General features: G+C 46.4%; 3 protein-coding genes, 1 non-coding gene and 1 pseudogene across 5 annotated transcripts in view; 4 read left to right on the top strand and 1 right to left on the bottom strand.

The window, feature by feature from the left end:
• Positions 1–10,441, top strand: part of FRMPD4 (FERM and PDZ domain containing 4) — a 541,790-nt gene extending 531,349 nt beyond the window's left edge. The window contains exons 15-17 of the mRNA XM_039234277.1: positions 4,671–5,735; positions 6,121–7,413; positions 9,037–10,441. Of these exons, the coding sequence (XP_039090208.1) occupies positions 4,671–5,735; positions 6,121–7,413; positions 9,037–10,361 (3,683 nt within the window). The 3' untranslated portion in view covers positions 10,362–10,441. The remainder of the gene's footprint in view (positions 1–4,670; positions 5,736–6,120; positions 7,414–9,036) is intronic.
• Positions 3,856–4,053, top strand: LOC120233146. Its single transcript, XR_005528730.1, has one exon. It is a non-coding gene; the product is annotated as a U2 spliceosomal RNA (small nuclear RNA).
• Positions 10,442–51,883: 41,442 nt separating the features above from the next.
• Positions 51,884–95,658, top strand: PRPS2 (phosphoribosyl pyrophosphate synthetase 2). 2 transcript variants are annotated; one of them, XM_039234245.1, is made up of 7 exons: positions 51,884–51,966; positions 67,762–67,945; positions 84,178–84,276; positions 85,237–85,361; positions 89,691–89,864; positions 91,428–91,587; positions 93,302–95,658. In XM_039234245.1, the coding sequence occupies exons 1-7, from the start codon at positions 51,899–51,901 to the stop codon at positions 93,392–93,394; spliced, it is 903 nt and encodes a 300-aa protein (XP_039090176.1). In that variant the 5' UTR covers positions 51,884–51,898; the 3' UTR covers positions 93,395–95,658. The 2 variants fall into 2 exon arrangements, with proteins under 2 accessions (XP_039090176.1, XP_039090175.1); XM_039234244.1 differs by lacking the exon at positions 51,884–51,966 and adding an exon at positions 60,988–61,164.
• Positions 95,659–97,673: 2,015 nt separating this feature from the next.
• LOC120233119 lies at positions 97,674–98,776 on the bottom strand (annotated as a pseudogene).
• Positions 98,777–110,350: 11,574 nt separating this feature from the next.
• On the top strand, positions 110,351–134,838 carry TLR7 (toll like receptor 7). Its single transcript, XM_039234254.1, has 2 exons — positions 110,351–110,390; positions 131,086–134,838. The coding sequence occupies exons 1-2, from the start codon at positions 110,388–110,390 to the stop codon at positions 134,233–134,235; spliced, it is 3,153 nt and encodes a 1,050-aa protein (XP_039090185.1). The 5' UTR covers positions 110,351–110,387; the 3' UTR covers positions 134,236–134,838.
• The last annotated feature ends 8,336 nt before the right edge of the window (positions 134,839–143,174 follow it).

Here is a 143,174-nt window from a genome sequence, read left to right as displayed (position 1 = left end):
TACGGTCTAATTTTTTACATGAAAATGTTGGGTTTTTTTTTTTGTTTTTTTTTTGCCATCCTGTTTTACACATCACTTAGAAGTGCTAGGGAATGTGTTTCAAAAGCAGTGATCTTATTCTGAAGGGAGTAAGCATCCGTCTTTATGACTGAGTTTTCACTGCCTCGCTCTTACGGAAGCGCGGATGCCGAGAACTAACCACAGGGTGCCCGGGAGGAGTTCTGAGCCCCTGCCTTTAGGGCTTGTCCCACCTTAAGGGCTCCTAAGGCCTCAGTGTCTGGGCACCTCCTCCTACATCACACTTAGAGCCAGGATTCTGGGGCTCTACCAGCAGGACTTGGGTATCACCCAGCACTTGGACTTGGACCTCTAGATGGGACCCTGGCAGTCATCTTAGCTCTGTAGTAGGAACGTGGAGATGGCAAAGGCCTCAGCCAAGTTGGGCCACTTGACAGGAGGAGATCGCTCACAAGTGAGGACGAGGAGGGCTGTAGCGTTAAGGGTTTCTTTGAGGGTGGGTGGTTTTCATTTGTTTTAGTTTTTTTTTCTTTAGTGTTTGATTATTTTCCTCCATCTACAGTGGACACCCAGTAAATGTGGCTGATGGACAGACACTAGCATTCAAAGCAGAGCTGCTGACCCATGAAAAACTTAGAATCATGGGGCACCTGGGTGGCTCAGTCGGTTGAGCGTCCGACTTCGGCTCAGGTCATGATCTCGCAGTTCGTGAGTTCGAGCCCCACATCGGACTCGCTGTCAGCATGAAGCCCGCTTCGGATCCCTCTGTCCCCCCACCTCTCTCTCTCTGCCCCTCCCCCACTTGTGCTCTCTCTCTCTCAAAACTAAATAAACATTTAAAAAAAATTATAACCAGGGTTTCTTTTGAAAGAAAGGGAAATTCTTAAGAACAAATTCCGTTGTCACTCTTTCTGAAAGAGAGAGGGGGGGGGAAGGAAAATCCGCTCACTTTTAGACCTAGCAGAAAACATAAATTATTATTACATAAATGTGACATTATCGATAGACACACACACCCCAACAGATTGGTGCATCGTTGGTGATGATGGCTGGTCAGGTGGAAGCACGTACTCAGAGGAAAGGGGAAACCCGAGAGAAACAGAGAGAGCAACTTCGAATTACAACTATATGTGATCCAGCCCCACCTGGAAGTTTCATTTATTTGTTTGTTTGTTTTATTTTATTTCTCTATGTTTGGGTTTTCTCAGTCATAAAATCAGGACTTGGGGACCTAGCTTGCAAGGAAGGGGTTAGGAAGAAAGTTCTGCACCACACCTAGAAGGCTGCCCGATGCTTCTGTCAACAAATGGCAGGGAAGTGGGAGCGGAAGTACTTGAGCATGAAAGTGACAGGGACAGAAAAAGGCAAGGAAGACCCTGAGAGTCGCAAATGATGGAGAACAAAGAGGGAAGGGACAAAAAGGTGGTGGTGAACGGGCGCTGCGTTGGGGGTGAACACTTGGGGGATCGCGTGTTGCCGCTGAGCTAGGAGATTCTGAACAATTTGCCACCAGCCTGGGAAACTGCGAAGATCCGTTCAGTGGTGTAACACCATCCTTTCGCATCAGAAAACCAGTTTTCGGCTGTTTTCAAATCAGGGAGTTTATCTTGAAAATCAAACCTGTTCCCCGTAGACTCTTAAGATTGTCCAGGTGCGTGAAGAAAACAAAACCCACCATTTCAACAACGGTCACAGCAAATAGGACCCCCCCCCATTCTGCCCAGTTAATAGTGATCCACAATGTAATGTGTAGTCAAATTTTGAGGGGCAAAGCTATTATCCCCATGGGGAAAGAATGGAACTTCAGCCTTTCAGTAATTTCTCCCAGGTTCTGCACCGAGAATGAGGGTGAGGGCATGTGCCCTGAATCTCTCTCTCTGCTGGGGGGTATGGGGAATGTGTGTAAGCAGGGGGGCGAAGGACAGAGCTGGCATCCACCAAGGAGCAACTGGTTGACCCAAGTTGAGTAGCAGCCTAGAGCTTAGCATCCTCTGATGGTTGCAAATCCACTCTCCACTTCAGGAACTTGCCCTGAGACCCAAGAAGTGTAGAGCGTGATGTCTGTTTAGACCAGTTCATCTCTGAGCTACACCATCCCCCTGTTTTGTGGGAAACTGGGCCAAGGTAGAGACCCCAGTTCCTAACCCACACCCTTCTGTGTCTCTCAGATCATTCTAAAAGCCAAGTCCCTACACCCTTCTAGAAGGAAGCCAAGATTGAGTGTGTGTCTTCTTCTTGTCTCAAATTGATCAGAGACCTTAGTCAAGATCTCTAATAAGGAACACTAAGCCCGCGTTTCTTCCTTGTCTTGAAAATTAACCTTTAATTACTTTCAAAATCCCTGGACCCATGTAGCTATGCACCTCTGTGCATTAGGAGGGTCTGAGTAAGTATTAACTTGTTTTAGCCTGCTGGCCTATTCAGCTTTCATGTTATTCTAAAGCAGGAGTTGGCAAACTATGGCTCACGGATCAAATCCTATAAATAAAGTTTTACTGGTACTCAGCCATGCACACTGTATTGTTTCCGAGGGCTGCCGTGGCAGATTATCACAAACCCTGGGGCTTAACATTACAGGAACTTATTCTCTGTCAGCTTTGGTGGCTGTAGGCCCAAAATCTAGGCAGTGGCAGAGCCATACCCCTCCAAAGGCTCAAGGGAAGAATCTTTTCTTGCCTCTTCCATCCTTATGGGGCCTTCCTTGCTTTTCTGTGGGGCCCAAATCTCCCTCTGCTTTTCTCCTATAGGGACACTTGTCATTGGATTTAGGGCCCACACGGATCATCCAGATGAACTCCTCTTTTTTTTTTTTTCTTTTTCTTTGAAGAGGCCACCACTCCACCCACCCACTGCATGCGTTTGTTTATGTGTCATCTATGTCCTACCTTCGCGTTACCATGGCAGAGTTGAGTGGCTGCTCAACTGAGCAGTTGACCGAGAAAACCTAAAATGTCTACTATCTAGCCCTCCCTTTACAGGAAAAGTTCGCCAACCACAAGTTTAAATCCAGAGCCCTGTCGCAGCTTTGCTAAACTACTCTCCCCCTCCCAGCAATTTACGTTCCTGAGATACACGAGCGTGCGCGTCCGCATGCACATACACCCTCTACACACAGTCCTAATCGAAATCATTCATAAAACGATGCTGAACCCCCACAGGTATGTGTATTATAAGGTAACATGTAAATATGGCTCTTGGGTAGCTCATTGGCTTCAAACTTATATCTTCACTTGCTATTCGTGAAAATAAATGCATTTAGCAAATGACTCGGAACAACATTCGGCATTGAGTTTATTGTGTATAACGGGGTGAGAGGAGTGAAAATGTCTCCAGTAAAACTGCTTTTGTTCCCATAAGACTTGTACATCTGATGTCAGTCTTATCCAAACTTGAGCCAGGGGGGCATTTGGGGGTACTAATGGGGGGTTATGTGGCCCTAACATTTCCTCGGAATGTTACCTCTGGAACCTACTGGGAGACAGCAAAACCATGGCTTTTAAATTAGGGTTTTGCGATTTTAATTCATAGGGAACATCTAACAAATCTTTAGGAGTTCTCAGGATCCAAATAAAAATTGAAATTAGCCAACCTATTTCTATGCTTAGAAAGAGCAGAGAGGGGGCGCCTGGGGGGCTCAGTCAGTTACGCATCCTACTCTTGGTTTCAGATCAGGTCGTGATCTCACGGTTCATGAGATTGAGCCCCTCAGTGGGCTCTGCCCTGGCATTACGGAGCCTGCTTGGGATGCTCTGTCCCCCTCTCTCCCAGGCCCTCCCCTGCTCGAGCTCTCTGTCTCTCTCAAAGTAAGGAAATAAACATTTTTTAAAATCTCCTTTAATCGCTTCTCAGCCTTTTGGCTAAGATCAAGGGTAGTATTTATTCTTCTCAGTTTGAAAATCTCCTTTAAAAAAATAAAAAGAAATAGCCGAAAGAGGTATGTTACCTGTGATCTCCCACCTTATGCATCATACAGACATGTGCGCGCACACACACAGGCATACATACTGACGTGTATACACGAATATATTAACACCTGCTAGGATATAAAAAGTCTCAAGATAGAGGTTTTGTGCCATCACTACAATATTATTACATTCTATTTTTATTTATGTATGAGATTATTTTTATTATGACATTATTACATTATCAATACACTATTTCATAAAATGCGTGGCAGAAGTCTGAGGCTCCTTGACTTTCTCTTAACTCGATGAGGGAAAAGTCCAACATCTTCCTTTATGAAGTGGGCAACGTTAGATCTCACTTTACAGAGAAAAGGAGAATCTGTTTTCTGGAATAACAGCCTATTGGACTATCGCCTTTAAGGGTTTTTAAAGGCATGTTATATGTTCACATTCACAGACGTAAATGAGGGCTTCTAGTAATAGAACCGGGGGTCACATGGAGTTAAGCTGTAGCTCCCTATTCTGAATGGTATTCTGTTTTATCAAATAGCGGTCGTATTCCGTGCGGGATCAGTTTTGGTACGGTCGATTCTCGTGACCAAGAAATCCTTACACCTGAAGCCTAAATCGACTGGTACCATATCTGGAAAGCTGAATAACGGTATTTACAAAGGTGATGCTACAAGCCATTGCATTAAGAAACCAGGCCTCACAGTAACGTGTCTTTGCATGATTCTTTCTCTTTAGGAACTGACAATAAAGGAAAGCATAACCTCCTTGGCCCAGATTGGAACTGTATACCCCAGATGACCACCTTTATTGGCGAAGGGGAACAAGAAGCCCAGATAACGTATATAGATTCAAAACAGAAAACGGTTGATATCACGGATGGCGCCTTGTGTCCCAAAGACCACCGGCACCTGTATCTAGATAACACCTATAATCCAGATGAACTCAACCAGCCGCTGACCCAGCCGGGAGACACGCCCTGTGAGGCAGACTACAGAAGTCTCGCTCAGCGGTCCCTGTTGACCCTCTCAGGACCAGACACTCTGAAGAAAGCACAGGAGTCTCCGAGAGGAGCTAAAGTGTCCTTTATTTTCGGAGATCTTGCCTTGGATGACGGTATGAATCCCCCGACTCTTGGCTACGAAAGACTGTTGGAGGAGAGCCCAGAACTGCTGGAGCAGCAGAGGAATCTCTACATCAGCGGTGCCAATGACATGAAGGGCCTGGATCTCACCCCGGACGCGGAGAGCATCCAGTTTGTGGCAAATTCTGTTTATGCAAACATAGGTGACGTGAAAAACTTTGAGGCCGCCGAGGGGATAGAGGAGCCCCTCCTGCACGACATCTGTTACGCAGAAAACACCGACGATGCCGAAGACGAGGACGAGGTGAGCTGTGAAGAGGACCTCGTGGTGGGAGAGATGAACCAGCCAGCCATCCTCAACCTGTCTGGGTCGAGCGATGACATCATCGACCTCACGTCCCTGCCCCCTCCAGAAGGGGATGACAACGAGGACGACTTCCTGTTGCGCTCCTTGAACATGGCTATCGCTGCACCCCCACCTGGCTTCAGAGATAGTTCAGATGAGGAGGACTCTCAGAGCCAGGCTGCCTCCTTCCTTGAGGACAAGGAGCCAGGCAGAAATCTGCAGAATGACGAGATCCCAGTGTCCCTCATTGACGCTGTGCCCACCAGTGCCGAGGGGAAGTGTGAGAAGGGCCTGGATAACACCGTGGTTTCCACGCTGGAAGCTCTAGAAGCTCTGTCCGTGTCAGAAGAACAGCAGACCAGTGACAATTCAGGTTCTTTCACGATTGTTACATTTATTCACTGATAACCCTGCATTTCATCCTCTCAAGCCATTTACCCTTGGAGTCCCGTTATGTGTGGTTGTCCATTTCACGCATGTCCCATTTCATAAGTGTGCTGAAACTACCATCGTGGGTTTTTCGTGTATGTGGTTTCCTTTGTTATTTTTTTTTTCCAAATATGTAGCACGTCTCCCCTTCCCCCCCCACCCCCCCATTTCTGGAACAACTGTGCAATAAACTCAGAGTCCTTACAGAAAAGGGAAAACCTTGGTTTTTGGTTTTTGGTTTTTTAATAATAACGAGTCCCATTTTCTTACATGTCTCCTAGTGCCTCTGACGCCTCCATTAATCCGTTCTTGTTTTTCACGGCATGCAGGTGTAGCCATCTTGCGGGCTTATAGTCCTGAGTCTTCATCAGACTCAGGCAATGAGACTAACTCTTCCGAAATGACTGAGAGCTCTGAACTGGCCACAGCGCAGAAGCAGTCAGAAAGCCTCTCCCGCATGTTCTTGGCCACTCACGAAGGCTACCACCCCCTCGCAGAAGAGCAGACAGAGTTCCCCGCCTCCAAAACCCCCGCTGGGGGCTTGCCTCCCAAGTCCTCGCATGCCCTGGCCGCCCGTCCAGTGACCGACCTCCCGCCCAAAGTTGTGCCTTCCAAGCAGATACTTCACCCAGACCCCATGGAGATGGAGCCGGAAACCATGGAGACCAAGTCGGTCACTGACTATTTTAGCAAACTGCACATGGGGTCGGTGGTATATTCCTGCACCAGCAAAAGGAAAAGCAAGCTGGCCGACGGGGAGGGGAAGGCACCCTCCAGTGGGAACATGCCAGGGAAGAAACAGCAGGGGGCCAAAACAGCCGAGGCGGAGGAGGACGCCAAAGGTAAATTTGGTACTGTGTCTTCAAGGGACGGTCAACAACACCTGAGCACTTTTAACCTGGAAAGAACTGCCTTTCGCAAGGACAGCCAAAGATGGTACATGACCACTGAGGGGGCAGTGGCCGAGAAAAGTGGATTGGAAGCGGCAGCCGGGATAACATTTCCAAGAGCTTCTGGTCTGGGGACAAGGGAGGCGGAAGAGAAGGAGGAAGGGTCTCCTGACAGAGAAGCCGGTGAGGTTTCAGGACTTGGCCAGCGGGACCACTTCCTAACGGACGTGACCTGTGTATCTTCAGCCAAAGACTTAGACGACCCAGGGGATACTGACCCGTCTACCTGTGACCATCCTTCCAAGCTTCCTGAGGCGGAAGAGAGCGTGGCCCGCCTTTGTGACTACCACCTGGCCAAGCGGATGTCATCATTACCAAGCGAGTGCCATTTTTCTCTACAGAGCTCTCAAGGCTCTTCGGTGGACGCCGGCTGTGGCACAGGCAGCAGCAGCAGCACCTGTCCCACACCCGTGGAGTCCCCACTCTGCCCCTCCATGGGGAAGCACCTGATTCCTGAGACTGCAGGGAAAGGCATGAGTTATGTTCCTTCAGAGGAGAGAGCCGCTGGGCTTCCCAACCACGGAGCCACCTTTAAGGAATTGCACCCACAGGCGGAAGGGATGTGTCCGCGGATGACAGTCCCTGCTCTGCACACAGCTATTAATGCGGAACCCCTGTTTGGCACTTTGAGAGATGGATGTCATCGGCTCCCCAAGATCAAGGAAACCACAGGTACAGGCAATGATGGATTTAGCGCTGTGCACTGTGTGCCCGAAGCCTGTAAACCAGATTTACAACAAACCTAAAAATAAAAAGTCTGGAAGAAATATAAAAGTTAGATTTTTTTTTGAAAAGTTGAGAGCTATGGCCAGGTTAAGTGTCCATCATTGATCCCCCAGTGCTTAGTAAATACTGAAGTGTCTAGATCTGGAACAGTGGTGGAAATGGCATTTGCACTGTAGAACCTTGCTCCATGCTTGCTCTCAAAATCTGTTGGAGCGATCTTTTTCTTTCTTTTTTTTTTTTTTTTCTAAATCCTAAAGGTAGATTTCCAGCAGTGCTCGGTGTGACTTTTAGTTGCAAGACAGTATTACATAGAGCCACAAAAGTTTGATTTCCTTCTCAAGACCTCAGATTTCTATTCTTGCCCTTTCATTACTGAGAGACAAGGAAGGATAATAAAGCAGGTAGCAGGGTGATGGAAGGAGTTTGGGAAGACCGTTTTCCTTTCAGCAATACTTAACAGTCCTACTCTGTAAGACTCTCTTAAATACATATTCTGAAATATCTGGCACACTTTGGTGTCAGGAAGGCTTTCGGGGTACACATGAGTTGCCTTATTTTCTGTGAAATAATAAAATATAGACACAGGGAGAAACAAGAACACAGGCACCTTCTATGTCCGTCTTCACCATTCTACAACTCGGTGGGTACATATTCCTCTCATCGATCCACTTGGCCAGCCATCATTTGGCAAAAGCGTGTTCTTTCATACTCTCAAATATCAGGGTACATCAGTGACGTCTCTTCCATATTAGGTCAGTAGGTGGTAGTGAGGTCTTACATTGGTTCATTTCCATTCCTGCCCTCTTAAGATTATCTACTTTCACAAACTCCCACCCCCCCCCCCAACCGCTGGCGTCACCTGCCTTGGGAAACCTGTCTTTGAATGTTCTTTAAGCACACTGTTTAATCTTTTGTGGTTTACAAAGAGCTTTCACCAAACTTACCTCTTCTCACAAAATTCTATGAGACGGAAATATGTTCTTCACATGACAACTCTTTTTGAGAAATTTGAGCCACTCACCCACAGTCTCCGCTTCAAACCCCATACCAGGCAAACCTCATGGGGGTCCTGTTGGAAAGTTGACCTTGTTAGTCTGCATTAATTAAATTAGACCACTTTTTTTTTAAAAAAAAAAAAAAAGGTAACTAATACCAGGATTACCCTAACTCCCTTGAAATGAAATTTATATGTCACAAATATGTTTGAACAGTGGAGATCTAGGATGCGTGTTTTCTCATTATGTGTCTAAGCACTGATAGGTAAATACCGGGGACAAGGAAGTCATGAAATGCCATTGTTTGTGAAAATGATTGTGATGGCTAGACAACTCCAAATACATCAGTCATTTCGGAAATAGCAGATTCCTAGTATTTCTTGAAATGTACTGAAGTGGACATCTTAGGAGATCTCAGGAGGCGGTCTCGGAAAAGGAGGGTGATCCCGACCAATGACAGCCCTTCTAGAATACATCCTTGGGAAATGACAAGCCTCACATAGAGATTCAGTGAAAATGACCACCCATGAGATGCTTAATGATTCTCTCTGTTTTTCTGCTACCCCTAGTGTAGCTTTGACAGAGCCTGGGAAGGAGAGACGAGGAGGCATGCCTTCAGCTTGGTTTCAACATCCTGAAGCTGATCCCATCCTGCTACCATCAAACATTCACTCGGAATCAAAGGTGCCAATTCCAAATCAAGACCCTAATGATTTCTCCCAAGCAGATCTGGCATACGGAGAGGCTGTGAACTGGCGGCCACTGGATCTGAGAGGGGGGAGCCTCGGGACACCCCCCAGCCAGAGGGCTCTGAGGCGTAGCAGCAGTATCGTCTCGGGATCTGTAGGCTCGGAGACCTTCCAAGAGAGAACCAAGGGTGCAGTCAGCTTAAAGTGTCCAGGTATCACAGAAGCACAGGAGGCCAGTTCAGAAAGGCGAGCAGAACTCCCCCTGGGGAAGAAGCTCACCAAAAGCTTTTCCCAAAGCTCGATGTTCTTTAGCTCTGAGGAAAAAGTTCACAGAAGGTCCCCGGTGGCTCACAAAGACTCGAAGCTGTATAGGACATTACCCTTGCGCAAGCTGGAAGGCAGCAACTGGAGATGCCGGGGACCTTTCAGCTACTGCTTCCTCAACCGAGGGCAGGATGAAGATGGTGATGAGGACGAAGAGGAGGGAGAGGCCACCCGACGGGTCTCTTGCCTCTTTCGACCACAGATGACTCAAGCCATGCCAGAACCGATCAGCCCACCCCTGGCTGTTGGGATTCAGAAGCAAGGAGGGGAGCTGACCAGAGGTTCAGTGCTAAAGGTCTGGGCAGAAGACCTGAGTGGCCCAGATGATGCAGACTTCAGCAACCTGGCCTTTGATGCCCGGATTGCAAGAATAAATGCCCTAAAAGAGAGCACATATACAATGCCTGATGGGTTCCTCGCAGCCCAAAATGATGCCAATGAGCTGCTCTGCCTCGTCAGGGCAACGAAGGGAAAGAGAGAGGAGTCACGCCCTGAAGCATATGACCTTACGCTTTCTCAGTACAAACAACTGTTATCCATCGAGTCCAGACAGTTGGGAAGTGCCTGTAGGAAAATGGCGATGGCCGAGAAGAGCCCAGAGGAGATGCTCCTAGCTATGACCTCCAGCTTTCAAGTGCTCTGTTGCCTAACAGAAGCTTGCATGCGATTAGTTAAAGTCGTGAACTCAGAAACACAGCGGCAGGAAATCGTAGCGAAGATCAATGAAGTGGTCATAAACTACATTTGTCTCCTGAAAGCTGCAGAGGCAGCCACTGGAAAGACCACTGGGGATCCTAATGTTGGACTCTCGGCGCGACATTCAACCACCATGGCCGCCCTCGTAAGCACACTAACACGTTCTCTCAAGATGCTTTTAAATAAATAAAATATGAAAGTCACATCATAATCTACCTTTGCAAAGCCATACATGAACTTTTATTTACTTTATGTGTACGATGAACAGATGTCTCCTTTCTTCTCTCTGTATATTTTGTTATTTTATATAAAATAGGAGATAAAAGTCACATTGATGAAATGTTGAAATGTACTAATCAGATGTATTCTGTTTATATTATACATATATATACGTAAAAGAAATATACAAGAAAGTGATGACGTTTGGCTATTTTTCATATAGTTGAAAACTCCAGGTATATGATGTGAAATTTTAAATCCTGAGCAAAACCGTGTTAGAGCAAAACAATGAATCCTCTCCCCTTTCCTTCCAAGTGGATGCTTGGAGACCATATCATTCATACTTAGAAGTTAAAAAGAAAGAAAAGAAAGAAAGAAAGAAAGAAAGAGATCACAATGTATATAAATCAGTACTTATGTTTTAAAATTATGATTTTTAAGCATTGGAAATAGCAGAAGGACACGTAAAACCCGAGAAGCTATTATGAATTATTAGAGAATATATATAATAAATTAATTTTTTTGCTCATAGTGTTTGGTTATCTGATGCTTTCTTCCAAGAATCCTACATGAAATTTAATTTTCGCTTATGCCGTTTGGGCTAGAAATGGGGTGGGGGCGGATTCTATTGTGTCAATACAAATGCTCTTCACGATGTTTCTGTAATTAAAATACTTCCCAAATAGAAGAACAGAGGTAATGATGGGCAGGTTCCTAGGTAATGTCTAGAGTTAGAGATTATCTAATTACATAAAATGAAGGGAAAATCGTCAAAATTAAATTGTTTGATGAAAAGAGAGATCTCCTTTGATTAAATGTCAAAATACATAAACCAAAGACATCATCTTCCTCCCCACCCCAACTCAACCGTGAAACTTAGAATTCCATTAAGAGTGACAGAACATTTAGTGAAGTATTTGCAAAATTACAAAAAGCAACATTCAATGATCATCACAGTAAGTGCAGATCCAGTAATGTACAGCAGGCCGTACACCAGCCTGTGAGTCGAAGCATAGAGCTTCCCGCATCACCTCTATGGGGGCCGATGCTTCCACCCAAATTTGGAATTCCAGCCTACCACTGGGACAGTTTCAAATCTGGAGTGTTCCAGGAAATCAGGGAGAGATGGCTCCTCTAATATGGAAGCCACGATGAATAAATAAAGTACTGAGCGAATGTTCTAATTTGGATTGGTAGACTGAAATATGAAAGCTGGGGGAAAATTAAAAAAAGAAAAAAAGAGGTGGTAAATTTGACCACTGTAGGCAAAACTGATGGAATGCAAAGAAGTTTTCAGAACTGTCCTCTGTCTAAAAATGCATCTCTGGGTCAAAGCAAAAGGATACGAACCGCAATTGTCAAAGAAAACTGATATGTACATATGTACTTCATGGGTCGTTTAGTGCTTAAGCTATACATACTCCTGTTTGTGTAGATGGCTCCTTACAATATGACAGGAGTATAGCAGGTGCAAATACTTCATTTCTGTAGCGTACCGGGCAGGAGGCATCACAGTCTCTAGTTGCTATCTCTCTTGTCAATCTTTACGTAGAGACTCAGTAACAAAAGTCACACATATTTATAGATGGTAGCGAACAAAAGGAGTTTAGGTGTGTGTTATTATAAATAATGTTTAAATAATACAACATTATTTTCTTATAATTATAAATATTGGTGTTTGATATTGATAAATATTAATGGTGTTTACTGTGGAAATTTTTGGTAAATATTCTGTGTACTAAAATACTAACATGAATAGGATGTGTGTTGTATGTCACAAATGTGCTAAACATATCACGTATATTACTCAATCATCACAATGATCTTCTGGTTTGGACACTGTTGTTAATTCCCGACGGAGGTAACACGGTGTGATAGTTAAGGACGCGGGGCCTGGGGTTCAGAAACTTCTTGATTTAAATTTGGACTCTGCCATTTCCTACCCCTTTCGTCTTGGGAAAGTCGATCCGTTTTTTTCTGAGTCTCAATTTCCTGACAGTAAAATGAAAATCGATTTCCGCGGGACTGTCAGGACTTTGAAGCAAAATCATGTGTGTAAAGGTTTTGCCACAATGAGGGCATACCTGGCAGGGTAAATACTGCGTGTCACGATCTTATCATCATGGTCATTACGTTAAATATATTGCCCAAGATAATGTGTGGGGGATGCTTGCTTTATATGCGTATCGTCTCCTGCCTGTATAACAGAAATGTACAAGGAAGTGACAATCCTCGTTCAAATCCTATTCGGTTAGAACAGCTTCCCAGTCCATTCTAGTTCTTTGAAAGGCCTCGGTGAAACAGCTCTGGGTCCTTCCAAACCATCTCCCGTGACCTTTGGGCGCTCCAGTATGTTTCTGTTTCTCATAGACAACCTCCTTAGTACGTAGAAAACCTCAGGGGCCCCCCATTCACGACACATGGGGCTCCTAAGTGGGGTCCAGGTCCACTAGAGTGTAGGAAGAACATGTTAGAATGATCCTTGTGTTTATTTTTATCTAGCCTTTTTTATGTTTGTGTATGTTTTATAATGGCGTAATAGTACGGTGGTATATGTACATCATTTTAAATAAATAAATCAATTAATAAGCATATGCCTGGTGCATGTATGCAAAAATCTTGTCGCAGGTAGGGTTGCGCTGACACGAGTTGGGAGGCTGGACTAGGGAATACGACTTCCTTGGACTCGAGGTCCTTTGTGTTTAGCCACCCACCTGGTTTTCCAAGAGTATCGTCTATCATTTTTATTCATCTTTTATTATAAAACTTTGAAAGCCATACAAGTAGACACAATCACATAATGAATCAATATGCACTTCTCACACACCAAGTCATTTAGTAAGCACTTCCTGTAGATGAGAACCTATAAATGTAACCGCAATGCCACTGTCACACTTTCCATTTTTTTAATGTTTACGTATTTATTTTGAAAGAGAGAGAGAGCCTGACCGGGGGCTCAGTCTCACGAACCGCGAGATCATGACCTGAGCTGGAGGCTTAACCAACTGAGCCACCCAAGGGCCCTCTGTTTTCCCACTTTCAAAAATCAGTAATCTCTTAATGTCATCAGGTAAAATATTACAGAAGTAAGTAATGAAGAAAAGGAAAATTCCTTCAAACCCAACCCCAAAGACAGTCCTGGTCAACGATTTAGGGCATTTTCTTTGGAATTTATATATACTGATGTTAGTATTATTGTACGGGCTTATGAATTTAACATTTGACTCAGAGTTGGTCTGACTCCATTCGCCCTTCTACCTGAAAGTTCCAGCATATTTGATGTAAGTGGATTGGGCCCGAAGGGACATGATGGGCATGGAAAAGACAAAATACTCAGATAAACAGCCACCACAGCACTAGGCTTATAGTAAAAGCCACCGACTAGCCCAATTGAATTGAATACCGACCCCCTACGTTCAACTGGAATTACTCTCATCACAAAAGAAATTACTTTCCAGAAAAGAAAGACTAACAATACATATTGGAATGACCAGCACAGCCACACCGCAATGGATCAATTCCTTTTGCTCTGAATTTCATCTTCCATGATGATTTGTCTAAGGAAAGACAGTCTTCATTTGTTTATATTCCTTTTTCATATAGTTCCAAATGCCTGTTATTCTCTGAATGATACTTCTGAGCTACTCAGGATGTCACTCTAGTTTATTTCTCCTGGATTACTCTTGGTTTGGCAGTGGGAGAAGTCCATTCTCTTTGGTTTCCCATTCGTAATTGTGTTAACGAATTTTTAAATTGAAAAATGAGCAAATCACTTATGCTCGGAGATTTTCTTTTCCAAACACTTAGAAATCTTCATAGGGATTAAAATACAAACATAATGCATTGTTTCTCTCTAACCTATTTTGGGAGGTGGAGGGGTACATAGAGGTGGGGGATGTTTGAGTAGTTGTGTGTGTTGTGGGGCGGGGGGGTGTGGGTGGAAGACTAGTTTTCAGTTTGGCTTTATGGATTTCACTGCTAGTGTCCCTTGTGGCCATCTAAAAATTATGATAAAACGTTCTCTATATAACATCCCAAGCCTTCCTTTAAAGTTACATTGCAGAAGTAGCTTTGAAAGATCAGAGTCGGAACCTAAGCTTTTGAACTGAATTTTTATTCATAAGAACTTGAACATCACTGAGTTAGTTATATCACCTGTTCCCTGGCCTACCCTTCTCCCTTTCTAGTTTCAAAGCCTAATCATAGGAAGTCCATGGAAGAGCAATCCATGTCTTTATCACATGTTTCCGCTGCGCAAAATAATGGAATGAATTAAATCCTGGGTCACTGAAAGAAGTAGATGACCGATTATCCCACGTAGCTTATTTCACCATTCTACTTGAAATTAACCTGCCGCCTTCAGCTGAACGTTTTCCAGTCTTTTCTCCATACTTATCATCGCACCTCAATTTTCTGTCACGCATTAACTTCAAAGTATTGAGTTGTTTGCCGGTCTGTTTGGGTTGTTGTTGTTTTTCATTCTATGTGTTCATTCTCATTTTCCACTCTACAGTCTGGAACAGGATTCTATTTGTGGCATCATCTCTCACAGGCGTTAGGCAGAATTAGCTCTGGCAGTGAAGAGATGTGGGATTCGGGAAGCTTAGCCTTCCTGGTAACCTCTAAGCAAGTAACACTTCTGTTTTCATTCTGATGAGTACCCTTTGCATGTTTTGCCCTTTCACTAAACGATCCAAGGCTCCTTTCTGTCCCCCACTTAAAGAAGCAAGATGAGTCGGTTCATTCATTCAAATAACTATTAACAACTTCCTAATCTGGGCAAACGTTGTGCTGGGTGCCGGAGTTGGAATTCAGTGGTGAATGAGTGACTTGGTCTTTGCCAAAGCTGGAACGTCCATTCTAGAATGAGCAACCACTTGTTATTCCTCAAGAAAGGAGGGGCTCCGAGGGTGTCAGCATGGCAAGCAATCCTCACTTTTCATGGCAGTGCAGGGCTGGAGAGATGACCAAGCAAGACAGAAATGTGCCAAGTGACCTTAAGAGTCAATGAGACGGGCACCCAGTGGCTCAGTCGGTTGAGCCTCTGACTCCTGATCGTGGCTCAGGTCTTGATCTTGGGGTTGTGAGTTCAGGCCCCACCTTGAGTTCTGGACTGGGTGTGAGACCCACTTTAAATAAATAAATTAAAAAAAAGAGTCAATGAGAAAAAAACTACAATTGTTCCATGACCTATAAAGATTTTTGTCAAAACGTTACTATCTTGCTGTCAATTATAAATATCTAGGGACATGAAAAATATAGTGAAACTGATACGTATTTAGTACACAGTAATTTAAAACATTGGAAACCTTGAGAATTAAAGTGGGCCCTTTTTGTAAAGCTTTATAGAAGATGGTTTGAAGAGTGTTGTCTTTTATTCATCATTCAGCTACTACCATGGAGTGAGCATCTTTCCTATGCTTTGGCAAATTGTCTTACTCCTTTCTAAATTTGGAGCGGCTTCCCGTATTGTATCATTCGTGCTTTCGATGTTGTGAAGTGTCTCCAAGAGTTCCTTTAACGTAGTGGGTTTCTTTTCCAGTGTCACATCCTCTGGGACAGCTTCGTCCTTTTCATCATGACCACCATCCTCGCTTACGTCAATAAATTCGCCTTTGCTGCATTCCTCTGGCCAGTCCCACTGTCCGCTACTTCTTCTATCGCTCCACTTACGCTGGATTTTCATTTCACATCCAGCATCATCACTTTCTGCTTCTTTGCAGCACTTTTCATCTTTGGCCAGTTCCCTCATTCAGTCATCCGTTTTTATAAAATGTTATGTGGCTTCATCAGGCAGGGGGAGAGGGAGGACAGCACAACTAAATGCTCCCCTGTCTGTGCATGAGCTGAAGAGCAGCGGCTTGGTGATCAGTCACCAACAGGCTTTGAAAGAAGTGACATGATTGGTCACAGAGCATCGCACACAGCCTTTATTTATATAGTGATTTTTGGATTGAAGAGCTAATAACAAAAGCTTGCACTTTGTGCAATGATTCACAGTCAACATACCGTGGTAACGGTCATTTAAACCATGTTGTTGGGGGACTGGTGTCTAGCTAAGCCACGGTGAACTGAAATCCATGCATATCAGACCCATGCAGAATGAGGACTGCCAATCCACAAAGATTTAAAGGGTCTGAAGCCAGGGGTGAAAATAGCTGGATGGGTAGCGTTTGGCACGATCCAATCGAATTTCCTACAATCGTGGACTTTTTCTAAATCTGTGATGCACAATATGGTAGCAAATAGCCATACGTGGCCATTGTGTATTTCCAGTGGGACCAGAATGACTAAGCAACTGAATCTTCAGGTTAGTATAATTTAATTAAGTTAAACTTAAAACCCACCTGTGCCTAGTGACACACGGAGGTCTAGTGGGCAAGTGCAAGTCTAGTGGCCCAGCAGGCAAAGAAGGGCAAAAACACACAGAAATGAGAAATGGCAGTAAGTTCTAAGAGGAAATTTGATAGGCTGCTGAGGGAAGGACTATATATAAGTCAGGGCTTCGTTTAGATTTGGAATGAAGGAGCCAACTCTGATCAGTTAGTACACGACACCCATTACACACAGGCCCTGCTAAAGATATTTAAATGGTGTATGCCGGAGACCTGGGTGGCTCAGTTGGTTGAGCATCTGACTTTGGCTCAGGTCATGATCTTTTGGTTCATGGGTTCGAGTTCTGTGTTGGGCTCTGGGCTGATAGCTACTTCGGACCCCTCTGTCCCCTGCTCTCTCACTCTCTCTCTGCCCCTCCTCTGCTCGTGCTCTCTCTCTCTCTCTCCCAAATATAAATAAACATTTAAAAATGTTTATGGTATATGCAATATAGACAGTAGCAGATAAAGACTCTCCCTCATTAGACCACAAGCTCTGACTTACTCAAATCCTTCCCTCAGCCCCCAGGTAAGTTTTAGGTCAAAAGACAACTGAGTACTCCCTGAACAATGCAAACACACACAGACACACACACACACGTTCTTAACCTTTGGGTGCCTTAGATGATGATGTGTGATTTGCACAAATAATTATTTCTTCCCCAAGATCTGAAAATCTGCTGTAGAATTTTGAGTGCAAATTAGTTTGTGAATGATTGACAAATGCACAGGGGTATGGGAAGGGTGGTGGCAAATACTGACCTAATAGCCAACAAAAGCAATCTGTTCCCTAAAACACGTCCTTCCCAACATAGTCTGACTCCACACCCGCCCTTAGCCCACAGCTGGAACTTTCCTCTGCTTTTCCTCATCTTTCTACCGGTTCTTGGGCCCAACTGGTAAGGTTGGGGTAAGGAATAAGGGTTGTGGGTTCAAGCCCCATATTGGGTGTAGGGATTATGTAAAAATAACATTTTTAAAGGGCACGTGGGTGGCTCAGTCGGTTAGGTGTCTCAGGCCACAATCTCACAGTTCGTGAGTTTGAGCCCCACGTTGGGCTCCATGCTGACAGCACGGAGCCTGCTTCGGATCCTCTGTCTCCCTCTCTCTGCCTCTCCTCTGCTTGTGCACTCTCTCTCTCTCTAAAATAAACATTAAAAACTAAAAATAAAATAAAATCTTTAAGTCAAAACATTAACTGAGTTGGGACCATAAGTACATCTCCAAAATTACCTCACTGTTGCCACCTTCTGTTGCTTAGAAGCATGTCACAGATTCTGCCCACCCTCTATAGGAGGGGGCCATGCAGCGTGTGAACACCAGCAGGCAGAAATCATGAGGGACCGCCTTAGGTTCTGTCCACCGCACCCTGTAAGGCTCTTCCTTCAGCTCCAAGCTCAACAGATCACATATTCTTCTGAACAGAAGAAAAGTGTAGACACTTGAAATACAGACCTGAAAGGCTTTCGAGGCCCGCAGCCTTCAGTCTTCTCGGCCCTGGCCCAGGCTCATTATAAAGACATATTTCCCTGTTCATATGCCAAGTTGCTCTGGGGCTGCAAACGCCAATAATTATGATGTACTGACCTGTGCAGGTCAGAATTTTATTAGTGCTCGGTCCATAGGTAGGCTTTCCTGTGGCAATATGCCTTTTTTCATCGCACTCATTTTAGAGTCAAGTTATGACTTCAAGATCAGGTTAGATCAAATAATTCAACGGGCAGATGAATTATTAAAGATGCTGAACTTTAACCAGGGTAACCATGCCTTTCTCAAGTATTTATGAGAAGGGGGGTGAATCGTCTCTGGCTCCTTGCTCCTAAGTTTTTCAGCTGGAAGTGGAGCCTGCTCATTCAAGTTCAACTCCCCACCTTGACCTACTTGGAACTCCTGGTCAGAGAGAGTACCCTGAAAGGTTACTGCTTCCTCCATGTGGAAGATGCGGAAGAATGAAGAGATGATTCCAGAACAGGGCCCATTTCTTTCTAGATTCTGTGGCCCTTCTTTCTGTCCCTTTATTTTCCAAAGCTATACTGTTGAATCAGACTTTACTAAAGTCCTCCTTTAGGACTCCCTGGATTTCTGAGAAAGGGGTAACAGGGCAAACACACACACACACACACACACACACACACACACACACACACTGGATCACAAGGCATCCTTAATGTGACCAAGATGGTGGCGCCTGTCTGCACTCCCACAGGGCATTGGTTGACATCCCAACAACGCGCGTTATCCAGCTTTCTGATTTTTCCTATTTGATGGATTTGTAGTTCCTTGTTGTTTTAATTTGCATTCTCTGATTGACAAAGGGTTTGAGCTTCTCTTCATATGGTTGTTGACCATTTGGGTTCCCTTTCCTCTAATTTCCTTTTCATGTCTTTTGCCCAATTTGCAATTCAGTTTTCCATTTTTCTGTGTTGACTTACAGGTGTTTTTTTATATGTATTTATATATAAGGCCCTCGTTGGTTTGGGACACTGCAAATATCTTTTCCCGGTCCATCATTTGTAACCTTTGTCCATAGCTTCCTTTCGAAAACAGAAAGCCTTCGTATGGAAATAACCAGGCCCACCATTCTTTAATCATGTGACATGTGTCTTGAGGGTTTTGTTTAAAAGTCTTTCCTCAGTCCCTTATGGGAAATGTATTTTTCTTTCCTCTTCTATTTACTTTATAGTTCACCATTCATATTTAGGTCTTTAATCCATCTGAAATCCACATTTTTATATGACGTCAGGTAGAAATCTACTTTTATTTTTCTCTATAGATGTAGACCATTTCCTCAACATAAAATCACTGATCAGATCCTGGGGGACAAGCAGCATATGTTGGGGCCCAGGTGGCAAAGTGCGGACAGGTTGGGGATGGTGATTTGCTTCACTTAGAAGTTATACACATTCTGCCTCTGGTTTACTTGGGACTCTTTGGAGGGAACACCTTTGGCCATGATACCGATTCCACTGTGGTAAAGCAAAAGAACATGGTGGGTATCACATGTTCTGCACAAAACTGTTGGTCAATGCGTATGAGGTACCATCACAAACTCCCTGAAGAAAGTGGGTGAGACATGAACAGCAAAGAAAAGCCCTGCATTACGAGGTAGGCACAGGACCCACCAAGCCATGGTTTATTGCTAGTAAGTCGATCCCTTCCATAACCACACAGTTGACGGGGTCCGGGAAATAGAACAATATATGTAAATGCATTCCCTACTGTATGGTGGGGAGAAACTCCCATTTATTTTTAGGTTCATTAAATAAGAATTACATTCCTGGGAGTAAATTGCAGTTTGAAAAGAAAAAAAAATTATTCTTGAAACCAAAGCTGTATTATGTCTCCCATTCATGTTGTTATGAGTGAAAGATGACTCTATATTTTAGAATTATTTTTCTATTACACAATATTTATACTGTTAAAGGCAAATGGATATGAAATAAGACATGATAATTATAACATTGAATCATGTAAAAATACCACTAAATCACACGTGAATGGGTCTTAAATAAAATAGCATAATGGAAAAAGTAACTAAATTCAGGAAGACAGAGTGGAGGTCACAGGTGCCTGGGGAAACACAGGAATAAGTACAGATTAGAAGTATAATAATGGTTGATTTTCAGGAGAAATACTTCTTGAATTTGTCATTATAATTTTAAGTGGCCTTTGTGCAAGGAAAATAACTCCCCATCTTGAAGTGCTTTCTCTGCTTTGTCTGACTAATGAAGTCCTATTTGTTTTTCAAATCACACCTCAGAGGTCACTTCCCCAGACAGCCCTCTGTGATTGGCCCGCCAACCCTACCGGAGAGGGAACTCCGCCTCTTCTGAGCTCCGGGTGTCGTGTTAATGCTTCTGTCACTGCAATCCTCACACAGTACGATTTGTTTTGGTTTCGTTTTTTAATCTGTTTAATCTTAGGGAAGTACCGCGTCTTATTCATATTTTATTCCTGGTGCGTAGAACAATACCAAGCGTGCAGCAGGCACCATATAAATGTGTCTTCTCGGGGCGCCTGGCTGCCTCAGTCGGCAGAGCATGTGACTCTTGATCTTGGCATCGTGAGTTTGAGCCCCATGTTGGGTGTGGAGATGACTTGAAAGAAAAAGTAAATGTCTTTAAAAAAAAAAGTTGAACTGAAATGCCAAGGACTTTTTTACGTACTGACATAAACTTTAATGTGCATATGAATTGCCTGGGTATTCGCTGAAATACAGAGAATGATTCCGAGGGTCAGGCCACCCCACGACTCTTCATTTTTTTTTTTTTAAATGTTTTATTTATTTCTAGGAGAGAGAGAGAGAGACAGCGTGAGCAGGGGAGGGTCAGAGAGAGAGGTAGTCACAGACTCTGAAACAGGCTCCAGGCTCTGAGCTGGCCGTCAGCACAGAGCCCGACGTGGGGCTCGAACCCACAAACCGCGAGATCATGACCTAAGCGAAAGTCGGACGCTTAACCGACTAAGCCACCCAGGCGCCCCGACGACTCTTCATTTTTAAGAAGTTCCCATATGATGCGATGTTTTTGAGCCACCGGCCCATACGTGAAGTTGCAGGAATCTAGTCCCCACTGCCAATCAAATGCATGAAATATATTTACGACATTTGGATGACTGATCGACAGGCAAACAACTGTGAAAATAAGCTTTTCTTTTTTTAAATATTTATTTATTTTTGAGAGAGAGAGACAGAGCATGAATGGGGGAGGGGCAGAGAGAGAGAGGGAGACACAGAATCCGAAGCAGGCTCCAGGCTCTGAGCTGTCAGCACATAGCCTGATGAGGGGCTCTAACCCACTATCCGTGAGACCATGACCTGTGCCAAAGTAGGACATTCAACCGACTGAGACACCTGAGCGCTCCGAAAATCAGCGTTTCTAAACATCTAAGATGGTGGTTCACAAACCAGCTCCATCAGCATCACCTGGAGAGATTGTAGAGCACAGATGGCCTGGCCAGTACCCAGTACCCCGTGCTCCTGATGCAGTAAGTCTGGGTGGGGCTAGGGAATTTGCATTCCTAACAGCTTCTCAGGTGAGACTGATACGCGGGTCCAGGGACCACACTTTGAGAACCATTTCTCTCAAAGGCACTTTGAAGCCATTGTAATCAATGGCCAAGTCATCCATAATTGTCAGGATCCAGTCATTCGCGCAGACGGTATTAGAGGAACAGATTGGAGGACCTCAGAACCACCTGTCACTTGACAATGAGTTGGCGGCCCATGATATTAGAGATCCATCCCCATGTCGCTTCCAATGCTGGCTTCCGGGTCTGAGTCTTGAACCTGTGGGTTGCATCCCCTTGGGAGATGCTGAACCTCGCCAAGCCCCCATCTCTCCGTGTACGTCAACACTGAGCTGCTAAGCCCTGCTCTGCCCACCGACCAGAACTCTTGAGGCAATTCCGACCTTCCCGCTCCTGGCCCTTTGGCCTTCAATATCCAGTAGTACCATGGAGGGTCTTTATCTCCAGCTCAACAAAAAGACTCTGAGTTCCTTGAGGGCAGAGATGAGTTTTATTTCTATTTATTCTCAAGCATCTAGAGATAGCTCTGGCAAAGAGCAGGTACTCGTTAAATGTTTGCTATTGAATGAATGAAAGTAATAAACCCTGGGCTCCAAATAGCCCTTTAGGTCCTGGCTTTATGCTAATTTTCTAATTGTAGCTGCTCTGAAGCACAGCCAGCATGGAATGCCCCACCAAGTAGCCCTGGGAATGAGAGACTCATAATTCAATACCGAGTACGACTCTCCTGGGACAGACCCACGGTCGCTGAGCCATAAATGATTTTTTTTTAATTTTCAGGTTTAATGATACATAGAATTATTTTCGCAGGCAAGTATTTTCACTGCTGCTCTGTATCACAAACTTTATTAAGGAACGTTTTCCTATAGGGCTTTGCTTTTATAAATAAACTGGCGCTAGTATTACCATAAAAGTTTGCATTGATAAAAGAAATCTTTTTGCACTTAGGTGTTTGTTGGTTAGGGGTTAGAAGTTATTTTTTAGTTAGTTAGTGCCACTTTTCCCGGTTAATAGAGTGATAAATCCGTACGTCCCTGCTGTGACTTTGGGGGAGGCACCTGGCGTTCGCGCGCCTCTGTTTTCTTGTTTGTAAGACAGAGATGGAACAGCTGGTGTATATGGGTTTGCTATGATTGCGAAGCTCCTTGTTTGTGACGAAAATGGAGTTGTTTTTCTGAGTGCCGTTGTCTTGCTAGAAGAGGGAAGTCGGCGGCGACAGGGCTGGCATCACCTTGTCACCCACCTTGTCCCCTGGTCCGATTGGAAAGCTGGAAAGTGCTCAGGAGCTCAGCCCCCGAGGGGCCCCGCTGGGGACTCCTTAGTGGCCAGACCACACTTTGTGGATCTAGAGAGTTCTCCAAAGACCTTGGGGCATTAGCTCCTGCTGCCCTAAAGGCGACAAAAGTGATCCCCTCCCTTTCCTGTCACCACCAGGGGCCCTAGCAACGCACTCTAGCAACAGGGGCTGGACGCCAGTTCTGCCCCCGCCCCACCAAGTCGGATAAGGGAACAGCTTAACTGAAATCTGGACTTTATTCCTTTCATCTCCTCTTGCCTGGAACAATGGTGTGATTAATCTGTTGTTGGTTTGGAGTATGTTATTTCTTTATTGGCTTATTAAGAGACATTACGCTGTAAGCTATTGGCTTCTGAAATTCCCGCAGAAAACCTGTGTGAAATAAATTAATGGCAAAGACAAACTCGGTCTCTGAGCATGAATTTGCTTCCTGAAACAAAACAACAGCTTCTGCCATATGGCTTTCATAAGAAATACATGAGTTCAAAGAGCGTCTGACTTATAATAAGTCCTAATAAATGTTCGCTATTGTTATTTTAAGATTGAGCAAAACAAACGCATTTGAAGGAAGGTGTGTGCTTTCTAACCATAGTCACAGGCGATATTTGCTCCCACCCAGATCCCCCACCCAGATCGCGAGCCCGGAAAGGGTCTCATTTGGGTAGTTCCCCTGAGTGCTTACAAAGTTGAGCCTCCCCTCCATCATTCAGCTGGTGGAGTCTCTCCTTTTGTTCATGGCTTTGCTTCTCCAAGTCTGGGTCTTCCTAACTCTCTCTGTCTTACTGGTTCACAAGATCTGCACCCTCATGTTCATGGCAGCCCTGTTCACAATAGCCAAGATGGGGAAACGACCCGTGTCCATCGACAGGGGACTGGATCAAGAAAATGCAGTATATGTCTTTCTGTCTTTATCTATCTATCTACATATGATGCCCACACACACACTGGAATATTGCCCAGCCATAAAAAAAGAAGGAAGTCCTGCCACATCCAACAACATGGAGAAATCTGGAGGAAACTTGGTAAGTGAAATAAGCCACAGGACAAATACGGCCTGATTCCGCTTATGTGAGGAATCTAAAAGAGTCAAACTCGTAGAGGCACAGAGTAGAACGGTGACTGCCACGAGCTGGCAGAAGGGCAAATGGGCAGTTCTGCAAGAAGTAAAAAGTTTCAGTTACACAAGATGAGTAAGGCCTAGAGAGCGGTTTGTGGCGTACTATGCCCGTAGTCAGCACTACGGTACTGGATGCGTGAAAACGTAAGAAGGTAGTTCTCACGCGGTGCCCTCACCACAATGTTGAAAACTGATCCACTCGGCTTCCACAGTGTTGTGATTTACAAGGGGGTGTTCTCGGCTGTCTCTTTCAATCTCCCCAACAATTCTGTTATCATCCCCCCCTTCACACCGAGGAGATGATCTATAAAGAGGCAGAGAGGTTGAAGGATGTGCTCAGGGGTCTATGAAGAGGGAAGGAGGCGAGACACAAATGGGGCTCCGGTCTTTGACTCGGAGTCCCAAGCTCACATCCCCAAACCACCCCGTGTTACAGTGCAAGTCATGACTCGAGGCTGTAAACTCATCTGTCTTCCAATATAAAAATTCAGATATGGATTAATAGCCCTCACTTGAATCCGCCAAATATCCCTCTGCTATTCTCTCTGCTCACTGTGTAGAGGTTGCTACCCACCGGAAGTGGCTCCTGAATGGGGCGGGGGCAGGTGGGGAGAGAAGAGAGAAAAATCAGGAAGCCAGACCGGGCAGAACAGAATGAAGGGTTCAAGGGGGTCATTTCAGTTACCCTAAGAGTCAGTCTGAGCCCCACAAATTAAGGGCAAGTAGGTGGTTTTGAGCGCCCACAGGCTGGGGCTTCGGCCACACTCATATGCTCAGGCGGGGTTGGCTTCTGTCGTTAGGAACTCTGCCTCCTGTGGCTGCGTGGCCGGGGGCCAGGAGCAGTTGCCCAGAAGCGCACAGGCAGACAAAGGCAGGAAAACCAGCCAGAAGCACCGATTGCCCGAACACACCCTGCCCAGCAAGCCAGAACTGTTTTCCAGAGTCAAGGTGTTGCCATGGAGGATGATTGAGGTAATGAAGAAAAGATGAAGCTAATGGAAAAACGGGGAGGGGGGGGGGGCGGCCGTGACAGCGTCGTGCTGATGGAGGAGGCTGGCCCAGAGGCTAAACAGTTAGCACGTGGGAAATGTCAGACGAGCCGGCTAGGCGAGGAGAGACGCTTCGCCCGGTTGCCCCCAACGGGCGACCTCCGGGAACAGAAGGGCCCGGCCGACCTGTCGCTGACCACAGCCGCACGAGAGAGCCCACCTGCAGCAATGCCCAGCCTACAGGGCAGACCTGAAGAATGGTGAGCTAAGTAAATGGCTGTTGCAGGAAGGCACCGAGTGCCTTTAGGTGTTTCTTACATGGTCATTGATAACTGATCAGGGAACAACTATGGCAATTCAAATATGGACTAGATATTATTATATGATGTCGGGATCTTATTAACTTCCCTGAGTGTGATAAGTTATTGTGATTATATACAAATATATCCTTATTTTTAGGAGCTGTAGGAGTGATTGGTTATTACGCCTGCAGCGTTTAAGAGATTCAGCAAAAAATAAAGATAGGTCGCTTGATGAGTGAAGCCCACGTGACAAAATGTTGTCAACTGTTGAATCCAGGTGATGGGTGACTGCTGCGGTATTCTTTTTCAACTTTCCTATGTATTTGAAAATGTTCATAGCGGGAAGCTAGAAACTAAAATGTTAAAAAAAATCACCCATATCCCACACTAAACATATATTTAGAATGAAATCGTTTTTACAATGGGCTTTTGAAGTTGGTGATGAGTGATCATTCAATTAACCTTTGCTTATAATTTCTTGCCTCTTTTGATAAGCACTCGGGAATGTCATGGGGAAGAAAATCTAATTTATAAATTGGTTTCAAATGCATGGAAATGTCTACCAAATTTACGAATTTTTGAGCACCAAATTTATGTTGACCAAATTTAGCAAGGTGGCATATTAAATCTCGCAGCCATTTAATAGAATGCTTATTAATTGATTTTTTTTAATTTGGGAGAGAGCAAGCAAGGAAGAGAGAGCGGGGAAGAGTTGGGGGGGGCAGAAGGAGGGAGGGAGAGGGAGGGGGGAGGGAGGGAGAGGAAGAGAGAGGCAGAGACTCTCAAGCAGGCTCCCCACTCAGCGCAGAGCCCAACGCAGAGCTTGATCTCACAACCGTGAGGTCATGACCTGGGCTGAAATCAAGAGTCAGACGCTCAACTGACGGAGGCTCCCAGGTGCTCCTAGTAATTGATTTGACTCGGCAGTTTTATTTGTCCATTTGGGAGCCATTTTCCTTCTATGAATAGCTGTTAAAGAACAAAACAACCGGGTCCGTTCCTTAATCACCTGTGAGAAGAAGCCCACTACTTCCATTGACAGAGGCAGCAGAGTCATTTCTTGTCAGGGACCAGTGAACCCTGGAACTGTGGTCATGGGAGCCAGACAGACCTGAGTTCAAATCCTAGGTAGGCTATTTTCCCCGGAAGCCACTTAACCACTCCGAGTCCCACCCACTCCGAGGTTTAAAATGAACTTAATAGGGGTGCCTGGGGGGCTCAGTCAGTTAAGCGTCCGACTTCAGCTCAGGTCATGATCTCACAGTTCGTGGGTTTGAGCCCCGCGTCGGGCTCTGTGCTGACTGCCAGCTCAGAGCCTGGAGCCTGTTTCAGTTTGTGACTCCCTCTCTCTCTGACCCTCCCCTGCTCACGCTGTCTCTCTCTCTCTCTCTCTCTCTCAGAATCTCAGAAATAAAACACTTAAAAATTTTTAAAGAAAAATAAAATAAAATGAATTTAATAATGACTATGTGACTAGATTGTCAAGGTGACAAAATGAAACAATTGTCTGTAAGGCTCTTGTGCGTCTGTTCTTGAGCCCCGTGGTTTTATTTCCTTGAAATCAAATGAGTTCAGAGAAGGAAGACATCTGTTGGGGTTTTCCGCTCAGCCCACCTGGGTCTCTGTGGGCTTGCGACAGAGCCCTTGGGCAGAGTGCACGGTGGTGCCTTCCAGATCAGCACAGTCCAACCCAGCAGGAGAGTGGGCCGACCCCACAGGAAAGCCTCAATAAATGGCTGTCAAATAAATGAATGGGACTTGACCCTATACTCTACACTCCTTTTTAAAAAATTTTTTTTAATGTTTTATTTATTTCTGAGAGAGAGAGATAGAGACAGCATGAGCAGGGGAGGGTGAGAGAGAGAGGGAGACACAGAATCTGAAATAGGCTCCAGGCTCTGAGTTGCCAGCACAGAGCCCGATGTGGGGCTCAAGCCCACAAACTGTGAGATCATGACCTGAGCGGAAGCCAGACTCTTACCCGACTGAGCCACCCAGGCGCCCCCACTCTGCACTCCTTAGAGGAGTATTGTATTTGGGGGATGGTCCACAGGAGAGAGCTGGGATATTGATAGCAGAAGTAGCTAGAACACAATCACTTAATTAACCCCGTCACCGCTAAGGTTGCCATTAGCCCATATGGTATCTTTGTGCAAATTAGAAAAAGGTACACCTTCCCAGAGATGCTTTACCTCACATGGTGGAAAATTGCTGAAATACGATGAATCTTTTTTAGGCCAACACAATTTCTTATTGTCCGCTAGGAAATTGTCTTAATAAATATGCAAATTAATTATACCTATGTTGTGAACTATGGATAGAAATGTTATTTACTTGTCTATGGCAATACCAGTTGAATTTTAACTTGAGAAAGAGCAAGCAAGGAAGAGAGAGCAGGGGAGAGTGAGTGGCGGAGGTGCAGAAGGAGGGAGAGGGAAAGAGAGAGAGAGAGAGCGAGAGAGAGACAGAGAGAGAGAATCTTAAGCAGGCTCCCCACTCAGCGCAGAGCCCAACACAGGGCTTGATCCCACAACCGTGAGGTCATGACCTGGGCTGAAATCAAGAGTCAGATGCTGAATTCAAAATCGGAATACACACACACCCCACGCTCAAGAGTGAATGTGGAATGGAATTCACGTCATCTCTTCCCTGAGCAGCTGGGAAAGTATAAAGAGAGCTCCATCTCAGTAAAACTTAAGAGATGGATGGTACTAAACTCAGACGAAAGGAAAAGCAGAATTGATAAAAATATACATACCCTCTGTCCTTCAGCAAACTACTCCTTCTCAGACCTTTTTGGGCACAGACCGGCATTTGTTCCTGGTTTTATTTTTGACCTTCCTGAAAAAAAATTCTTTGGTTTTCATTCCTTTATTTTTTTTTTAATGTTTATTTATTTTCAAAAGAGAGAGAGAGAGAGAAACAGAGAGTGAGCAGGGAAGGGGCAGAGAGAAGAGGGAGACACAGAACTGAAGCAGCTCCAGGCTCCGAGCTGTCAGCACAGAGCCCGACGCAGGGCTTGAACCCACGAGCCGTGAGATCATGACCTGAGCTGACGTCAGATGCTTAACCGACTGAGCCACCCAGGCGCCCTATTCATTTTCATTCCTATGTAGCTGTGACCATTCATAAAAGACAACAGTAGGAAGCCTAGTTGAATTCAGCAGTTTTCCAAAGCGACCAAACGTCACAATCACTTGGGAAGCCATGAGGGGAGAAGGGGTACAACAGAGAAAGAAATGCACAGACCCAAGCTCCTCACTAGCTTTGGGATGCATTGGTCTAAGCAAACAGTCAAGCAGGAAAACATAAGATGATGATGCCACCTGGAGACCCTGAGCACCTTCCTCTCACGGCCCCCATTCCACTTCCTCTCCAGAACCAGCGGGGGTGCCGACAGAGCCTCAGCTGGGACAGAGCCCGCTCGGCCAGTGGTCTGCAAACTGTGATGCAAACACCCCAGGAGTCATGCAAGAGTGTTCCCTGGGGTGAAAGAAGAAAACTGTATTTATATTTTTTCATCTTTTTCTGGCGTATTGCGCACTTGCCATATTAAGTGATTTATTTGTTTATTTTTAGTTTTTGTCTGAGAGAGAGAGAGAGAGGAGAAAGACAGAGAGAGCATGCATGAGCAGGGAAGAGGGGCAGAGGGAGAGAGAATCCTGAGCAGGCTCCATGCCCAGCATGGAGCCCCACACCGGGCTTGATCCCACAACCTTGAGATCATGACCTGAGCTGAAATCAAGAGCCAGACCCTCAACCAACTGAGCCACCCAGGTGCCCCATGTGATCCATTTATTTAACGTAGAAGCAAATGTATGTAATATTTTTGACTTATTAATAGAATGGCACATGTATATCATCTGTAAGTAAGTGCACTTATGTACGTGAGTATGTATGTGTTTCCGATGAATGCTGAAACCGTTTTTTACAAAGGGAGGTAGTAGCTACCATCCCAGGGGAAACAATGATCACAGGACTTTGTTTTCCAGTGAACCAAGAGACAAAAGAGAGACCTCCGTAGCCAAAACTTAAACTCCACGTATCCCTGGGGAGGAAGTGTATTAAGGTTTTCAGAGAAAGAGAACCAATAGAATGCGTACATATATACGCATTATGGTAAGGAGTTGGCTCATGAGATTATGGAAGCTGGCAAATCCAAAATCCGCAGAGCCGATGTCCCAGCTGGAGCCCAAGCACCAGGAAGCTGCTATAGAACCAGGAAGATCCAATGTCCCAGTCTGGCCCGCAGGCAGGAGCATTCTCCTCATCAGGAGCGGCTTCAGCCTTTTGTCCTGTTCAGTCCTTCGACTGATTTGGATGAGGCCCTCCCACATTAGGGAGGGCAATCTGCTTTCCTCAGTCTACCCATTTAAATGTTCACCCTCACAGAAACCCCTCAAATCACGTCCGATCGAATGTCCAGGCAGCCATGACCCAGGCAAATGGGCACATGAAGCTAGCGATCCGAGGGTGCTGCGGGCGTGTCATGAACCCTTCGCATGGAGTCACTTCCGGTCACCACTCCTGTTCCCCGGGCGCCAAATTCAAACTTCCGCAGGAGCCATTTTTAGCTGCTTCTCATTGCTCTGCCCAGCCCCCCACCCCAAAGAGGCCTCACTTCAAGTCCTGCCCTCTCTCACTGAAGAGGGAGACCGGAGAGATCTTCTCCATAAACATTGGGTTAAGTTTTCAAGTCACCCAAAGCTTTGGTTTATCTCAGAGCAAGCTTTGCGGACATTTCACATGGCTTCCCTTTCTCAGGAACAGAACGTGCAAAATACGTTCTAACGAAAAATGTAGAAGTGGCCAGAGGAACTAAATCATCTGAAGTTGCTGATGCATGAATCCTTGCCAGGACGTGTGTCATCGGCCTCTGGGAGTATTAACCTAGGAGAGCCCACGGGCTCTTTCTTCTGCCAAAGGCTTTCTCTCCCAGCAGCTTACCTGGCGGTCCACCTTACCCCATCAGAAGGGAGACTTGAGTTTTGCCGTCCCCGGGGATGCCAACAGCATCATCTGACCTCTCAGCAAATAGAGCCCAGTAATCCCAGAGAGGGAGAGCAAATAGAAGTCCTAGGACAGGTAGACTCTAGTAAACAAGGCTAGATGGAAGAGACGTCTGTCCTCTAACCGAAAAAGAAAATGAAAGAGAAGACTTAGGGAAATTCAATTTCAGCATTAGAAAAAGATTTTCAGGAGCTAAAATCAAACCAAGCAAATGATTTCTAAGTTTTAAAAATCGACCGTGTTGGTTTTGTTCACTGACCTATGTTCCTGTTCATTACACATTTACACAAATATTCAATGACCAAATGAATAAAGTTCAACAGATAAAATAGAAGAGGCAGTGGGAACCAACGAGAAGAGAATTGGGAGCCTCCGAGGAGACTAATGCTAAAACAATTATGGAAATGAGAACCAAACTTGCAAGGAGGTACCACTTCACACCCAGTAGTCTGATGGCTATTAGGAAAAAAACAAAAACAAAACCAAAGCAAAACAGAAAATAACAAGTGTTGGCAAAGATGTGGAGAAAATGGAATCCTTCTGCATTGCTGGAGGGAATGTGAAATGGTGCCGCCACTATGGAAAGCGGTTTGATGGTTCCTCAAAAATTAAACATAGAGTTATAAGACCCAGGATTCCACTTCTGGGTCTACACCCCAAATAAATGAAGGCAAGGACCGGAGCAGACGTGTGTACACCAGGGTGCAGAACAGCAGTATTCACAATAGTTCAAAGGTGGAAGTGCCCCAAATGTCCATCAGCAGGTGAATGTGGTCTATCCATACAATGGAATATTATTTAGCCTGAAAAAGAAACGAAATCCTGATACAACATACACCCTACAACATAGATGGGCCTGGAGGGCGCTGTGCTCATTGGAAGAAGCCAGACACAAAGGGGCAAATACTGTATGATTCCACTCAATGTGAAGTGTCTAAAATGTTTTTCAGTAAACATCTGCACTCGACGTGGGGCTTAAAATCACGACCCCGAGATGGAGAGTCACATGCTCTATAGGCCAAGCCAGCAAGGTCCCCCCCCCCCTTTTTTTTAATGTATTTTTTTGTGAGGTATCCAAAGTGGTCAAATTCATAGAGACAGAAAGTAGAATGGTGGTGGGGGCTGGGAAGGCGAATTGTTTAATGGGCATAAAGTTTCAGGGTGGGAAGATGGAAAAGTTCTGGAGGAAAAAAAAATACCAAAGCAGAATTTAGGAGGAAGAAGACAGGATACACGAAGACAAGAGGCAGGGGACTCTAGGATGTAAGTAACAGTTCTAGGAGCCGAAAAAGAACAAAAGGGAAGTGAATAATTAAAGAGGGAATACAAGAATGATTTTCCTGTTCTGCTGACTGAAAGGGCCCACTGAGGTCCAGATAGAATTGATGAAAATCAAAGGCCCTTTCTCAGCAATGTCTTGATAATATTCCTGAGTTCTACAGACACAGAGACAATCTTCTGAGTGTCGTGCAGGCTAAACTTGTTATGTCACTTACAAAGGAAGAAGAATCAGACCGCCATCAGATTTCTCATAAACATTTAAAATCAGAAGGATGTTAAATAACATCCATAAATGATGGACGAAAGAAAGAACTATAGTTGAAGAAGCCAATAGCCCACCAAAATGGCACTGACCTGCTAGGCTGAAATATACATAGCAATAAGTACGCGGTATATAAACAGCAAACGCATCAAGCACTTACTATGTTCCAGATTCTCTGTCGGCAGGATGCACAGTATTCCTTTAAGCCTCCTAATGACCCTAGGAGGTAAATCCTTGTAGTATGATCCCCATATCACAGATGAGGACATGCACAAAGAAATGATGACAGATACCTGCGATCACACAACCCCGAAGCAGCAGAGCCAAAGTTCAAATTCAGGTGTTCACACATGTCCATCATTCTACCATTTCTAAGATTAGTTGTCTTCACGACAGGTCGAGAAAGGGCAGGGGGAGAAAAGTGTGCCGAGCAGGGGCCTGGGGCCAGAAGAGCGGCCGGGGGACAAGCATGCATATTGTGATATACATGGGGCACATCAAACACAAAATGCTATAACACATTTCATTGCAAAGAGATAACAATTGAAGGTACATATATGAGAAGAAGTAGAAAGTGATAGGTCACGTGAGAATGCAAATTTGGTCCTGAACAGTCTGTGAGTCACTTAACCCTTGGGTTTCTGTTATTTCAATAGAGGGTCCGTAATCGCGAGTTCACAGAGGACAGGAGTTCTGACTTGGGGGACAAGACTGTCTGGGCTCTGATTCTCATTCTAGTTACTTAGTCACTGTGACTTGGGGGGGCGGGGGGGCTCTGGGGTGTTTCCCTTTGAAGGAAAGCGGTGGATGTCTCCAACCTCTGCCCCCATCACTCTTTAGCTGCGGCCAACCCAGAGGGACGACTACTGTGACATCTCCTGATGTCAAACTGCTGTGGCTCCAGCAGCCTGCCAGTAGAGCTCAAACAAAGTCACTGGTGTAACTGGTGAGTTAGCCGCAACTCTCGCGAGAACTGGAGAAGTAGCCCTTAGAACCGGGAGAGAGTATCCGAGGAAATCTGGGCAGAGAACACGGAGGCAGCCGTATGTTCTTTCTCTCCCTTCACCAAAAGCACAGAAGAGTGAGATCCGGGGACGGTGATGCTACCAAGAGACCAAATGCTTTCTGTCCTACGGCTTCTCCATCTCTAGTGTGTTGGCTTCTTGCTTTAGAGGTCGAGATGCTGCTCGGTCTCCAGGCAGAACATGCACGTCTCAAGCGGGAAGAAGTGGGGAAGGATGACGGCCCAAAGGTCTCCCCTGCCAGCTTTTAGATTTTTGTAATTTCTTTATGTGGGAAGGGAAACTCCCAAGCAAACTTCCCCTTTCAGCTCGTTAGCCAGAACTGGAAGAAACGCTCACCCCCCCAAGCCACTCAATGGCCAGAGGGAAGGAGATCCGCCAGGCCGATTTAGACTAATCACGATCCCGCCCCTGGTGCTGGGGCTGAGATGAGGGGTCGCCCCCAGAGACCTGAACATGTCCCTGTTGTGTCTGTTCTATCCGCAGTGCTGTCGCTGGTGGGTTGGCTGTCCGCAGCACCCACCGCTAGCCCGTCCCCTAATTGAGATGAGGGGAGGAATGGGGTGACGCGATCGGGTAGGAGCCGATTCAGTTTTATGCCCTAGTCTCGGGAGTCATAAAGCCTCGGCTCTGCTGGTTTTTGTTCACAATGAGCGCCGGAGCCCGTCCCCACCCCCCAACTGTATTTCAGTAGCTCCTAACGGGAGCCGAGGCCAAGGATTTCTGGGCGTGCGTGGAAGCTACCGCATCCTAATCATGTTCGTTTTATTTCTTTGTTGTTTTCTTAAGTAATCTCTACGCCCAGTATGGGGCTCCAGCCCGCGACCCCGAGATCAAGAGTTGCACGCTCTTCTGCCTGAGCCAGCCAGGCTCCCCTCCGTCATTTCTGTTTTCAGCTGCTGCTTGGTTGTCACAAAGGACAAGGATACAGTTGCTGGAAAGCTCTGAGGCCAGGGATACAAGTTCATACCGTGCAGTTACAGGGTAGAAAGGATCCGCGAATAATCGACCCACCGAAGGAGTCCAGGCGCGCCCCCAGCTGGAAGTGCCTGTCAGTAAGGCTCAAACTTGACCTCCCTGCCAAGTGGCCCAGCTGATCAAAGAGAGGAGGAGTTTGTCCTGTTTTTCCAGAAATTCGTGTTTACCATTCCCTCAGGGTTTTTCACATTCTCTAGCGTGCTTCCCTATGCTATCAAATGTTCTGGAGCCCTACCCAAGCAGCTGCAAGCTACTGTATTCTGCTCGGTGTTTACTGCAACACCAGCGATCGAGGTCCCCTCTGCAGACCGGTTTCTACTCCCCGGCCCTGGCCTCAGGGCTGCCGCCGGCCCTTCAGGAACCTTCTTATCTCAAATCTATACCACTGCCTATTTCCAAAGGCTACTCGTTTGGGGTAACTAGAACATAGACTCCGTGACAAAGGGAGCAGAGAAAGTAAGCTCATTTATCACAACAGGGCATTGAGCAAAGGGCACTTGGTCACAAAGTCGACACACCTTTAACTACGGTTATGTAAGAGTCATTGACTGTCTGCATGACGGATGCTTCTTTTTTTTAAAAAAAATTTTTTAATGTTTTATTTATTTCTAGGAGAGAGATAGAGACAGCATGAGCAGGGGAGGGTCAGAGAGAGAGGGAATCACAGACTCTGAAACAGGCTCCAGGCTCTGAGCTGGCAGTCAGCACAGAGCCCGACGCGGGGCTCGAACCCACGAACCGGGAGATCATGACCCAAGCGAAAGTCTGATGCTTAACCGACTAAGCCACCCAAGCGCCCCGCATGACGGATGCTTCTATTGATCCTTGATGAAGATTAAAGATATACTGTGCCCATTAGGCTGTCTCTGCCAATATTATGTGTCTTAAGTGAGTCTTTCTTGGGTTCCTTCTCTGAAAAATAATAATTATTGAGTATCTCCAGTATGTGACACATGGTGCCGGCTGCTCAAATAGCAGTCCATTCATCCTAGAGCCCTCTAAGGCAGTGCCTCTCATCCTCTGGGATGCTTGCTAAAACTCTGGGCCCACTTCTTGGGTTTCCGGTTCACTAGGTCTAGATTGGGCCCAAGAATTCCCATGTCCTACGTGTTCCCAGGTGATACTAATGCGAGGTCCAGGGCCCACACTCTGAGAACCATTCCTCGTTTTTTCTTTTTTTAAGATTTTATTTTATTAAAAAAAAATTTTAGGGGCGCCTGGGTGGCTTAGTCGGTTAAGCGTCCGACTTTCGCTTAGGTCATGATCTCGCGGTTCGTGGGTTTGAGCCCCGCGTCGGGCTCTGTGCTGACTGCCAGCTCAGAGCCTGGAGCCTGTTTCAGTCTGTGACTCCCTCTCTCTCTGACCCTCCCCTGCTCACGCTGTTTCTCTCTCTCTCTCCTAGAAATAAATACAAAAATATTTAAAAAAAAATTTTAATGTTCTATGTATTTCTGAGAGAGAGAGAGACAGCGTGAGCAGGGGAGGGTCAGAGAGAGAGGGAGACACAGAATCTGAAAAGGCTCCAGGCTCTGAGCTGGCTGTCAGCACAGAGCCGGACGCGGGGCTCAAACCCACGAACCGTGAGATCATGACCTGAGCCGAAGTCGGACGTTTAATCGACTGTGCCACCCAGGCGCCCCTCAAGATTTTATTTTTAAGTCATCTCTACACTGAACACACAGCTCGAACTCACAACCCCAAGGTCAAGAGTCCTACGCTCCACCGACCGAGGAAGCCAGGCGCCCCGAGAACCGCCACTCTTAAGAGTCACCTGTAAAGGTACATATTCTAAAACGTGGCTTGAAGTTTGTTCAGCACTTTGGATGTGAGACCTGAGAGAGGAGGAGTGGGAGAATGCATGTGCATCTGAGGAAAATTAAAAGGCGGGCTTGATTTCCAGCTATATGGAAAATCAATTCACTTCATGAACAGTGTGGGAAATCGGGGGGCCCATTATAGGAGGAGCAGTAATTTTTCTCAGCCGAGAACTTGGGATCTCTCTGAAAAATGCATAAGGCCCTAAAGTTGCTGCCGAGCAGCATGGAAGAGAAGTATTTAGGCTGAAAACCGTTCGAAACATCTGTTTCCTTCTCGTGGCTTAGTTCCGCATGAGAACCTCACTGCCGACTCTAAGAATATTCTAGCTTTAGGAACAATGTCACCTTGATGGACTCGTGGGGATGAATTAAGTGCAAAATGCACTTCCGCGGCCATTTAATGGGAGGGTAAACCATTCCAATGCTTTCTTAGCACACATTCGCCAGGTTATTTTCACGAATCCATCATTTGCTCTGCACACCTCAGAGCAGTTCATTGAAATCCGGAGATGTGGTGCTAATTCAAAAATCTGCAAGTATATTTATGAAAATGCTTGAAACGAATTCGCTACAGCGAATGTGACTCATTTTCTAAGGACCCTGGGTAAGTTTTGAGAAAAACCACATTTTCAGATTGTCACTGTCTTTTGATCTCTGCTGAAACACACAAATATCAATTTAAGGACCAAGGTTTCCAGCTAAAGATGGTGCATTAAAATTCAGCACTTTTCTCTGTTCCATTCCAAAGCCCCCTAGGCTAAGAATAGGGATTTTTTTTTTTTCTGGTTGTGTTGAGATATAATTGACATAACATTGTGTGGGTTTAAGGTGTGCGACATAATGATTTATGTCACCTGCATTCCTTGGCTCATGGCCCTGGATTACCCACCCTCTGCCTCCTTCCTCACATCTCCTTCTCTGACTCTCTCTCTCTCCTGCCTTCCTCTTTTCATCCGTAAGGACCCTTGGGAATACACTGGGCCCACCTGGAGTGTCCACGGTCATCTCTCCATCTCAAGGTCCTTAACCACATGTACAAAGTCCCCTCGTGTAACATATTCTCAGGCTTCAGAGCCTAGAGCTAGGACACCTTTGGGGGCCGTTATCCTGCTACCCACCGCTGTCTCCGTCACTCTCGATGAAACCCTTGGTTGACAAGCCCCACTCACTGGCACATGGCTTCTGCTCCTCTCTTTGGCACCACATCTTAAATATTAGCAGACGGTTTAGACATCTGAGCCTCGGTGTCCTCCTTTCTAATAGCCCCTTCCACTTAGGATTATTAAGATTAAGTAAGTTAATGTGTGTAAAGTACTTGAAAGAGTTTCTGCCAGAAGTAAGTGCTATAAAAACGTTAGCTTTTATGACTTGATATTATTATCATCAAAGGAGACCTTCTAATGTGAAAATTAAAGAACAAAGCAATTAGGCAGAGGGAAACAACGGGGGGGGGGAGACTGCATAGGAAGATGAAAACATACAAAAAAAATCTGCCATTAATATTTCCTCAGAGAGGGAAAAGAAATTGTATCTGGGGCACCTGGCTGGGTGGCTCAGTCACTGGAGCGTCCAGCTCTTGATTTTAGCTCAGGTCATGATCCCAGAATTGTGGGATCGAGCCCCGCATCAGGCTCCTCACTGAGTGTGGAGTCTGCTTAAGATTCTCTCCCTCTGCCCCTCTCCCCTGCTCCCATGTGTACTCTCTCCCTCTCTCAAAATTAAAAAAAGAGAAAGAAAGAAAGAAAGAAAGAAAGAAAGAAAGACAGAAAGAAATCATATTCATGAAATGAGACCTAGACACTATCAAAATGAAGGGAAACAGCCAGAAAACAATTGCATGCTTTCGGAAATTCAAGATATCGGAAGTATATGAAATTACCACTTTTTGAGGTCGAAAGCCATCAAATATTAGCCATTTCATATGGTTTGATCTAATATGAACACAGAGACCAAAAACTCAATGGAAGAAAACCCTAAGAAAATTTCTCAGTAGAACAGAAAGATAAAGAAATGGAAAATGGAAATGATGTAAAAAGTATCTCGTCATGAGGTCCAACAAATAATGAGAGAAAGAGAGAAGAGAAAAAAATGGAGGGAGGGAAATTGTCACAGAAGCAACTCAAGAAACTATCCCAGAATTGACATATATGAATAAAAATGTCCACTGAGGGGCCGATACGATGACGGACAATAGAACGAGCCTAAGACCCATGCTAGGGTCAAAGGGATGCTCACGGAAGGTTCGGGAGGAAAAGTGGGGGAAGAAACAACCTTCCGCCGAAGGTCAGAAGTTGAAATGCTTGGAGCTTTTCAACAGAAACCACAGCAGCCGGAAGTACTAAGCAGTCCCCCTTTCGCCCTCCGCGGTCGGGGTTACCCAAGGTCGACTGCGCTCAGGAAGCAGATGCCCTCCTTCTGATCTCTCGGCAGACAGTCAACAGTTGTCTGAGGCTGTGTCGCAGTGCCCGTATCGTTCACCAGGCTTCACCTCCTCACACAGGTGTTTTATTATGTCACCTCATCACAAGGGAAAGGGTAAGTACAGCACGACACGATATTTTGAGAGAAAGAGAGACCATATTCACGTAACTTTCGTCGCAGTCTATTGTTACAATTGTTCCATTTTATTATTCGTGCTGTTCATCTCTTACTACGCCTGACTCAGACAGTAAACTCTATCCAGGTATGTACGTATAGGACAAAACAGAACATGTCTAGCATCTGGTACGAGCTGTGGTTTCAGGCATCCACCGACGGTCTTGAAATGCATCCCCCATGGATAAGGGGGATCTAGTGTTTCGAGAACGAACCCTTTAAAATGTTGGGAGGAAATCATTTCCAATGAACAATTCCGCAGCCAGCCAAGTGTGGAGTTAAGTGTGAAAGATGTATGCCGAAGACATTTTCAGACTTGCAGAACCGCACAAATTTCTTTCCTCTGCGTTATCTCTCAGGAAGCTACTGGAAGGCAGGCTCCCACCCTCCGCCAAATGAGCAGGTGAGTCCCAAAGAAAGAAAGAGAAGGGTCCAGGAAAATTCTGGAACTGGCGATAAAGGTGTGGCTAGTAACAGCAGGATTGGGCTTAAGAGAAAAGCAAACATAGTTTTAAATAAGGTTTTCCATGCGTTGTAAATAACATAACAGAGAAAATCCTCTCGGGGGGCGGGGCTCATACTTGCACGCAGGGGGCTCATAGTTGCACTTACCTGGAGGGTCTGTTGAAGCAGTTCACACTTCCTGGGCAGTAATTGTTCTGTGTACATATTGTGGAGAGATACGGAGGTTCATTGCGGGCGAAACGGAAAGGTTGAAGGTGATTGTTTCTGCGGAAGAAACATTGGAGCCGCAGGAGGTAGGGCAGGGCGCTGGTGGTGCCGGAGACTCTGATAATCACCAAAGTCGGCCCTGGCAGACGAAGGTCTGGCCCTTTAAACCGTTGGTCCGCACTGCTATAGCTGGTGAGCCAGCTGCCTGTTGTTGTCAATGCAGTTTTACTGGCACCCGGTCACACCCACTTGTTTGCGTAGTGTCTCTGGCCATTTTCCCACCATGAGGGCAGACTTCAGTCATTGGGAGGGTCCCTGTGGCCTGCGGAGCCTAAGGTATTTACCATCTGGCTCTTAAAAAAAATGTTTATGTATTCTTGAGAGAGAGGCAGAGCGTAAGCAGGGGAGGGGCAGAGAGAGAGGGAGACACAGAACCTGAAGCAGCTCTGGGTTCCGAGCTGTCAGCACAGAGCCCGACTGTCGGAGGCCGGCTCCGGCTGGTCCAGGGGGCCCCGAAGGATGGACGGTGTCGGCGAGAGAGAGCGAGAGAGACCCGAGATTCTTTCTGGTCACCAGGCAGGCATCTCTGTCCTGTCGGTTTTAGTGTCTTTATTTAAAAGTTCAGCAACAACATGAAGTCAGAGAAAGGAATTTCTTACAATGGGAGGCCTTTTGTGATATCAGTTGCAGAATTATTCCGACCAAGGAAATAACAGAATGTTCTTAGTGAAAAACAGGGTAACATATAAATTAAATTGTATATAGATCAGCTAGGGGTCATTCTGTTTGGCTCTCAAGAGGATGAATGTTTCTGAATTGGTTTGTTTGTGGAAACTATCATGGGGGCCCTGAATGTGTCAGTCTTTGCATCTGGGTTTATGTTTTAACTCCTCTTATCCATCCTCGTCCCAGCTGCCAGCGTAAGGGAGGCGGCTTGTGGAATGCAGGCCTTGAGGAAGGGACTCCCATGCTTCACCAATTAGCAAAGATACATGTAGTAACTATGTCCTGCCCTTAACCCCAAAATAGGCTCTTTGTCTCGGGGCCAGGCTCAATTGTAACTCTTGCGTTCTTAACCCCCTTTATTATCTAAGTCTTGGATCCGCAAGGCCCATAGGAAGAGCCTTTTGACGATCATCCACAGGGCTGTCATCTAAAGGCAGGAATATGCTTTTCCTTATGCGGGGTCTGTGTTCAGAATATGGGTCTGATATGGAATATTGGGAGGCCTGGTCAATACCAGCAGCCTCGTTTCCAACACGAGCCAGTAGTAGCAGAAGGAGATCCCAGTTTTCATTTCCCATGGCAGGAGCTGCAAACACTGCCATTTCCTTGCTGTGACCGCCATCCAGAGAGGCCGGTGCGGCTCCCGGCACCCGACATGGGGCTCGAACTCACAAACTGTGAGATCCTGACCTGAGCCGAAGTCAGATGCTTAACCGACTGAGCCACCCAGGCGCCCCTAACCCCTGGCGCTTTCCAGAGGTTTGCCAACCCCCTGTTTGAAACCGCCAGCCTGTTTATACCTGAAACGAATACAATATTCATGACAATGATTGAACCGAAATAATTAATAAAGTTGGTGTTCATCAAACTGAAAACTAAAGAAAAGCAAAAGCCCAATCACTGCAGAGTCATAAAATCTCAGCCCTGGAAGAGATCACCAGTGACTGCGTTGTTTTACAAGGGAGGAGACCGGGGTGCGTATTGTGACACTGGTCGCAGGTCCAGGGACGGCGGGGGACCTTGGGGCGCCCCCCCACAGCTCTGTGTTCACCACACCGCTGCTATTTCCCTCCCCTCCCCCCAGCTAGCGCTGTGTTTAAGTGGCTTTCCATCCAGGCAGGTCATAAAAAGTCACTAGAGCCAGGTTTCGTGAATGCGACTCGGTGTGTGACGGGGTGCGCGGGGCGCTCTACTTCCGGCGATGCAAGCCGGGAGCCCTGGAGCCCATGGAGAGCAGACACTGCTGAACTTCAAGGTCACGGAGGATGCACATTCGTGCTGCTGAGTGGGATTTTCAGTTGCTTTCCCACTGCAAAGGCTTCCGCTGCTGTGTTGGCAGTGATTTCATGAGCCCAGGGTACGCTTTTGCCGGTTGGGGGCCTACACTTTCCCCAAACAAGGCTTTAGGTGCCTGAGATTGAGACTTCAAATAGGAACCGCCCCTGTGCTCGGTGATGGGCCGAACCGCTGTAACGCGCAGGCTCGTGCAAAGAAGTTTCTGATTCCCAGAACACTTTGGAGGGGTAAGAGGGGAGGGGCGGGAGGGGGTGCAGCGTGCGGGGTTGGCGGGGACAGGGGAGGGAGGGGCTCTGCTCTGCACCGTCACTGAGGGAGCCTCGCTGATGGCCTGTCTGCCGTCTTCAGCATGTGGCTTCCTGGCACACCGCAGCAGGCTCCCGCCAGCAGGAAGTGAGGAGGGCCGTGGGGGAGTATGTGACATTCAAGGCCACCTCTGCTCCAGTTCCAGTGGCTAGAACTCCGCCACATGCCCGCACCTGGGGCAAAGGCAACTAGGAACTTTGCGCATATCTGAAAAACCAGGAAACCTAGGATGGATTTACTTTATTCATTTTTTATTTATTTATTTTTTTAAATTTTTTTTAATGTTTTATTTATTTCTCGGAGAGAGAGAGAGCGTGAGCAGGGGAGGGTCAGAGAGAGAGGGAGTCACAGACCGAACGAAACAGGCTCCAGGCTCTGAGCTGGCACTCAGCACGGAGCCCGACGCGGGGCTCGAACCCACGAACCGCGAGTTCATGACCTGAGCGAAAGTCGGACGCTTAACCGACTAAGCCACCCAGGCGCCCCAACTTTATTCATTTTTTAAATGTTTATTTATTTTTGAGAGAGAGAGAGAGAGGGCACGCGCAAGCGGGGAAGGGGCAGAGAGCCCAAGCGAGCTCTGTGCTGACAGCAGAGAGCCTGACACGGGGCTCGAACCCATGAACTGGGAGATTACGCCCTGAGCTGAAGTCGGACGCTCAACCGAATGAGCCCCCCAGCGCCCCAGGAAGGGCTTACTTTAAAACAATATTTTATATACATTTTCAAATAACATGCTCGATGTGTTTTCTCCGACTTGCAAACATCTTTTCACGTGTGTGGCCATGGGCCCGGGCAGGAGTAGATGGATTTTGGTGTCTTCCCCTTTCCTGTTCCCAAAATGACATTACTGGCCAAAACCGCTATAAAGCAGCATTGCCTTGTTCACACCTACATCCTTCCTCCACTGGGGAGCGGAAGTGAGCCAGATAGGTGTTCTACAGGCGTCTCTTGTCCCACCTCACTATCAAAGACACTGAGCCGTCGCTATCGAGGAGCAGTTTCAGTCTCCAACTTGGCGGCTGAAAATTAGCAGGTGGGGCTTTCCGCTGAGACTTAAAAAGGACATAGTCTGTCCAGGGACCCCGGCTTCGGGAGAAGGCCTAGCTGATCGGCGGCTAAAACACTAACGCCGACCAAGCCATGTTCACCTGCTAGGTGACAGGGGATGGGTCAGACTACTGCTCTCGTCCATACCTGTCAGACTTTAGACCTGGAGACAGTCTTGATCCCAGCTGCCATGTCACCCACGTCAGCACACCGGCCTGACTAGGGTCCGCGGGCGTGCGGCTGCCTCCACTGATCAAGTCAGCGTGCGTCCCAGATCCTGCAGCAAAAACCCACTGTCTCCTCCGTCCTGCGTCAATCGGCCCGGGAGTGGCGGAATCCACGGGCCGTGGTCTGCCACGCGGTTCGCTGATCGACCACGAGGGTGGACACCAACGCGCGCGGGGGGGGGGGGGGGAGGGGGGGGGTCGGGCAGTACCCGATGGGAGCAGAGCCAAAGCAGATGGGGGAAGGGAACTCTAGAGCCATCACAGATACACTTCCCTTAAAATACCTCGGGAGCCTGTCCCACCCTCATCCAGGGGCCATTTACTCCCTTTTGTAGTAAAAACGCTTTGATTCCTCAGGGGCGTCGGGGAACATGTTCCCTTTGATTTACCAACTCCTGCCATCTAGTGGCCAAATTAAGAACACATCTTTTTTGAACAATGATCCGATCCTTGATATGGGAGTTGGTTTTTAGCTGCCTACTGCACAGTAGATGTTAGAAACTATTTCATGGAAAGTGGAATGTAGTTCAACCCAAAGTTTCAAGATAGGGTATATGAAACACGCAAGAATGTGAAGGAAAGCGGACAGAATTGATGGCTAAGCTCTTCTCTGGGTTCAAGTCCAGTAAGGATCTCTCCTAGGAGAGGTTGTGTGGAGATGTGGGCTAGCCCAGCGGCTGTGACATCTGTCTGCACATGAGCCTCACCTGGGATCTTTTAAAAACCCCAAAGCCCAGGCCACATCCCAGACCAATGTCCTTCATGTCAATGTGCTTTATTTAAAGCAAAACAAAGGCAGGAAAATCAAAACGTTTCTAATTATATGAGACATGATTATTTACGTTGTGAAAGGCTTCCTCTCTTTATGAAAAAGTCACGACAGGGTTTCATAAGATAACTGACTCCTTTTCTAGATCTTAAATGAGATAGTTAAAAAAAAAAAACCCAATTGTATATTCACCTACTTTGCAATCCTTCTATGGGGTTAAAGCCAGGCACATCAAAATATTTGTCCGAGTCTTTGGCTCTTTATGTTTGTACTTCTTCATCCAGCGGACAAGAAAACAGAAAGAGGAGCTTTCCCAAACCCAAAGAGACTCCCCTCCCTCAGGGCTGCTATGTATGGGTGCACAGGTTGTGCACTGCACAACTCCAGGCGGTCCGTGGCACGTGGAGTGTGAGGCGAATCACAGTCCCCCTTGTTTGTACAACAGGGTGGGCATGCTCTGATGGTCGGTGTTGCAGAAGGAAGAAAGGGGAGGGGGCGGTGATGCCTGTCTTGACTTGTGTTTCTTACACAAGAGCCGATGACCCACCGGTTCAGTTTTGCAAGACCCCACAGCCAAACCCAGTGGCTGTCACCTCAAGTACTCTTTCCCCTGGGTATGGCTTCATGCTGGTTCCAGCCGTTTCTCCAGGGATATGAAGAACATCTCCTTTCTCTTTCGCCTTCTAAAAAATACTTTCTCTGAGAACATGTTTTTTAAAAGACCGGTTCCAGCTCCTCCATATTCAGGAGAACTTGGTGACTTGTGCTCCAAACCTGAAAACCTCGGTTACCAGAAAGATCTTGTTTACTCCCCTGAACATACCCCGTCACTCCTTATCCACCTTCAGCGTCCGTCTTGCCTTTCTTCTTCTGAGCAAATGCTGATTCCCGCCCCCCCCCCATTCAAATACAAGTTTAAAGTCTTCTCTCAAAAATAGGATCCGTTTTGTTTTCAAATGGCCTTCGAAAAGGGTTTACTTGTGAGTGTGAGCCTCTCTCAGCGGGCAGTCACAGAGTCATTTCTGGGAGGGAAAGGGGTAAACCTTGCTTGCTGGCTTGGATCGAGCATCCTCGGGTGCCACAGAGAATGCGTAAAGCCGATGGGTTAAAGACAGAGGTGCTGAGCTCCCCAGCTTCTGGCCCGTGGTCCTTTCGGCTCCTCCAGCAGCCAGATCTTCAGTAAATGTCAAAAGCTGTGTTGCAGAATCCTAAGTCCGGGGGTCCTGTCCATCGCGGTTCTCTGGGGAATCATATACGCTGCTTGCTAATGTAGTTCTTCCAAATCCACTAGGTCTTTTGAATCTTGTGTTCGTAGGTTCAGTTTTATTATTTCTGTGCTTTTTCTCTTCAAGCTGCTCCAAATCCCTTTAGGAAGGGGGATGGGAAAAACAAGCACCCGAATTGGAAGTACCCGTTTCTAACTCCGAGCCTTTGCGACCCGGTTATGAGGTGGACTCCAGGGATGCAAGAGACCCCCGCTTCCTGCTCGTGGAAATGGAAGAGGTGGCTGGGGCCAGAAGTTCAGCTGACAGGCTTGGGAGACCGGATGCACCCGAGTTCAAACCCCAGTTCTGCCACGAGTGATGTCAGTCATGACTACCTGTTCTCTGATCTTCAGTTACTCATCTGTACAATGGGGATAGTGCTTCCTACCTCTTGGGCTTTTGTGAAGATGAATTGAAATAATAAGCGCAAACACTTAGCACAGTGCTTGGCGAATGCATAATATGGGCTTGATATATGTATATATAATAGCCAAATACGATAAATATAGTTGTATCATTTTGTTTCCAGCAGAAAGCTGGACCACACCATATGACTGGCTACTTTATTATTCATCATTCTAATAGCAGGAACAATTAAAATTGTTCCCCTCTGTGAAAAGGTGTGGGGTCTGTGGAAAGAAAAACTTCTAGGAAAACCTTATTTCCCTCTTCAGAAGTTACGCCAAGTGTTTTTTTTTCTGAAATTTTTCTATCTGTAATGTAACTGTGCTGAAGCACTAGTTTGATAAGACAGTTAAAGGTTTGATTTGCATATAGTGATCTTTAATTTCGAGATAATGAAACGCTTTCTTTGGAGTTTCTTTTCCAAATTAAAAAATTAAAATGCATGATCTGAAGACGTATATCGGTAAAATAGCCAAGAGGTAAAACATCCTTAAATTTCCTTCACTTTTAGAAAACCAAGTTTGGTGGAAGCTGCTCTATTTCTGAACGCTAATGTTCTTCCCGCTCATGTGCTGCACCAGGAGACCCATACTTTCCATATTTAACATTTTTCAAGTTGTAGAGAAAATGCACAATGAAGAATGAAAATTATTACCGGAACAACGATGATACAATAAAAACCTTTTTCTAGAAGAAAAAAAATATTAAGTTGTTTCTGAAATAATCACTCTTTGGGAGGTGACGCTAAGCCCGCGTACCGTCTGAATGGAAAGAAAAATCGCCAACCCACGGTATCTGAAAGGGAGATGGAAATGGAGACGATTCTGTAACTTTTGTTCTTAGGGATGCTTCGTTTATTTCAAAGTTGAAATAAACTGCTGCCAAGCTCGGGGGCGAGGGCAGAATCACCTGCTTAAGAATCGCCTCCATATTAAGGCAATGTTTATACAGACCTATTCAAAACACTCTTCGTTGTGATACTGTTTTTCCCTCAGCAGTAAAAACACACTCTCTCTCCAGAAGGATAAGTAAATTCTCCAGACGCATGACATCCCGGAGCGGCAAGGCCAGGGTGATTGGAGCCGGGTAGCTATGGGTCCTGTCATTTAAATGGGCCCTAGGGCTTGGCGACAGGGCAAACCAGCCCAGCCCCCTGCAAGATGCAAGACAGCGATGGAAATGTGCGACTAAGGCATGGCGTAGTGACAAATGGAAGCACGATCGTGATAAAAAATGACAGTTGACATTTGGCCTCCACGGGGATAAAGGAGAGACTGCAGGGGCACCCCAGAGGGGAGACTCTTTACCGCCCCCCCAAAAGGCACTAGCCTTGACTAGGGGGTAAAAAATGGTGGGTCGATGCCAAAGTAGGACCCGTGCTTCAGATCTTTGGGCTTTTTTTGTTTGTTTGTTTTAAAGAGAGAGCGCATGCAGGGGAGAGGGGCAGAGAGAGAGAATCTTAAGCAGGCTCCGACGCTTAACTGACCGAGCCACCCAGGTGCCCCCAGACTGCAGTTTAAAAGAAACTACGTAAGACTGCATGTGTGAAAGATGTTCAGTCAGTTCATTCATAAAACACATATGGAACGGGGCGCCTGGGTGGCTTAGTCGGTTAAGCGTCCGACTTTCGCTTAGGTCATGATCTCGCGGTTCGTGGGTTCGGGCCCCGCGTCGGGCTCTGTGCTGACTGCCAGCTCAGAGCCTGGAGCCTGTTTCAGTCTGTGACTCCCTCTCTCTCTGACCCTCCCCTGCTCACGCTGTCTCTCTCTCTCTCTCTCTCTCTCTCTCCTAGAAATAAATAAAACATTTTTAAAAAAATTAAAAAAAAAAAAAAACCACATATGGAACAACCACAATGTCCGGGAACATCACCCCGTGGTAAGTGTAGCAGGTAAGTCGGAAGTAAGAGTGAAAGCACGGCCGAGTTCAGGTATGGGCAAAGGTAAAAATTCCAGAAAAAAACAAGCTATCTTAACACAAGCGGGTAAACCACTGTGGGTGGGGCAGAGGGGCTGTTAGGAGAGGATTTAGGTGAAAAGTCTGAAGAAAACATGAAGGTCAGCTGTTATCGACCCGGAATCTGTGTAGACAGTAGACAATGGCATTATTCATTTGTTATCTCTTCTCTTAAATATTGTGGGTTTAAAAAAAAAAAGTTTACTTATTTGTTTTTGAGAACGAGAGCGAGAACAAGCAGAAGAGAGCCAGAGAGAGAATCCCAAGCAGGCTCCACACTGTCAGCACAGAGCCCGATGCGGGGGTCAAAGTCACCAACCGTGAGATCATGACCTGAGCAGAAATCAAGAGTCAGATAGTAATGGACTTAGCCACCCAGGTGCCCTGTTGTTTTAAGTAGGCTCTGCAGCTAATGTGGGATTTGAACTCATGACCCTGAGATCACGAGTCACATGCTCTACCGACTGAGCCAGTCAAGCATTCCAGATATTGTTTTATAATCACAGTAGGGTTTCTTAATCCATCTGTGGTCTGCTCATTCCCTAGCTTCGGATTTTCTTTACCAAGTTAATGAAAAATATGAGGCGGGTCCTAGTCAAGATTAAGCGGAAAGAAAGAAGAGAAAAGAAAAAAGAAAGAAAGAAAGAAAGAAAGAAAGAAAGAAAGAAAGAAAGAAAGAAAGAAAGAAAGAAAGAAAGAAGAGAAAAGAAAGAAAGAAAGCCAGAAGAAAATGAAAGAGATGTAAACCTAAGCCAGACAGCACACACACAGGCCTGGCTAGCTGGTCTACAAATTAGCCTACAGCAGGGCTTCTCAGCCTCGGTACTGTTGGCATTTTGGTCTGGATCGTTCTTTGTGGTGAGGCTGGCCTGTGCGTTGTGAGCTGTTTCCCAGCAGCCGTGATATTTTCACGCTGGATGTCAGAACCAGTGGCCAAAAGAGAAGCACATTTATCTAAATCAGGGATCATATTCCACAGGTACACCCACTACTGCCATTGGAGTTGTTAGAACCGTCCGGGGGAACCAGACATTTCGAAATTGCTGTTTCCATCTGTCGAAAATGGTGGAATATCAACAGTTTCATAAGTTTCAACCTGAAACTGATATATGTGCATACTGATGGGTAAGTAGCAAAAGAGTGACTGCTATGAGTAGTAAGACTACTGAATAACTGGCCTCCTCATACAAACTTGCCAGTGGAAGGTAACTGCCGTGTCATTGAATGTCACGATCATCATCATAGTTACTGTGTGACTCGGGAGATCGTAGAGATATTAAGCATATTAATATCCCCACTGAGAAAAACAGCTGAAAAATGTTTTCATCCATTTGCTGTGGGGTCATCAGAAGCTGAGAGTGAATTCAGTGCCAAGAATAATGTCGCCGCCGTTACCATATATTTTCTGCTGATTAGATAAGGAGTCACCAGATAACAGAGCTTTACTGGCAGCTTCAAAGGCAGGCAGTGGATGTGGGGGCGGTGCCGGTATCGGATACCTGGTGATGGCATTGGGGCGGGCGTGCCTAGCAGGCTGCAGCATGTGGTGCTGGTGGCCGTGGTCTGCAGAGCCATAGTTCTCCCCGGTCCACGCCATGTGGAAAGCTGTGGTTTTCACAGGCTCTGCCATCTGAGATCTGGGGTACCCAGCCTGGTGGTTCCTGGGCTGCAACGAATCCAAGATCCGCCATTAGGGACCCTAATAACATCCACATAAGGGGAAGAGCACTGGAGGAGAGTTAGAGGTGGTTCCTTGTGTTAAATCGCAGCTCAGACCTCTAGAGGCATCATTTAGCTGATCATAGCCGCATCAAGCAAATGAAACAAAAATCAGGAATGATTTGGAGTTTATTAGAGTATCTAATGAGCAATGTGCTACCGCTCAGATTACTGGGCAAATAGTTTGGGACTGGTATAGTTTCATTTATTTAGAGTGTACAGGGAGTACACTTATAACTTTATGTATGTATTGATTTTTACATTAATTTTATTCCCACTGTAGTTGTAAATATATTTATTTCACCAGTGGCTATTATCAGATGTCTAGAATCCCACTGGTTCCCGAAGGCCAGCTCACCCTATCCAATATTGAAGAATGAGCAATTACTTTCTGTGTTTCAACATATAAAAAGGAGGCGCCTGGGTGTCTCAGTCAGCTGGGCAGCTGGCTCTTGATTTTGGCTCAGGTCATGATCTCACAGTTCATGGGATCAAGCCCCATGTCAGGCTCTGCACTGACAGCTTGGAGCCTACTTGGGATTCTCTCTCCCTCTCTCTCAGCCCCTCCCCTGCTCGTTCTCTCTCTCTCTCTCTCTCTCTCTCTCTGTTAAAACAAATAAACTTTAAAAATATTCAAAAATCAAACAGAAAACAGAGAAGGGAGTTCAAGTTCTTGCCCACCACTAACCTTGGGTATGGAGTTGGGAAGAAGAGCTCAATTGTCTCTAGATGAAATAGGGTTGCACATAGTAGGGACACATGTTCCCTTTGGGGTTTCCATTAATGAAGGAATTAATGAGCTGTCTTTTCCTGTATTGAACTGAAATGATGTATACCTAATGCTTTGTATTTCACTCAATAGGAGTGTTCATTAGATGTCTTTTATTGACTGAATTAAAGCGCCTTATAAGGGTCTAAATATTCCCTCGTAAGGAGTATGCTTGCACTGCACTTCCCGCTTGCGGCTACAGTGTATCTCTTACCTAAGATAGTGTAACCTTGAAGGACTGCCAGTGGGGTTAATAATTTACTAAGCATGGCTTTTTCCCCAAAGACACTTGAGCGGAGGCTATTTCAAGCATGAATAAGGTCACACCATTCTTCTTTGAGAAGATCAAGAAAATCACATCATGTTTTTGAGAACTGATATGTAGATAGTTGTCATAAGGTGGCATTGAGAGAAACGAGTGGTTTCATTTTTGTTAAAAAGCTGTCCTTGTGATTCAGATTCTTATATATGATAAAATCTTCAGAAAGTACGTTCTGAACCCTTTCTCCCCCTTCAGAGTTCTATGTTGGAGAAAAAGAAAAAAGTTTTTGAAAAGTATTCATTTTTTTTGGTAAAAAAAGAAACACTGCTTTTTAAAATAACTTTTTAAGTTTATTTATTTGTTTTGAGAGAGACAGTGTGAGTGAGGAAGGGGCAGAGAGAGAGGGAGGGACGGAATCCCAAGCAGGCTTCCCACTGTCAGCACAGAGCCCGACATGGGGCTTGAACTCACGAAACCGTGAGATCAGGACCTGGGCTGAAATCAGGGGTTGAATGCTCAAATGACTAAGCCACTCAGGCCCCCCTAAAATAACTATTTTGATAAATGCGAATAATCACGGATTTCAACACCTCTCCACTACGTTTGTTAATGAGGTGGCATAAACACTTTGTGTCTTTTTGATGGACACCTCTGAGCCCGAGGAACAAAAGAGATTTAGGACGGGAGAACAAGGAGGAATTGTGTTACCCTCACAGCCCTGATGGCTCGATGGCTCCGTCGGTTGAATGATCTTGGTCATGATCTCATGGGTTGTGGTTCGAGCCCCCACATCGAGCTCTTCACTGACAGCGCGGAGCCTTCTTGGGATTCTCCCTACCTCTCTCTCTGCCCCGCCCCTGCTCTCTCTCTCTCTCTCACACACACACACGCTCAAAATAAATAAATAAACTTTTGAAAAAATGTAAAAAAGAATAAAACGAGCACAAGCAGGAACACGGATCCTGCTGATTTGGGTGCTAGTCTCCTGCTCAGGACCCACTCCTCCAAGGTAAAGGATCTTCGTGTTCTGGGGCAATTCAGGATGGAGGGGGACGGAAAACCAATGAATGGGAAAGATCATTGTTCTTTGTCATCTCTCTAAGAAGTTTCTAGGGATCACTTGATATCAATTCCTATGTTGTCACTGGACTATTTCTGAGCATGGCCGTGTCTGCACAGCACCGAGGGAAGTGGATCTTGAGGGAGATGCCAAACTATGAAGGGACTTTTGGTTTCTGTCTCTATTGATCACGTCAATTGCAGAATAATCGCATTTTCATTTAACCCTGCGCTGTGCCCTCTCATGTTTAAGTTCTTCCCTGCACGTCTTCTTTATATCCAAAAAAAGAAAAGAAGGAAAAAATTGCGAGAATCTGCCAAGGAATGTGCTAGATGAGATTCTGGCAAACCGCTTATGACCACATGCCTCTGTACAGCCTATGAGCTAAGAATGGTTCTTACAGTTTTAAGTGGTTGGAGGCAGAAGAAGAAGAAGAAGACGACGACGACGACGACGATGACGACGGTGGATATATCATGACACATTAAATAAAATGACAGTTCCATGGCGGTGTCCATAAATGAAGGTCTATCGACACACGGCCACATGCATTCGCCCCCTCCCCCCCCACCCCGGGCTTGCTTGTGCTGCCACTGCAGACTTGAGCAGTCGTAGCAGGGTCCCTACAGCTGACAAAGCTGAAAATAGTTACTCTCCGGCCGGCTCCTGTGCTGGCCTCTGACGATACAGCGGTGACCAGGACGGACCCAATCTCGGACTCTGCGCTGCGTACAGCCTAGCCGATAGTGGGACACGGAGTCATCATGCACACAAAAGCAACAAGTGATAGTTACAGATTAAGATAAGCGCTGTGACGGCAGCTGACACAGGCAGCAAGAAGAAAAAGAGACTGGAGTTGGAGTGGGGGGAGGAAGGGGACTTGTGGTTTGAGGGGATGTTAAAGAAGCGACTTTTATAAGCGCAGACCAAGAGATCAAAGGAGCCAAGCCCGTGATGGAGGAGCCCGTGCAAAGAGCTCTCTGGGAGAGGAAGGCACGTATGCAAAGGTCCTGTGGCTGGAGGTTTGTTTGTGTTTTAGACAGAAGACTAGAGAGGCTGACAGTCAGGGAGGGAAGGGCGCGTGAAGCTGACAGATTAGACGTGGCCCAATTTCAAGTGCCATGGGAGGCCAGAGACGGGTTTTAAGTGAGAGGGTGACGTGATACAATTAGCTTTGATTTCAGAAAAATCTTTCTGACTGCTGTGTGGGAAGGGATCAGAGGAGGCTAAGATACTGAAAATACTGTAGAGGAGGTCGAAGCTCAGGGTGGCTGGTGACCATGGAGATGGAGAGCAGAGACCAGGCTTGGATGGAAACTCTGCAAACAGCACCAACAGCTTCAGCACATGAAAGGCAGTGGGACGGTCAGGATCAAGGATGATTTACACGTTTTTTACTCAACTGGATACTGAGTGGTGCTATGTACTGAGGGAAGAATGGTTGTTGGGAGGAGATGCATTGAGTCAATAGCTAAACGAAAGAAAGGTGTGCGTGTGTGTGTGTGTGTGCGCGTGCGCGTGTGAGCCATGAGAAAGAAAGGATGGATCTTGAGGGCATTATGTTAAGTGAAATAAGCCAGATTAAGAAAGGCAAATACTGTGTGATCTCACTTATTATTATTATATTGTTTTATTTTAGAGAGAGAGAGAAAGCACATGCGAGCAGGGCAAGGGCCAGAGGAAGAGAGAGAGTGAATCCCGAGCAGATTCCACACTCAGCGCAGAGCCTGACGTGGGACTCGATCCCACTACCCTGGGATCATAACCTGAGCCAAAATCAAGAGCCGGGCGCTCAACCGACTGAGCCACCCCGACCCCCCTGTATGATCTCACTTCTATGTGGAAACTAAAAAAGCCAAAAAGGTGCCTAGATGGCTCGGTCAGAAAAACATGAGACTCTTGATTTCAGGGTCGTGAGTTCAAACCTCACGTTGGGCATCGAGCTTACTAAATAAATAAATAAGCCGAACTCAGAACAATGCAGAATAGAGTGGTGGTTACCAGGGACCGTGGGGCGGGGGAAATGAAGACATGTTGGTCAAAGGGTACAAACTTCCGATTATCAGATTAACAAGCTCTGGGGATCAAACGCACAGCATGGTGATTATAGTTAATAACACTGTATTATGTACTTGACAGTTGCTAAGAGAATAGATCTTAATTGTCGTTACCACAAAACAGCCATGGTAATTAGGTGGCGTGGTAGAGGTGTTAGCTAATGCTACGGTAGTAATCTTTTTGCAATACGTAAGTGTATCAAATCGACCCTTGGTACGCCTTAAACATACATAAGTTCTATGTCAGTTATATCTCAGTAAAACTGGAGGGAAAAACCGCTTCTCATTGGAGAGGCCCAGCTTCTTCTGTAAAGAACCAAATAGCAAATATTTATGTGTTAAAGCTGCACGATTTCTGGCCATAGAGCAGCCACAGACAACAGCTGAGCTTGTGAATGTGTAAAACCTTATTCACGAAACAGGCCGTGAGCAGGATTAGTTTGCCAGCCCCATGCCATAGGATTGGATGTTCCAGTCTAGCCCTGGAAAGGGAGGTCGGAGCTGAGGCTATAAACAGCTAAGTCATCATCAGGATTTGGTCATGGGCCTAGATGATGGTAAGGAAGGAGAGCTTATAAAAAGGTCAGAGAAGACAAGAAAGCCCAGGATGGTGCTTGGAAAGCATTCCGATAATATTCCAAAACATGTTGAGTGGGTGGGATAATCCTTATCAAAATTGTGTTACTGGGATTACTTAGGAGCAGAAAACAGTGTCATAAGGAGGAAGTACTGTTTTTATGCACCCAGGGATCCGGAATGGAAAGCTTCCTTCAACTCCTCCCACTTACATAATGGAATGATGGAAGAGCCAACGATGCCTGGTTCCATTGCGTAGCTGTGTGGCCTTGGGCAAGTTCCCTACCTTCTCTGTTCCTTGGGTTCTCTACCTGTGAAATGGGGGTAAGAGTAATAAGACTGACTGCACAGGGTTGCTGTGAAGGCCTGCCATGTAGTAAGGCTCACATTCAGGCACGTTATCGTTATTCTTTCTCTCAGAAAGCTCGGTTCAACTGATATTGTGCCCGCCTTCCCCCAACATTGTAAATGCTGGGTCCCTTTAAGAACCTTCTAGCTCTACTATTGTGAAACTCCCTCACATGCCATATGCCTCCTCTGCTTGAATAATGTATGCTGTATCTAGCTCTCTTAAGCTCACCGAGGGCACCAGGGTCTTTGTCTTTGATCTAATTTCCAGAGGTGACGGATCTGACCTACATGGAAAGGACACTCTCTGGACAGCATCAACTGATATGCAATGACCCAAGAAATCAATTAGCTCCACCTTGCCCTTACCTCTAAAGAAAACTTACTCTTGGGCCGTTAAGCATCCTACTCTTGATTTCAGCTCAGGTCATAATCTCTCGACTGTGAGATCGAGCCCTGTGTCTAGCTCCATGCTGAGCACAGAGCCTGCTTAAAATTCTCTCTCTCCCTCTCTCTCTCTCTCTCTCTCTCCTCTCCCTCTCTCCTCTCCCCTTCCCCCCTCACAAAAAGAAAAATATGAAAAAAGAAAACTTACTCCTTAATGACCACTTTTGTGGAAAGGAGCTAGTAGAATATTCATCTTCATTGGGTTCAAGGTTTTGTTTTGGTTTCCATTTAATTGAGTATCATTATAGACTCACTGATTTTTGTGTGTTTGGTACATTTTTAGGCAATTATCATTCCACGAATTTTTGACTTTGGCACTGTCCTAGTTTGGATGAATAGCAAGTGCTTTAAACTAGGTTTTATTTTTTTAACCCTTTTGACATAACGCTCCTTGTGTTTGACATAGCTGAGGCAAGCTGCCCTGGCTCGCATTGTCCCTTCCCTACCCTAGATCTTGGATCTGCAGCACTTACACACGAAACTCCTTCCTCTGAACATCGATAAAGGGAAGAAAATGAAAGTTTTGTCTGGCTCTCCAGTACAAACTGTATTTGGGGATAACAAGGTAACCCCAGAAGTTGAAGGGAAGCTCTTTTTGTTTTATTTTTTATTTATTTATTTATTTATTTTTTTAGCTTTTCTTTGCTGAGGAATTCCAGCTCACGTTGGTACATAATCAGGGCTGATAAAACTAGAAAACTAGCATTTTGCAGAGTAGAAAGCCTTATTATGGAACCATCACTCCGTCACCACCTTAAAGCAGCGATCGGTCACAATATCACCGATAGCGAGACAATGACATGTGAATATGTTAGAAATATTAATTTGTTAGACAAGGTCTGACATGTTAATATGTTAGATATGATCACAGTGTTGGGATCGTGAAGAAAAATGTCCTTATCTTTTTTACTTAACAGCTCTTACTGGGATATAATTTAGGTACCGTTCAATTCACCCATTTAAAGTGTAAACCTCAATGGCTTTTAGTATATTCGTAGAGTTGTACATCCATCTCTGCATTCAATTTTAGAATTTTAGAATACTTTCATTACCCCCCAAAGAAACCCCATACACCTTAGCCTCCACACCTGAGTCCCTCCATCCCCCGGCCCCTGGAAATACCTCATTTACTTTCTGTCTGTAGATTTGCCTGTTCCAAAAATGGAATCGAGCAATATGCGGTCCTTTGTGGTAACCGGCTTCTTAGCATAACCATTTTTAAGGTTCACCCATGTCATAGCCTTGTATTAGAACCTCATTCCTCTTTAAGGCTGAGTGATATTCTGTTGTGTGGATAGATCACATTTGGTTTAGCCACTCATCAGTTCATGGACATCTGGGTTGTTCTGGGTTGTTTGTATCTTTTGACTACTGTGAATAGTACTGCTATGAACGTTCATGGAAACTATTTATTTGAGTACCCGTTTTCTATTCTGGGCTCTACACCTAGGAGAGAAGTTGCTGGGTCACATGGTAATTCTATGCTTAACTATTTGAGAAACTGCCAGACTCTTTTCCAAAGCAGAGGCGCCATTTTAGTTTTCTTTTATTAATTTTTAAAAATATTATTTATTGTCAAATTGGCTTCCATGCAACACCCAGTGCACATCCCACCAAATGCCCTCCTCCATGCCCATCACCCCCTTCCCCTCTCCCCCGCCCCCCCATCCTCCCTCAGTTTGTTCTCTGTATCCAAGAGTCTCTTACGGTTTGCAGAGGTGCCATTTTAAATTCCCACCAGCGTTGTCCGAGGGTCCTAGTTTCTCCACATCCTTATCAACATTTGTCTTATCTACCTTTTTGATTATAGCTGTCCTGATGGATATGGAGTGGTGTCACATTATGGTTTTCGTTTCCCTGATGGCTACAGACGCTGAGCGTCTTTTCATGCGTTTATGAGCTGTTTGTATATCTCCTTTGGAGACGTATCTATTCAGATCTTTTGCTTTTTTTTTTTTTTTTTCGTTTCTAAATGTACTTTGTTGGTATTATTTTTTAAGAGCACTTTTGGGTTCCCAGCAAAGTCAAGTGGAAAGTACAGAGAGTTCCCATCCGCACACGCTCTGCCTCCACACACCACACACCCTCCCTCCTCACCACCACCCTGTACGGGAGCAGTACATTTGATAGAACTGATGTACCGACAATGACACATCATTATCAGCCCAGATCTGTAGCTGACATTAGGGTTCACTCTTGGTGGTGTACGTTCTGTGGGTCTGGACAAATATAATGGCCTGTTTCCACCATTACAGTGTCATACAGAGTAGTTTCACTGCCCTGGAAGTCCTCTGTAATCTGTCTCTTCATCCCTCGCTCCCCGCTAGCCCCGGGGGAACCACTGACTTTTTTGGTTTTCTTACTATTTCCTTAGTCTGGCCTTTTCTGGAATATCGTGTGCTTTTCAGACTCGCTCCTTTTACTTAGTAATATACATTTGAGGTTCCTGTGTATCTTTTCATGGCTTGCAGATTCCTCTGCCCGTTTTTAAATACTTAAAAAATTTTTTTTAATCTTTATTTATTTTTGAGAGAGAGAGAGAGAGAGAGAGAAAGAGAGTGCACATGCCAGGAAGGGGCAGAGAGAGGGAGACATAGAATCTGAAGCAGGTTCCAGGCTCCGAGCTGTCAGCACAGAGCCCGACGTGGGGCTCGAACTCACAGACCATGAGATCATGACCTGAGATGAAGTCAATGCTTAACTGGTTGAGCCACCCGGGGGCCCCTTAACTTACATTTTAAAGTAAATTATTTATAAACCCTAGCAGTTTATAATTACTTATAAGTTATTTGCCACACTCCTAGGAAAAGCACAATAGAATGGATGCGTCAGGGCATCTTGGCATTGCTCTTAAGAACCAGTGTTCCAGGGGTGCCGGGCTGGCTCGGTTGCTTAAGTGTCCGACTTCAGCTCAGGTCATGATATCACGGTTCGTGAGTTCAAGCCCCGCGTCCTCTGTGCTGACAGCTCGGAGCCTGGAGCCTTCTTTGGTTTCTGTGTCTCCCCCTCTCTCTCTGCCCCTCCCCTGCACTCTGTCTCTCTCTCTCCCTCAAAATAAATAAACATTAACAATTAAAAAAGAACAGCCAGTGTTCGTGAGCTTTTTGCTCTCATATAGCAACTGCGAGCTACATGTGGCTGTTGAGCCCTTGAAATATAGCAAGTACAAATGGAGATGTGCTATAGGTGTAAAGTATACGTTGGATTTCAAAGACTCTGCCTGAAGAAAAAAAAAGAATGCAAAGTATCCCATTAATTTTTTTATATTGATTACATGTAGGAGCGATAATATTGGGGATATATTGGGGTAAATAAAGTGTGTCCTTAAGGTAATTTCACTGTTCTTTTACTCTTTTTAAATATGGCGATTAAAAATCATAAGTCACATGTGCGGCTTGCATTATACTTCTGTTGGACAGCGCTGTTTGAGAGAGAGAAGGACTGACTTAGGAGACCTGGATTCTGATTCCCTTGCTGCCTTTATTAGCCACAGAACGTTGGGCTCTTTCTTCCGTCTTTCAGCCCTAGGGTCGTTGGGAACCAATTCATTCTGCAAATATTTAGAGCTCTTACTATATTCAAAGATCTCGGGGAAATGATGTGGAGAATACACGATGTGAAAATGGTTCACAAACTCAAATCGGTGTTTTCTCATATCAGCCCTACCGATCAGTCGGTGAAAATAGAAGCCATCAATGGAAATACCTTATCGTTCTTATTTTCTCCACTAACATTTGATGTTAAAATAATGAGCCACAGACAACTGTCCAAAATCTGAGACCACATATTCACATGGTGCATGTTTTCTTCATCCTGAGTTTTTGTATATGTGCTCCATTTTCCTGGAGGTCTCTCAGCTCCACATTCTGTCCACGAAGTGCACCGTGGGAGAGCATCGGTAGACTAGTGGACCTAACACTGATGCCCGTATGTTGGCCCGTTCCCTATGATGCCCGTATGTGGGCCTGTACCCTATTAATGCTAGTTTGACCATGTAACCTTCCTTGGCCAATGGGACGTCAGCAAATATAACACCAGAGGCTTGGGAAGCACTTGCTCATTGAGGCTTATTTTCTTGGAACGTTCCTTCCAGGAACTCTGCAGCCATTCTGTGAGGAAGCCAGAGGAGCCCTGAGGAAGGACCCACGAGGAAGAAAGGAACGGGGGTTTGTTTAGACAAGTGGTTCTCAACCTGGCGTGATTTCACTCCTTAGGGGACATCTGGCAGTGACTGGAGACACTTGATTGTCACGACCGGTGTGAAGATGCTATTGCCATCTAGTGGGTAGAGGCCCGGGATGTTGTTAAACATCCTACAATGAACAGACAGCACCGTCACAAATTCTTATCCAGCCCACGTGGCAGTAGCGCCAAGGTTGAGAAACCAGCAAGAAACCGTGATTTCCTCACAACGGCCTGGTTCCTTCGGGTCAAGGGTAAAAGGCCTCGCGAGAGAAAGTGTTCACATTTATAAAATCACCTGTAGCTGCTCTTTGAAGCCTGGACATTTACCAGTGACAGCCTTCCGGGCAGGCTGCTACTCATGATGATTTTAGATGATCCCGATGTTACATTTCTCCTCGTTTACCCTCGGCATCTAAGCCTAGTAACTCTTCAAATTGCTGAGCCAACAACTATTAATTAGTTGCCCTAACCTAGATACTGTTTCTCCCTGGTACTATTCAAGTCATGGTTTGTGAGGATTCAACCCTAGCTTCCAAAGCCCTGACCATTAACGTACTCAGAGACCAGGGGCTTTAACTTACTTCTACCGTGTTAGAGTCCATCAGTTTTGTTACCAAAGGACCATGGTCCTGCCCTGCTGAAACGAAGCCACTTTCCCGCTGAAAAGAACATGTATATATCTTGTCTCTGAGAGAAAAATTTAAGGACCTAAAGATTACAGTAATATTGTTAGTAGAAAATTTTATTGGGAGAGTTTAAGAGTAATTACATTAGCAGACTCATTCAATAAAAATTGTAGACATATGGTTGAATATGAGTATAAATCTCATTGCCATGGAAATTAACTGTAAAACACATAGATAATAAATCACTGCAAGTAGGGCTGGGTTTTTCTTCTCTTTTTGAATAATAGAGCACATACACATCTCCAGGAAGAATGGAAAAGGGGGCGCAAATGCTGCCAGAATGGATGCTTTGGACAACTTTTCGGTAAACAGGCAGACTCAGGAGTTTGAAGAAACACTTGGTGTGCGAGGTAATCAAATTTGAAAAGTACACGGACCCAGATGAAAGATCCTAATTCCATGAATAATCCCAAGGATCCCCCAAATCCCAATAATATGAAGTCAGTTTACAGCAGGCTGTGTGCTGTGTGGACGGAGGAATAATTCTTGGCAGCGTTAGGTAAAACCCAGCCATTTACGCGACCTGTTTAACCTGTTGCCATTGAGAAGCATTAAATTGGCCAGCGTTACTAACATGTGGGTCCTCCATTTCTCTGTGATACATTCCTTTCCTCTTCGTTTGATTTGTGCACAGAGATTTGCTCTGGGACTGCATTTGCTTGAGGAAACCTTTCTTGCTCCTGTCTGCAGGGGGAGAGGGGAAGGCTGCAGGCCATCTGGGGTTATGGAGAGCCCTGGCTGGGGACCACCTGTGGAGAGGGCAGGTTGGGGCTGAGGTTCCTGGGCTCAGGCCTTTGAGACCCGACTGGCAGGAAGCTGCAAAACTGGCCTAGGACTACCTAAAGACGAGGAATCCAGAGGGGCCTTGGTGTGCTCCCATTCACCATCACCATCACCATTGAGGGTCATCCTGCCCCTCCATCTGTGGCCAGGACTCAGAGGGCCACTGGCATTGGCGGCTTTTGCAAGGACAGCGGGCAATTCTGTTGTTCAGGCCCCAGCGAATTTTGACTAAGGACTAGATAGTACATAATGTAGGCTTTGCCGGCCACGAGGCAAAAGGAAGAGGCTATTACGTAGGTGCTCACATAACAAGAGAGACGACAAATTTTCACCATGTTTTCATGGACAAACTCCAAAATATAATAATAATGGACTACAGCTTCTTGCAGTACACACCTACTAAAGAGAGGAAAGGGGTACTTTTTCAAGGGGATGCTGTTTTTCCTAATTGCGTTGCGAAGGCGGTACAGCTACGATCACACAGATTGCAAATGTGCACGTGTGGAAACCATGCTTAGCTCCCCGGTAGAAACAGGCAGCGCTGTGGATCTGGCCCGCGGGTCACAGTTTTACAGACCCTTGGAGCTGAACGCCAGTCGTCTGCAATAGGTTGGGGGGTATTCTGTGTTGGGGGGCTCGCTCCTGGTTGCTAGGCACGTCCCTAGCCTCCTCCCGCACCCTCCCTCGGCGCCCAGTTAATCGGGCTCATTGGCCCCCTCTCTCGAGGCTGCACGGGAAGGTCTAGAAGGGGGCCAAGAGCTCTCCGTCTACAGCCCCTCCTCCTCAGCTCCGCTCCCTCCGGCTCCCCCAGCTCCGCCACCGCCCGGTCCCGCCGCGGCGCGTTCCCGCTCCGCCACCCCCTCCGGGTCCAGCAGCCCCGCCCCCTCGAGCCCCGCCCCGACTCCGCCCCCTCCAGCTCCGCCCCCCCCAGCTACTTTCCACTCCGCTCCTCCCTTGGTCGACAGCCGCGCTTTCCCGCTCGCGTCGCAGCCTCCGGTGCCACCGCCGCCTCCGCCATGCCCAACATCGTGCTCTTCAGCGGCAGCTCGCACCAGGACCTGTCCCAGCGCGTGGCCGACCGCCTGGGCCTGGAGCTGGGCAAGGTGGTCACTAAGAAGTTCAGCAACCAGGAGACCAGGTGGGGGCCGCGCCGGCGGTCGGGCCGGGCCGGGCCGGGGAGGGCGCCGGGCGCGCGGCTGCGGGGCCGGGCCGGGACCGTCGCCGCCCCCGCCACCCTACCCGGGACCACTCCGCGGCCGCCCGCTCCCCCTTCCGGGGCGGGACGGCCACGACGCGGCCTCCGCGCCACCGCTGCAGCTCCCAGGAGACGCGGAGGAGGGCGGCCCCTGGCCCGGAAGGGCGACCTCGGCGCGGCCACAGCGTCGGGGAGCGGTGGGCGCAGCCGGCGAGAACCGCCTCGGTGCAGGGCACGCGGCGAGGGACGCCTCTGGGGGTGCTCGACCGGTCCTCCCCGATCCCCGCCAGGCCCGTCCCCGACACGGGGCGTGCGGGAGCGACAGCTCCGCCTACGCAACTCGCCCGCGGGTGCCCTGCATTAGCCTGGGGCGGTTCAGAGAGCCGCCCCCCCCGCCGCCAGAGAGTTCCGATCCCGGCGGCGGTGGGGGGAGGGGGGGGTCAGTGTTGTTAAAGCTCCCGGGTGACCCTCCGGAGCGGCCAGAGCGCAGACGTCTGGGTTAAACCAGAGGGGTTGTTTGTGCCGGGGGCTTAAAGAGCGTGAGAGCCCCAGAGCGCACGTGCCGGTGCCCCTGAGCTTCCCCTTGATTTTTCTGCCTCAAAGTCGTTCATCTTCTTCGTAGTCCCGGGACTGCTGTGTCCAGCAGCAAGGCCACGCGTGGTTCGAGCGTAAGTGCCACCTGTGCCTCAGGTCCGGGGGATGTGGTCACCTCTGACGTCAGGCTGGTGGCCACCCTCCGGAGCGCGACAGGGGCTCCGTTTTCCGCCTGCCTGAGTCCACACAGCTCTTTAGGCAATTGCAAATTGGTCTCCTGTTTTTCTTCTCCCCCTTAAATGCTTAGCCCTGCGCACAGTTACTAATCATTTGTAGATCTTTGGCAGAGATCCAGTTCAGCCAACACTTTGAACAGGCGGTGCTGGAACAATTGATGCGGGCTGCCCCCCAAAACAAAAACAAAACAACAACCCTCCATTTATACTTCCCACCATGTCAAAAATGAAAGAGATTGTAGACTGAAAATGTTTTCGACCACCTGATAAGTCGAAATCCCGAGGTCTGGAAAGCCACTCAAGGTGAACTCTGGGAACTGCTTATATAGGGAGATTATATGTTTTTTGTTTGGTTTGGTTTGTTTTTTAAGTGATCTCTACTCCCAACGTGGGTCTCAGACTCACGACCCGGAGATCAAGAGTCTCCTGTTCTACCGACTGAGCCAGCCAGGCGCCCCAATATTATATGTTTTTAGTATTTAGAATGTAAAACGTTAGCTTCCTGACTTTTCTCCTTTCCGTAAACTGTCTAGGACCAGGGGCTGATTTTTACAAACAGTCCCGTCTGTACTAGGTATTGTACTAGTGATCTGATTTTTATTGTTTGGTCCCAAGGATGAGAAACAGGGTCAAAGGAAGAGAAAAATGATTCCGTTCATGTAAGAGGCTCCTTCCTGAACGTCTCCCCTCAGCTGGGATCAGAAATCTGTCGTAATGTCCTGGTGGTCACTCCTTCCATTCTCCACTTTTTTTTTTTTTTTTTTTTTTTAAGATTTTAGTTTTAAGTAGTCTCTACATGGGGCTTGAACTCACAACCCCAGGATCAAGAGTTGCACACTCTACTGGCCAGGCACGCCCACCCCCATCCCCCACTTTTTTTTTTCAAATAGTTTATTGTCAAATTAGTTTCCACATAACACTCAGTGCTCATCCCCAAAGTGCCCTCCTCCATGCCCTTCCCCCCTCCCCCCCACATCCATCAGTCCTCAGTTTTTGTCAGCATTCAAGAGTCTCTCATGGTTTGCCTCTCTCCTTTTCCCCCACCATTTCCGCCCTTCTTCTCCCCCTTGTTCCTCCGTCAAGTTCCTCCTAATCCTCCTATACGTGCAAACATATGATATTTGTTCTTCTCTGCCTGACTTATTTCACTCAGCATAACACCCTCAAGGTCCATCCATGTTGCTACACGTGGCCAGATTTCATTGTTTCTCATTGCCATGTGGTATTCCATGGTATAGATGAACCACATCTTCTTGATCCATTCGTCCGTTGATGGACACTTAGGCTCTTTCCATGTTTTAGCTATTGTGGAGAGTGCTGCTATGAACATTGGGGTACATGTGCTCCTATGCCTCAGCATTTCTGTATCCCTTGGGTAAATTCCTAGCAGTGCTTTTGCTGGGTCATAGGGGAGTTCTAGTGTTAGTTTCCTGAGGAACCTCCACACTGTTTTCCAGAGGGGCTGTACCAGTTTGCATTCCCACCAACAGTGTAGGAGGGTGCCCGTGTCTCCACATCCTCGCCAGCATCTAGAGTTCTCTGATTTGCTCATTTTAGCCACTCTGACTGGTGTGAGGTGGTATCTCAGTGTGGTTTTGATTTGTATTTCCCTGATGACATCCCCCACTTTTAAAACACCGCCTAATTGGACACACAGGGCCCTCTGATTTTCCCTTCTCATCTCTGAATCATTTGAGATATGTAGAGAGGTGCCTGCCCCAGCTTCGCCACAGGCCACTGAAATCCGCAGTGAGGGTGTCTGCAGGTCTGTTGTAACATTTTATCCCTGGTCAGTTACCTGCCCGCAGAGTCATTAGCTGTACCAAAGACCTGAAGTTCTGGTTGTCCATTGCTCTGTAACAAGTCACCCTGGAATTCGACAGCTTAAAATAGCAGTTGTTCATTTGACTCCCAAACCCGCAGTTTGGGCAGCACCCCGCGTGATGGCATCCTGGGCAGTTAACTGGGGCTGGCGGGTCCACTTTGGAGACATCTTGCTCACACGGCTGCTGAGCCGGTGCTAGCTTTTGCCTGGGAGCTTGGTAAGAAAGCTCAGTCCCTCTCCGCGGGGTTGCTTGAGCTTCCCCATAGCATGGAAGATAGGAAGTGGGAGCCGCCCCTCTCTTAAGTCTGGGCCCTGACAACGGTGTATTGTCGCTTCTGTCACAATCAGTTGCCAAGCAGAGTCCTCCCGAATCCCAAGGGAAGGGGAACATAGACTCCTCTTCCTGATGGGAAGAGTTTCAAAGCATCTGCAGCCACCTTTTAGTTAATGAGCACACTCACTCATTGTTGAGTCGGATAAACTCATCTGCCGCCTTCTTTGGGGATCTGTGAAGATTCTCCACTGAATGGCAAATGAGGATGCTGCCTTCTGGCCACACGGTTTTAAAATGAAGACCTTACACTAAAGACCAGTCGCGATCATCTTTATGAGTAGAAGCAGGAAAAAAGTCGCCATGGTGATAGGATTTTTCTTCCTCTGCTGGACCGCTGGTCATGTGGAGACTGAGGTTCCTGGAGAAAAATGGGCCAAAGAAGCAAGTTTTTGAGGATAGACAGTCATAACACCAGAGGTTAGCCAGTTTTTTTCTGTGACGGGCCAGACAGTAAGTGGTTTAGGCTTTGCAGCCCCATTGCCTTCTGTGTTTCTGTCGCATCTTGCAGTTCTGTGGGGGTAGAGGTCCGTCATGGGTCACTGCAGTTCTTTCTGGAAGAAAGGGGAGGAGAAGCCATTCCGTTGCCTTTCTCAGCTTCTAGAAGCTGCCTGTGGCCCTTGATCCCTTCCTCCATCTTCCAAGCCAACCGTGTAGCATCTCTCTGATGCTGCTTCAGTCCTCATACGTCTTTCTCTGCCCTTTCCTGTCTCCCTCTTCCGTCTTCAAGGACCCCTGTGATTGCATTGGGCCAACCCAAATACTCCAGGAAAATCCCCCCTATTTTAAGGTCTGCTGATTAGTAACCTTCTGTCTCCCACCTTGTTTCCCCTTTGGCACTTAACTAATGTTTTCAGGGGTTCTGCGGCTTAGGACGTAGACCTCCGTGTAGGGCCGCTCTGCCTACCACGCCATTCTCAGCTTGTCGGCTGCCCATGGCTGCCTCCTGTGATTTCCAAGTTGACTTTATTCCACAGTTGAGAGGACGCTCACAAAGGAATTACATCTCACCCCCTAGAACTCGAAATCAGAGGGAGCACACAGAATTGTGTCTCTCTCACCCTGGCGGTGGTGGCATCAGACTGTTTCCATTCATAGTGGAGAAACTGGAAAATGACCCACTGTTACCAAAACTCGTTGTCAGAGCAGTTCAACTTGAAAAACTTCATTTTTGTGTTCCGAGAGCCTAGCGCGGGGCCTGAACTCACGGACCGTGAGATCATGGCCTGAGCTGAAGTCGGACGCTTAAATGACTGAGCCACCCAGGGGCCTCTGTGTTCCGATTATTCTAGTTGAAATGGGGTAGAAGCTTCTGTTGACTCAGTAGACTATTGCATGGATTCCAAATGCAGACTCCTGTAAAAAAATTTTTTTTAAAGAAATAATTGGCTCTTTAGCTAAAACAATATGATTGGGTGTCATTGGCCTCTTATAGTAGGAGAAGAGATCAGGGTAATTATTTATGGGCCTCCCTTGTCATTTTAAAATAAGATTCACGATATTTCTTTTTAGAGTGAGCCCATCTATAGTTGGTCTTACTGTAATGTGACAGATGCTTTCCTCAAAATCATCGTGCTCTGCAGAATCCTACAGTAAAGACCACAGGGTTTCCAGGGGAAATGGGGTTGGGGGTGCAGTACTCAAACCTTCTTCTGCAACTTTTTAAAAAGATGTGAACGTAATAGAAATGATAAAGCACTTTGTACACATTACAGGTTTAGAAAGCAAACACTGTAGTAAGAACAGCGCCTTCCGTGGAAGAGGACCGACAGCCTCCTTGTGGAAATGAGTCTTGGAGGGGCTGTCGCTTGGGGGTTCTCGTGAGGTGATGGAGGGAGTCTGAAGTGGTGTGGAGAACGGCGATACCAGAAGAAGATGGGTGTGGCCGTTGCCCTGGTGAGGGGGGGCGTGCGCGACACGGGGGCGTATTTCTGAGCGGCTCTTCCATTCAGCTGGGCGCAGTGCAGTTTTCACAGTCTTATCTCGGGATAGAAGACAGTGTGTCAGCAGATGCAGAATTCATGTTCTGCTCGAATCGTTCCTGATGTATCAATTGCAAGAAGATTAGCCTTTTCAAAACCAACATTGTCGCTGAGCTGAAGGTCTCCTGGGTCCCTGGCAGTGTTCTGTGGAGGAGCTGCCCCAGCACACACCAGGGATGGGCTGGCCTGCGGTCATGTTGAATGCTCAGCATTCTCTGCCACAAAACAAATTTTCCAACGTGCAGCTTCCAAAGACTTTTGAAGCCCCCTTCACTCTTTTCTCCAGAAGCTACCGGAAGATGCCAACCAGCAAAACAAAGAAGTACAGCAAGAAAGAGGATACAGAAAGTGGGCAATTGCATGTGGGAGAGGAGCGGTGGGATTCCCCAGGGTGGGGGCTGGGAGGGTATCTGTGCAGGGGCAGAAAGAGAACCTGGCTCAGCCAGCGACGGGAGAGACCCGGGTAGCCTAGTGGGATGGACGTCACACCTGGGGCCTCTGACATGGTGGGAATGTAGACTGTCAGCCGAGCGTTTAGGTCGGAATTTAGATTCACTACTTAGAAAACTTAGCAGGTGAAAAGGTAGGATAACACAGTCCGGGGAGAACCAAGCACCAAGTGCTACGGGCTAAAGGGAAATAGAAACTTGGATTTAAGTTTACTTTACAGCTCTGCTCTGAATAGCATCCACACAGTTAACAGTAGCTGTCGTACTTGGTTGGAGTATTGACCTCCGTTGGGATGGTGGGATCAGAAGGCTGCAGGTGGCAATGAGGGGGTGGGCGGGTGGGGATAGACTTCTGGAATGTTTGTTACAAGCCTTACAGAATGACTTGAGGTTTTGTTCATTTTTAAGAGAGAGAGAGAATCCCAGGCAGGCTCAGCACTGGTCGCGTGGAGCCCACCGTGGGGCTCGATGTCATGAACCGTGAGATCATGACCTAAGCCGAAATCAAGAGTCAGATGCTTAACCGACTGAGCCCCCCAGGTGCCCTCAGAATGACTTGAGTTTTTTAAGCAGCATGTATACGGAACTTTAATAAAAGTTAAGACTCAATATGCTATTTAGCTGAAAGAAGTCAATATAACAGGACTGAGACCTATTTCTAACGGGCATGTTGGACCCTCTCTTAAATGGAAAGTTCTGCTCACAAGGTGGTCCTCAGCTAGCCTTTGGAAACTCCCATTTTTGAAAGGGCTCCCCCCATTCCCAGATAAGAACGGCTCGCTCTACTAAACTGTATAAACGGTGTGGTTAATGTGGAATACCTGGCGGTCTGGAATTTTGGTATGTGCCAGGCAGGTGGGGGCCTGTGTGACCAGCCGCCCCCCCACCCCCGATCATACCCTAGATGCCAATGAGCATGTTCCTGGGGGGAGCCGAGCTCAACCTGTGTGACTCCACCACAGGGCGACTCCTCGAAGCTCGCGCCTGCTTTCCCACCGATTTTGCTGCTTGCGCCTTTTCCCTTTGCTCGGTGTGTTCTGCATGCTTTCCCTGTAATAAGTCCTGGCCATGAGCACACCGTATGGTGCGCCCTGGCCAGTCCCCCTACCTAATGGTGCTCTGGGGGACCTCTAAGGCTGCAAGTAGACTCGACTCATAACGGATGGCATTTTTCTTTTCCCAGCGTCGAGATCGGCGAGAGCGTGAGGGGCGAAGATGTCTATATCATCCAGAGTGGCTGCGGAGAAATCAACGACAACCTGATGGAGCTCCTTATCATGATCAACGCCTGCAAGATCGCGTCGTCTTCCAGGGTGACTGCCGTGATCCCGTGTTTTCCGTACGCTCGACAGGATAAAAAGGACAAGGTATGAGATTGGCGTCCTGTTGGAAGAACCCGCTCTGGGTTAAGCCTCCACATTCCCCCCCTACCCTCCCATATTAACTCCGACTCTCTGGAAAACACTGCTTTCTGTTTTAAGGATCGTGGAAATAGGGTTTCTCATCCTGGCTTTTCAAAGGTTTGTCTCTGAACCGGCCATTCTGTTAATATTTATAGATCTACATACAGATAAGGCATGTTTTTGCATGTATTACGATCCCAAACAGCCCCGGTGATGAAATTGCCGTGTATCTTTATGGTGGTGGCTAGAACTTAATAACCCCACCCCCACTCGCCGAGTACAGAAAATCGGGGAGTGGGGATCACATCCCTGGAGCGTATCAACGCCAGTCTCTTGGTTGTGATTCTACCCTATAGTCTTGCAAGGAAAAAGTCAACGATGTTACCTTTGTTCTTCTTGAAAGGTTACAAAGTGATAAAGGTAACATCGTTGACTTTTTCCTTTAGCAGCACGGGGGCTAGAGGAGGCTGTGTGGGTTTCTGGAAGAAATTAAAGGTCTAGTCCCTGCCTTTGGGAGAAGGGAGAGAAGTTGGAATTTCCAGGGAAATGTAGAGGGGATTGTATTAGTTTACCACAGCAGCTGTAACACATTACCACAGACTGGGTGGCCTAAAACAACAGAAACGTGTTCTGTCACAGTTTGGGAGACTCCGCGGGGGAAGAAGCCTTCTTTGCCTCTTTGGGTTTCCGGTGGCTCCTGGCATTCCTCGGCTTCTGGAAGCGTCACTCTCCTCTCTGCCTCTTTCTTCACATGGCCTTCTTCCCTGTGTCCGTGTGTACTTTCCTCTTTTACAAAAGGACCGTTGTTGGATTAGAACCCATCCTCATCCAGAGCGATTGCATTTTGATCTTTGCCTTCTATCTTTTATTATTTCTTTATTGTTATTTCAAATTCTGTTTAAGTAATCTCTGCATCCAAGGTGGGGCTCGAACTCACGACCCTGAGATCAAGAGTCTCAGTCTCTTCTGACCGAGCCAAGCCGGGTGTCCCTGCAAATGCCCTGTTTTTAAACGAGGTCACATTCTGAGGCTCTGGGTGGACGGGTTTTAGGGGGGATATCACTCAAACCACGATAGGGATCAACCCCTAGGCTTTTATCTGCTTTATGTCTCTTACGAGTAGGTAGCTGTTCATTCGGGTTCCACGTGAGTCCTTCCATTTTGCAAGACACGTGGCTGTTCTGTGATGTGACTGATCATGAGGAAAGTTTCCCCCGATACACCTCCTCCATTCATCTCCCTCATTTATTTTCTGAAACAACACAGGTTGTCAAACAGCATACAAGATTCCCTCCTATATGAAAAAAATCCTTTTATAAAGTTGCTTTTAAGTGTATTTATTGATTTTGAGAGCAAGAGCGAGAGAGGGAGGGAATCCCAAGCAGGCTCAGCGTGGAACATGACGTGGGGCTCGATCCCACGAACCATGAGATCATGACCTGAGCTGAAATCAAGAAGAGTCCGAGGCTGGCCCGACTGAGCCACCCAGGCGCCCCCAAAATCCCTTTATGAGTTCAAATTCCCGTTCCGAGGTCCCCCTAAGTTTTAATGCCTCTTCAAGTGCGATTCCCAGGCCCCATGCTGAACACAGCTCTCACTTAATTTTTCACTAGAAATTTGATCTCCAGAACTCGATTCTGCAACTGAGATATGATTTGCCCTGTATCGGTTAGAAGGGGTCAGCAGACTTCTGTAATGGGGTGTCTGGTCTCCGCGGCAGCAGCTGAGCTCTGGTTGTATCTCACAGACACAGGCGGTATGTAAATGGCGGGTGTGGCTGGATTCCAGTGAAACCTTTGAGTATCGATACTGAAATGTGAATTTCATGTCATTGTCACTTGCCATAAAATGTCCTTCTTTTGATTTTTTTTTTTTTTAAATCCAGCTATTTAGTCACGTAAAAACCATTATTCACTCACAAGCAGTACAGAAACAAGGGGCTGGCTGGATTTGGCCCACGGGCCAGTTAGCCAACCCTTGGATTTTAGAGCATTGATTGGTCATGAGAGAGTGTGCGTGTGACTCTGTGACCGTGTGTATGTCACTTTGTGATTGAGCTTTCGCCGAGGGCAGCCAGAACTTTAAGCCACATATGCTGCTGTGAAGCCTCTGACCTCTTCCTTGTTCTTTATGCAGCATCTTTTATTCAACCTGATTGGGAAGTGTTCTCTGCATTTTTAGCTACTAAGCTTCCATTCGCTCTTGTCCCCTAAGTATGATGTCCTGTCTTAGGCATTCTTCCCATTTGAGTTTCCATTGTTTAGCACCTTCGTTGTTGTCCATATCACAGAGGAGCCAATAATATTCTGCTGTTTCTCTGCGGTGTAACTCTTGCCTTTGGTGCTGAGATAAGCAGTGCATTGTATCTTCTTGGGTAAATAATTCCTTTTATTGTTACAGCCGCCCCTGTCCCACACAGTAGTGGTACAGGGTAGCCCTAACTTTTCCTTAACTGATACCGACCGATCGAAACTGCTACATGTTTTGCTTGTGAGTATCCAGTTTGCGGTTACTTCTGTTTCCAAGGTTGTATTTTCAAACTTTGTTGCTCGTGTCCATTCATAATGAAGTCTTTGTTAGAGAAACTGGCACAGCTTGGCCCTGGCCCTTTGTGTGAGCCCATCTCCTGCTTTCCAGGGATGCGACCACACTCCTGGCCTCTCGCTCTGCCAGCCACCTTGCTGACGAGGAGAACCCCACGGGGTCCCTCAGACACTAGCGGGTCTGCCTGCTCTGTGACACCTGTCTAGCTCTTCACCTTGCCTCCTGGTGTCAGACGTTTGGGTGGGTATCTGTTTGGGGCCGTTTAGGGCACCTGTTTCCTTTCACTCCCTCTGAATCACTTTGCTGTAAGCTAGTTTCTTGGAAACCACCTGGTAGCTGTTTTTAGTGTTCTGTTTATTTTATTTTATTTTTTTAAAGTTTGTTTATTTTTGAGAGAAAGGCAGAGCATAAGCAGGGGAGAGGCAGAGAGAGGGAGGCACAGAATCCGAAGCGGGCTCCAGGCTCCGAGCTGTCAGCATAGAGCCCGACGTGGGACTCGAACTCACAAACTGCGAGATCGTGACCTGAGCCAAAGTCAGACGCTAAACCGACTGAGCCACCCAGGCGCCCCTTTAATTTATTTTTTTAAGTAATCTCTGCACACAGCGTGGGGCTCGAACTCATGACCCTGAGGTCTAGAGTGGCGTGCTCTTCTGACTCAATCAGCCAGATGCCCCCCGCCTTCCCCCTTTTCTTTAGGTTTTTATAAAAGCTGTTTTTAGTTTGGAACCCCATCAGACAGTTCCACACTTGGCGGAGCTTAACTGCTGATGGAAGAGATAAGACGTTCATTGTCAACAATGCAGACGCAGGGATGTGGATAATGATTCAGAGACCTCACGGAGAGCAGTGGAGGGAGGCCTGAGTTCAGAAACTGTGTGGCTTAATGTTAGAGGAAACCTACTAGAGAAGAAGGAATCGTGGACGGTCGTGGGCGTTTGGTTTCTTTCGCTGCTGTAATAAATTACTCTAAATTGGGGGGCTTAAGACAATACAAATATTTTCTCCTGCCATCCTGGTGGCCAGAGGCCGAGAACTGAGGTGTGACAGAGCCGCACCGTCTGCAGGCTTGAGGGAACGATCGAGCCTTCCTGCCTCTTCCAGCTTCTGGGGGTGGCTTCGCTCCTTGGCTCGAGGTCACGTCCCTCCGACCTCTGCTTCTGTCTTCTCTTGGCTTCCGTTATCTCCGCGAAACCGCCCTCTTGGAAGGAGCTTACCACCATTTACTCACTTTGTCCTTTGTGACAACAGCTTAAACTCTTTGTTTTCTCATGTGTATGTTAAGGATAGTATTTGCTACCATTTCTGAAGTGCTTAGCTTATGATAAACACATGGGGAGACCGACTTTTTCCAACAAGAGCCAGGTGTCAAATTTTTACGCTTTCGGACCACCAGATCTCTTGGTCAGCTCCACCATTTTGCATGAAAGCAGCCGTATATGTGTCTGTGTTCCAATAAAATTGTATTTACGGACACTGAGCTGTGAATTTCATGTTTTTCAGACGTCACAAAATGCTCTTTGTCGGATTGTTTTTCAACCTGTTAAGAACCTAAAAACCATCCTCAGCCCACAGGTTGTACACAAACAGACCACAGGCTGGATCTGTCTCATGGGCCGCACTTGGCCGACGTCTGTTATGGTGGACACTCAATAATTGCTAGTTTCCTTCCCTGGTACAAACAGTATGACGTGGGCAAAGCTGGAAATCATTACATCTGAGAGGGTAGAAGATCGCTTCTCAGCCTTTTGGCTGAGATCAAATGTGGTATCTGACAGGGGAGGGGACCCGAGGCTTTTTTCAAAATCATTTTCAAGGTTATGTTCTCTTTTCCATTCTCAGATTGTTTCTTTCTATTTTTTATCTGGAGAAAGTGAGAATAGTTGTCCTGCTGTCAGTTTCTCTAATCTTGTAAATTTCTTTTTTTCTTTAATGTTTTATTTATTTCAGAGAGAGAGAGAGAGAGCATGAGCAGGGAAGGGTCAGAGAGAGGGGGAGATACAGAATCCGAAGCAGGCTCCAGGCTCTGAGCTAGCTGTCAGCACAGAGCCCGACGCCGGGCTCGAACCCACGAACCATGAGATCATGACCTGAGCCGAAGTCGGACGCCCAACCGACTGAGCCACCCAGGCGCCCCTAATCTTGTAAATTTCTAAAGCTTGTCAATTGTATGGGTTTAGCAGGGCGGCGTCTGATACACTGAGTATGAATTTAGAAATTACCTGTGCTTTGCATCTCAGAAGTAGCAAATGCTAGATACCACGGAGGAATGTTTGTGCCCATTATAAAATTGTAGGAAGGGCCCCACGTTGATTAGTGTTGAGAATCAGATTCTAGTACAAAGAAGTCCCAGTGATCAATTTATTCTTTTAATTATCCTGAAATTGGGTTAGGCTAAATCATTCTCACAGTCATTGAGGCAGATAACTGAGGCTTGAAAACTCGACGTGGTAGCAATTCTATTATTAAATATTTAAGGTACAGAACGGTGTGCTGCAGAGTATGTGAAAATCTCCAAAACCAATTCTTTGCCCTTGAGGGATACATACGGTCGTTCCGAACTATGACATCCGTACATATAACATCTTCTGATGGGAGTCTTTCAGCGGGTAGTATAAGGTGGTCCCAGATGACGGAGGCCACGTGCTCAGCCAGTGCAGCGTCTCTTTGAGAATGGACAGACCCATTTCTCGCTGGAGTTCTGAGTGTCGCAGCATTTGGAGATTTGAACCAGACCCGGAGGGTCACACGCAGAGACCCGGAGGGTCACACGCAGTGGCCCGGCCGCAGCACGGGAGTGAGGTGGGCATGTGGGTGTAGATGGCAAGGCTTAGATTGTTTTCTGGAAGAGGGGGAGGGTGGGCCCAGTGCAGACTGGACGGAACCTCGTAGCTGGGGCCTGGAGGAAGATCAGGTCATAGGAGCTAGAGCCAGACTGGTCCGGGGGCTTTTTGTCCCAAGGGCACCTTGGAACAGAACGGGGGAGTTCAACGGTGAAAACGTGAGTGATAATACGTAGTTAGTCAAGAAGCCTGAAAAATACTTATTTCCCCATAATTTCACTTTCTGGAAACATCTACTGGTAACATTTTGAGGTTGGAAAGAATGCCTGTGTATGTCATATACGTATTGCTAACCTTAAAAGTAAAACTACCAGTTGTTTTACTAGAAAAAAGTAGGTTTATTCAAGAATTTAAAAAACTGTAGGCGGGGCGTCTAGGTGGCTCGGTTGGTTAAGCGTCCGACTTCGGCTCAGATCACGGTCTCGCAGTTCGTGAGTTCGAGCCTCATGTTGGGCTCTGCTGACATTCTCAGACAGAGCCTGGAGCTGGCTTCAGATTCTGTGTCTCCCTCCCTCTCTCTCTGCCCCTTCCCTGCTCATGCTCTTTCTCTGCCTCATTCAAAAATAAATAAACATTAAACAAACAAACAAAGGTAGGCCATTCCAGAGAACAAAGGAAAGGTACACTTTTGAAGGAGCAAAGAGGGTAGTTGGGTTGTGATGAATCACCAACTGCGAGTCCACATGCAAGGTCGCGTCTGCTTCTTCCCTTTGGGTCGGCAACTGACAAGGAGTGGGAGGGTGTTCAAACTCCCCCTCCCCAAACCCCCTGACTCCATTTACGTGGGGGTTCCTGTTACTGAAGTTCACCTTTCCCCCTTTCGATCAGGATCCTTCCCAGGGAGCATTGCCGATGAGCGGTCAGGTCCTCTGTACTTAGTGCTTTTATCTCTCGGTGCCAGGAAGGACCTTCCGTGGCTGTCATGTCTCACGTCGGAGGGTGAGCGCCACACTGAGTAACAGGGAGGGAATTAGAAGGGACAGCTCTTGGGCAATTTTCATCTGAAGTCTGTATCTTCTCAAGACCCTGAGCTCTGAGCCGGCATCAACCTAAGGGGCACATCCTTTCTGCCGAAAGTTGATAGAGAAATGCACCGTCAAAAGCAACATGACAGTTCCTGACTGTATGTCAGTTCTAAACCAGAACCCTAGGTCTGAAGATACTTACTGGCCCTCGTTGGACTTGGGGAAGAAAGGCCTCTTCCTGTGAAGGCCATCCCAGGGTCATGTTTGACTCCTGAAAGTTGCCTTCTAAACCTAGTGACTGTGAGACGAAATAGTGGACTTCTGTGAGAGTCCCCCGAAGGAAATAACCGAGTGCAGTTGGGAACCTGGGGTACACACGTGACCTGAAGCAATAGTCAGTGAGCCCTTTTGCGAGAATAGCAGCACTTTCAGGACATTTTAAAGCAGCATGGTTCTCTCCGAAGAGCTGTTGAGAACCATGTGTGTTGTGAGGATGAACGTCCTAACCCTTCCGGAAACGCCCAGAGATTGGGAAATGCTGATAAAGGGCGTTTTCCTTCTTCAAAAGAGATACCAGAAGCGACAGTGAGAAAAAAGCACGCAGGCCTGGTCCGGACAGCTTGGGAAAGCTGCGTTCCCAGGTGTCGTTGGCTTCGATTCCGAGAAATCCTGTCACCAGAGGGTATGCAGGTCCAGTCAGGGTTTGGGGCTTTCTCTAGCTGTGTCACGTGGATGCAAGAGTCCGCACAGTGGCCGGTGAGCAGATGCTGATAAGGGCCTTTCCGGCGAGGTTGAAGAGCCTTTGTGGAGATGGTGTCTTTCCCAAAAAGTTCTCCAAGTGGCGACGCGTGAGGCGTTCAGATCGCTGTCTCCTGTGCGCAGTGAAAAGACTGCTCTATCAGAGCCTGGTTATGTTTAATAGAAGCAACTAGACCTTGACAGTGGAGATGGTGTCTTTCCCAAAAAGTTCCCCAAGTGGCGACGCGTGAGGCGTTCAGATCGCTGTCTCCTGTGCGCAGTGAAAAGACTGCTCTATCAGAGCCTGGTTATGTTTAATAGAAGCAACTAGACCTTGACAGTATTGAAGACCTCTCCTTATATCAACTGGGGGCAAAAGAGGGAGAAGCCAGAATGCATGGTCATTCCTCTCTCTCCAAGGGTGAGAATGTATGAGTTCCAAAAACGGGGAGGACCTGAGATACGGAGGGACTAACGGCCGCACCTCTGGCCAAGGTATTTGGAGAGTCTATAAATTTTGCCACTTGAGTCTCAACAGTGTCATCCGTAAATTTGGCCGGCCCCGAGGATTGAGGGCGGTGCGCCCAATGGACGGGCCAAATAGCACCGCCTTGTTGAAGCTCCTGACTGGTAAAATGGGTTCTTTAGTTACTGCGTAGGTCAAGAGGGGATCCCCCGGTAGGGGGTCATTTTTCCTCACAGAATGTTAGCCGCCGGAAAGGCACTGGCCTGTCTACAAGAGAAGCTTCGGTCTAGTGAGAAAACATACAAACTAGGGCCAAAACATACTTCTATCCGTGAGATGGAGGCGGGGGAGGGGAACTGCGCGAAATCCATGTGCCAAACCTCAGTTGGTCCATTGGGCAATCGACGCTGCCCAGGGGCAGTATGGAGAGGTTTCTCAGGACTGCATTTTGGTCAAGTGGGACGAGCCAAGTAAAGTAGACCCTTTTTGCGGCCTTCCTCATACTTTCCCATCGATACGGGTTCATGAATGCTGTCATTCTCTCAGTAGGCCAGTGGCTTCATGTGGGTGCATGGAAAGTGGTGAGAACTTTAGAATTTCTGGGAGGACCAGATTGTTCTTTGGTTCAAACCAGAGCTCGCTTTGTTTATCGAACCCAGAGTTATTAGATGTCCAAATACTGTCTCTCCTTCTCTGGGGCTAATTGTTGGGCGTCCCTGGTCAATTTTTCTAATCTGTCGTTTGAAAGAATGTCCCTTTGGAACATGCCAGAGGTCTGGCTGTCACTTTCCTTGAGAGCAGCGTGTGGAAATACCGGCAAGGCGGTGTCCTTTGGCCTCCAGGGAGTTGAGTCTGGAATGCCTGGGAACCTTCATAGCCAGAGCTGCCAGCAAAAGTATGGCACCTCACAGGCAGTGGAGACGGGAGCCATTTTTGGGGAGCCATTTTTCATCTCCTCCCCATCGGAGGTAGGGAAACCTCGTCGCTGCCGTCATGTTCCAAATCACGAGCTACCCCGAAGGCATACTGACTATCAGCATAAATGTTTGTGGTTTTGCACGGGGCTAAAATAACAGGCTTGAGTAAGAGCATATAGCTCAGCCTCCTTGGACTAAAGTAGCTAGAGGTAAATGTGACAAGCCTCAGGGAGTTCAAAGGGAGTTTGGGTAGCGTGTCCAGCATGGTATTTACTTTTTTTAATGATTATTTTTGAGACAGAGCGTGAGCAGGGAAGGGGCAGAGAGAGGGGGAGACCGAGAATCCCGAGCAGGCTGTGTGCTGAGAGAGCAGAGAGCCCGATGAGGGGCTTGAACCCACGACTTGTGAGGTGACGACCTGAGCCGAAACCAAGAGTCGGACGCCTCTCTGGCTGAGCCACCCAGGCGCCCTTTCCATTTCGATGCTTTAAGAACCCTCAGTAAACCGTGACAAGGGTGTATCGGTTCGCGACATTTCTTGTAACTTGTCACGGCGAGTCCAGAGGCGATCTGTCAGCCGTAGGCACTTGTGAGGGGCTTCGTCAGAGGAGGGGGGAGAAGGTGGCACAGGTAAGGCTCTCGCAGTGAGAAAGAGTTACTGGATGAGGAGCAGTTAGCCGGAGGGGTCCCAGGAGGTGAGGCGACTGGCCGCGAAGTGTTGCATGTGACGGGAATCCAGGAGGGCTTCCGTGTGGATCACAGGGATGGCCACAGTTAGGTTGGCTCTTTCTGTCTCTTCAGTGGCCTGGACTTAGAGGGCAGTGGCACAGCTGGCCCTGGGGCAAGGGGAATGTCCCCCAGCCAGAGGGGCTGGCTGGTGGTGATACCCCCCGGGGCGATGATAGGAGAGGACCTGAGCGCATCCCCTTGCCTCTTGCCCACAAAAAGGCCAGTTGCTCCTTAGGACGTCCAAGGGCAGGAGCTTTGGGCAGACTCTGCTTTCAAGTCTCAAAGGCAGTGACATCCCCCGCTTGGCAAATAACAGGATTAGCTTTGTCATTTTTTAGTAAAGCGTAGAGAGGCCGAGCCGCGCGCACGAGAGGTTTGGAGTCCCGTTTCGACAGTAGCCAGCCAGTCCCAGAAAGCCTCGCGATCGGTACCTGGTTTTAGATTCAGGGAAAGTGAGGCTGCCTTGGAGGCTACCTGGATCCACATCTGGTCTGTGTTCCAAGATCATGGACCCAAAATATCAGACCTGAGTTTGAACAAACCGTAATACTTGTCTGCGGAGACGGCGACGTCAGGCCAAAGGGTGTCACAGGTGGATGCTGTCTTCCTGTGAAAAGGGCTTGCGGGCGGGGACAGAAGCAAAGTTGTCTGTGCACGGTGAGAACGTGGAGCCGGCAGAAAACTTTGCATCATCCAAGTCAGCTCTTAAGGTTTGTGAAAAGTGAAGGACTCTGTGTAATGGAGCATTACTTCCTGGGTGTATTTCCATCCTTCCCGAGTGAAGGTAAAAAGATACTGGCTTTCCTTATCAACCAGGACACTAAACAATGCACCGCAGAGGTCGGTCACAGTGAAGAGCGTGCTTCAGTGGGAATGGATGTCAGTGGTGCCCGAGGGTTGGGAACAACGGGGTGCCATGGGACGCCGGTGCTGTTTATTGCTCGGAGGTCCCGGATCGAGTCCCATCCTCGGCCGTTGGGTTTTTTCACAGGTAGAATTGGGGTGTGATGGGGACTGGCGCGGGGGAGTTGGAGGCCCTGAGCCTTGCAATCTTCTGTGGTGGGCTTGATGCCTTGAAGGGCTTCTTTGTTCATAGGCTGTTAATTCTGGGGATCAGTCTGAATCTGGATGGGAGGTTCGCTATGGATTCTACTACTATCTGTTGACGATTTTGTCCATAAAGACAATAGCAGCTGAGCCGGTAGGAATAAATGATCAGTACCCCCAGACGCTCCTATCGGAGACAGAGCATAGAAAAATATGCCAATGGGTCACCGATTTCCCCCCCGTTGGCCATCTTGGTCAGTGCTCTCAAGTTCTAGAATGATTTTCCTCTTTTGGGAGAAAGAAATTCCGGCGTATTGTTCTAAGAAATCTCAGCCCAGTGAACGAACAGGGGTAGAGGAGCCAAGGAAGAAAGGGTGTAGATCTCTCAAAGGGCCCAGACAGAAGGGAGGAGTCTCGGAGACGGGAGCCTGTCGAGGTTTACAGAGACCTCCACTGTTGGAACTGTTCCGGCGCTCTGAGGCGGGGAGCTCTCATGTCAGGAAAGACAGAGACAGATCTCTTCTCAATCTGGATAGTAGTTGCTGCGAGCTGATCAAGTGGGAGGATTGGGAAGAGCCCCGGGGGGTTCTGGTAGCCCCGTGGTAGAGAGCAAGATGGAGTCACTCGTGTCAAGCAGGGGCCCGCGTCACGCAAGGATACAAGCAGTCAAGGGTACTAACAACCGGGAGCCATCACCGAGACCGGCACCGGCTGACGACACACCAGAACTGATAAGTAGCAGAAGCAGGGGAGGTGTGCGGGCGTCCGAGACTCATTAAGTCCCTTGAAAAGGGGGAGGGTTTTTGCAGCAAAGCGTCGGGCTCCCCAGACATGACCCCTCCGTGTCTGAGCCCCTGACAAGGCAGCTGCCGCCGAAGGCTCTGCCTGACCCATCTCCCAGCAGGACGGAGAGCCTCCCCTGCTTGAACAGGAGAGCGGTGAGGGCCGAGAACTGACCCTGACCGGGCCAAGGCCTTATCTCAGCCGCGCGCCCACAGACGGACTTTGTGTTGGGTTCATTAACTTCCTACCACCTGTGTTATTTTGTATCTCGTGTGCCTTAACTTATGTCCTGCTCTGTGTGCCCTGCAAGAGGCCAAGTTAATCATGTGCTGAAATGTCACTGGGTTTGGAATCCTGAACCTGCCTTCTCATTACGTTAACCCTGCTTTGTGACTCACTGAGCACCGCCGACGCTGTGGCAGGAGCCAACTTGTGTGTGCGCCTTCACAGCGTGCCCGTGACCGTTGGCGTGGTCGGCGGGATTCCGTGTCACCGACTCATCGTGTTTTAGAAAATTTAGAAGAATCAGAAAAGGCTCCTTGAGTCTTGCTTGAATGGACTATAACAGAACTAAAACTAACAGATTGGGGAGTACATGTGCGTGAATGTGGACTTTCCAGACGCCCCACCAAGGGGGAAATGCGAAGGTATCGGCACAGCCGTGCGGCCGGCTCTCTGCAGGGAGCAGTGGGTAGAAGAGCCGTGCTACCCCACAGAGTTCAGAATCAGAAAGAAGCTCACGACCAGGACTCCCGAGACATAGTCATGGGTCTAAGGATCCTAAAAATGTAAAGCTCTTCATGTCCGGAGTTCCCATTGCAGGGGCGCCTACGTTATTGATGAAAACCATCCCTCAGTTAGACCAGAAACAGCCAAGGTGCAAATAGCTCGCCAAAAGACTAATAAGGAAGGACAAAGCCATGAACAATTGAAGTTTAAAGGATGAAGCACCCTAGGGGCCCCGGGACCCCCATGTGGAGGACCCAGGAGAGTATGATGACATCAAGGGAGTGTCAGCTGGTGCTGGTCTTGGTGATATCTTATAGCTGCAGTGCGCTTAGCTGTTGGCATCACTGCTTCATACAGGCTCCTGCTTGACACGAGTGACTCCATCTTGCTCTCTACACCCATCATTGGGAATTAGGACATTGGAAGGGAAATCATAGTCCAAACTACGCTTCCGGTTTTCTTTAGGAGCCTCCATTTGCCAGAGTTGAGCCATGAGAATTTTAGCGCTCTTTCTTGTAGGTGACGCACCTAGGGTGTGAGCAAGCTTGTTTGCCAGGTCAGTTGAATCTGAAGTGCCCAGTTTCCCATTCGATCCTGGTCCTCTTAACTAAAAGGGAAAGATCCCGGAGCGGTGATTAATAAACACGGAGTTAAATGTTACCCCGATGGATTCGGCATCTGAAGGAAGACTGGAATGTTCTTTAAAGACAGTTTGGCGTTGATTATACTAAGCGTGAATGGATTCACCAAGCTTTTGTGTGTAAGCCTGAATTTTGTTCCAGTCAACAGGCTTAGGAAAAACCCAGTATAATTGCTTACTGGAGATTTCCAGCAGGTTTCTAGCGTCTTGCCAAAGGGTCGGGATCTGTTTCTCTAAATCCTGCTCAGGATTTTCCCATTGGGCTAGTTTCATCCAGCGTTTGGGCCAGCTGTCACCAATAGGCGCGGGCACCAGTTGACCTAAATCTGAGAAACCGGGGTGGTAGGTTTGAGTAACTACCGTCCGCAAACCTGAGGGGATCGCCCGTCATTTTAGGAAACTCTAACTATGGCTTGATGTTCAGCCTTAGTCCAGGAAATATAAGAAACTTGGGGTCCACTTACACCCTCAGAAGATGTAACTTTAAAGGGGCAGGTTTTAGTTGGTTCAGGAGAGGAGAGAGCAGAGGGAACTTCTGAGGAAAAGGAAGACTCGGCCAAGGATCAGGATTAGAACGAGACAGCAGAGGAGATGGGAGGGTGCAGAGAGAACAGAGGAAGGTGGCGCCCAGGGGACGGGGCCTGAGCACAAGGTGGCTGCCTTGTAGTGCGGGTGGGGGTGCAGAAGAGGCCTCAGAAGCCTTTTTTTCTTTTTAATCGCCTCATTTAGTTTATAAGTTGTGTTTTGGAGAGAGGCAGTTTTACATTCCTGATCGTGTTTGGAAGCTTCAGATTACCAGTTAAAGCAGAGATTCCCATTCAGTTTTGTCAGTTTCGAACCATGGTGGTTCAGCTCAGCTTCAAGAGAATGAAGTTTGGGGAGATTGAAAGTTCCCCATAATGGCCATTGAAGTTCTAAATTACTTCTGGTTAAGTCAGTCCATTTATTTATAAAAGTGCATGCGGAAGGACCATAGTGATTAAACATAAAACCGGCCAGGGTCCCAGTGAGTGGGGAGCGGGGGCGGGGCGGGGTGTCCTCAAAGCGCTCAGAGCATTTTGATGACTGGGATCTCATGTCTTAGAGGACTTTCAGGAGCAGCCTGGTTCCAGAAGGAAGCAGATGAAAGGCCTGCCCAGCTCTGGGAGGAGCGGTCCAGCCCCCAAGGGGAACTCGGCTGAAGGCCTTCGCCCTTCAAATGGGCACCTGTCCAGCGTGGGAAGTCTGACTGTGAAAATGAATCCGCCTGAAGGCCAGCCTAGTTCTGAAAGACGACTTCCACTGTCTCCATTCTGCCCCCAGTCTGTACTTTCTAATTAAGTTCTCCTGTCCAGCTTATCTCTTTTTTTTTTTATTTTAAAAAATGTTTTATTTATTTTTGAGAGAGCATGAGCAGGGGACGGGCAGAGAGAAGTGGGGGACAAAGCGGGCTCTGCGCTGGCAGCAGTGAGCCAGACGCGGGGCTCGAACCCACGAACCGTGAGATCATGACCTGAGCCGAAGCCTGACGCTCAACCAACTGAGCCCCCCAGGCGCCCCTCCAGCTTATTTCTTAACTCAGGCAGAACACCCTGAGGACACAGCACCCCCTGACGGGAACCCAAACTTACTGCTCAAACAGTAAGGACCGCCCTGTGCCAGCAAGACCCCGGTGATCACCCCAGGACAAATGATTGGTTGCCCTGACCTTCGAGACCCCCCTGCATGTACCCCCCTCCCCCAACCTTTGTCCCGCATTTTCCTTACTTAAATCTAGAAGTGGTTCAGGCACTTTGCAGATCGTCTCTGAGACGCTAGTCCGCTGTCTCCCCGGTGGAGGCTTCACTCAACTAAATCCCTTTCTTGTTTCCACTACTGCTCGTCCCTCTGCCTTTGGATTTTGTCAGCAGCGAGTGGCCGTGAGTTCGAGCCCCGAGTCAGGTCTGTGCTGACAGCTCAGAGCCTGGAGCCTGCTTCAGATTCTGGGTCTCCCTCTGTCCACCCCTCCCTCGCTTGCGCTCTCTCAAAAATAAATAAATACTAACAAAAAAATAGTGCTAGTTATTTTACCAGCAACAGATGGGTTTATTCAGGAATAAAAGAGAAATGCAAACCAACAAACAGACAAGCTGTGGCAAGACTGTAGGCGATTTCGGGGCACAAAGGAAAGGTAGGCTTTTGAAGGAGAGAAGGGGAAAGTTGGGGGGCTCTTATGAACTAAAAGTCCACTGGAGGAAACTGGGAGTTCGAAGTCTGGTGGCTTCTCGTTTCTCTTCTGCTGCTGGAGCAGTAGCCGTGTGCAAGGTCAAGTCCTCGTAAGGTCACGTGTGCCCCTTTCGTTGTGTCTGCAGTTGACTAGGAGTGGGAGCGGCAGCTTCCCCCCCCCACCCCCAAATCTCCCGACTCCATTTTAGGTGGGGATTCCCATTACTAATGTCCACAGTAGATTATTATAAAGCGATGTTTGTTTGTTCGTTTTTAAAAGTATGATGTGTCACAGAAAATACAAATGATCTGTTGTTGACATTATGATGTAATTCCTTCCCGTGTATTCTTTTGCATGAGTCTTCTCTATACCCTGTATTTAACAGGGATGGGTCGTTTGTTACTGTTGTGACTGAAACGTCTTTTTTGGTTGCAGTTTTGAGATGTCATTGACATAACGTTGTGTGAGTCTGAATGAAATCTTCTAAGCTTATATGCATGTTTTTGGGGGCTGGCATATGAGCCTATTCCTGTTGACAGTAAAATGCTGACCTCTTTTCCTAGATTCAGTCTCTCTGTAGTCTTGTGTATATTTTTTGATGTAGACAGATACTGTCCGGGATTTATGATGTCGAAGCTAAAGCTAGGGAGAAGTTCAGTAACTTGAAAAAGGCTATGGTGTCAATAAATCCCCTTGCACCCCTTCTTGAAACACCGATTCTTAATCACCTGAAGTTGTTCTTTCTTCAGTCTGGTTTTCGCGTCGTAATTTGTGACAGCATTTAGCCGGAGCGCATCAGCCCTTCTTGAAGAGCTGGCCTTGGCTTTCAGCTGTCCCTGCCTCGCCAGCATTCCCTGATGCCGTCTCTTGGACTAATGCCCGTGGCCACCCTGGACTTCTTGCCGTCCCTGGATGTGACCTCTTGGCCTTGGTGCTGCTCTTTCTGGAACGCTGGTGTCTCTCCTCTGCTGGCCGCACCTTAAACGCAGTTTCCTCAGAGCAGCCTCTGATGATAACCAGTCTCTCTCTCTCTTTTTTTGAATATTTATTTTGAGAGAGAGAGAGAGAGAACGAGTAGAAGACAGAGGAAAGAGAGAAGAGAGGCAGCAAGAGAAGTAAAGAAAACTTCCCAAGCAGGCTCCACGCAGCCAGAGCTGAGAGCCTGACACGGGGCTCGATCCCACGGTTCGTGTGTGACCTGAGCTGAAATCAAGGTCGAATGCTTAACCGACTGAACCACGCAGGCGCCCCTCAGAACCAGTCTCTTTAAACTCAATGTCCTTGATGCTACCGTCTCTCTCGGTACCTCTTATTTATTCACTCACTTGTCACTATTTGCATTGTACAGATTGTGATGTTACAGGTACGTATGTTTAAGTGTTTGCTTCTTTGTAATATCGGGTGAATAAAATGGAATGAATAGCTTTTGTCGTTATAATGTAATTTTTCTTTAAATACTTTTTAATACTTTTAAATAATTTAATACTTTAAATACTTTTAAATAATTTAAAGTATTGAAGTATTAAATGACTTTGATTAATGCCGATCTTATTAAATGTATCTCTTCCCTCCTCTTTTCCTGTTCTAAGATCCGTGTCTTTATTTTTCAGAGCCGTGCTCCGATTTCCGCGAAACTTGTGGCCAATATGCTGTCAGTGGCTGGGGCAGACCACATCATCACCATGGACCTGCACGCCTCACAGATCCAGGTTCCCGCATTTTCCCTCTTGCCCTCGGTTGTGATCGGGGGGCTTCAGTGCAAGGGCTTCAATCCTCATTCTCCTAAATTGTTTTCCAAGGAGGTGACGTTTCTCGTGCTTGAGTTTATATATGGTGGGTCTCCTGGATCTGCGTCGTTACTGAACTTGGACATATAGGTCAATGTAGTTATCATGCGTCTCTGCCACCAGCCTCTGTCCAAAGAGTTGTGGAGCAGTGGGAATGGCTTCTTGGTAGTAAACTGCGTAATTCCATCTCAGCGTCTCGAAAATCCTGAGAGGGGCAGATGTATGTTTTTTAACCTCTTCATAACTTCGTCCCTTCCTCTGTAAAACAGGCCAAATCATACAGTACCTGCTGTGTAATACAACGTATGTGAAACATTTAGCTTATCATAAGCTGCTTAAGCCACAACAAGCCTCTCCCGCCACTCCCTTGCAAAGCCATTCTCCTATTCCTGAGAATACAGGCAGTCGGTAACAGAATAGAAAATGTCTCCAGAGATAAGGATTGGACTGAAATAGGCTCCTGGAACATACCTGGCTTTGGCTGTAATGCTGTTAAAATTCAGAAAAGGGAGTCTGCAGAAAAGGCTTCTTTTTTTTTTTTTTAATTTTTTTTTATTTATTATTTCTAGGAGAGAGAGAGAGAGAGACAGCGTGAGCAGGGGAGGGTCAGAGAGAGAGGGAGTCACGGACTGAAACAGGCTCCAGGCTCTGAGCTGGCAGTCAGCACAGAGCCCGACGCGGGGCTCGAACCCACGAACCGCGAGATCATGACCTAAGCGAAAGTCGGATGCTTAACCGACTAAGCCATCCAGGCGCCCCGAAAAGGCTTCTTTTGAATGCAAAATTCAAATTTTACTTTGTGAATGAGGTTATCTTTAAAAACAAAAAAAAAGACAAAACCAAAAAACACCTCTGCAATGTCGTGCTCGCTTCTCCCCTTAGGGATTCTTTGACATCCCGGTGGATAATCTGTACGCGGAGCCCGCGGTCCTGCAGTGGATCCGGGAGAACATTGCCGAGTGGAAGAACTGTATCATAGTCTCACCTGACGCCGGGGGAGCCAAAAGGTAGCCAAAGTGCATGTTGTTTTTCTCTTCTTTTCTTTTAATGTGTTAGATAGGGAATGTGTTGTAAATTACGTAACGTGCTATTTTTGCAAATGAGCAAATAACGGGCCTACAGTCTTCACCTGCAGAGCAGAGCGCTGTCAACTTTGTTAACATGTCATCCTTCATGAGAGAAAGAGACAGACAGAGAGCAGGGGGAGGGACAGAGAGAAGAGAGGGAGACAGAGAATTCCAAAGCCGGCTCCAGGTTCTGTCAGCACAGAGCCCGACGTGGGGCTTGAACTCCGGGACCACAAGATCGTGACCTGAGTTGAAGTCGTAGGCTTAACCACCTGAGCCCTCCAGGCGCCCCAAGATACGTTTTTCTGATTATAAAAGTAATGAGCCTAATTGGAAAAGAAGGTTTTTCATTAACACAATCGACTAAGCTCGTCCTTCCTGCTACAAATACTTGACAGTGAAAGCCGAAATAGAACAGAATTTTACAAAAGAAATCGGTGTGTATGGAGCACCGAGGACACGGGAAGTATCCGGGACCAGGAAGTAAAGAAGGGCTGAAAACCATGGGGGTTCGGCTGTCAGATCCGGGAAGAGGCTGGTAATTTAAGTGTTAGCCATCCACATGGAAGTCTCCAGAGAGAAGGGAGACGACAGTTGGAACTCTCCCCAGCAGCAGGGGGCGGGCGATGCCAGTCTTCACTCAGGCCCTTGGAGGTAGGCACAAAATAGCCACCCGTGAGAAATCACCCTGGGAGCCTGTGCGGTGTGCAGGTGGGCGGTGAACGCTGCGTCCCTCCCGCCTCCCCCCTGTGGTGCAGGTGTCCCTACGCTGAGAGAATTTACACAGAACTTGATCCCAGGCTCTGGAGCTCCTGCAGTGGGAGGATTCCACAACCCAGCTGCTCAGGGAGCACTCCCCGCTGAAGAGGACCTCATGCCTGATGATCTAAGTTAGAAAACCCAGAGGGCGCCGCCCACCCAGAGCCAGGGTCTGCAGATAACACAGGGGCAGGCCACCAGCACCGTGGGTGACGGAACGATGACTGGACTGTGACGTGACTGAGTTGGACAGAAATTGACGTGCTAACAGCATCAGAATGCGGGCACACTGAACGGCGTAAGAAAACGGTACTGAGCCGCAAGTCTCAGGGTTTTGCAGACTCAGGGCGTTAAGGAGCAGTCGGTACAGAGTCCAGAACAGAGGGTGACCATGAAAGAACACCAACTCGGTCTGGGGTGCCTTACGGCGGCCTGAGGCTTGCTGACGTTGCGGATCTGTGCCGCGGCCATCAGGGAGAGGAAGACAGGCTGGCGTAGGGCTTTAGTGCCCGGGGAGGGGGTCTCCATCAGGAAAGGAGAGGAACGGAAGATCTCCGTCCATCAGTCTGGTGCAAAAGCCAGCAAGCTGACAAAGAACCCTGAGAGTGACCAGTGACTGTTGAGCTTCGGGACATCTTTAAAACGCAGATGCCTCACGTGGATGCCTCGTCCACCTGCAGCCCAGTAAGGGGCCTAGAATGAGACGTAGAAGCTTATGAGTAGCCCGGAAAGCTGTCCTAAAGCCCGCGCAGGGAGGCAGAGGCCCTAGTCCTCAGAAGAGCCCTGATGAGCGCTAGGTGCTTGCCTTGACTGCTCGGTTCTCTGCTCAGGAGAGGGGGGGCGAACAGGTGGGGCCGGGCCTCCGACAGCAGCAGGAAGTGGACGTTGACAGCAAGGAGGCACAAATACATAAAAGCCAGAAGCAGAAAGTTGTCTGGCACAGACCCCAGCCGGGCACCAGCAGAGCCCTGGGCCCGGACCTGCAGCTCAAAGGACACGGAGAATTGTCTGCTTAATAGCAGAGAATGTATTCCGCTTCTTTAACCAGAAAAAAATTTCTTGGGCAGCTAATCAGAAGAACAGATTCCATATATTTGTGGGGGCCTTTCCTATCCCAATCCTATTTTTTAGAGAGTCTAAAAATGCACGTGCTGTTAGCAAACTTTCGAATTGGGTAACGTTCCCCCATTTCCTTCTTAAGGGACCTTGGTTCTTCCCAGTTTCAGATTTCTGTTATTCGCACACGGCTCCCTTTGTATTTAACACACATGGTGGTGTGCTGCGCCCAGTTCTCCATTCTCCACTCCGCTCCACTTCCTTGTTCTGTCTTAGTGATGATATGGTGTCTTTTCCTGTCAAGCCTGGTTGCTGTGGATAAAAGGTCAAGTGCCCTTTCCGGCCTGTGTACTCTCCATGAGGGCCCATTCATACCTTTCCCTGTTACCATATTGGATTGTTAGGAGTTTTCTGGAGGCGGGAGGTCACACCCTTGTTTCTCGTGGGTGTGGGTGTATTGTAGATATATCCCCAGGTGGTTCATTTCTTGCCTTTTTATTTTTATTCACTGCAGGACTTCTAGAACATTCTTCTGTAGCCATTTCTCTCTTCATGTTCTGGCTTCTGGGTTTAGGAAGGATTCACCCTTCTCTCGACTCTTCTTCTCCCATGGATTCATATATTTTAAAATAAATTGCCCCTTTCCTTTTTACCAGTTCACTTTTTTCCCATCTGATATTTGTTTTGGAACTAAGAGTGAAGAAGAATCCAGCTCTTTCTTCCCCCAGCTGTCAAGCCGTTCCAAAACTATTTACTTAAAAAAATCCATCTTTTCCCTGTTGATTTGAGACACCAGCTTAGTTACCAAATTCCCCCATCCACTTGCCAGCCCCTGCTTTTCAAAATGCAGACTCAACTCGCCAGAGTTCACGGCCAGCCTTGAGACGCTGTGTTTTTTTCAGATCCCCTTTAAGCCACTCCCCTGCCTCTCTGCCAGGTGAGTCCAGCTTTTGGGGGCGTACATCGTGGGGGTTTTGCCACCTCCTCTCCTTTTCCTCAAAGCTTCTGCGACACATCATGACCTTCTTCCTATTCTGGAGTAAGCTGTTCCCCACCTGGCAGGAAAACCGCACAGGTAACACAGGGCACATGCACTTGATGTTATTGGTGACATCTTTGCGTGGTGCAAAAAAAAAAAAAAAAACCATTTCATCAAAGAAAATTGATTATCTGATCAATTAGAACCTTAAAGCTTTGAAGCCTGACTTGCGGCAGGTAAAACTTAACATTGCCACAAGAGGTCGCTCTTGGATTGCCTTTGAAGCTCAATTGGGTCCACAGCTAAGGAAAAAGAAACCTCAGTAGGTAACACACCACCATTGAGATTAGTCCGCATTCACACGAAACTGGTGTGGGGAAGTTGGTGAAACGAAATAATTGAGATGGGGGGGGGGGCGGGAGGGAGAATGTAAACACGGTTTAGAAGAAACGGAAATGAAACTGTATATCACTTTTGTTCTAGCTTTTTCTGCCTAAGATATCTGCGTGATACGTTGTCTCAACGTCATTTGTTAGGAATAAGTCTTAACTGTCACTTACAGGGGAAAAGAAGGGTTGTAGCCAAATGCCTCACCGATCAGCCTGGCCTGCCATCTTGCCTTTCTCTTACCCCCCATGCCATTCTGAGGGGATGACTTCAGTGCATTTGCCATAGATAAGTAGAGACACTCCTGCTGTACTAATCTCAAGGCCTCGAGGGCAGTGAAATCCGTTTTCATAAGCCGAAGTGTTGACATGGATTTGTGAGCCCACTGGCTACACCGCAGTCTGAATAACTTGATTTTAATTGTGCCTGTAATTTTTTTTTCACATACACTGTGTTTTCATGCTGTTAAACACGTTGCTTTTTTTTTTTTTTTTTTTTAGTTTTTATTTGAATTCCAGTTAGTTAACATATAGTGTCATGTTAGTNATTCCAGTTAGTTAACATATAGTGTCATGTTAGTTTCAGGACTACAGCTTAGTATTTCAACACACGCCTGTGGTTTCTTTTTTAAAGTTTATTTATTTATTTTGAGAGAGAGTGTGCGCGTGTGCACAAGTGGGGGAGGGTCAGAAGGAGAGGCAGAATCCCAAGCAGGCTCTACACCATCAGCACAGAGCCTGATGAGGGGCTCAAACTCCAGACCCATGAGATCCTGACCTGGGTTGAGAATAAGAGTCGGTCGCTTAACTGATTGTGTCACCCAGGTGCCCCCATGCCTGTTTGTTTATTTGAGAGAGAGAGAGAGCACAAGCAGGGGAGGGGCAGAGAGGGGGGGGGGAGACACAGAATCCGAAGCAGGCTCCAGGCTCCGAGCTGTCATCACAGAGCCCGAGGCGGGCCTCAAACCCACGAATTGTGAGATCATGACCTGAGCCGAAGTCAGACGCTCAAGTGAGTGAGCCACCCAGGTGCTCTTAGAGCTTTTTTCATATTGACAGTATTTAACTTGTCTGTCTGTCTGGGAATAGAGTCACCTCAATTGCAGACAGGCTGAATGTGGAATTTGCCTTGATTCACAAAGAGAGGAAGAAAGCTAATGAAGTGGACCGGATGGTTCTGGTGGGCGACGTGAAGGACCGCGTGGCCATCCTCGTGGACGACATGGCTGATACGTGTGGCACCATCTGCCACGCTGCGGACAAGTAAGAGGGACGGTTTGGGCCGGCGTGAGAATGTCTCGTTAAGAAAGGAAAAATGGCAGCTCTTAGAAACATTGGACCTGTTTCTTCTAATTCTTGCTGGTGGCTTGGGGGTGGCCTTTCAACCCAAAAGATGTTCTAGGCTCATTTATTGCCTTTTTTCTTGGTGGAAAAAACCCACAAAACTACGGGCCTTTATTGCCTGTTTTTCATTTTTAAAGATGAGCTTTCAGTGTATTTAAAAAAAAATTTTTTTTTTCTGAGACAGCAAGAGAGCGTGAGTGGGGGAGGGTCAGAGAGAGAGGGAGATACAGAAACTAAAATGGGCTCCAGACTCTGAGCTGGCTGTCAGCACAAAGCCCGACTTGGGGCTCGAATCCACGAACTGTGAGATCATGACCTGAGCCGAAGTCGGACACTTAACCGACTGAGCCACCCAGGCGCCCCTCAGTGTATTTGAAAAAGGGTCCGAGAAAGTGCTGCACCTAAAACTGAGCACAGAAGAAAAGAGACCATCTCACGGGCGTCCTTGGGGCTTGGCTCCCTTCTGTTCTGCCTTCACTCCAGCCTCCTCAGGCTCCTGAAGGACCGAGAGCGAGGCTGTGGGGAGTGCCCCCCCCTCCCCCCCCCCCGCCCAGCTGAGCTGTGCGTGGCCTCGAGCGCTTGGAGTATAGCCAGCGTGCACACCGGGTCCCAAAGACGGAGTCTATGCAGTCTGTCTCAGTAATTGCTTTATAGTGACAAGTGTCAAAATGGTGGTATTCTGGCTTGATTCATTTCCACCTGTGGTTCTTAACCAAGGGCATCTTTGCTCTCCGGGGGACATTTGACAGTGTCTGCGGACATTTTTGGTCGTCACAACTGAGGGGAGGGCGTTGCTTCTGGGTAGAGGCCAGGGATGCTGCTCGATGAAGAATCGTGTGGGTCCGAGGCCGGTACATGCCTTAAAAGATTCTTTTCTAGGGGCGCCTGGGTGGCTTAGTCGGTTAAGCATCTGACTTTCGCTTAGGTCATGATCTCGCGGTTCGTGGGTTCGAGCCCCGCGTCAGGCTCTGTGCTGACTGCCAGCTCAGAGTCTGGAGCCTGTTTCGGAGTCTGTGGCTCCCTCTCTCTCTGACCCTCCCCTGTTCACGCTGTCTCTCTCTCTCTCTCTCTCTCTCTCCTAGAAATAAATAAATTTAAAAAAAAAATTCTTTACTAGGCAAATACACGTGAGTAAAAATCGTTTTCGGTTTTTCTTTGTGGAACGCACCTTTTGGCTTTTTGGACTTTTGTTTTTGTTTTTTGAGAAGGAGAGAGAGAGAGAGAGCTCGGACAAGCAGGAGGAGGGGCAGAGAGAGAGAGGGAGAAAGAGAATCTCAAGCAGGCTCCGTACCCAGCGTGGAACCCAATGTAGCTTGATCCCACCAACTGTGAGATCGTGACCTGAGCCGAAATCAAGAGTCGGATGTGTAACCGAATGAGCCGCCCGGGAGCCCCACACTTTGTGCTTCTTAACTCACCCTCAGGGAAGAACGTTTCAGGAATATCTGTGGACACTTCACTTTTCTGTTTTCTGTTCTACAGGCTACTCTCAGCGGGAGCCACCAAAGTTTATGCTATCCTTACACACGGGATCTTCTCCGGGCCAGCTATTTCCAGAATAAATAATGCCGCCTTTGAGGCTGTTGTGGTCACAAACACCATTCCGCAAGAGGACAAAATGCGACACTGTCCCAAGATTCAGGTACTTCTACAGTGTAGGCAGAACCAAGCCGCGAGGACCCTATCTCCGATCCCCAAAAATAAGTTAGAGTCTTCCACGTGTGACACTGTGCTAAGGGACAGGCGGCCCAGGTTGGGGTGTAACACAGGGCATGATTCACGCAAGGTCTGAGAGAGGCTGGGTTCAAAGTTAGAAGTAGTCCGTTCACACTAGAAAAGCAGTAAAAAAAAAAAAAACAGGCTGTGCCAGAGCTAAACAGAATTACCATTTGAACCAGTAAGTCCTCTTCTAGGTCTGTAGCCCCGCACTTGAAAATGGGTGTTCAGACCACAGACCAAAACGTATACACATGTGCACATAACTGTGCTGTTCGCAGTAGCCAAAAGGTGGAAATAGCCAAATAAATATCTGTCCACGGGGGCATGGACAACCAAGGTGGGGAAATCCATGGTGGTGAAACACAACATCCCACTTGGTGGTGAAAGCAACCAGACCCTGAAGGGCACATGTATGATCTCGCCTCTCTGAGGGACCCCAAGCAGAAATGGGTGGTGGGCACCAAGGACCGAGGATGGGGTGGGGATGGGGATGTCGTGTTTACTGGGGACAGTTTCTGTTTGGGATGCTGAAAACGGTTTGGAAATGGATAACAACCATGGCTGCACAACATCGTGAATGCAATTAAAGCCACTGAATTGTATGGTGAAAATGGCGATTTTTAGGTTATACGTATTTTACCACAATTTTTTTAATGTTTATTTTTGAGAGAGAGAGAGAGAGAGAGAGAGAGAATGAGCGGGGGAGGGGTGGAGAGAGGGAGGGAGACACAGAATTCAAAGCAGGTTCCAGGCTCTGAGCTGTCAGCACAGAGCCGGAGGCGGGGCTCGAACCCACGAACTGTGAGATCATGACCTGAGCCCAAGTTGGACACTTAACTGACTGAGCCACTCAGGCGCCCCCACAATTTTTAAAAAACGGAGATAAAAACCGCACAGCGTGCTAAGGATCTTTAGAGCTTCCCTCCTTCCCGCCCTTCCTGACTTCGGTTGCCAGCAGAGAATTGGTGTGACAGTCATGTTATACCAACTGCCCTGAGCTAGGTTGAAAGGATTCGAGTCCCCATTTTGGTTGTGTGTCGCAGTGAATGTTGGCCAAGTCATTTCATCGCCAAAAGCCTCCATTCCACCATTAGAACACGAAAGTGGATCCGGTGACCCGCTTCATGATTACCAATCCATCGGAGAGTGACACGGTTCGTTTGGCACAAGGGGGATCCATTTGAAAATGGTCAGAATAGTTTGGCCGTAGATTTCCATGCCTGCCCGGCAGTGTCGACAAACTACGGCCCGCAGGCCCAATCTGACCCACCATCTGTTTTGTAACTAATGTTTTGTTGGGTCGCACCTGCGCTTACTCATCTGCGTGTGGTCCGTGGCTGTTGGTGCGCTGCAGTGACTGAGTTCAGGCTGGCGCACAAAGCTGCAAATATTTACCATTGGGCCCTTTACCGAGTGCCGACCCCTGAGTTAGGTAGGTGATCACAACTCTGTGTCAGTACTTTGAAGATAGACCCCAACTGTCTGTCTCTCAAAAGAAATAGATGTAGAAGATTTTGATAGTAGCACATCTCTGTGGGCTGGAGAAATCATCCCTGCATAAAATCGGGCTTTTATGTTGTTAATTAAATAAGACTGAGATGCCCCCCTGTCCTCTCCCCTTTTCTGTTGGCGTTTAGGTCATTGATATCTCGATGATCTTGGCTGAGGCGATCCGAAGAACACACAACGGTGAATCTGTGTCTTACCTCTTCAGCCACGTCCCGCTATAGATCCCGGATGTGGAGCGCAGAGTCGGCCCGCTCTGGCCGCTGGCTTGTGTGCATTTGTCTGACTTTTTAGTTTTAGGACTCAGCAATGATAGGGTAATGCAAAAAGCATTCGATCTGTGTGTACTGCAGGAGTCATGGTTTTCCCCTTCTCAAGCTCAAGACCATTTATTTCTAGTTTGGGGGGAGGGTGGTGGTGATTTCATCTTTTTAAGCGAACTGTCATTAATGAACTTTGTTTCATCATCCTGACTCGTTCTGGTAGGTGCCTTTTTCTTTGTTGTTTTATTTTCTTCAGTATTTTGAGGCCACAACTTTCGAGTATATATAATTCCACTGTGGAAGTTCATAGTTTATATATTTTGAGGTTGCCAAAGGTGACTTCGGATTAAAGCCTTCTGTGTAAATATTGATAATGCCTATGGACATTTGGGTAAAACCCTGTATACGAAATTAGCCTTTTACTTCTGAGTGAAGCTTCGAAAACTTACAATACCCTGAATTTTGATTTTTTTAAGGAACCAGATTTCAAATAAGCCACTGTGGTTTTCGTGCTTAATTTGACCAAATTTTATGTAGCTTAAGATGGCCACTGACACGTTTACGTTCTGATAAACATTAGCCATGTCAGGGGCAGTGTAGTTCTATATCTTCTTTGTTACGGCCACTTCTGGAAATCATGTTACAATGATCACTTACCCACAGTGTCATCTTCTAAAACTCCACGATTGGTGTTTGGCAATAGATCTGATTGATAAAGCATCTGGAGATAGACCAGACCCCGTGGGCTGACTGGTGGCACTGATGCTGTGCTGTGGCCATCCCAGGGGGACATCTCTTTGAGCAGCTCCTCCCGTCCTGCTGTCCTATTTTACGGCCTATTTTTAGCTCTAGCTTTTACTTTGCCTTTTTTCCGGCAATTTCATGGTGTGGGTGTCCACCAAACCACGGACTCCCCGAGGCCCCCTCAAATGTACTAGTCCGATCGTTATTTTGCTTTTAACATCACAAAAGGGAGCATTTTTGCAACACCCACCAAGTGCACATTTAAACATTCCATCCTTCACTTTACTTTCCGATTCCCGATTCCCGTTGCCTTTTATAATCAAAAGTAGCAAGTTAGACAACTGATTATCTTAACCGAAACTGTTAAACGAGAAGCATGGGTAAGAAAGGCCTACGAAAAAAGTGAGCATTAATGGCTCCATTAAGCTAATGTAGAAGTGGTGGCCCAACAGTGAAGCTGGAGGCAAAGATTGCTCTGTCCATGGGATGGCCCTTGACATTCTTCTCCGAGAGGCGCCTGCCCTTGGCCGATGGCAGGCGTCGACTCTCTATGAGTTTTGTGAGATGCACATTGGTGCGCAACCACCTGAATTTCTCAGCCCCAAAAGAAGAGATTCTGCCTCAGAGACAAAGCCCAGGGAGTAGTAACAGTGTCTCCTTCTGCTGAATCTTAAAGCTCAAAGAGAGGAAAGCCTCCGCTCTAAATTCTGCAGGTGGGAGAGTCAAATCGTTAAGTCATTAACAGACTTGAACAGCGATCTTTAAGCTTTCAGACTTCCCTACGGCAGAGGTCAAAGTCTACAAGGATCATTTGGGTCATTGCATTTTGCTGTACCTTAAAATGGCTTTTGAGAAATAATGGTAGTATAGCCCAGTAGAGTCAGCCGGGTAGTGCAGATTGACTCTGTCTAGGAAGGGTTGACCTGAGATCTGGAAAAAGCCTGTTTAGACGTATGTGACTTTTACTTTCAATAAATGAGTGCTGTCTCTTTCTGGGAATTTCTACGCACATTAACTAATTAGGCTAGATTTGGCCATACCCAGTGGCAATGTAGTCCTTAACTGTTGGATGGTTTCAGTTCAAGAAGGATGACGAAGGTGACTTCAGGAGTGGCCCAATCCCAGAACTCGGGTCTCCCTTGCTGCTTGCGTGGAACCATTGGAGTGATGATGAATTGAAGTGATGAATGAGTGAGCCAAGTAGATTGGTTCTGTCCAACTCTGCTGAATGGGGCTGGACTCCCATCCATCGAGCCGAAGGGGGAGCCAGAGAAATACAGATACACCAAAGCTGCTCATCCTCCAACTAAAATTATATTAATCAACTTACGGATGCTCATAGTAGAACTTGCCTTTGTTAGATGTCAACTAGATTCAAGACTATATCATTTGCAGCGCTTATGTTTGTTTAAAACATAGGATTTTAAGATTGTCCAACACTGTACTAAAACACATCAATAAAATCATGCTACTACTTTCTACGATAGTTTGTATCATCATTGCGGAGTGCTGTGTTTGAACGAGGGATGTGTTTTGATGGGGGTACCTCCACATGTTTGCTACTTCATGATGATAGCCTGCCATCTAAAAGTACAGTGAAGCCAGAAGTTCGGTGAAGTCAGTTCGTCTCCATGTTGAAGGTATTTCTTTCAGGGGTGACTGGCAGTCTCGTTCCAGGGTTTAACAGCTGTGCCGCATAAGGCATCCAAGTTGATAATTCTAGACGTTGCTTGTAAAATTGGAGATTGCCCAGTGTGCTTACACGTTAAAGTAGTAATGTTCAATGTCCATAGATCGGAGCCCCATAGAGGCTTTTCATGTGCTTTGATTTGAGTAGTTTCCTGCTCCCATAAAGCAACTACCTATTCAGTGATGCTTTTAAGTTACTCGCATGGGGAAAGCACATTTATAATGATGTTCTCCCACTAAAGCTGAGTCTCAAAGTGTGGATGATGCTGAGAGTGACAACATTTTGTCTGGAAAGTTTCAGTAAAATATAAAGAGCTGAAACCAAATCGGCTGGAGCAGATCATAGCTTAAGGCACATGGTGGAATATACTAGAAAGGAGGAAGAAAATGGAGAGGTGGACACTCCAAAAACTCTTCACCAACTTTACGATCACACCTAATAATGCTGCCACACCTCTTCAGTTCGTGTGACAGACCTCCAAAATCCAGCTCAGCTGCAGGGAGGACAGGCTAAGGAGGAAATTCTAACAGCTTCGGAAGATCACATCAGGCTGGGGAGAACAGAAAGGGCTTTGTGAAGGGACTGCCATTATAGATGATAATTCGTGGTGGAATTTTCCAAAGCCAGATGGCTGTGTTTCAGCAGGGACTGAAGCAGGATAGCATCGGGCGTTTGCTACACGACATGTGTGAGTGAGGGTGGCCAATGAAGATGGGAAGCCGAGCGCTGAAGCGTATCCCTGGATCCGTATCCCTGGATCCGTCGTGTATATTGTACAGAGAAGTCAACGGAACCCTCCTTTTCACTACAGATCTTTACCTTACTGATTTATTTCCCTTTATTTCGGGAACACATCTCTCCACCTTTCCCTTGCCCTTGCTTCCCAAAGCTGCGTTCTAAATTGGTTTGCTGTACCGCAGTCTCCGAGCTCTATTTTCTCTTCAGAAAGCATGTGGTGTTCGGAAACAGACTTCACCACTTAGTAGAGTTAAAACAACAACAAAAGCTCTTTGGGAGAGTACTTAACTTCCCTTGTGCCTCAGTCTCCGAAGACATGAAATGGGACAATAGCACCTCTCCTACGGATGGGATGAAGATTAAATAAGATCTCTGAGATGCTTAGAAGTGATTGCTTTGTACATTTATTTCAACTTGTAGAGCAGGCATCTTAAGTGTCCCTTCAAAAGAATGTAAGTAGATGGGAAGAAACAAGACTTTCATGCATTTTCCAGCTGCAAAGCCACGTGCCTGTGATCTGGTCATAAGCGTGATCGCCTCACCCAAGGGTACACTGTCCTGGCATGTGTCTGTCTCTGTCAATGGTAGCATTAGGTGGTAACAAATGGTTGCATGTTAAAAGTACTTCCAGTGGCTGTAGAGGTGATGGAAGAATGCCATATATTCTTCAGTTGAGGCCATTCACAACAACCTCATTCGATTCACCTCCTCAGCATAAAGACAACCCAACGTGGTGTCCAATATAAGCAGTAAGTGCATGGGGCACACGAGTGGCTCAGTTGGTCGAGGGTCTGACTTGATTTCAGCTCAGGTCAATGATCCCAGAGTCGCAAGATTGAGCCCTGGGTCCAGCTCCTCGCTGAGCATGGGGCCTGCTTAAGATTCTCTCTCTCTCTCTCTCTCTCTCTCTCTCTCTCTATCTCTCTCTCTCTCTCTCTCAAAACAAATAACAAAACAGTAAGGGCAGTTTACACATTTTTTTCCCCAGCTAAGGATTTACTGGTGTAAATGCCACCATATAAAAACATAAGTTATGGAAAACAGCATGTGCCTTCCCCAGCCCAGACCCTAAGACCCTCTTCTGAGGGGGGAAGGAGGGGAAGGGAGAGCCCCAAAACTGCCTAAGAACGCCGCAGCCCCTGGGCCCGTGCAGGGCTGGTTTGGCCCAGGTGGGAGAAGGCAGACGCCTCCGCTGCATCCGGTAGTGGAGAAGGATGGCTCACACAGCTGGCCCTTGAAGTTCAGGTCATGATTATTGGCGTTGAGCCGCGGGCCAATGGTGCCAAAGATCTTGCCCACCTTCACCATCAGGTAGCCATCCAGGTAGTGCCTTGTCTGTTCCTAGAGCAGGTACCAGGACTTGGGGCCGGTGGCGAAGCCCATCCTCTTATAGCAGAATGAACCAGTGTGGAAATAGACTACCAGGGCATGCACGTGGTCATTCCGCTTCACTTGTAGGCAGAAGGGAGAGGTGAAGGTCAGGTCTGCCACCTTGACAGTGTGGGTGACCACTGCCACCAGGGCTCCCTAATGGCCACGCCTTTGACGCAAGCATGTGAAGGCCGTATACGTTCTCCCACCAGTGAGTCTTGTAGTCTTTGTACTGTCGATCTTCAGTGGTCGTCACGTACCATGTGGCTCAGTCTGGGAAGGTGAGGCTGTCAGGTGCCAGCCACTTGTCTCGGGCATAGGGCACAATGGGGAGCACTGACTGTTAGAAGAAGCAGTAGTCCATCCACTCGCTGATTATGATGTCCACCTTCTCCACTTGAAGCTCTACCTCCTCCACCTTCCCCTTGACCATGGTCACCACATGCTCTAACTTGTGAACTTTGATGATTTTCACCACATAATCAGAGATGCCACCACACTTGACCCCAGTGACCCTGCAGGCTCCAGCCTTGGACACAAACGTACAAAGGATCCCTGTGCCAGAGCCTGCGTTCCAGCACCACCTTGTCCTTGAAGAGATGTCAGATGTGAAACAAGGAGTTTTGGTACGTGAAGGTGCCCACCTTGTCTTTTAGCATCTCCTCGCAAATGCCGAAGGAAGGGTAGGAATCAAGATAGTGATCTTTGGACGTCATGTCCTCAACATTGGGCTTCTCGCTGCTTTCTGCCTGCCCCCAGGAGACCTCTGTGATGCAGTTTGTGGCCTTGGCTGCCACCATCTTCACCCTCACCTACTCCTCCTTCTGCTGATGAGCCCCCTCCCCACTCAGTTTACACTGTTCCTTTTTTTTTAAATGTTTTTTAAAATTTATTTTTGAGAGAGTGCAAGCAGGGGAGGGGCCGAGAGAGGGCAACAGAGTATCGAATGCAGGCTCTGTGCTGACAGCAGCGAGCCCAATGTGGGGCTCAAACTCACGAACCATGCTATCATGACCTGAGCCGAAATCAGACACTCAATCGACTGAGCCACCCAGGCACCCCTGCTCTGTTCTAATGGTGGAGTCCTGTGGCCAAAAGAAAAACCAGCAGAAGCTATTTTACGTTTTTAAATTTTTTTCTATTTTCCATTTTAAAAGAGCGATAAAAAGAGACTGGGAAAGCAAAAGATAGCATGCGGTGGACAGTATCCTAAATTGGGAGTGTGGCAACCTAGAGTCTGGATCCTGAAATGCCACTTGCAAGCTGTGTGACCTTGGGAAAATGTCTACACCACTCTGCGGCTGAGTCTCTCTGCAAAAATGAGAGGGTGGATGATTGCTGAAGTCTCCCGCAGTTTTAATAGACTATGCTATCCATTCTAGATTGAGTTGGAATATCTAATAACCAAAGGTTGTGGTTCCAAACAGCCAAAGATGGTCCCATCCCCATCAGGTGAACCCCTTGGCTTGCCTGGAACTTTCTCCATTTTAACACTGAAAGCCCTGCATTCCAGAAAACCCCTCAGTCCTGAGCAGACCAGGATGCTTGGTCTTCCTCCTTCTGTCTTATAAGGTAGATGGTTCTGGATCCCTAGCACTGCCATAGCTAAGGTATCCCACGGGCATGGCTCTGATTTCATCCCAGCTGCAACGCAAAGCAGGCTATGTGCCAAGCCCAGCAATGTGCCAGTGAGTGATCTCTGGCATCACGGTTCTTATTAAATACGTTGCCACTGAACTGGAGAAGCCGAAGACTTGTAGTCACGAACAAAGGAGGAAATAGGGAGACACTTGGAGAAAATGCATTGGAGACCTGGCTTGACTGCCGGTCCTTCAGCACAGCCGCCCTCAGTGCCATTTTAAGTGGTCTTCAGAGACCCCGGGGGCACAGTCCAAGCAGAAGACAGAGTGTCCGAACATTCGTCAATGGACATGGCCCTTCTGAGCACTGAGGAGGGATCAGAGATCTGTGAGCACCTGGCTGTGTCCGAAGATGTAGACTTCTCTGATTGTCCCTAGACAAGGGAGCATTAGACTCAGTATGTTTTTGTACTGACACCAAGACCATGAATCACAGAAAAAAATTAAGGACTAAAACTGAATTTGTGTTATTCTTTAAAATCATTAGGGTGATATGTTGGGGGCACATTTTGATGCATATTTGCTATAGAATGAACTCAGGATATACCACTGACATGTACTCACTCATCTGAGCGACCAAGGAACAAACCCTAAATTTCTTTGAGCCTCAGAATAGTCTCTGTCTAGGACCAGGGCAGCTGAGCAGTCTCCTAAGGTATTAGGCTGCTTTATTGTTTTAGGGACGCCTGGGTGGCTCAGTCGGTTGAGTGTCTGACTCTTGATTTCAGCTTAGGGCATGATCTCCTTGTTCATGGGTTCAAGCCCCGAGTAGGGCTCTGAGCTGACATTGCAGACCCTCCTTGGGGTTCTGTCTTCCTCTCTACCTCTCCCCTGCTCATTCTCTCTCTCAAATAAATAAATAAACTTAAAAATATATTATTGTTTTAATAGCCATGTCTAGTGTGCTTCTGCTGTTAAGCATTTTTTCCCCTACAATGACTAGCTTCTTCTGCTTATCACATATTTTCCTCAGAGCCAATTTTATCTGCAAGAAGTGTCTTAAGGTCCCTGATGGAGGCATTTCAGAATGGGGCACAGAAGGCCAGAGGTGAGAAAGGAAAGCAGGGGGAGAATGGGGGTTGCCGAGGGAAGGGAGGGAAGCTGGCAGAACTGTCCAGGGCCAGCCTGTCCCTGGGCTCACACGCCTCTTCCTAGGGACACATCCCCTCTGCTCCCTCCTTTTTGTCCACCTGGCCATTTTCTTTGGCTCCCCCACAAGAATTGATGTCAGGGCTTCTCAACCTCAGCGTTATCGATATTTGGGGCCGGATCATTTTTGTGCACTATAGGATGTTTAGCAGCATCCTTGGCCTCTATCCAAGAGATGTGGGTAGTAATGCTTCCCCCCTCCCAGTCCCCACCCCACACACAGATTTGTAACAACCAAAAAAATGTCCCCAAATATTGCCACATAGTCCCTTGGCGGGGGGGGCAGGGGGGGGGGCGGGGAGAATCGTCCCTGGTTGAGAACACTGATTGTTTCTAATCAGGACCTTCTTCCTTCATCTTCTTTCCTGACATTCATTCAGGTCAGAATTCCGGAGGGGATCCGTCCTGGCTTCAGGACCAATTTTGAGTAGAAAAGCACTCTGGGACAATGGGAACAGGCAATGGCAATCATCAAAATCGAGTGGCGGTGTTTTGGCAGGACTGAAATTAACACTGATCCCCTACATCTGCCGTGAATTGGGTGAGATTTGAGTAAGTCACTACGTTACTTGCTTTGTCAGTTTTTTCTTATAGTCCCAGCCTTAGAATGGGGCACGAGGTGTGGCTTTTTGTTTTTGTTTTGTTTTAAAGTTGATTTCTTTTTGAGAGAGACAGAGATGGTGCAAGTGGGGGAAAGGCAGAGAGAGAGGGAATCCCAGGCGGGCTCTGCGCTGCCAGCACAGAGCCCGATGTGGGACTCGAACCCACGAAAACGTGAGATCATGACCTGAGCCCAAACCAAGAGTTGGCGGGCTCTTAACCGACTGAGCCACCCAGGTGCCCCCAAAGTTGTTCTCAATTTCTTGGCAGTGACAATGGCTAAAAGTATAGTAGATAACCAGACAGGTATTTGTTTTAAAACATTGTTTTGTTTCTACTTAGCGTGTTATCTTTTCCCATGTCATTCCATACTCTGTGACTTTTAGAGGCTGCATAGTTTTAAATCCAATACCCTTCACAGAATCTGAGACAACAGATCTTGACTTAAATACTAATCCCTTAACTTTTCTCTTGTATATATCACAAGTGCTAGACCATTCCTTTCAGTGCTTCCCAGTAAACCGTGGCCCTCAATGTTCATGCTTTCATGGAGTGTCCTCCGTCGTCTCTGGGCTGAGCCAACAAATAGGACGTTAGGAAGGGGGATGCAAGGAAGGACTTATTAGTACTTGCTCACTGGGGCTTGGCTCTATTGAAATGCTCCCTCTTAGGATCTAACCCTATGAAAAGAAGCCCATGCTAGCTAGCTACATGGGGAAAAAAAAAAAAGAGAGAGAGAGCCAAAGGTCACAGCCTCCCGACCTTCCCCACTGGCTCACCAGCCATGTGAGCAAAGCCATCTGACTGCAGTCTCATGAGAGATCCCAGTTGAGACAACAAAATTAGCCTAGCAAATCTTTAGAATCATAAACTCAAAAAGGACGTTTTGTTGTTCTCTGGTCAAATCGGCAGGATTCTGGCTGATCCGATGATGACTCGAAGGCAGAACATGGGCGGCAGAGTCACAACACATGAATTGTAACCCAGTTTCGCATATTACTAGATGTACGAGTTCTTTGGGTATCAGTTTCCTTGTGGGCAAATTGGGTTTTAACAACAGCTACCTCGCAGGTGTGTTATTCTCAAGCGTTGTGAATGATGGTGCTTCTAAGTCAACGGCCTCATCAATTGGATGAAGGAATGTATAGATGGGAGTTAGCATTTTTACGAGATAGCCCTGTCCCTCAAATCCCAAGCAAGTGACTTTCCACTGTGCCTCGCTACTAATGAATCCATTAGTGGGTCTGTGGAAACCAGTGAGCGAGATAGACCAACGTTAATGTCCGCTTTGGTGAAACTGCTTCTGATTTTCCGAGGCAGCAGACAGAACTGCTTGGAGATCCGTTACTTCCATGAATAGCCTTTTCTCTTTTTAACCACATCATCTACTCCATTATTTGCATCCGGGGCCTTTTTTCAAAACATCTGACCCTTTAGACTCATCTGGTGAACTCTAATACATACATGGGGATTCGAGTTCAAAAGCGAAAAAAGGGTTTTGTTATATGAATTTGCATTTCCTGTCAGGGAGGTCTTCAGAACACTTTCATTTCAAGGTGAAATGAAACTTAGAGGACTAAGCAGAGAGGCATTACATACCTCAGTTTTGGGGGGGCGGTGGTGAGAAACAAAAACCAAGGTTAATTATGATATTGGGGATTTACAATGCTAAAAACCTACGGGATACAAAGGAATGTAGGTTGTGTTCTATTTCCGCGTCTCACTTATGTAGGGCAGGCTCACAGTGTCTGCAGATTTCTAACAGAGAATATCATTTCAAAGTGGTCATGGTTGTATCTAACTGAAGGGGTTAGAACTTCAGACCTGTTCAAAAATACCATGACGCTTGCCATGAAAGTCTGTTATTCTTTTTATCAAGCAGACCCTGACTCTCAGCATCTGAGAGGGGAGACGGCAAAAGTTTGGGGAAGCAGTGGGGTGAATGCCTTCCCCTTGTTCACATGCTTACCCGAATCAAGCAACTCGCCTAGAGAAACAGAAGACAGTTGACTGCCCCGTGATGGGAACGCAGCATTGGGTGGACCTGAGCAGTTTGTTTAATGGGCTTATTTAGGTTCCCATCAGCCTTAGGAGAGTGTGTATGAGCTATGTTTCTGCGGAACTACTTTGATGTCCCTAAACTAGGGCTGCCAGATAAAATACAGGATACCCGATTAAATTTGAATTTCAGCTAAATTAGTGTTTCAGAAAGAATTTTTTCAGAAGTAAATGTTTAGCATATGCCTGTCCCAGTTTGCTAAATTTAGCAACCCTATGCTAAACCTTCACTAGCCACCGAGGGCCTTCCCCGATCCTCTTTATTTCCACCAAAAAGGAGCAAAGGAAATGCAGTTAGACGGAGAAAACCACGTACGAGGAATCCAGCCAACGAGAGGCCTGGTCTCACGGGCTAGCTGGAAGCAGTCTGTCTTCATCATCCAGTAATTTCTCTTGAGCTAAGTCAGCTACAGGGGGGCTGGGCCGACAGTGTGGCCTCCTTCTGTGTCCTCGCTCAGCCTCTGGTAGGTGGCAGCGGCCACGATGAACTCTTCCGCAGAACATCGTTCAGAATTCAAGGTTAGCCACTGCGCTACCGCTTGTAATAGCGAAGGTCTGCAACAAGCCAGAGGCCCATGGATAGAGAGATGGCAACAGCTCTCTAGCTGTGGGAACAGGATACTCCCTATACATCCTCAGATGCAGAAGGTATAGAAGACTCTGGATGGGAAAAGCAAGAGAGGAACAAAGCAACTTCTAACGAAGTATACTGTAACCGAATCCAAGTTCGGCTGGCCATCACTCAAAAGGCCATCACTCAAGAGACACGTTTTGCCTGGAAAGGAATAGGAGGTTTATTCAGGAAGCCGGCACCTTGGGGAGAAGGCGGACTCTTGTCCAAAGGCCAACTCTGAGGTTTCTGCCTGGCTCAGGGGTTTGGAAAGGGGTTTAGGGCAGTTAATCAGCAAAGGGAGTGCACTGGCCTGCAACATTTCTTGATCTCGTGCAGACTCGATGGTGTCAGCCACACACCTTATCTCAGAGCTCAGGGATGAGCGAGGGCTGTCCTGTTCCTGTTACGTAATGGGCAGGAGGACTCCCTTCTTCCTACAAAGGGGGCCAAGGTCTACACAAAGGGAGGTTGGTAAAATCATCTGTGTGATCGAAACAAAGGAAAACATTTTGCTAAAAAAGTAGCGAGGCTAATCAGAAAGCCCACAACAGACTTGCGGGCTCCCGTGGCCTGGGAACGCTCTGGTCCTTCACTCCCCAAGGCCAGTGGTCTGCAAGTCTCTAAGAAATTAAATTCGTTGTGTTACAGATCAAGGGCCTTAGGTCAGCAAATAAAGAGTGTGTTCCCTTGAAGCAAGTTGACCCATAAGACCAGTTGGCACATGACTACAGTACCTGTGGGTAGGAAAGGAGTGGGATACGAATATAAAGAAGCTTTGGCAGGACAAATAAGGATAAACCGCAAATAACGGCTTCTTGGGGAGATGGGCTGGGCTGGCGTTGGGTGGATGGCGCGTGAGGAGCGTGGACCACCTTTTACTTGGTATCTTACCCGTGAATGGATGTGTGTAGGTGTCTGTACAGAAGAATTAACACAGCAGGCTAGAGGCTGCTGGCATCAGAAAGGCCTGGAATCTGGGAACTTGGATTTCTAGTGGGTTCTCACCATTCCCAGAATGAAGAGTGGCTCACTGCGATGGCACTGTTTTTGTAAACAATATGATTTACGTCCAACACCTGCTGTCGTTCTGGGAGTCTGGAACTTTGGTCTGTGCTAGGCAGAGGGTGCCTATGTGACCAGTGCCCCAGTAAAAACCCTCGTTGCTGCGTCTCTAATGAGTTCCCCTGGTAGACAATATTTTACATGTGCTTCGTCAACCGGTCACGGGGGGAATTAAGTGCTTCCTGTAGGATTCTGCTGGGAGAAGACTCTGGAAGCCTGTGCCCGGCTTCCTCCAGTCGTTACCCCATGGGCCTTTTCTCTTTACTGACTTTGGTTTGTGTCCTTTCCCTGTAAAGAATTACAACTGTGAGGGGCACCTGGGTGGCTTAGTTGGCTAAGTGTCTGACTCTTGGTTTTGGCTCAGGCCATGATCTCACAGTTCATGAGATCGAGCCCCATGTGGGGCTCTGTGCTAATAGTGTAGAATAGTGTAGAATCCCTGCTGGGGATTCTCTCTCTCTCTCCACATACAATGTATATTACCTATGAAAATGTAAAAAAAAAAAAGAAAGTCCTTTATATTTGCCTCAAAGCCCCATTCAGTCTATCTCCCTTCCTTCCTTTCTTGTTTTCTTTCTTCTTCTGATTTCTATACGTTGGATCTTGCCTCACGAGTATGTATTTTCTATTAAAATTAAAGAAAAACTTAAAGTCTGTTGCCTTACCTAATATATTCCCAATGAAAAGCCCCATCCCAAATATTTTCAGAGAGAGGAACGGGGCAGGGGAGGGAGAGAAGAAACCCAAAAGAAAAGAACACAGCAAATTTTGCTGCCTTGATCTCTACGGAGACAGAAAATTCTTGTAGCTTTTAAACGGCATTGCTTGTTTTTTGGTCTTGTAAAAACAAACAAACACGTTTTTTCAGCTTTTACACATTCATGTTTCAAAACCTTAGGGCTATAAAGGCTGGTCTGGGGACAAACTGGGGAAATTTGAATATAGGATCCACATGAGTGGTGTTGTGGGATTATTGTAAATTCGTTTCAGGGTCATTCTTATCTTAGGAGACACAGGCTCACGTGCTTGGGGAAAAATGTCATGTTGTTTGTAACCTTCAAATGATTCAGAAAACAAATATGTGCGTAAATACCCACTTACAAAGAAAGAAACCTGATGGGGCACGCAGGCAGCAGGCATATAGGCTACATTCTTCCCACTCCTCTGCAGAGCTGAAGGTTTTCAAGATAAAGCTGAGCAGAAAAAGAAAGATTTTATTTAAACAAACAGGCTGTTGATATGATTGAAGTTAAAGTAGAATGGTATCCTATCCATTATGAGAAAATCAATAACCACCCTGCTCCTGAATTCACCACATTAACTTAAGGAGGCCTTGGCATCTTTTTGAATAAAAAGACCCATGAACTTTCTTTACGCTCGACTACGGGACAAGTGGCACTTGACTAAACTGGTTAAACAGTTGGTGAAACGAATCAGATGACTGACTGGTCACTTCAACTGATTGATCTGTTTCACCACCTTCCTCTCAATATTAGCCTAACTGGCTGAATTGTTCTTGTCCCCATAACCACTCTCATCTTCACCCTCGTAAAGTGATTTCTTCAGCACCTGCTATGGACGGGATGCTGGGAACAATCCATCCCTAACTCTGGGCTCTGTAGACCAGCTCTGGGAGCTTGAAGATACAAATCAAAGGCCAACATCAGAAAACGTAATCAGTACGCTCAATACGGAGTATCATCATTTCTCAGGATCTCACTGTATGAAGCCTGGTCAGTCTTCACTGATCACAAAGCCTCGCGCCTCCCTTACAGATGACAGAGTAGATTTATTTTTATGTAGCCAGAGTTTTTAATGTTTCTTTTCAGACTCGGGTTGCTGTGGTTGGGTTTTTGTTTTTTTGTTGTCATCACCGTATGTGGAATGAGTTTCTCGTTTTAAGATTATAAAGATATTTCTCTATGGTTTCTTGAGGTACTTTTAATGTTCAGTGTCTTATACTTAAATTTCTGAACCATCTGGGGGCGCTGGGGGGCTCAGTCCATGGAGCGTCCAACTTTGGCTCAGGTCATGATCTCACAGTTTGTGGGTTTGAGCCCTGTGTCGGGCTCTGTGCTGACAGCTCAGAGCCTGGAGCCTGCTTCGGATTCTGTGTCTCCCTCTCTTTACCCCACCCCTCATGCTCATGCTCTCTCTCTCTGTCTCTGTCTCTTAAAAATAAACAAACATTTAAGAAAAATAAATTTTTGAACCATCTGAAATTAGTTTGGCGTAAGAACCAAGGTAGGACAGCTGTAAGAAATGAGGTAGAATAGCTTAATTTTTTCCAAACGTTAAGCCAGCTGCCCAATGTTATTTTAATAATGTTGTTTGCCATTGATGTGACTTCATTTTTTAAATATATTTTTTAATTTTTTAAAGTTGATTTATTTTGAGAGAGAGAGAGAAAGCACAAACAGGGCAGAGAGAGAGGGAGAGAGAGAATCCCAAGCAGCCTCTGCACTTTCAGCGCTGAGCCTGACATGAGCCTCAAACTCATGAGCCGTGGGATCATGACCTGAGCTGAAACCAAGAGTCAGATGCTTAAATCGGCTGAGCCACCCAGGCGCTCTGCTATTGATGTGACTTTAAACTAGTCCCATATGTGCTTTTACTTAATTCTGATATCTCCTCTCTCTCACTGATGTGCCGGTACCATTCCGCAGGTGATGGGGCATTTTAATGCATTGACACATCTGGAAGTGAAATCCTCCCTGTGTTACTTTTCCATTTAGAAATTTCGAAATTACCTGGCTCTTCCCATATGTGGTCTCGCCCCAGTCAGCTCCAGTGCCTCATTTCTGGAACAAATATTTACTGAGTGAAAGGAGATGACACTGGGGACAAACTGAGGAAATTTGAATACAAAATCAACAGGAGACGATATTATGCGATTATCATTCATTCTCCTAGGTGTCATCCTTATTTTAAGAGCTAACCCTAATCTTTGTGTTAAACCAAAATGCCCGACTGATTTCCACATTGCCTCGCTGTTTAGAGTCGATCTGGCAAGCGCCCCTTGAAATCCTGTTGGTGTGTGGTTGGGAATGCACAGCACTTATAAATCATCTCAAGCAAAATCCCCATCTTTTACAACGTTGTGGACTCTAGTCCTGACGGCCATTTTTTTCCTCTTCATTTATTTATGTCTTCTTCTCATACTCCAGGGTCCTGGCAGGAAACAGGTGGAGCACTCAAAGAAAGAAACTGATGCATTTAGCAAAGTGACCTTTGAAGGCAGCTTGGACAGGATTTGGGGACATCAGGATAGTATATAGCACTTCAGAGCAGATCTTTGCAACCCCAGGCCTACGACGGCAAGGGGAAGGAGCAATCAGTGGAATTCGGCCAGAGTGTTCCTGAGGAGAGCGTCGCCTGACTAGGGCCTCGTTAGAGACACACAGCCTTGCAAGGGGAGGGAGCCGGGGGTGTAAACACCCTGACCCCTCTCCACATCCGCCAACCCCAACCAGCAGCCTTTGGCACCAACCAGTCGGTCAAGTTCATTCAGCTCAGCCTCCTGGGACACAGAGCAGGATGGAACGGCATGCGGGGCGGACCTGGGGGCCACTGGAAAGCCGGCAGCTGGCAGGGTAGAGCGGCATAGTCTGCTGCCTTTCCACCACCTCCTTCGTTCCTAAGCGTTCGTTCTCTGTCAGTTTTCTTCCCAAGTCGTTGATGTGTGTGTTGCTGTTTTCAATGTGATCCCTCCTCCTGTGACGACTGCGTCAATTATTGTCTATGGTGAGAAATCTATTGATTTATACCTATTGTTTGCATAGCAAATGGGTTCGGTAAGAAGGTGTTTGATGTTTACTACCTGTGTAACCATCACTTATGTGGCTATGTGCATTAATTCCATTACTTGTAAAGAAATAATACTACTTTCTTTTCCTTTTGTTCTTTTCCTCATCTTCTCTATTCTTCTTTAGTATTTAATGAGATCACACACACAAAGCAGTCAAAACGGTGTCTGGCTGCTAACATTTTTATTCTGTCTAATAGCTCTTCAGCTGATCTGGGGTACCAGGGACTTTTCAGTATATTAACCCTGATCATTAACCCCATGCCAATCTGCATTTTTTGGAGTTCTCTCCAGGTCAACTAGGTGGACCCAAGAACTGTAAACCTAATTCCTGATATTCTGGCTATTTCCACAAAAGGACCCAGTGATCACTTAAGAAGGGAACAGTTCTTGTGAGGGCCCCAGTTCCAGAAACAAGGCTTTATTTATATGACACCAGACTGCAAAGGCAGCTGACCTTTTTTCCTGAAGTGAGTCAACTGGCTGGCACATCTGCCTCTCAGGGGCAGTTTAGCCCCATCTCTCAGTTCTACAGAACAGTGGTTCTCAACCTGGGGTGCCTTAGCCCCCCGGGGGATATTTCGCTACGTCTGGAGACATCTGCGGTTGTCACAACTGGGAGGGCAGTGCTACTGGCATCCGGTGAGTGTAGGTCAGGGATGCTGGTCAACATCTTACAATGCAAGAAAGAATTCTCTCACCGAGAAGGTCAACAGTACCGAGGCTGAGAAAGTCACCTATGAAAAAAGAAGGAAGGTTGGTCAAGTGGGTAGTTTGAATTTAGACGAGACGTTGCCCCGGGTATGGTGAAGAAGTAAGAGGAACCTGACACTTCTGCAAACCTCATGTCTGGGGCGGCTTACATGGTTATGCTCCTCCCCTACAACCCCGACCTTGTCTTTGCATTTGGAAGCTCCAGGTCTGGCAGCCTAGAGCCTCTGGGACTCCATGCTTCCTGAAGACCATCTCTTCATCTCAGAAGAGTCCAGACATAGCATCGCTCCGTGCAACAACCAAGAAAGGTATCTTCAACATTGGGACAAATTCGGATAATGTAACTGATTAGGTGTGTGAGCTATTCTCAGGGCGTGGGCACGGGAGGGGAGGGAAACCAAGTCATATGCTCCCAAAAAATCACACCTTTTTTAAATCTAAAGAAAAATTTTGGTAGTCTAAAATGCCAACTCTTTGAAGATAAAGTCAGATATTTAATAGTAATAGAAATGGTTTCTGGAGTATATCTCTAGTTTATATGACTTAGGAAGGAAATACTATTAATGGCTGTTTTCGACAGCACATTTCAGGGCGATGTCCCCTGTGAATTTTGAAGCTACAGTACTTTAACCTCTTTGAAATGCACAATCTGGTGTTTTTTCTTTATCTTAGTTGATGCTCTTGGATCCGTCTCGGGCCGATCTTGACACCTTTTATGCTCTGCTCTCTTCAACCAGACTTGTAGATTTCATCGTGGAAGAAGACTGAATATGGTAAGAACAGCTAGGAGATTCCCGAAAGACATGTTATCTGTAATCTTGGTGGGAAGTACTGAAGCCAGCTGGCAAGAGAGATGTTTAAGAATTTGCATTTTGGTTATTTGCGGATGAAACTTCTTCGTGATATTTCATAATCAACATTAATCATGGAAGTATTTCATAATTTCAGATTAACCAGCGCTTGCTCTGTCCAACTTCCTTCAGGAGTTGATGCGGGCTGTAGTGAGGATGAACAGATGTTTGAATTGGGGAAATCACTTCTATGGGTCTAATTTGCTCATCTTATGGTGTTGGCTTTAAAACCATACAAAGCATTGAAGTCACCTGGCCTTTGTTCCAGCATGCGGTGTCGTCTGAACGAATATGTATGTGGGGGGAACACGCAGGATGAGCAGTGCAGGACACCTGTGCCGGCAAAGAAACCAGAGTCGCTTTCTGAACAGTAGTTATGGCTGCAAGGGCGGGTTTTATTTGGGAACTGGACTCCATTGCCAGCACAGCGCGGACATGTGGGGATTTATAGCCAAGGAGGAGGGTGGGGGTCTGTGGGTAGAAAATGACTAAGACGAAACATCAGGGGTGGGGGTGGCTTCTAGATAAGCCCACTTACCAGGATTCTTGCTGAAAGCAGACCAGGGAGATTGGCTATCACGTGGAGGATGTTGGGAGATGAGGGACTTTGTCAGATACCAGGGATGATCAGAGATCAATGGTGAGGGATTCTCACTAAATCGACCTATGAGGATCCATGCTAAAACTGGGCAGATGGACACAGAAATGCAAAGGTCAAGGCCTAGTGACTAAGAGGTACCTTCCAGGGCCATTGTGAGGCTCAAGTAATGGGGGCTATTGTGTTCGAGTTCTTGGGCAGTGTGAGCTATTAGGGATGCCAAAAATTAATCAGAAAAGGACATCAGTGGCCTTTTACTTAAATTATTTTGTCACCCAAAGTGGATATGTTGGAGCCCATTCAGCGGGAACCCACTCTGATTTCTGGATCTCCATGTTGGCGTCAGGGCTCATTTTGGGTCTAAGGTCTAATGAAGAGTTAACCACGGTGTGAGAGGAGGGGGGGACTGTGTTACAAAGGAAACCGCTGCTCATAGTTTCATTTCCTAGAAACTCAGAGGTCTATTTTTATGCAAACCCTTGCCCACATCTGCCTTTGCCCCCCGAGGGACGGAATAAGGGGACTGGTGTTAATAAAGACCGTTCACAGTAATTGACCACTTATTAGAAGTCCAGCATCGCACTAAGGGTTTGATGTCTGTAGATCTGTTTCGGCTTCACAGCAGCCTTATGAAGCACAGATGAGAGAACTGGGTGGTCTTGGCTGGACAGCCTGATTCCAGGAGCCATGCTGAAGCCCCTGGGTTCTCTGCACCTAGACGGAGCCAGGCAGACACGCCATAAATGTGAACTTCCATTATGATACCTTAACCACTGAAGAGAAAAAGAGAAACTGGTAGATCTTTTGGAGGAAAAGAAGTAGAAACAATTTGCAAAAGAAGAAATACAAATGGCCAGAAAGCCCAGGGAAATTATTCAACCTTATTAATAGCTATATGTCCTATCCTTTGATGTGGAAACTCCACTTCTAGAAACTCTTTTAAAAGACATGATCAAGGGGACGGCAAATAATTTATGAAGATAGTCTATGCAGCATGGCAAAGAGAATATGTCGTGCCGGATGTTGGGGAGGGGTTACTTAATTGTAGTCACCCACTAAATGGAATGTTATATAACTGCCAAATCATGTTTTTTGAAAGAACACCGAAAGGCATAAGAAAGTACTTATAATACAGTGGTAAATGAAAACAGCAAACTAGACATTGATAAGTAGCATATATTTCTGATTTTCTTTTTTAATTTGAGATAGAGAGAACATGGGAGGGGCAGAAGGAGAGAAAGGGAGAATTCCAAGCAGCCTCCATGCTCAGTGCACAGCACAGAGCCCAACGCAGGGCACGATGCCGTGACCCCAGGATTGTGACCTGAGCCACTATCAAGAGTTGGGAGCTTAGCCAACTGAGCCCCCGCAGGCACCCCTTCCTGATGTTTTTAATCTGCACAAACTAGTTGCTTCCTCAGTGTTGGTTTATCTGTGAGGATGGTTTACACAAACACATGTAGTACTCACTTGTCTTAATAGTTTCACAAAAGAGCCCGGCATTCTAACCATTTTGCCTTTGAGAGATCAAAGGATTCTTGAGGTAAAGTGATCCACCAAAGTGAGAGGGCTCTTATGTGGCCAAATAAGAGTTTAATATCCAATCTTTCAGGGGCACCTGGGTGACTCAGTCAGTTAAGCATCTGACTTCGGCTCAGGTCATGATCTTGTGATTCATGAGTTCGAGCCCCACATCGGGCTCTGTGCTGACAGCTCAGAGCCTGGAGCCTGCTTCGGATTCCATGTCTCCTGCTCTCTGCCCCTCCCCTGCCCTCCCCTCAAAAATAAACAATAAAACATTAAAATTTTTTCAATGCAATCTTTCTATCAACAAAGCCCTAGTTAAGGCTGGAACGCTCCTCACTCTGTGTAATAGACACAGCAACACGGAGGGCAGTATTAGAAAGAAATGTGCTGATATGTAACCATAGTCAAGCAGTTGTATAAGTAAAAATAGTATTCTGCTCTTCATTATAGCAAATTTCTTCATGCCCAAGCAAAGAGGTAATCAGAAATTTATTTACTAAATTAAAGAAACCTCGTCATTTAAAAATTTGAAAGGTTGCGGGGTGCCTGGGTGGCTTAGTCGGTTAAGTGTCCGACTTTCGCTTAGGTCATGATCTCGCGGTTCGTGGGTTCGAGCCCCGCGTCGGGCTCTGTGCTGACTGCCAGCTCAGAGCCTGGAGCCTGTTTCAGAGTCTGTGACTCCCTCTCTCTCTGACCCTCCCCTACTCATGCTGTCTCTCTCTCTCTCCTAGAAATAAATAAAACATTTAAAAAAAAAATTTGAAAGGTTGTGCTAAAATTAAAAACAATCATTACAGATTAACCAGCCAGTGCCTTTGCTCTCCAGGAACAGATCACTTCTTTCTCAGAAGTTGCCTAAGCTTAGGGCTGGGCGATGCATCATGGCCATGGCTGGTCTCCGGCTTGCCATCAACATCTGTACAGCCTACAAGCTAAGAAAGTTTTTATGGTATTTTTTTTAATGTTTATTTTTATTTTTGAGAGAGAGAATGAGAGCGGGAGCAGGGGGTGGGACAGAGAGAGAAGGAGACACAGAATCCGAAGCAGGCTCCAGGCTCTGAGCTGTCAGCACACAGCCCGACGCGGGGCTCGAACCCATGAACCGCGAGACTGTGACCGCGGACGCTCAACTGACTGAGCTGCCCACATGGCCTGAAAGTTGTTATGTTTTGAAGTGATTGAAAAAGTCTAAGGAAGAGTACTATTTTATGACCCATCCTAGTTATATTAGATCCAAACTTCAGTGCCCACAAATAGTTTTATTTTTTTGTGCAGATATTGTCTGTAACTGCTTTTGCGCTACGATGGCAACCTACTCGTTGGTTGCGTGGTTGTGACAGAGACCATATGGCCTGCAAATGGAAAATTCTTGCTAACTGGCCCCATACAGGAAAAGTGTACCTATGGTTTGGTGGTGGTTTATGGAAAACAAGTGGATAGGGTATAAGGTCAAATAAGATTTAATATCTTTCAGTCTTTAGTGCCTTTTGTGATGCATAATAGCTGTTGAGTTCCAAGTTTATGTAAGACTACTTTATATCTTTTTATTCTTTTGTTTTGAAAACTAAGTCTGTTGGGCTAAAAATGATAGGAAGTAAATGATGAAAAGTCTCTTTATTTTTAAAGTAGGTGGGTTTTATCTTTACACTTACTTTTCTTTGGTTACATAATGAAACTTTAATATTTAAGGTAATTACACTTTACAGACATTAGCCTATAATGAGAAATCTTTCGAAATTTGCAAAAAAAAAAAAAAACGGGGGAGGAAGGGAAGCTATTTTGTCATAAATTTGTTAGGGAAATTCCAAGTGGAGGCTTAGCCTACCAAACGAATAGAAAAACGAGGAAATCAGAGGCTCCTGAGGTAAAGTGATTCGCCAAAGTGAAGTAACTTCCTTATTCACAGTGCCAGGCTAGCCCCCAGGGTGATGTCCTTATCGCTATCCAGTTATCAAACAATTCAGTGCCCTACTCAATTAATAGAAGTTCCTTCCTTGGTGAGTTACAGATCGAGACCACACCAGGTCTTGCACAAAGGAAACTTTATTTGCAGCAAATAAGGAGACCACGGGGGAATGACTTCCGAAGCCCCTACGCAGATGTGAGTGGGTTCCTTTTATTCAGGGTTAGGATGAATATTCAGAAAGGGAAGCTTTGTCAAGGTGGGCACATGGTTGCACAGCAGATGTACTTAGAAAACAGGCGTACACGAGCATCTTATGTTAATGAAGCGTGTGTTCCTCCTGGGGTGGGGACTTTAGCACCCTAAGGAAGCAGGGGTAACTGTCGGACATGGGGAAGGGGCTGTAGAGGTTGCAGGTGTAAACTGGGCAGGGTCTTGGGCTCCTGATCTCCAGCAAGGAACACAGGGCCTTGCTGGTTCACCAGTTGGAAACACACCAGTTGACCTTGAGGAAAAAGTCTGAAAAACCAGCTTTGAACTTTCTGGTAGTTCCAACCACCCCATGGGGTGGGGTTTCAATATGGACAGGGCAATAGGTTAGTGACTTCAAATTCACAGGTGTCCTAGACTGCTCTTCCACTCACTCCTTGCCTCTCCGACTTCCCTTTCCTATTATTTTCTAGCTGGCCCGGCCACTCGCAGGATCCCCGCCATAATATGAAATCCTTTGCTTCCCCAGCTTGCCTTCTGTGCTCCTGCTATCAGAAATGCATATTCCGATACTTCCTTTACAACTTGGGCAACTTGGCTCTTTTCCTGCCCAAGCGTTCTTGAAGATAGACTGGAGGAGCGGGTGAATGCACAGAGCTCTTGCGTTCTTACTAGAATGCCTGGAGTGTAGTAGCCCCCAGGGGTGCTCAGTACGTTAGCCTTCTGATGGGTTGGTGGGTAAAGGCGTCACGGTGAGCAGAGCAGTATCTGTTCCCAGGCTTCCAATATTCCCACCTCAAGGTGGATTTCCTTCTGAGAGGAATGAAATGTAAGCAGAGTGTAGCCATGCAAAGAGTGTGTGAGAAAGAGTTCAAGGGGAAGGCAAATTACCTATGAAAAGGTGAGGGGTTGGGGGAGGCAAATTACCTATGAAAAGCTGAGGGGTTTGGGGGGGGCGGGTTACTGTTGCCAGCAGGTAATCACACTGAGTTCCTCGTGCAATCTCTGCCTGGGCTTCCAGGAGGGCCCTCCCCTTCTCCTCTGTCTTCCACATCTGCTAGCTCTTCACTCATAGCTGCTAACCTTGATCCTGCTTCACTGAGAACACTGCAGCCATTGGAAGAGGACATTCACATGTTCCCTCCTCCTTGCGTGCCCACTAGAGCTCCTGTACCCGGATGTCCCGCTGGACCACCTATCCAGTTCCCCGTCACTGCCTAACACATCGCCCCAAAATGCGTTGGCTTAAAACAACCACAATCATATACTCTTTTTTTTAAGTTTATGTATTTATTTTGAGAGTTAGTGAGCAGGGAAGGAGCAGAGAGAGAGGGAGAAAGAGAATCCCAAGCAGGCTCTGTGATGTCAGCACAGAGCCTGACGCAGGACTCAATCCCATGAACCGTGAGATCATGACGTGAGCTGAAATGAAGAATCGAATGCTTAACCGACTGAGCCATCCAGGTGCCCCACAATCGTATACTCATGTGTGCTGGGCTTGAGGATCAACTGGCCTCAGTTAGGTGGCTCTGGTGCTGGGTCTCTCAACCATTACAGTCAGTGCCCAGAGCTGGACTCGCCTGAAAGCTCCCTCCCTCACAGGTCCTTGCCCAGGCGGGGAGACTCAACAGCTGCCAGCTGGGGCTGCTCAGGGATCTCTGTCTCCGTGCGGTCTCCTCAATATGGCAGCTGCAGTGTAGCCAGGCTTCTTACAAGGCTGGTGGCTCAGGGCTCTAAAGAAAGTGGGGAGAGAGACAGAGAGATCAAGAGAGAACCAGCGCTAGGCAGGGTGGAAACCCTATCACCTCTTTCCTCTCCTGGCCTTAGAAGTCCTGTGGTTTCATTTCTGCTGCCCTCCATGCAAACACTCACAAAAGCCTCAAAAGAGGATAGGAGATTTGTCAACAAATGTGTGGGCTCTTCTACTAAGGATGAGAGGGTTTTTTTTCTGTTCCTAGCTAGGGTCAGTCCCCCTGCTGGTGTGCTAGGTCTCTTCCCTGCTCTCCTGCTCAGGATCAATGTTCGAGCACTCTCTGCTTTCTCCATATCATCATCATCATCATCATCATCATCATCATCATCCCTGCTTTGTGGTCTTTTTTTTTTTTTTCATTTCCACCAGCATTATAATGTGCTATTATTTCTTTTGGCCTAAAATAAATCCTCTTGACCTTCCCAGCCCGGTAAGCACCTGCCAGTGTCTTTGTTCCCCCTTGCAGGAAATTTCCCAGAAATGTTTGCTGTTGCCAATCCCTCATCCTTCCAAGAACTTTGAAGTCATGTTTTCTTCGGCTTCACCTTCAAAATATCCTCCAGTATCTGGCAAGTTCTCAGTACCTCCACCCTTGCCAACTGGGCCTTTTGCTTCCGGTGCTGTCATAGCCTCTTGACTGGTCTCAGTCCTTCCACCTTCACCCCCTCATGATCTCTTCTCAACACAGCATGCCGGCACGGATCTTGTAAAATGTAAGTCAAGCCACGCCATTCTTCAGTTCGAAGACTTGACATAGAACCACATCCCACTCAGAGGGAAAACCGACATGCTTGGAACGGTCGGCAAGGCCCTAGGTGATTGGTGAGAGGCTGGGGGGCCCTCCGTCTTTGACCTCATCTCCTACCGTTCTTCAACTCCCCTTGCTCAGGGCACACCAGTCTTGTCGCCATCTTTGTGAATATTCCAGCATGTTTCCACCTTAAGGGCCTTTGCATCAGGCTTGTCCCTCTGCCTGGAATACTTCCCCCTCACCCTCCCACCCCCCGGCCCCTTGATACAGCTGTTTGGTCAACTTCCTCCTTTCCTTGAGGTCTTGGCTCAAATGTCAACTTCTCAATGATGTCTGCCAAGCCACCCTATTTATGGTCACAAGGCCGCCTCACATGCCTGATCCCCTTCACCTCACCCTGCGTTTCCTTTTTCTATAACCCTTATTACCTAACATTGCTATGATTATTATAGTTCTGTATTTTTTGTTTATTATTTGGAGAACATAAGGTTCTGAAGAGCAGGAATCTTTTCTATTTGGTCCATGGATGTGACCCAACACTTAGAAGTGGGTACCTGGCACAGAGCAGGTATCAGTAAATACTTGTTGAAATTTTCATTTTTTATTTCCTTCCACATTGTTATGATGAGGTTTTGTTACTTGCTCTGCAGTTTTTAATTTTTAAAAAACTGTTTATTTACTTTTGAGAGAGAGAGTGTGTGTGAGCACAGGAGGGGCAGAGAGAGGGAGACACAGAACTGGAAGCGGGCTTCAGGCTCTGAGCTGTCAGCACAGAACCCAATGTGGGGCTCAAACTCAAGAACTGCAAGATCATGACCTGAGCCCAAGTCGGACATTTAACCGACTGAGCCACGCAGGTGCCCCTGCTCTGCAAGTTTTTAAATGTTTAAAAAAAATTTTTTTTTATTTGAGAGAGAAAGAGAGAGAGAGAGAGAGAGAGAGAGACAGCGTGAGTAGGGGAGGGTCAGAGAGAGAGGGAGATACAGAATCTGAAACAGCTCCAGGCTCTGAGCTGGCAGTCAGCACAGAGCCTGACGCGGGGCTCAAACCCACGAACCATGAGATCATGACCTGAGCTGAAGTCCGACGCTCAGCCGACTGAGCCACCCAGGCGCCCCTAAAATGTTTTTAAAAATAAAAGCAATGCCTGTTCTGTATTTTAAAACTCAAAGAACAGAGGATATAGCACATTCTTTCCTACCCAGTAAAGGCTCCCTTTCTTTTCCCTTCCCAGAAGATATCACTGTTGAGTTTCTTTTTTTTTTTAATTTTTAATGTTTTTTTTTTTTAAATTTCTGAGAGAGAGAGAGAGACAGTGTGAGCAAGTGAGGGTCAGAGAGAGAGGGAGATACAGAATCTGAAGCAGACTCCAGGCTCTGAGCTAGCTGTCAGCACAGACCCCGACGCAGGGCTCAAACCCGTGAACCATGAGATCATGACTTGAGCCGAAGTCGGACGCTTAACTGACTGAGCCACCCAGGCGCCCCAACTATTGAGTTTTTAATGTGTCCTTCCATAATCTTCTCTGCAAGTACAAATCAAATATTTGTATCTATATTCATCATAAAGGGATCATATGCTATATGTTATTTTCATGCTGCCTTAAAAATTCATTTTATTGTTTATAACTGAATAACATATCTTGCACAGCTTTTCATGTCAATACCTTTAGGTCTACCACATTCTTTTTATTTTATTTTTTTAAAGTTTATTTTATTTATAGAGAGAGCAGGGGAAGGGCTGAGAGAGAAGGAGAGAAAGAGAATCCCAAGAGGCTCCCCACTATCAGCGTAGAGCCCAACTCAGGGCTCAAAACTCCGGCACTCTGAGATCAGGACCTGAGCTGAAATGAAGAGCTGGACACTTAACGTGACTGAGCCACCCGGGTGCCCCCACATTCTTTTTAAAGAGATGTTTGGTGTTCCACTGTGGGTGGTTTCTCAGTTTTAACCATTTCCTCCAGTTGATGGATCCTCATGCAGTTCTTCCCAGCCTGACTATTTCAGAGAGCTGAATCAAACAAAACAGTGTCGCCTGAAGACATACAATGCTTATTATAAAAAGATGTGCTAGTTGTTGTTTTTTCCTCTCTGTGGAATGTGTCGGAGGTTCATGGTGGTTGGGAGCCTTGCTTAGATCATTCTGAAACAGCAGCATCCTGAGCTTCTTGGGGGCTAGGAAGACTCCTAGCTGGGGTCAGACGCTGGCAGATAAGTTTCAGGGGGCTCTGGGCCAAGGCTCAGAATCATCGAGCAAGCACAAAAGAAAAGGAGCGTGGAGGTCAGTTAGCTCAACCCACATAGTTTGTGGATCAGAAAGTCTAGGTTTATGAGCATTCAGCTGGTAGCCCTGCAGCAGATCGAGAGGCTGACTCCGTTCCCAGGATGCTGCCCCCCGGAATAAACAAACGGGCCGAGTCAGACTATTCCTGGTCTTCCTCTGGCTTGTTGTGAGACCCAAACCACTTAGCCTCACTTCCTCACCGGAGCCAGCTGGCCTTGGCGCTCCTCAGCTTGCATCCACACATTGGTTACAAGCTTGCAAAGCCTTGAAGATGAAACCACTGCGTGCAAAGAGAGAGGTTGGCAACTTCCTGGGCAGTGTGTTTCCCTATTCGCCATCCTAGCTCTCCAGCCATAGACCTGCGGGTGGGAGGCGAACGTGGATCTCAGATCGGGAGGACTCAGTTCTGAATACAAGTTCAAGTCCTGCCATGAAACTGATGCAGCCATGAGGATGTGTTTTGGCACTTTAAAGGGCTTCTTCAAGCTTCTATTAGAAAGGGAAGCAGGCAGCATTACTTTTCGGCTTGACTAGCCCTTGTCTACATGATTGTTTGCTCTGCCTCGATTGCCCCGACAGCAGACATCTGGAGCTGTCTCCCAGCTCAGGAGCCACATATAGACTCTGAGCAGCGTAGCAGAGGGATTTGGTTCCTAGTTGGGCAGGAATGGTGTCCGATTCCCCATTATTCCCCTCCTTGGTCTAGCACAGTCCTTTGCGTAGGTTACATACCCAATATGTGCGTTGGATGGCTGTGTAGGCATATAATTCTTTTGTGAACATAAAGCTGAGCATACCTGTAAGTTTACAGATTCATGAACTACCCTGACCTAGCATTGCTGGATAGCAGATGCAATTCATCAGAAATGTATTGTCCAAAAAGTCACTCTTTTTCCCTCAAGTTGGTCCCACTCAAATTGTAAATACCTCTTTTTGATATTTGGCAAATTTTCTTATAAAAACTCTAAGCAGCACAATATGGAAACATCACAGTGCTAAGAATCCTTGAACCAAAAGGGATATACACTGAGATACAGGCACAGGCCAAGTGCGTTTGCTGTAACTGTGTGAAGCACCTTGAAGATGATTGCTCAGCACAGACTTGGACGCTTGGTTCAAAGTTGCTTCTCTGATCTCTGCCTCTTCTTCAGTGAGATGGGAATATTTATATGTCCTTTCAACTTTATTGTCATGGCTCAGTGATGTCCTAGCACCACCGTGTCTCCTTCAGCATCTGGCACGTAAAAAGCACATGAGAAAAGGCCATGCTGTTATAAAAACAAAATAAAACAAAAGCAAATGACCATCTGGTGACTCTTCAGGGTGAAGTCTATGTTTTTCATTTTCACAAGAAGAGGGGATTTACTGAGAGAATAGAACACCTGTGCGTACAAAATCAAACATTCCCATTTTGACCAAAGTTAATTCGCTAATTGAGCATCCAAATTTACCCAGTGGATTTGCATGTGTAGTTAGCTGTGATTTGCGGCCAAAGCAGAGCCTGGTGTATGTCATGGTGTATTACGTCACTTTACAAATCAAATTACTGAAAGGCACGTGTCTTTAGGCAATCGTGGCCAAAAAAACCAAGCAAAACAAAATAATGTGAATTATATGTAGCAGATGAAAAAATAGGGCCGGCTCAACACTGAGTGAACTGTGTTTAAAGACTTTTATTTACTTATTTATTTAGTTTAAATAATCTCTACACCCAACGTGGTGGGGCTCGAACTCAATGACCCTGAGATCAAGAGTTGGATGCTCTATGGCCTGAGCCAGCAAGGAGCCCCTTTGGCACTGAGCAAACTCTTGCATTAAATTCTGTTGACGCTAAAGGTCCCCGCTTTACTGTGAAGCAGGTAGTTCCCAGTGGTTTGAAAGGGGACATTTCCACTTAAGGAATAAAGGAAAACTTTACATCTTTCAATCTTCTTCTCAAGAGTATTTTTTAAATTTGGAAGCCTCAAAAGGTATTATTTCTCTTTCTTTTTAAAACTGTTTATTTCATTCTTGAGAGACAGAGAGCATGAGCAGGGTAGGAGCAGAGAGAGAGGGAGACAGAGGAGCCGCCTGAGGCAGAGAGTCTGATGCGAGACTCAAACTCAGAAACTGTGAGATCATGACCTGAGCTGAAGTTGGACGCGTAACCGACTAAGCCAACCAGGTGCCCTTTATCTCTCTTTAAATAACACATTTAGAAAGGTGTTCTTCCTTGAGTCAATTTTTCCCCCTCCTTTGCTTCATCAGAACCCAACCTGTCACTGCAGTTAATCTTCCCTTTGGCATTGACCTTGGAATGTAAAGTCTTTATCTGCTATCGCTGAGTTCCAGGCCCCCGGTATGACTGGCACGGAGAGCAAGGAAATATCCCATCTGCCGTAGAGCATTCCAAGGTCCAGTTGGGCTGAGGCTCAACTGCTGAGCATAGGACAGGGCCAGTCCCATTCCGGGTATGCCTGTTCCCGGGAGAGACAAATGAGCTTGGCATTCTTCCTGGGGTTTCAGGTTCAAGGTGACAGAACTGAGAAAGCATCAGGTTGGGGGCCTTCTGCAGTTTCACTTCTGACGACCTTCCTCTGACACTGTCCCCTCTCCTTCTGGGGTACTTTCCCACTTCACCCCTTCTTTTTAGAGGTGCCGGGCCCTCCTGGTGTCTCCTCACCTCCTTGTCAATGGTCTGGCTTTTTGAACACTTTACTATTTATGACCATTCAGTGTGTCTTCCATGGGATGTTAAGAATGTTCAAAGCCTTGATTTATTCAGCAAATGTTTATGTCAAGCTCGCCATGTGGGAGGCCATCATAACGACAGAGTACATGTAAAGAAATGCAAGGTTCTTGACCTAATAGTGTTCACCATCCAGAGGGAGGAATGAGTGCCTCGACATGGAGCCTTCTAGAAAAGTAGCATAACGAAGCAGCCAAGAGTATAAGCTCTATGCCATAGCCTCTGCTTTACACTCTCCTCATCCTAAACAAACCTAGTTCTTAGGATTGGAATGACAAGGGAATCATTTGCTAAATGTCATTGGTGGAAATTAGCGGTGTGTGAACACACTTATAGGCTCTGTAAGTGATATAATCTCTTCTAATATTTGGAAGTCTTGGGTTCAGTTTACTTAGCATTAACTCTATGCACAAGTTTAGTACAGCCTAAGATTTTTGTCTAGACCAGGGGTTTGCAAACTACGGCCTGTGGGCCGAATCTCAACTCCGGTTTTTGTAATGCTTGTGAGCCAAGGATGGTTTTTGTAACTTTAATGAGTTACATTCTCAATGGTAATTTAAGTACTCACATGATCGCCTCAATTTTGCCTAAAATATTTACTCTCTAGCCACTTACAGAAAAAGTTTGCCATCCCGTGGTCTAGACCAAGGCTCTCTAATAGAATTTTCTACAGTATGTCTGCACACTCAAATACTGTAGCCTTGAGCTTAAATTGTGCCTTTTTAAGACCTGAAATACGGTTAGTGTGGCTGAGACACTGAATTTTAAAATTGCATTTAATTGTAATGAATTTAAATTTATTAAAAAATTGTTTAAGGTTTATTTATTTTTGAGAGGAAGAGACAGAGCATGAGCAGGGGAGGGGCAGAGAGAGAGAGAGGGAGACACAGAATCTGAAGCAGGCTCCAAGCTCTGAGCTGTCAGCACAGAGCCCGACATGGGGCTCGAACTCATGAGCAGTGAGATCATGACCTGAGCCAAAGTCAGATGGCCAACTGACTGAGCAACCCAGGTGCCCCTTAATTAATTTAAATTTAAATGGCCAAGCGTGACTGGTGGCTATCATATCAGATGGAGCAGCTCTAGACCATTTTATGTTTTTATTAGTTTTTAAAAATTTCTTTTAGGTGTATTTATTTTGAGAGACAGAGCAGAGGAAAGGTAGAGAGAGAACGGGAGAGAGAGAAACCCAGGCAGACTCCGTCCAGTCAGTACAGAGCCCGATGTGGGGCTCAGTCTCACAAACCACTCACGAACCATGTGATCATTACCAGAGCTGAAACCAAGAGTCGGACGCTTAACTGACTGAGCCACCCAGGCGCCCCTAGACCATTTTAAGTGTAAGGATTCTGTAGTCTGTCAGTGTTCCTCATTCTCAATTTCCTCAACTCCCCAGAGGCTGTAGGAGTCAAGGGCGAGGCAGCACTGCTAGTCAGATTCTTGCCCTGGACTGGCTTTCATTGTCTGCTAGAAAATACTTAATGGAATGTGCTGGAAAAATGCATGTGAGCACTCGCTTATGCTCTCTTAAGGCTGCTCTTGACTGTATCCATTCATCTGCTTTCATCTGGGGTAAAGCAGTGGGCTTTTTCAACCCTGCACGGCCCCAAATTAAGGAAGGCTTAGTCAACGTTAGGGTTCAGGCCACAGACAGAGAAAACCTCACTTCCTTCTGTCACTGCTCGCAGATGCTAACTTCAGCCATAACTCATACCTCTCCTAAAACTGCTAAAAACAGTAAGAAGCTATCAACACACATCATGAATGTTGCCAAACCATTTCCCCTAAGAGTAAAGCCACAAGTCAACAGTTGACGTTCATGGTGACTGTAGTTAACAATACTGAGTTGTATATTTCAAAGTTGCTAAGGGAGTAGGTCTTAAACAGTCTCATCACAAGAAAGACAGCTGTCACGATGTGCGGTGATGGATGTTAACTAGGCTTGTAATCGTTTTACAATATATGCATATATCTGATCATTATGTTGAACACTCTAAAACTACTACAGTGTTATATGTCAGTTATATCACAACAAATCCGGAAAAGCAAAAGTCACAGTTGGTATGTGTTCTGCCTTCCAAGGTAGCAGAGGTGATAGCAGGTGTTTGGCAATGGGATCACATGGGTTGCTGGTTTTCCAGCCTCCAGCGTCAGAATCCTTCTTGCCCATAGCCAATAACACCAACATCCCATATTTTAGATTCTCCCACGAGCAGCAATTTACTGCCAAGTTCGAAATTCTACAACGGCTAACAGTGGGTTTGCCTTTGTACAATAGAAAAGCCAATGAACATGGGCTTAGTATAACAATTTTATGATTTCTCAGAAGCTTCTAGAAGTCCTCGGCTCAGCGTCATGATTTGTACCGTGCGCTGTGAGATCGTGCAAGGACCTGGAGACTTGAGATCATCTACCCTGTCATTTCACCGACCCCCCCACCCCCCGTCCCCGGCACGTTGTCTGTGGAAATTACTTTAAAAAAATAAAATAAAATCAGGGCACCCGGGTGGCTCAGTGGGTTCAACATCGACTTTGGCTCAGGTCATGACCTTGTGGTTTGTGAGTTCGAGCCCCACATGGAGCTCTTTTTTGTCAGCTCAGAGCCTGCTCTGAATTCCTCTATCCCCCCCTTTCTCTGCCCTTCCCCTATTCGCTCACTCTCTCACTCTCAAAAACAAACATTAGGGACGCCTGGGTGGCTTAGTTGGTTAAGCGGCCAACTTCAGCTCAGGTCATGATCTCACAGCTCGTGAGTTCAAGCCCCACGTCAGGCTCTGTGCTGACAGTTTAGATCCTGGAGCTTGCTTTGGATTCTGTGTCTCCCCCTCTCTCTCTGCCCCTCCCCTGCTCATGCTCTGTCTCTCTGTCTCTCAAAAATAAATAAATGTTTAAAAAAATTAAAAAGCAAACAAACTTCTCTTTGAAAATAAACCAGTAAAAACAAAAGTTTAAAAAAATAAAATATAATCTTTAAAAATAAATAAAATAAAATAAAATACAATGTGGAAAGATCATTAGTTTTTTTCCAGAGAAGATGCTGACACTTATATATGTGTAGCTTAATTGTATGTTGTTCTTATTCCATGGGGTAGTTTTTGATACTCCAATTATTTATTTTTATCATCCTTATTGAGTCAAGATATTGTTATCTACCTCCCAATATCTTTTTCCCCTTTTTTGTTTTGAAGGAGAGAGAGCCCAATGTGAGGCTCGATCTCACAACCATGAATTCATAACCTGAACCGAAATCAAGAGTCAGAATCTTAGCAGACTAACTCCCCAGGGTGCCCCCCCCCCTTTCCTGCATCTCATACTGATAGAATCGCTGGTTACAATTGGGCATATACAACTCAGAAAAAAAGATTATGTTTCCCAGACTCCCTTGCAGCTAAGCATGGTGTGTGACTAAGTTAAAGCTAATGTGACGTGAGAGGAAGTGAAATGTCTGGCTTCTTGTAACATGGATGTTGTAGCCACCAACATCTTGAATGATCCCAAGATGGACAATGTGCCAGGGTTGGTGAAGTGACAAGGTAGGTGACCCAGTTCTTCCAACCCTCAATCCAGAGCTGTTTTTTCACACACTCGGGTGTCATCAGTGCCGCAGAGGAGAAAAGGGAGTGATTACTTCTGTCTGGGTTGATCCCAGAGGGTGTTCTGAAGAAGATGGGTTCAAGCTTCTTAAACCTTTCTCCCCAAGGAATCCTCAGGCAAATAGAAGAGTTAGAATGTTATCCCTGGAGAATCGGGGGCTGTAGCCTAAAGCAATCTACTCCAAAGGGAAATTTCTTTGAAATAGTTTGCTTTATTTCATTCATGCACGCACTCACTCTTTTATTCATGTGTTTAGCAAACATACTGCAACACAAATTGAGTGCCAGGCATTGTTTTTCACAAGGACACACAAAGCCCTGCTCTCTCGGTGCTTATGTTCTCAGGCAAGATAGACATTAAACAGATAAGCACATAAATTATCAGCATGATAACTTCTGATTGTGTTAAGGGCCATGAAGGAAATAAAGCAGAGTAGTCTAGTACAGAGTATATATACCTCTCTGTGCCTCCGTGGACTCATCTGTAAAATGGAAATAATATTAGAGGTCCACAATTCCAAAATCTCCAAACTGAAAGCTTTGTCCTCACTCAGTCAATGGCAAACACATGACTTGAATTCATTTGGAGGTAAATCTTGATCTGAACTTGAGGAAGCTAGTTTTCTCTTTCTTTCTTTCTTTCTTTCTTTCTTTCTTTCTTTCTTTCTTTCTTTCTTTCTTCTTTCTTTCTTTCTTTCTTTCTTTCTTTCTTTCTTTCTTTCTTTCTTTCTTTCTTTCTTTTTCTTTNAACAACCCATACTGTCAGCACCCAATCACTAAGCCACAAGGTGGGAGAGGAACAAATGGACGGTTGGGAACATTCTGGTCTGGGGATAGCAAGGGGTAAAACAATCTGGTGGGGGAAAGGGACAGGATCTGAGCAAAGTAGAGAGATCGTGCTAGACTTGGAGGAAAGGCCAGGGTTGTGGGAGTGAGAGACAGATGAGGGCAAAGATCAAGCTAATGGGTCATGAAGAAGGAAAAAAAAGGTCTAAAAATGAGTGCCTGGAGAGGGCAAGATTAAGCGATCTGGGCATCTCACCAACCATTTTCTATACTCTTTTTCTTTCTTTCTTTCTTTCTTTCTTTCTTTCTTTCTTTCTTTCTTTCTTTCTTTCTTTCTTTTTCTTTCCTTCCTTCCTTCCTTCCTTCCTTCCTTCCTTCCTTCCTTCCTTCCCCTCCTCTCCTCTCCCCTCTCCTCCCTTCCCCTTCCTTCCTCCCTCCCTTCCTCCCTCCCTACCTACCTTCCTTCTTTTCCCACTTAGTGTGGAGAACTCTCTGTTTCACTGCACAAATTTTTAAGTGTTTGGTGATGGGATACTGCCCCAGGCCCCAGTAGGAGCATTACATAACGTGTAGATACATATACCTATTACCTTCTAAGATCTGAAAAATTCTTAGTTCCAAAACACATCTAGACCCAGAGGTTTTGGGTAAGGATTGAGGATCTGTAGTACCCCTCACATGTGGTTATTATGAGGATTATGAGTTAATGTATCGAAACATTGAAAATGATGCTCAGAATATAGTAAGTGCTGCCTACATTAACAAATGTTACCGTCACCACTAGTATTACATTGGCAGGGTATTTAGATAAGTTGGCCAGAGAAAACCTGTCTGAGTATGTGTTACTTATGCAGACACCTAAGGGATGAGAATGACCTGGCTGTGGGAAGGAGAGGGGAACGATGGTTTCAGGAAGAGGGAACAGCAGGTGCCAAGATTGGTTCGAATGGGGAACAGAAAATGGGCCAGATGTCTGACGTGTGGTCAAAGTAGGAGAAGGATGGTTCAAGGTCATGGAAGTAGGTCAGGAGCCAGAACATGCATGATATAAGCAATAATAAAGATCAAAGTATAATGGGAAGTCACTGTAGTTGATGTGACTCATGTTTATAATGAATGCTCTCGTGTGGTTTGATGAATGACTTGTACAAGAGACGTGCAACTGGGGGACCATTTTGGAGCCTCTTGCAGTCATCTGGGTAAGACCTAATAGCTAATGAGTAACGGGTAAGGAGGTGGCAGGAGACAAAGAGGAGAGTGGACAAGTGCAAGAAAAAGTTTAGAAATAGGGGAGGATAAAAGATTTTCTGATTAATTCTTCATTCTAGTTTGTACGATGTCCATATGTAGAGGCTAAAAATTTCACAGTCATTGTCTCAGGTATGTCAAGGTCAGGGTTTGCTGGACCCAAACGAGCAATTCCACACATCTCTCCGCAACTCTGCATTGAATGGTGTCACACTGGCAGTTCGAAATTGGCCGTGGTGGGAGTCTTTACACTACAGGAATTTGCAAATGCTGCAAATCAGGACTTAACAAATCAGAGATGTGGGTGGGGAAAGGCCAGCACACCACTGTTATTTTGCCTATGACTAAACCGCCTTCATCTTAGAGCCTCCATTTCCCCCCATCATAGAGATACTTAAACTAGGCATATTCTGGACAGCTCAGCGTGATGATGGCTGACACTTCATATTTTTAACTCCACTAATTCAGGGATCCTCCCACTTTTTCCTGGGATCTCATCTAGGTTCATGGGAGTGGACTCAGAAGAGGGTACCTGGGTCACAATTTGTCCTTTATTCACTTTGGCCCCATTTAGAATACGACTCGCCTCCCAGGTCAACAGTAATATCCTTCACAGCATTACTCATTACCTTCTGATAGTGGGATTCACGGAGCCATCATGTCTTCTGGCAGAGGCATAGCTGGAGATGGGGTCCAGGGTCTGGGATCCCATAAACAGGGATCATAAAAATACCTCCCTCTACATCTCTCCTTTTCCCATCTTGACTCAACCCTTCCTCCCTGAGTGATGAACATTTCTCCTAAATCTTTGAGTACGGTTGATGCTCAAGGGAGATATACCGTGTTTATCTATTGGCTTCCTGTAATCCCTGGCCTATTGCCATATCTTTCCAGGCTCCAGATTGGGAAGTATAGAATTCTGGTGGGTGGAAATGGTAAAACAGAGTAGTCCAGGTGAAAAGACTTGCAAGTCAGGGAGCTACAAATTGGGCTTGGGGTTTAGTGACTAGAGAAGCTGAGAGGGATATTATATCAGGTAAGCCTGGACAAGCAGATATAAAGCAAATTATTGGAAGACTTTGGATGCCATGACACAAAGTTAAGGCTCATTCTGTAAAAATGGAAAAAAAAAAAAAGAGAAATCATTTGAAAGACTTCAGAGTAATGTATTCTGATTAATGTTTGGGAATCTTAATGGTTTGGGTGGATTGGAAGAGCAAGAGCCTGAGGTCAAGGATGAGGTTTTAGCGTGGATCAAGGGTGGAATAATCTCAACTGAAGCTGTGTCAGCTAAAATGGCAAAGCAAGGAGGACATCGAGGAGGTCAATGAAGACCATCAAGTGGACTCAGTGAATGGTTTTAATGAGGAGGAGACAGGGCGGTGAAAGAGAAAAAAAAAAGGCAGTGTTGTACCTCTAACTTCAACTTTGGGCATGTCAAGATGTGTGAAGAAGCTCTTTGAGATCCTTCTGAGCCATCTTACATTAGAGAAAAGGAAAGCTGGAGGGAAATTTGCTTATTTACCTTCTACTAGAGGAATTAAGGGAAGTAGGCATTTGGTTTATTAGATATCAACATATTTGGTTGATTCAGTCAATGGGGAAGACAAATGCACTAATTGTTCTAGAAGCCTGTTATAGAGACACAGGCTAGATTATTCCATAGATAAGCACCTGTTAAAGGAAAACCAGTATTCTGGAGAAAAATACTGATAGAGATCATAAAGCTAGAGGGCAAGTCCGTGGTTAAACCATCCCCTAAGGCAGGACAAGTTCAAGTTAATATGGTGATTAGCAAAGCTCTTTAGTACTTCCCATACTACCTTTTAAGGTCTTTCTCCCCTGGGTACCAGGGTCTCTCCTGCTAAACCTAGATGCTCAAGAATCACCGTTATGGGTAGGTTTCCATATGTCCCAGTTTTCCTAAGAGACTCTTGGTTTTCTGCCAATAGTCTTAGCCTAATTATATTTTTAAAAATTTTTTTAAAGTTCATTTATTTGTATTGAGAGAGAGAGAGAGAGAGCAAGCACATGAGTGGGGGAATGGCAGAGAGAGAGAATCCCAAGCAGGCTCTGCGTTGTCACCACAGAGCCTGACGCAGGGCTCAAACTCACGGTCCATGAGATCATGACCTGAGCCAAAATCAAGACTGGGATGCTTAACTGACTAAGCCACCCAGGTGCCCCTAGTCTTAGCATAATTATTAATAGGCCTGCCTTCCTTTCACTCCTGTAAGTATCCTCTTTTTTTTTTTAATTTAAAAAAGTGTTCTATTATTTATTTTTGAGGGTGAGAGAGAGAGAGAGAAAGAGAGCATGAGTGGGGAAGGGGCAGAGAGAGGGAGAGACACAAAATCCAAAGCAGGCTCCAGGCCCTGACCTGTCAGCACAGAGCCTGACAGGGGGCTTGAACTCATGAACCACGAGATCATAACCTGAGCCAAAGTCAGATGCTTAACCAACCGAGCCACGCCGGTGCCCCCATAAGTATCCTCTTTGATCAATCAGGGGTCACCCAGACAGTGCCCTGACTCTCTGCTCTGTGCTCTCCTTTCCAAATGTATGTAATGTAAACCCTATGTGTAATGGAAATGTCCATCCCCAAGTCATCTTGGATTTCCGAAAACAATCCAAGAGGAAAGCCAGCTTATAGAATGGCAGTGCCAAAACGGCGGTTGAGTGATCGTGGGCAAATCAGCTAATATTACTGAGCTGTATCTTAACCTGTAAAATGAGGATAATGGATCTCTTAATTTTTCTACTTAGAATACTGAGAGGCTCGAATACTGTGATGTGTACTGTGTAATGTGTACCAGAGTAGGCTTAGCAAGCAAACAGTAATTGCACCAAAATCTTAATGTGTTATTCATCCCAATGTGTGTTCATTTGAATATTCCTTCATCCCCAAATCTCAGACTTTGACAGCTGGTAAATAGCTCTTCCACTGCACTGTTTTAAATACTAGTGAATAGGAAAATGCACTTCTACCACCTTCAAAGCTATGTAACTGAAAAGCTCAGATGCTAAAAGCTAAATATGTAACTAAATTATTATGAACCTTAGTAGTAGAGAGACACAGTCATGAGCTGAGGAGATGTCATCTAGGCAATGGAGAATAAGACTTGATTTTAAACTGTAGCCAAAGAGAAGCAGCAAATGGGAATTTTCAGATCTGATGTTTGGTATATTTTAGAATGATTTAGAATGACGGTGATGTGTGCTTTCTTATACTTACAGGTGTTTCCCGTGTGGACACTGAAGAGACCGTCCCTTGTCCTTTTTAACATAATTCTAATTTCCAAACTGCTTGGAGCTAGATGGTTTCCTAAAACTCTACCCTGTGATGTTACTCTGGATGCTCCAAAGGCCCATGTGATCGTGGACTGCACAGACAAGCATTTGACGGAAATTCCAGAAGGTATCCCTGCCAATGCCACCAACCTCACCCTCACCATTAACCACATACCTGACATCTCTCCAGCTTCCTTCCACCAGCTGGACTCTCTGGTAGAGATCGATTTCAGATGCAACTGTATACCCATTCGACTAGGGCCAAAAGACAATATGTGTCCCAGGAGGCTGCAGATTAAACCCAGAAGCTTTAGTAGACTCACATATTTAAAATCCCTTTATCTGGATGGAAACCAGCTTCTAGAAATACCTGAGGGTCTTCCTCCCAGCTTGCAGCTGCTGAGCCTTGAGGCCAACAGTATCTTTCATATCATGAAAAATAACCTAACAGAACTGACCAACATAGAAAATCTCTACTTGGGCCAAAACTGTTATTTTCGCAATCCTTGTAACACTTCATTTTTCATAGAAAAAGACGCTTTCCTGAGTCTGAAAAATCTAAAGTTGCTCTCCCTGAAAGATAACAATATCACATATGTGCCCACTACATTGCCATCCACTTTAACAGAGCTCCATCTTTATAACAACGCCATTACAAAAATCCAGGAAGATGATTTTAATAACCTCAATCAACTGCAAGTTCTCGATCTAGGTGGAAACTGCCCTCGTTGTTACAATGTCCCGTTTCCTTGTACCCCCTGTGAAAATAATTCTCCCCTACAGATCCACGTGAAGGCTTTTGATTCCTTGACAGAGCTACAGGTTTTACGTCTACACAGTAACTCTCTTCAGCATGTGCCCCAAAGATGGTTTAAAAACATTAAAAAACTTAAGGAGCTAGATCTTTCCCAAAACTTCTTGGCCAAAGAAATTGGGGAGGCCAAATTTTTGCTTCTTCTTCACAACCTTGTCCAATTGGATCTGTCTTTCAATTATGAACTTCAGGTCTATCGTGCAGCTCTGAATCTATCGGATGCATTTTCTTCACTGAAAAACCTGAAAGTTTTACGGATCAAAGGATACGTTTTTAAGGAGCTAAGAAGTCATAACCTCTCCCCGTTACGTAGTCTTTCCAATCTTGAAGTTCTTGATCTTGGCACTAACTTCATAAAAATCGCTGACCTCAGCATATTCAAACAATTTAAAACATTGAAAGTCATAGATCTTTCAGTAAATAAAATATCACCTTCAGGAGATTCAAGTGAAGTTGGCTTCTGCTCTAACACCAGAACTTCTGTAGATGGCCATGCGCCTGAGGTCCTTGAAACATTACATTATTTCAGATATGATGAGTATGCGAGGAGTTGCAGGTTCAAAAACAAAGAGACGCCCTCTTTCTTGCCTTTTAATAAAGACTGTTATGTGTACGGGCAGGCCTTGGACCTAAGTAGAAATAATATATTTTTTATCAAGTCCTCTGATTTTCAGCATCTGTCTTTCCTCAAATGCCTAAACTTGTCAGGAAATACCATTGGCCAAACTCTCAATGGCAGTGAATTTCAGCCTTTAGTGGAGCTGAAGTATTTGGACTTCTCTAACAACCGGCTTGATTTACTCTACTCAACAGCGTTTGAAGAGCTACGCAACCTAGAAGTTCTAGATATAAGTAGTAACAGCCATTACTTTCAATCAGAAGGCATTACTCACATGCTAAACTTCACCAAGAACCTAAAAGTTCTGAAGAAACTCATGATGAACAACAATGACATCTCTATGTCCACAAGCAGGACCATGGAGAGTGAGTCTCTTAGAATTCTGGAATTCAGGGGAAATCATTTGGATGTTTTGTGGAGAGATGGTGATAACAGGTACTTAAAATTCTTCAAGAATCTGCTAAACTTAGAGGAGTTAGACATCTCTGAAAATTCCCTGACTTTCTTGCCTTCTGGAGTTTTTGATGGCATGCCTCCAAAATTAAAGACTCTCTCCTTGGTCAAAAATGGGCTCAGGTCCTTCAACTGGGTAGGACTCCGGAATCTAAAGAATCTAGAAACTTTGGACCTCAGCTACAACGAGTTGAAGACTGTCCCTGAGAGATTATACAATTGTTCCAAAAGCCTCAAGAAACTGATTCTCAAGTACAATCAAATCAGGTGTCTGACAAAGCATTTTCTACAAGATGCTTTCCAGTTGCGATATCTGGACCTCAGCTCAAATAAAATCCAGGTTATCCAAAAGACCAGCTTTCCCGAAAATGTCCTCAACAATCTGGAGATGTTACTTTTGCATCATAATCGGTTTCTGTGCACCTGTGATGCTGTGTGGTTTGTCTGGTGGGTTAACCATACTGAGGTGACTATTCCTTACTTGGCCACAGATGTGACTTGTGTGGGGCCAGGAGCACACAGGGGCCAGAGCGTGGTCTCTCTGGATCTGTATACCTGTGAGGTAGATCTGACTAACCTGATCCTGTTTTCCCTTTCCATATCGGTGGCTCTTTCTCTAATGGTGATGACAACGGCAAACCACCTCTATTTCTGGGATGTGTGGTATAGTTACCATTTCTGTAAGGCCAAAATAAAGGGGTATCAGCGTCTGACATCACTGGATTCCTGCTATGATGCCTTCGTTGTGTATGACTCTAAAGACCCAGCAGTGACGGAGTGGGTTTTGGATGAGCTGGTGGCCAACTTAGAAGACCCAAGAGAGAAGCATTTTAATCTGTGTCTTGAGGAAAGGGATTGGTTACCAGGGCAGCCAGTTCTGGAAAACCTTTCCCAGAGTATCCAGCTTAGCAAAAAGACGGTGTTTGTGATGACAAACAAGTATGCAAAGACTGAGAACTTTAAGATAGCATTTTACTTGTCCCATCAGAGGCTCATGGATGAAAAAGTAGACGTGATTATCTTGATATTCCTTGAGAAGCCCCTTCAGAAATCCAAGTTCCTCCAGCTCCGGAAAAGGCTGTGTAAGAGTTCTGTCCTTGAGTGGCCGACAAACCCACAGGCTCACCCATACTTCTGGCAGTGTCTGAAAAATGCCCTGGCCACAGACAATCACGTGACCTATAGTCAGGTGTTCAAAGAGACGGTCTAGCCCTTCTTTGCCCAGAGTGACTGCCTAGCCTACCAAGGAGAAGCTTGGCTGCCTAGATTTTCTCATGAATGTCTCACTAAAAGGGTGTTTTTAAACTCGCCAGGACATGGGATTGTTCACATCAGAGAGGAGAGACACAGTGTATGACAAAGGAATTGGAAACATGGAATTTCTAGAATGCAACAGGTCATCTTTCCGATCTCTCTGTGACTCCATCTGCACCTGAGTCTCCTTTGTCTGTTCCTGTATAAGATACTACTGGGAGAAGGGTGACAAGGAGAAGACATAAGGCTCTCATTCTCCTGTAATTCTCTTGTGATTATTGAGAGAATCACAAAGTTGAGAGAAATCATGCTTCTACCCATCGGAAGTACTGCTATGTACACATATAGGGTAAAAGATGCTCAGGGCCTGCCTATATGACATTACAGTGTCCCAGAGTTAGTGACTTGAAAACACAGGGAACTCAACTGATCGCTTCTGCATCATCTAGCTCCCCCTCCTGTGCAGACCGACTGTCTGCACCCAGTAGACGGTGGCTACTAGATGTCACTTTCTCTTCACCCGCGGGCCTGTTGCTGGGTTATAATAGTGAAAAGCACCTTTACCACTGGTGGACTTTGTCTACTTACAAATGGAAAAATTAAAGTGATCTGCCTGTATACAAAGTCAGACTCTTTACCTTTGATGATAATTTCCCTGCTTAAATATTGGTATGGACTGGATGGTTATTCCCTCCCAAATTCAGATGTTGAAATCCTAACCTCCAGTCTGATGGTTTCGGGAGGCAGGGCCTTCAGGAGGTGATCAGATTATGAGGGTGGGGCCCTCAGGAATGGGATTAGCGCCTTATTAGAAGAAACCAGAAAAGTAGCTGCTTGCCATGGTCCCCACTGTGTCCATGTGAGGAGACAGAGAGAGGTCAACAGTCTGCAACCCGGAAGAGGGCCCTCTCCAGAACCAGACGGCCCGGGCACTCTCGCCCGGGATGTCTGTCCTTCGGAACTCTGAGAAATAAGTGTTGTTTAAGTCATGCAGTTTATGATATTTTGTTGTATAGCAGCCTGAGTGGACTAAAACAAAGATCTTTATGTGCATTGCAAAGGGACTGTATCCAAAGTAAAATTGCTTCATCCAGTGATCTTTCAAACTGCTTTGCTAGCTAATATCGTATATCCGTAATTATCTGCCAACTTGATCCATCAACATTAGATGGCTATTATTATTATTATTGTTATTATTAATATTATTATTATTAACATTGGATGGTTTTGACGATAAACTCTGAAGGAGGACCCCAAGAACATTTATTTATTTATAGTTATCAGGTAGGGATGACAATTCTTTGGATTTCTTTAAATTGCAGGGGGTGAGTTGGGGGAGAAGAAGCCAAGGTTTATAGACCTCGACCCTCAGAAAGCTTCGGTCTTGAACCTCAGCTTTCCCATTCAACGGCAGCAATGGAAAGGACCAAGACATTCTGAAGACACACATACTTTCCATTGGGTATAAAGTCACAGGAGTTCAAAGTTTGAAACCTGATCACTTTGCTTTATTTCATGAGAGCAATGACCTACAGAGGTGTCTGTGCCCTTTGGAAGATAGCGTGCATGGGTTCAAATGTCAGAGCACTCATTGGGAGAGACTGTATTTTCCTCATTCATCAAAATGCCAAAGGTCGTAAGTATAGCTGTGAATACACAGTATATGAATTATTTCTAAAGGACTTGTAATCGATAAGGGTCACAAATTCCCAAATTCATCTCTGGAATGAATAAAGACATGAGCTGCGAGAGCCAACTATTTGTCAATGTCTTTAAGCTTTATTGTACTTAATAGATGCCTTTCTCCTTCTTTAGTGAAAACAAAGATAATGTCATAACAATTGGCTCTTGGCCATCATAAAGTTTCTTCTATTAAAGCACATCAACACATAATGTTGAAGTTATTTTGGTGATTTATAAACCGTAAAGCACTTGAAGACGACCTAAACGTCTTCTGAAATGGATTAAGAGGAAGGGAAACTGAAAATGGTGCATCTCGGAAACCGCAGCGTATTTTGACCTGAGGCTATGTACAGGGTTTGTTGTAGAAAACAGCCGAAAGGACATCAAATGTTGGTAGGGTACGTGAGGGGGATGGTGACTTGAGAACCTGGGTGTGTTGCTCCCCAGGACCCCAGGAAACTAGCGGGCCCAGCAAGGACATGCACTTGTCTTTGTGGTGAGGCTGTCCCCTCCCCCCAAACGTGCTTTTTTATGTACTTCCGCCTTCTCGTGCTAACCAGGGTGAAAGGGAAAATCAGGTTGCACACCCTGCGAGGTATTTTAGTGGTTTATTTTTGATTTTTTAATAATGCTAACATGTTTAAATTTCTTTATTTTGAGAGACAGCACAAGCAGGGGTGGGGCAGAGAGAGACAATCCCAAGCAGGCTCCGAAGAGGTGTGCTTTGGAGAACACCAGGGCGAAAATTAACCGGTTTGACTGGTCCCCGTGCTGGCGACAGTGCAATGGCCACAGGACAGACTCACGCTGTTTTATTTTTTTTCTTTCATTGTTTATTGTCAAGTTGGTTTCCATATAACACCCAGTGTTCATCCCCACAAGCACCCTCCTCCATGACCATCTCCCCCCTTCCTCTCTCCCCCACCCCCATCAGTCCTCAGTTTGTTTTCAGCATTCAAGTGTCTCTCATGGTTTGCCTCCCTCCCTCTCCCCCACTATTTCCCCCCTTCTTCTCCCCCATGATCTTCCGTTAAGTTCCTCCTAATCCTCCTATATGTGCAAACATATGATATTTGTCCTTCTCTGCCTGACTTATTTCACTCAGCATAACACCCTCAAGGTCCATCCACGTTGCTACACTTGGCCAGATTTCATTGTTTCTCATTGCCATGTAGTCTTCCATTGTAGAGATAAACCACATCTTCTTGATCCATTCGTCTGTTGATGGATACATCAACATGTGTTTTGGCTCTTTCCATGGTTTGGCTATTGAGAGCGCTGCTGTGAACACTGGGGTCCATGTGCCCCTATGCATCAGCACTCCTGTGTCCCTCGGGTGAATTCCTAGCAGTGCTATTGCTGGGTCCTAGGGGAGTTCTAGTGTTAATTTTTTGAGGAACCTCCACACTGTTTTCCAGAGGGGCTGCACCAGTTTACATTCCCACCAACAGTGTAGGAGGGGGCCCGTGTCTCCACATCCTCGCCAGCATCTAGAGTCTCCTGATTTGTCCATTTTAGCCACTCTGACCGGCGTGAGGTGGTATCTCAGTGTGGTTTTGATCTGCATTTCCCTGATGAGGAGGGATGCTGAACAGACGCTTCTCCGAAGAGGACATCCAGATGGCCGACAGACACATGAAACGAGGCTCACGCTGTTTTAGGTTTTATGTCTCTCTCGTCTTTCTGCCTTTGCCTCCCCCCTCCCTCTCAGTTTCCTTTCTGGCTTTAGACGCCCACGGCAAGCCTCGTGGAGTGCACAAGAACGAAGAGAAAGAGCAGCTGTTGCAGGTGGGAATCTTCGGTTTGGAAGCAGTGGTTTTGGGTGTGCTGTTGGCTTAAAACCCATCTCTTTCCCACACGCCCCCAGAGTCGATTCCCATCTGGCTCGGTGAGCGTGACCTTCTACAAACGGCTCGGCGAGACCTTCCCTGGGTCACACTGGCTGGACTCTGCTCTTTGCCACATTCAAATACATATTCTTTCTATAAACTGTAAAAGAAAAAAAAAACAAATTCATATTCTTTCTGCTTATCTCAAATTTTAACCAGTTAAGAAGCTGTTAAGAGTTAACAAACTTGGATAAGATCCAAGATTACCTTCATCTTGGGTTGTAACCAATTTTTTTTTTAATGTTTAGTTATTAGAGAGAGAGAGCACGCGTGTGGGACAGAGAGAGAGGGGACAGAGGATCAGAAGCAGGCTTTGCAATGACAGCACAGAGCCCGACATGGGGCCTGAACTCAGGAACTATGAGATCATGACCTGAGCTGAAGTGGGACGTCTAACTGACTGAGCCACCCAGGCGCCCCACGTTGTAATCAATTTCTAACATGTTTGTTATATAGGTCAGTGGTTATATTTCTCTCTCTTGGAGACTTTTAGAAATATTTTTTAATGTTTATTTTTGAGAGAGACAGAGCATGAGCAGGGGTGGGGCAGACAGAGAGACACACACACAGAATCGGAAGCAGGCTCCAGGCTCCAGGCTGTCAGCACAGAGCCCGACGTGGGGCTCCAACCCACGAACCGTGAGATCATGACCTGAGCCAAAGTCAGATGCTCAATCGACTGAGCCCCCACAGGCTCCCCTCCTTCTCGGAGATTTATATTAATTAAATGGTTTGGAAGAGCCTAGACTTAAACTGACTGAGGAGGTTGGAGTTCCAGTCCCTCACAAGGCTCATCATCCAGAAACAGCAGCCTGGCAGGATCTGGAGGGAAAGAGGAAGTCCCGGGGGTCCCGTGGCAATTTTCGGACCTCCCTAGAGCCCACCAGCGGGCAGGCTGAGGCCGGCAGTTGCTTCTACACACAGAAAACGGCTCTTCACGTGGCAAGCCCGAGGGCCAAGGCCAGACAGACACAGCCAGCTAGGACGCCCACTTGTACGAGCCACATGGCTGTTTCACACTCGCTGGCCCACGCCGGGCAGTGGGTCGTAGATTCCAGGGGCTTTCATAAGGGCAAATTGCAGGAGTTGAGCAAAAGTGTCCTAACACCTCCGTGAACGCACGAGTGAGGCTCATTGTCTAGGGGTCCACACTGTGGAGAACAGTACTTGGGCTGTTTTGGAACTTAGAACTAGTCTGCTGTCCTGTGGTCACCCCTGGGACAGTGGGGAACACCCCAGGGCCAGGTGCGAACAGAAACCCACCAAGCAGGACTCTGTCACCAGGTTGGCAGCGCCCATCTCTCGGTCCTAGGTCTGCATTTCCCACGATTTGGTTGCCTTTCGACTGAACCATCGTAACCGAAATACCCAGTTAATTTATAACCTGCCAGGTATTATGTTAACACACTACTCTTCTCCGTTAACACGTCACGATGGATTAATTTGCGAGATAACCAACGCTCCAGAGCTGGCCACCTAAGTGAACAGAACACTGGAAACCTGTTCTGAACGGAGAGCATGAAAGTGAAATCATTCCAAGTTTGGCTCCTGTTCACGAGGGCAGGTCCCCAAAGGGAATGATGGGCCAAAGGAGAGAGTGAGGAGGATCTTGGGAAGAACGCTGTGAGATGAAGTTACTGGTACCCGGACAGTGTTACGGAATGGAGGCTGGAGGAGGAAGAGAAGGAAGAGGGAAGGCAGTCACACTTCTCAAGTCGCGAATGCAAACGAATGCTTCATTCATTCCATTAAATCTTCACATCGCCTCTATGAGGCCGGGAATAGGAGCTCCATCCTAAAGATGATGGCCTAACTCAGAGATATAGGTGGCATCAGAGGAGTTAAGCCAACTACACAAGATCACAGAGGAAGGAAATGGTTCCACCCCAAACTGACCCAGCTCTGTCCAACCAGTTCAATTGGTTCTCCAATATTACCGGGGACCAGAATCAGTCTAAGGAGCTTGGAAACCACAGCAGAGAGCCTGACCTCTGGGACCCAGGAATGTACATTTCTAAAACTAGCCGGGGGGATTCTGACACAGCAAGTACCACAGACCATTAATAGAGGGATCACTTCAGCAAGGGAAGCCTGAGTTCCCCTAGGTACGCCCAATGTCTCCTTCTCCTTCTCTCTAGAAGCCTTGGTGCTCCTAACCCACTGCTAGGGAGCGGCGCTGCACTTAAATTATTCCCACCAGGCACTGGTTTGGGGTTGGGGGGGTGCGATTATAATTTACATAGGATTGGAGGAAGTTCTGTTCAAGACTAAAACGTGAAGACAATTTGGACAAGCACACTGGACAGATTTAGGGAGGGATGAGTAAGTGGCCAGCTGATTTGCAGTCCCTTAAGTCCTGACAAAGAGAGATGCGGCTTACATCCACAATTTAAAGGTGTCTTTACTATACTGTTCCTAGTATCTGCCTGAATTAGCGGCTCTATGCATATGATGCAGAGCGCCACCTAGCGGCACCTCGCGGCTGTTGCTGTTCATTTCCTGAGACCCTGAGCTGGGCCTCCAAAGTGAGGTGTGGGAAGAAAACATCAAAATAGATACAATCATCTTTTCCAAAGTGTGTTTGTGGCTATTTTATCATATAACCGTTGTACTGATACAGTAATACGTAGGGGTGTGTGTTAAATGCTGTCTGTCTGTGAGAGGACAGTGTAAAAAATGTTGAAGACCATAGACGATCGAATCTTGGTTTTGACTGTTTGTGTCCATCGCTTTGGCCTGGTGTCTCAAGAGGGAGCTGCTCGTGCCTTTTCCTTTGCAAGGGCAGGTGTAGATGAAAAATCCGAGTTACCTGGGTGAGCAGGCCCTCTTCCCTGTGACGCGTTTCCGTCTTTTATAGAACATGGCGCCCCCAAAGCTACACTGTGATTTAAGCAAAGCCAGGATTCCACTTAGTATGTCTTCTGCTCCCTCACTCTCACACCTAACCCTTCTCTTTTGCCACCGCTCCTACCCCCTAAAGAGCATCTTTTTTTTTTTAATTTTTTTTTAATGTTTTTTACTTATTTCTAGGAGAGAGAGACAGAGAGACAGCGTGAGCAGGGGAGGGTCAGAGAGAGAGGGAGTCACAGACTGAAACAGGCTCCAGGCCCCGAGCTGGCAGTCAGCACAGAGCCCGACGCGGGGCTCGAACCCACGAACCGCGAGATCATGACCTAAGCGAAAGTCGGACGCTTAACCGACTAAGCCACCCAGGCGCCCCCCTAAAGAGCATCTTTGAAGCTTGCTGAGACTTGATAGCTTGCGGGTTAATTGTCTTTTTCATCCTACTGAACTGTGAGCCCATGAAAACTGTCGCTGCGTGGGCATGACCCTGGCATGTTCCATGTCCACGTCCCACAAAGCTAACCCAAAGATGATGGAATGCTCATTTGCTTATATATACGGCTTGTACATATACGTGCATATATATACATCCATTCGTATATATGTGTGCCTTTATGTGTAGATGCATATTTATGCATGGGTGTGTATATTTGTGTTTATGCGTATGCATGCGCGTGTTTTAGAATTGCTAAGTCTAACTTCTACATAGGTTCGTTGTAAAACTGATATAATCCATGAAAAGTACTCAGCACGGGCTCTGATATCTACCAAGTGCTCCATAAATATTAGCTTATATTATTATTTTTATTTTATTTCTTTAGCTCTATGGTCAATTTTATAGGCTTGAGAGACTCACTCTATGTTCCTCGTGCGGTGAATATTTTTAATCTTTTTCTTTTCACATACAGTATCTGAGAATTTTCTGCTACTAACCACTTCTGCTGTGTATAAAGTTTATGCTCCGCATTTTATGTACTACATTCATATAGCATTACAGATTTTTTTCACGTAAGGAACGACACCCAATTTGTTAGCTCTTCCATTCATTACCTATTCTGAATCACTGTTTGGTCTACTCTTGTTTTCGTTGGCTGTGAATCCATCAAGCTTTCCAGAGATGCCTCAGATACCCAGAGCTCATTTCTGTAGGCTTTTAAAAAATGTAATTTCTCATTTTCCATAATCTTCTTTCTACCCACGAGAATGCTGACCACTTCCTGCTTGAAATTTATTTCAGGAAAGTCCCTTTTTGTTGATCCAAGTTCCTATATTTCCCCAGTTCTGCTTTTTCCCATGATCCTGCAAGAAGAAAAATAAGAAAATCCAAAAGTATGAAGTGGTGCCAAATGTTGCTTTATCGTTAAGAATCAGAATCGGGTTCTGAGATTTGCCCTAACTCTGGGTATAACTGGTCTTTCTCCATTGTCATGCGGGAGTTTACATTTTTCCTGATATAGCCTGTTTTCACGAAACTTCATTCACAAGGCCTTCTTGAGAGAGACCATATGCAGGTTTATATCCAAAAGTAGAAAGTGCTTTCTTCTGAAAATGTGATGTGCAGGGCTTAATCTCTCCTGAAGGGGCGCTGGTCGCCCAAGTTGAAAGACACCCAACCTTGGTGAAGCTCACTTGCTTTAAATTCCACTTAGTTTTTTTTTTTAACATCTATTTATTTTTGAGAGACAGAGAGAGACAAAGCACGAATGGGGGAGGAGCAGAGAGAGAGGGAGACACAGAATCTGAAGCAGGCTCTAGGCCCTGAGCTGTCAGCACAGAGCCCGTTGTGGGGCTCAAACCCACGGACCGTGAGACGATTAGTGCTGTTAAATACCTTTTCGTAGATATGTTGGCCGTTTGTAGATCTTCTTCGGAAAAAATACCACTTCAGTACCTTTGCCCATTCTTCAATTGTTTTTTTGTTTTGCTGTGTTGGGTTTTATTGTTTTGTTTTTGTTTTTGAGCTATATGAGGTCTGATGTGTTTTAAGTATTAACCCCGAATCAGACCTATGGTTTGCACGTGTTTTCTCCCATTCTGCAGGACTGCCTTTTCGTTTTGTGGTTACCTTTGCTGTGCAGAAGCTTTTTAGTTTGAGGGACTTCTACTTGTTCATATTTGACGCTGTTGCCTGTGATTTTGGTATCGTAGCTAAAACAAATCACTGCCAAGACCAATGTCAAGGAGCTTTCCCCCTACGTTTTCTTTAAGGCGTTTTTCGGTTCCAGTTCCTACATTTGAGCCTTTAATCCATGCAGACACACAGGTGGGAGATGACTCTGGCCCATGGAGAACAAAGGTTGCAATGGCCGAGAGCCTCAGGCTGGGGATAATACCAGGCATCTCAGCGGGGAGAATATGCTTATTGTGAGATGGTCACAGAGATTTAGACTTCGACCCCCGCCCCCCAACCTGTTCCAGTAGGTTCTCCACCTTGGCTGCCCCCCAAAATTAACTAGGGAGCCTTAAAGATCCCCATGCC

This window comes from Hyaena hyaena, unplaced genomic scaffold (genome assembly GCF_003009895.1).
Source record: "Hyaena hyaena isolate Hyena2069 unplaced genomic scaffold, ASM300989v1 scaffold_85, whole genome shotgun sequence".
NCBI classification, from domain to species: domain Eukaryota; kingdom Metazoa; phylum Chordata; class Mammalia; order Carnivora; family Hyaenidae; genus Hyaena; species Hyaena hyaena.
This window is presented reverse-complemented; position numbering and strand designations above follow the sequence as displayed.

What these genes read in the sequence shown, in the direction of transcription:
- PRPS2 (XM_039234244.1), top strand. Translation starts at nt 61,043, where the DNA reads ATGCCCAACATCGTGCTCTTCAGCGGCAGCTCGCACCAGGACCTGTCC. An exon ending in ATCTGCCACGCTGCGGACAA is followed by an intron (nt 89,865 to 91,427) that starts GTAAGAGGGACG and finishes TCTGTTCTACAG; the next exon opens with GCTACTCTCAGCGGGAGCCA. An exon ending in GACACTGTCCCAAGATTCAG is followed by an intron (nt 91,588 to 93,301) that starts GTACTTCTACAG and finishes GTTGGCGTTTAG; the next exon opens with GTCATTGATATCTCGATGAT.